This window comes from Dipodomys merriami, unplaced genomic scaffold, assembly GCF_024711535.1.
Source record: "Dipodomys merriami isolate MVZ:Mamm:240054 unplaced genomic scaffold, mDipMer1.0.p SCAF_4, whole genome shotgun sequence".
Classification (NCBI taxonomy): domain Eukaryota; kingdom Metazoa; phylum Chordata; class Mammalia; order Rodentia; family Heteromyidae; genus Dipodomys; species Dipodomys merriami.
Window position 1 is genome coordinate 26666380 of NW_027205603.1, and position 144179 is coordinate 26810558.

Genomic DNA, 144179 nt, shown 5'->3' on the forward strand with positions numbered 1-144179 from the left:
TTAGAGAAACCCTCAATCATTACAATATTTCTGTTGGACACAGTGACGCATACCTGTAATGTGTCACCAGAGACACCAGAGACAGAGACAGAAGGTTAAAGAGCTCAAGGCAGGGGCTGGGAAGGTGGCTCAGTGGCACAGTGCTTGCTTTGCATGCATGAGGCCCTGGGTTTGATTCCTTAGCACCACATAAGCAGAAAAAGCCAGAACTGGTGCTGTGGCTCAAGTGGTAGAGTGCTAACCTTGAGCTGAAAAGCTCAGGGACAGCACCCAGGCCCAGAGTGCAGGCCCCATGACCAACAACAAACAAACAAACAAATAAATAAATAAATATTCAAGGCAGCCTGATTTACAGAGCAAGACTCTGTTTCAAAAAGATAGTAAGATAGACAGATGACAGACAGAAAAATGCAGATGGATAATTCACATTTCAGTCTCCTTAAATATTTATTGTTTCTTTATGTTGGAAACCCATGAATTCTTGTAGGTTTTTATAAGTAGTAATGGTGATTTATAAAGTACAACCTAAAAGCATGGAACACATGGGACAACTATAGGCAACACCACTGCCTCCAACTGTTGAATAGGCCCCTTAAGATATGAGCTTCTTACTACTAATATATAGTTTGCAATCTGAAGAATTCTCTTTGTTAAAATATGCAGCATAAATTGTCTTGATCAATGTCACCCCTTTCAACACTCACTCAACCCTTCCAATCTATCCCTTTTTTCACTTTTATTAATTTTTTAGGATATGTATTGAATTTTTGCTATTAACAAAGCAGTTTATGTATATAATGCAAATTGATCTGTCACCCCCTTAAATATTTTCAACCCCCTTAGACCTACCCGTTCGCTTTTCTTAATTTTGTAGTATATACAATGAAAATGTACTTTCTGTGTTCAAGATAAAATCTGAAAAGCAGGCAGAGATGACAAAAACAAGAAAACTGTAAAATACTCCTGGTGGGCTAAAAAATATAAATAAATAAAGATGGACTAACAGGAATGACTGTCACTACTATTGGAAGGAATGCGGGCCCTGCACAGCTGAGCCTTCAGAGGTTGACTGGCTTTCTCTTCATCAGACCTCTTGTCTTAGTGACATCAATGGTGGTCTTTTCTGAGATGCTGATATAAAAATATAACATTTTATCAAATATTTTTAGCCCTGGGGTTGGAAGCATGGCTCACTTGGTACAGCACTAGCCTATGAGCAAAAGTATCAAATGCCAAGTTCAAGTGTCAATCTCAGACCATATATATATATATAAGCCCCAAAAGTATAGTTCCAATTTTTTAAAACTTTACATCTGTTTCTCAGTTTTTATGCCATTTATTTGTCATTTGTCTAATATAAATGACAATCTCTAAGTTCCAAGGTTAAAACAACCTACAAACATGAATGGTTAGACTTGGATAATAAACCTTTCAGGTTTGTTTATGTTTTATTTGTGCTGCTGGTAGGGCTTGAATTCAGTGCTTGGGCACTATCTCTTAGGTTTGTGACTCAAACTAGTATTCCACACTTGAGCCACAAGATTTCTAGCTTTTTGCTGGTTAACTGGAGATAGTCTCATGTGGCTTTGAATCATAATCCACAGAGCTATTTCCTGAATTGCTAGGACTACATGTGTGAGCCATTGGCACCCAGTACCTTTCAGTTTTGTTTGTTTTATTGTTATTATAAGGGTAATGTACAGAAGGGTTACAGTTACATAAACCTTTCAGTTTTTGAAAACTCGTTTGTGTTAATATTTAAAAGCCAACAATTTTATTTTGGATATTCCTTCTTCCTGGGGGAAAATAGCAACACCATTAACAGTAGTGCCAGATTGCTACAGGTCCTGTATTGGTGAAGCAGCTAGCCCAACTTGCAGGCAGGCCTCTGCCTCTATTACTGTTCTCTATGCTCTTGGCTGACCCACACACTCACTCCAAGTTCACCGTCAATAGCTCCCCTCACTCTGCTAACACAGGGACTTTTACATTCATCCCACCTGCCTCAAATTTCTACGAGGTATTTGAGTTTGTGATTCTTGACCTTCATTATAGACATGAAAATAACAGCTAAAACTTCATACTTAGCAAAACTAGACAATTTTCCATGTATGAACTAATTCATTTAATATTCAAAATAACCAATAGGGTAGACCCTATCAGAATGTTCATTTCACAGAGGAGAAAGCTGAGGGGCCAAGATGTTAACAATTTGACCTCAAAGTGCAATGGCACCTGACTCACAGGCAGGCATATGGCTGGAAAGGGTAAGGCTCCTCCCAAGGAGACTATGTAATTTGAATACATTCTTTATCTTCAGAAGTATGTGGTTAATGGCTAATACTTTTCTTTAATCACATAGGAAGGTAGGTATCAGTGGCTCAGACTTGTATTCCTAGCTACTCAGAAGGCTGAGATATGAAGCGGAAAAGTCGAGACTCTTATCTCCAACTAGCCACCAAAAATCTGGAAGTGGAGCTGTGGATCAAGTGCTAGAGTGCTAGCCTTGAGCAAAAAAAAAGCTCATGGGCAGTGTCTAGGCCCTAAGTTTAAGCCTAGAACTAGCAACAAAAAGTACATAGGAAGCAAAATTTAGATGCAAACTGGACCTTACATAACTGTATTTAACTTATATCATACTTGATGAGACAAGTTGTCCTCTCTAAGGGTTTGCTGATCACTGCCAGAAAATGTTCATTGCACACCACAAACAGTGAGTCTACTGCCTGCATAGTGTAAGGACCAGTTTCAGGACTCAGTCCTTTTGGTCTTTAAAGTAAGATTCACTTGATCTTTTCATGCACATAAAATTAACAAAATGCTTCACAACAACAAAAATCTTTGCATCACCTATTGCATCTTTTCTGAAAAAAAAGAAAGAGAAAAAGCTACAGCCTGATTCCAGCATCAATACTGAAAAATCAACAGTGATGATCTTCTTATGCATTGGTATTTCCATATTCCAGAACAAGGGACTATTGTCTTCTGCCTAAGAACTAAGAAGTACTGAGAGTAGTTCTGTCTTTAATGTCTTCCAACCTGTTTATGACCTTTTCATGGGCCAGGTGACCCAGAGAACTTCATTATCTTTCAGCACTTTTTTTCTTTTTTTGTGCCATAAAGTTTACAAAATATAATAATCCTAGCTACTCAGGAGGCTGAGAGCTGAGGATCGCAGTTCAAACCAGTCTGGGTAGGAAAGTCCTTGAGACTCTTTTCTCCAATTAACCACCAGAAAACTGGAAGTGGTGCTGTGGCTCAAGTGGTAGGGTGCTTGCCTTGAACTGAAGAGCTGCGGGACAGCACCCAGGCCTAGCGTTCAAGCCCCACAACTGACCTCTCCTAATTCTCTAATTAGCCAAAGGCTAATATGTCTAATTTAAGTTAAATATCTGTTAAATTACAAAGGTTATTATGCTAATATTAAAGACAATAAGATCGAATTTCTACTCAGGTCTGGCTCCTAAATTCTACTTTATTCTACTTGCCACAAATTCTACTTTATTCTATATGCCATGATATCCCAGGGGCTGAATAGTGTAATAGTTGCTCAGTGAGGCTTTTAAGCACTGATTTGCTGACTTGCTTTTTTTTAGGGGGACAGAGCAAGCCTAAAGCACAGAAAGTGAGAACATCTCACTCACAGGAGACTCACATCAGCATATAATCAATGGAACTACAATCTGCAGGAAATTTCATTCTTTCCAAATGGACAGACACATGCTGGCTTATTTATGAGTCCCAAGGATTTGGCAAACAAGGATGAAAAGTAAGAAATCAGAGTTGATTACAGAAGAAATACTGATAAAGAATGGAGATGAAGACTCTTCCTGTAAGTCCTAGAAGATGCTGGAGCAGACAACTGCACCCAGAATAGCATAGTTACCCTAGGTCTTTATAGCTCAAAATTTTAAAGTGAATAGAAAAGAATCAAAAAGTTATTTGTGAAGTAACAACTTCTTCCTAGCAGACAAGCAGAGAGAGCATCTAGATTTCTACATTAAAAGTGCACACTCCATTCCAACCAAGAATCAATGGAGCACAGCTTGACAGGATTTGAGGGACTCTGTGTGAATGTCCAGGTCTGTGATCTGCTGTGTTACCTGAGGAATGTGGTCTAGCATCAACTGCATGCAACAGATGGTGCTCTTACAGCAAAGGCATTGGCTGAGGCAGGGTAGCACTGGAAGGCACCAGTTTATCAGGAGAAAGCAAGTGGTCCAGCAGAGCTCCATGTTTCCATCCCTTGCTGGCCTGGCCAAGCCCCAGGCAAGACAACAGCCAGTGTAGTAGCAACAGCCATAATAGCAATGACCAGGGTTGGGCTACTGGGAACTTTGGCTGAAAGCAGCTTCCGGGGTAATGGCCAGTGCCGGAGCAGTAATCACATTACAGGACTGAGGGTTGAGCAGCCTTAGTAGATACCAGAATCTCCCATGGCAGATGCTTGGGAATAGGCAGCATGATGCAAATAAAAACTTTTATAATTTGCTTCCACTGCATTTTTAAGTAAGCCCCAGCCTCTTAGCCCCCAGCTGTCCTTTTGAAGCTTAAGATGGTTAATTATTTATTGAATCCATGCAGAACAGCCTTTCTCCCTTTTATCTAGCATCCCTATCAAATCCTAAAGGGTAGACAGTCATAATTAGTTGATCTGGGTGCCCAAATTCCTTCCTTACTCCTTGTCATGCTTTGATACAGTATTTCATTTTTTTCTATATATTATCCTACTCATGAAACTTGATGCATTTCACTTGTGTCAAACTCAAACCAGGACCTTGTGATTTCTACTTTAAATATTTATAGCTTAAAATTGAATGCTTAAAACCTGAGCTCATAAATTTGCTTGGAGAGACAACTGACAGCAAGCACACATGTAAGCATGTGCTGGCTAAAGTTGGGTGAATCACAAGTTTCTTATGGCCTCATGGGGAAGCAGCCAACTATAAACTAAAAAACTATAAAACAGGCCACACACTCAAACACCTATTAGTCTAAATATAAGGAGATAGTTTCTTAATACTTTTGTCTCATCATTGAAGACTAAAAATTTCAAACACATCTCTTTTGAAAAATATAAAACTACCAGAAAAGCCAAGTAACACTTGGCTAATAAATCCTAGATGACCATATTGAGAGAAGTTGAGGACTAGTTCTTAGGTATTTTACCAACCTTATGAGAAAAAATAAAATTCATCCTCTCAGTACTAATGGTTTGCTCTTTTCACTCTATTATGAGTGAACACTGCCCTCTTTTGGCAAAATGTTCATATTCACGAGCGATTTTTTTTTTAATTTAAGTAGCTGTACAAAGGAGTTGTCACTTAACAAGTTTATGAATACAATGTGCCATCACTTTTAATTTTGCAGGATATGCAGAGAATTCTTGATTGCATTCTCCACCTTTTCATTCCTCTCTCCCTTTCCCCTTGACCCTACCCCACCCCTTTCAAGTATTCATTTCCTAGTATTTTATTGTATTGTAGTTAATTTTTATTGTAAAAGTGATTTACAGAGGGGTTACAGTCACATAAGTCAGATATTGATTACATTTCTTTTTGAAGTGTTATTCTTCCTTCATTTTTCTCCCAATTTCTTCCTTCCCAACTCTCTCCCAAACAAGTTGTATAGCTCATATTCAATAGCATCTAGTGAGACATCCTGTTTTATTCTGTTAATTTTGAATTGAAAGGTAAAATGATTTGAAGAAACAAATGCATCTTTGTGAAAATTAATGATTTTAAGGCGGAGACTGAGATCTGAGAATCCCAGATCAAAGCCAAGCTGGGCTGGAAATTCTGGAAGACTGTTATCTCCAATTAACCACCAGGAAACTGAAAGTGTAGCTGTGACTCAAGTAGTAGAGTGCTACCCTTGAACAAAAAAGTATTCAGGCCCTGAGGCCCTGAGTTCAAACCCCAGGACACTCCCCAACTCCCCTTACTCCCCTCAGATTTAAAAGTAACATTTAAATATGCTTGACATTGTTTAGATGTTTTACTAAGTATCCCAATAAATCTAATCAGCAAGCCTACCCCTCCAACTCCACTCACAATGTAAGATCTTGCTGGGGTGAGGCTGAGGTGGACCAGACCTGGAAGATAGTGCCCTATGTTTTCAGTACAATAAATATCTGTATTCCTAAAGCCCTTTCTAGAAACTAGGAGGAAAATCTTTCCACATGTATGTTGAATAGTTAATTTTAAAAGAGAAAGAAAAAACTCTGCAGGCAACAGAGGATGTGAGAGCTGCAGGACAAACCATCTTGATCTACCTTGGCCACTACTGACAGCCCTCCTTTTGCATAGTGCTTTACATACCTACTACATGTGCTGACAAAATACTAATGCTGTGTGTCTGTCTGTCCAGAGACTTGCATTCAGGGCCTTGTGCTCTTGCTTGGCCTTTTCAGTCAAGGCTGGAGCTCCTCCATCTAAGCCAACACCTCCATTTCTGGCTTTTTGTTGGTTAATTGGAGATGTTTCACAGACTTCTGTCCCATCCAGCTTTGATCATAATTCTACCTCAGCCTCCTCAGTAACTGAGATTACATGAATGAGCCACCAGCACCTTGCTTAAAACCATTTTTGCAAATGTGTCCATGTGTTATGACTGAGGAAAATATCAAGATGTGTACAAGAGTCTGAGGACACAGTAGGAAGGCCATAGGGTTAGGTAAAAGTTGAAAGCTAGTTCAGCTCCAAATAATTTGGATAAGGAAGTGAAATAACTTCAGGAACGAAACATTACAAAGAAAAAAAAATGCTGAAAAATCTCTAGCATAAAGCCAGAGCAACATCTTAGAAACAACTCCCACCCTAGCAAGGTTCAGCCTACTCACACCTAGGAAAATGGTCTACTTTAAAATCTGCTATAGGGCTGGACGTCAGTAGATCATGCTTGTAATCCTACACAGCAGTCTGAGATCTGAGGATCACAGTTCAAAGCTAACCCAGACAGAAATGTCCCAGTGAGATTCTTATCTCCAATTAACTACTCAAAAACCAGAAGTAGACCTGCAGCTCAAAGTAGTAGAGCATTAGCCTTGAGCAAGAGAGCTCAAGGACAGTATGTAGGCTTGAGTTAAAGCCCCACAACTGACGGGGGGGGGGGGGGGGGGGGTGGAGTAAAAATCTGCTATGAGGAGGCAGAGGGTAAAACCTCTCTGGAAACCTAATACCTGCAAAGTGGCCCCCATGAGATTTTTCACCCACTTTACCCAGAGGGTCCAGAAGACGTTAAGTGCAGAATTTTAAAAAGATCACGCTGGAAGACCACAACTCAGGCAACTAAAAATCACCATGCATCTAGCTTTACAATCTAAGCTCTGTCCAACCCTGGGGGCGGGGGGGGGGGGAGTGGAAGGAGAAGCAAACAGCTGTGAAAAATTAGTAGAAGCCCTCCTTAAGTTCACGAGAATACAAGAATCAAATATAAGTATTAAATTGTTTGGTTCACTGTTGTGGAGAATTGAACATATTTAATAGAGTACAAAGACAAAAATATCCAGGCCAATGTTAAAAAGCAGAACTAGCAAGAAAAAAAACAGAAGACAATAAAACTTCACATGAGCGCTTAAAAACATTTGAAAGCAACTTCAAAGAGAATTAGTGGTGAAATTATCTAAAACTCACTTGTAAAACAAAAAGGTGATACACTCATCAGTGATGCCTGTAATTCTAGCTATTCAGGAGCCTGAGATCTCAGGATCACACCAGCTCAGGCTGGAAAGCCCATTAGCCACTTATTTCCAAATAATCACAGATGTGGAGCTGTGGCTCATGTAGTAGAGCTCTAGCCTTGAGGACAAAAGCTCAGGGATAGAACTCAGAGCCTGCCTGAGTTCAAACCCCAGGACTTACAGAAAAAAAGTGGATAATAATTGCAGAATTCACAAAGAAACCAACTCACACAGAAATAAGATAAATGAATACCAGGTAGGCAAAGTAAAAAGAAATGAACACCAGGAACATTACAAGAAACTACAAAGGATTGACAATGCCAGGGCAAAGATATTAACATCAAGATGAAATCTCTGAAGCAGACACAGATAAAAGACAGATGACCTTCAAAGGAATGACTGTCAGTTGAATTGGCAGCATCAATGAAAGCTGAATGTAGAGAAATCACAAATCCTTTAGAGAAAACACTGCAAATCTAAAACTATATAACCTATGGACTATTTTTCAAGAACAAAGACAAAATAAAATGTTTTCAGTAGAGAAAACTGAAAGTTAGGGACCTATAGTCATTCACTAAAGGAAACTCAGAGGAATGTACTTTAGGCAAAAGGAAATGTGGTCAAAGATGAAGGAATAAGGAAAAATAAGAGTAAGTGATAACAAATCTAATTCATCACTGATCATATAAACAATGGTAACAGTACAATGGAAGAACTTGAATTTTTGGACTTAAGAACACACTTTCCTAATAAAGCACAGAGCCAAGTTCAAAAACCTTAGTATTGACCAAAAGAAAAAAACTAAACAAGTGAAAGAACACATGATAAATTAACATATAGTTTTAAGGTGATAACTTCAGCGACAAGGATAATAAATATTAGATGGATAATGAAGAGGTCCACAGTAATTGAAAGCTGGGAGGAAAGCATACAACTTCTAAAATAATAAAATAAAAATAAAATAAAAATATCGATTATAAAATCAGTAAGAGAAGACTGGGGTTCCGGGAAGATGGCGGAGGAGAAGCTAGAGGCTAAACAAGCTCTCACATAGAAAGCAGTTTTAGAGTTCCAGTGAACAGTCCAAAGCCAGAGAATCACACCAAGTGTGCCTTCACAGGACAGAGAGTTAGGCCAGAGAGGGAAAATCCAGGCAAGGAGACAGATCTGAGCTCTTGCCAGCAGCCACCACTGCTGCAGCAGCAGCGGTGGCAGAGGTGGCCGAACCCGCCATACCTGAATCACAGAGAGTCCGGGACAAAGGAGCCAGACACAGCGGGCGAGCGGATTCTACTCAACACCAGCAAGAACCGACAAGGAGCAGACTCTTCATCCTGCAGTTTGCAGACCAGAGACGACCCAGGAACCAAGACTCAGCATGAGTAGAAGCCTGATGTTCTCACTCCTTCTCAGGGAGCAGAGGAGGGAAGGCCACCCCACTCCTCCCCCCAAGTACTGGAGATCTCCATCTTGGATACCGACAAAGCTCAGCAGAGCTGCTAGCACCAACTCAGGACTTGGAAGAAAACTAGAATAATTTAGCAGGTCACAAGATCCTAACCTTACCTGCCAGACTCAGGGAAAAGTCACCCAGCTTGCGTGCCAGTCCTAGCAGTGGCTTTCTTCACTGGGTAATCAGAGCCAGAGGCTGCCCCTCCCTTTAGCAGCCTTGACAATCAATGGAAATTCAGTAAACAGAAACCCTGAGAGTGGCTCCAGGCTGGGCTCTGTGAGTTTCTCACAAACTAGCCCCCAGGAAAAGCTACTGTTTGCTGAAAAGCCTCAACTCTACCCAGAACCTAGCCTCATCACAGCATCTCCAAACTTGAGGAAAAAGCCATCTCCCTCTTTTGTGATACTCAAAGCAGATCTCCCTCCCATTGAACTAACCTGGGAGGAGGATCGCAAAATCCTGGGTAAAGCAGAGCATTTTTCTGCTTGTTCAAACAAACTGACTTAAGAAACCAACCAAGCCACAGGACCACAAGCAGACCAGAGACTCCAAGAGGCTGGATATGGACACAAGGGAGATACAGGATTTTTCCCACCCCTCCCAAAAAAAATCAAAGAATTTTTTTTTCTTTTTTCTTTTTTTGGTACCTTTTATAAAAAATTTTTTTCTTTTCTAAAACATTTTTTAATTTTTTATTTTTATTTTTATTTTAGGGATACGTGTGTGTGCGTTTTTCTTTTTATTTCTTTTTAAAAAAACTTTTTTTTGTTTTTTGTTTAGCTCTACTGAACTTCTGATCTTTTTTCTTCCTTTCTTATCCTTTTCACCTATTCTTCTCTTTTGTTCTTCTTTATGTGACTTGTCCTGCACATCCTCAGATAAACCCATAGTTGACTATTAGACCCTGTCCCCCATTGTGTACTCACTTAATCCACAAATTTATTACTCAATTCAAAACCTCTGAGACTTAAATTCCTTAATAGCAGTATTACCTCTTTATACCTGTATAATATTTTAAGTATTTTTATTTTGAAGTTTTTCACATCCCCTCTATAGCCCTCCCCTTCTCTCATTATATTCCCTTTTTTTCTCTGAATAGTTTGATTTTGGATTGCATACTATTATTATTTTTTACTTTTCTATTTTTTCTGGTCTCTTTTCTTTTCCCTTTCTCTTTATTCTTTTTTTCTCTCTCTCTACTTTCATTATATCCAAACTATTTCCTGCTTTGAGATTAGTACTTAGTTAACTCTCCCTGTGCCTTCCCACATCACTCTATTCCTATTTTTTACCCACATCTCTCCCTAACCAATAATTTCTGGTTTTCCAAATTCTTCTTTGCGGTTCGTAGCCCATTAATACATAGTTGTTTGATGTTGAATAGATGTATCTGTTGAACTAGATTGTATCTGCAGACTATTGACTGCGCAAATTCAGACTTTGGTTGATGCTTGCCTTAAAATAGTGTTCTAGCAAAAAAAATGGTATTATTTTCATCCCAAATGGGCAGAGTAAGCCAGAAAAACACAAGAAAAATGGCAAGTTTGGCTATCTCAACTCCCACTCATGATAATCAGGGGACAGAACAGATAATGAATAATCCAGAGGAGAATTCCCAAATAGCTCTACAAACACTGCTGGTAAACATGATAAATGAAAAGATTGAAAACATACCAAGGACCCTGTATGAGCGTGATAGGGAGAGAGAGGAGGCAAACAAAAGGTCAATGCAGGAAAAGATTGAAAACCTACAAAGGACTCTGTATGAGCATGATAGGGAGAGAGACGAGGCAATCCAAAAGTTTATACAGGAGTATCATGAGCATGAGGAAGCTACTCAAATACTGATACAAGATTTGCACAAGCAGCTTGAGAATACTCAAAGAGAAAGGCAGGAATGGTGTGAACATGCTGAGAACACTCAAAGAGAACTACAGCAATGGCATGAATGGGAGCGGGAAGAAGCTAAGCAAAGAGTAATACAGGAATTGAGAGAGCAGGATGAGAATACACAAAGAACACTAAAGGCATTCATGGAATCCATTAACAAAGAGCTGAAGGAAGTCAGGGAGACCACAAAGGGAATGCTGAATGGAACCCAACAGAAGGAATGGGAGTCCAAGGAAACCATAACCAATCAACTAAGTGATTTGAGAATAAACACTGAACACCAAATTAAGGAAGAAAAGAAGTTCATACAAGATCTAAAACAAAGCTTCAACAAAGAATTTGAAGCCATCAAAGCTGACCAATAGAAGGAAAAGAAATAAAAAAAAAAAAAGTAGAAAGTCTTGACAGCAGGTTAGACCATGAAGAAAATCGAATCTCAGGGATTGAAGACAGCCTAGATATTATAGAGAAAGAACATACAACCATCCAAGACAAGTCCAAAAAATATGATAGACCTATCCAACACTTGGAAGACACCATCAGAAGGCCTAATCTAAGGATAATGGGTGTAGAGGAGCACCCAGAAACAGAAGTTAATGGTCTAGGAAATTTGTTTAACAGAATCATAGCAGAGAACCTCCAAAATATTCAAAAAGATATGCCTATTCAGATACAAGAAGCTTTAAGAACTCCAAGTAGACCAGACCAGAATAGGACATCCCACCGTCACATTATAATCCACACAGGATCAACTCAGAACAAGGAAAAGATCCTTAAAGCTGTCAAGGAGAAAAGGGTAATCACCTATAAAGGGAAACCAATTAGAATCACCTCAGATTTCTCAGCAGAGACAATCAAAGCAAGAGGAGCCTGGAATGATGTATGCCATGCCCTAAAAACAAACAACTATCAACCAAGAATACTGTACCCAGCTAAACTCTCTTTCATAACTGAAGGCCAAATAAAAACCTTCCATAGCAAAGAAAAATTGAAACAATACATCTCCACCAAACCAGCCCTACAAAACATTCTTAAAGATGTCCTACACAGAGAAAACCAACAAAACCACAATAAGGACCAAGAAACTGCACCCAAACTGAGAATCCAAGAACCATAGGAAGAACCCAGTTTTTGCAGTCCCCAAGAAGGTTGATAACATGGCAGGAACTCCCAAATACCTCTCAGTCCTATCTATCAACATTAACGGGCTTAACTCCCCAATTAAGGGACATAGACTCTCTAGTTGGATTAAAAAACAAGACCCTTCTATCTGCTGCCTGCAGGAGTCACATCTTGCCCGTAAAAACAAACACATTTTCAATGTTAAAGGATGGAGCAAAATCTACCAAGCAAACGGCCCCCATAACCAGGCAGGAGTTGCAATCCTAATATCAGATAAAATAGACTTCAAATTAAAATTCATGAGAAGAGATAAAGAAGGTCGCTACATCCTAATTAAGGAATCTCTCCTTCAGGAGGATATTACAATTCTAAATATCTATTCGCCAAACAATGGAGCACCCAAATTTATCCAAGAAACACTACTTTCCCTCAAATCCCACATAGATCCAAAGATATTAATTGTTGGGGATTTTAACACACCACTCTCCCCACTAGATAGATCAACTTGGCAAAAACTCAACAGAGAAACCGCAGATCTAAACAGCTGCATAGATCAACTAGATTTAACAGACATCTACCGAATATTTCACCCAGCAGCACATGGAACATTTTCTAAAACAGACCACATTTTAGGCCACAAAGCAAACTTGTCTAAATTCAGAAACATTGAAGTTATACCTTGCATTCTCTCTGACCACAAGGGAATAAAATTAGAACTCAATACCAGAAGCCACCAAAGAAAGTCCGGTAACACATGGAGGCTGAACAACACACTGCTGAATCATGAGTGGGTCATGGAAGAGATTAGAAAGGAAATTCAAATGTTCATGCTATTCAACAAACTACCAGTTCCTATGGGACACAGCAAAGGCAGTACTCAGAGGCAAGTTTATAGCTCTGAGCTCCTACGTCAACAAATTTCAGAGATCTGAAACCAACAATTTAATGAGACATCTGAACCTCCTTGAAAAAGAGCAGCAAGATAAACCCCAACCCAGTAGACAGAAAGAAATAATTAAAATTAAATCAGAATTAAATGAATTAGAATCCAAAAAAAAAAAGCATAGAAAGAATCAACAAAGAGTTGGTTCTTTGAAAAAATTAACAAAATTGACAGACCCTTAGCAAATCTTATCAGAAAAAGAAAAGAACACACCCAAATTAATAAACTCAGAGATGAGAATGGAAACATCACCATGGAAATAACCAAGATTCAGCACATTATAAGGGAATACGTCTCAAAACTTTATGCTAATAAGTTTGAGAACTTGGCAGAAATGGACCTTTTCCTGACAAATATTGACATGCCAAAACTAAACCAAGATGAGTTAAACCATCTTAACAGGCCCATATCAAGCATTGAAATAGAAACAGCAATAAGAGACCTCCCAGGTAAGAAAAGTCCAGGACCAGATGCCTTTACAGCGGAATTCTACAAGGCCTTCAAAGCAGAGCTCACACCAATACTCCTCCAACTCTTCAATGAAATTGAAAGAGAAAGTTCACTACCAAACACATTCTATGAAGCCATCATAACCCTCATCCCAAAACCAGGCAGGGACTCATCAAAGAAAGAGAACTATAGACCCATTTCTTTGATAAACATTGATGCAAAACTTCTCAACAAAATTTTGGCCAATCGACTTCAACAATTCATCCAAAAAGTCATACATCACAATCAAACAGGATTCATTTCAGGGATGCAAAGCTGGTTAAATATATGCAAATCGGCTAATATTATACATCACATCAACAGGAACAAGGATAAGAACCACATGGTTATCTCAATAGATGCAGAAAAAGCATTCGACAAGATCCAACACCCCTTTATGATGAAGGTTTTGGAAAAATTAGGAATCCATGGAACACTCCTCAATACAATAAAGGCTGTATATGACAAACCTACAGCCAGCATTATACTTAATGGTGAAAAACTAAAGCCATTTCCTCTTAACTCAGGAACAAGACAAGGATGTCCACTATCTCCACTTCTCTTCAACCTAGTATTAGATTGCCTAGCTACAGCAATGAGACAAGATGCAAACATAAAGGGGATCCAAACAGGGAAAGAAGAAGTAAAACTCTCCCTCTTTGCAGATGACATGATCTTGTATTTAAAGACTCCCATAGACTCCACTCCCAAATTACTCAAGCTGATTCAAAACTTTGGCAAAGTAGCAGGGTATAAAATTAACCCCCAAAATCAATAGCTTTTCTGTATGGCAACAATGAGAAAAGTGTGGCTGAAATTAGGAAAGCAACTCCATTTGTAATAGCCCCACAAAAAATAAAATACCTAGGAATTAACTTAACCAAAGAAGTGAGGGACCTCTATGATGAAAACTTTAAAAACTTGAAAAAAGAAATCAAAACAGAACTTAGAAAATGGCAAAAACTCCCATGCTCCTGGATTGGAAAGATTAACATTGCGAAAATGGCAATACTTCCCAAGGCTATCTACAAATTCAATGTGATACCTATAAAAATTCCAATCTCATTCTTCAAGGAAATAGAAGAGGAAATCCAAAAATTCATATGGAACAATAAAAGACCCCGAATAGCAAAAACGCTCAACAGAAAAAACACTGCTGGAGGAATATCAATACCAAATTTCAAACTCTACTATAAAGCCATAGTAATCAAAACAGATTGGTACTGGCACAAGAACAGACCTCAGGACCAATGGAATAGAACTGAAAACCCAGAAATGAACCTACAGACCTATAGCCATCTAATCTTTGATAAGGGAGCTAAAAAAATAGAATGGAAGAAAGACAGCCTCTTCAGTAAATGGTGCTGGCAAAATTGGTTAACTACTTGTAGAAAACTAAAGCTAGATCCTTATATATCACCCTGCCCCAGAATCAACTCCAAATGGATCAAAGACCTCGGAGTCAAAGAAGACACTCTGAAAACATTACAGGATGGAATAGGTCTCCTTGGCGCAGGCCGAAATTTTCTGAATAGAGACCCGGAAACACAACAAATCAAAGAAAGGTTGGACAAATGGGATTGCATGAAGTTGCAGAGCTTCTGCATGGCAAAGGACATAGCTAGTAAGATCAATAGAAAGCCCACGGGTTGGGAGAAGATCTTCACTAGCCATACAATGGACAAGGGTCTCATATCTAAAATATACTTGGAACTCAAAAAATTAAATCCCCCAACAACAGATCCTCAAAGAAGCAACTGCCCAATAAATAAGTGGGCTAAAGACTTAAAGAGAAACTTCTCTGAAGAAGAAAGAAGGATGGCCAAGAGACACATGAAGAAATGCTCAACCTCCCTAGCCATAAAAGAAATGCAAATCAAAACAACACTGAGATACCACCTCACCCCAGTTAGAATGGCAAAAATCAAGAACTCTAATAACAACAGATGCTGGAGGGGATGTGAACAGAAGGGAACCTTACTTAATTGTTGGTGGGAGTGTAAACTTATTCAACCACTTTGGAAAGCAGTATTGAGGTTCCTCAAAAGACTTCACATAGAGCTCCCCTATGACCCAGCAATCCCACTTTTGGGCATTTACCCAAATGTTTACAAACAAGACCACACTAAAGCTACCAGCACAACTATGTTTATTGCAGCATTATTTACCATAGCTAAGATCTGGAACCAACCCAGATGCCCCTCAGTAGATGAATGGATCAAGAAAATGTGGTATATATTCACAATGGAATTCTATGCCTTCATCAGAAAGAATGACATTGCTCCATTTGTTAGGAAATGAAAAGACTTGGAAAAAATTATATTAAATGAAATAAGCCAAGCCCAAAGATACATAGGTCCCATGATTTCCCTTATTTGCAATATCTTGTATATGTATGAGTCAAAGAGAAAAGGTCAGATAATGTGATGTTAGGAGAATGAACCCTTAGATATGTATTTAAATGTTTTTTTTTCTTTCATGCATTTGTTTCTAACACATTTATAAGATTATTTCTTTGTTGCTTTGTATGTCCCTCCCCCACAGTATAAGCCCTGCTTTCACTGTATTTGATGTCGGTATAATTTGTGGAGATGGGGAAAAACAAGTCGTTTAAGGATACAGGTGGACCCGTTGCAACAATGAGAAGTACAAGTTGTCATGTCGAAAACGAACTTTACAACTTTGGTGGGGTGGAGGAGAAGATTGGGTGGGGCACGGGGAGAGGCTGGGAAGGGATGTGAAGGGTAAACAAAGGAGGCTGCAATGCTTGAGAAGAAATATACTCATTATCTTGCCCATGTAATTGTAACCCCTCTGTACAGTATGTTCACAATAAATAAATAAATAAATAAATAAATATGTATATAAATAACAGAAAGCCATGTATATCACTAAGTCATTCAATAATATTGTTTTTTTTTTGTTTTATTGGTCATCTGGGGTTTGTGCTTGCTCAGCTTGCTTGTTTTTACTGGTGCCTACCACTGGAGATATGCTTCCATCCTAGGTTTTTGCTGGAAGTATAGCAAACTTTTTTTGGGGGGGGGCGTGGCTGGGCTGGCCTCAAACTATGATCCTCTGGATCTCAGCCTCCTGAGTAGCCAGGGCTACAGGCATGACCCATGGGTGTCCAGCCAATTAGTAGTAATATTTTTAATGTAAATCAATAGAAATCATTAAATTATGATTGTGAGAATGCTGAATAAATCAGCTATGTGCTATTTATAAGGAATATATCTAAATGTAAGGACACAACAAAGGCTAAACATAAAGGAATATACTAGGTGACTCTAAAACAAAGATAGATTCTGAGCTAGGTGACAGGGATTCATACCTGTAGTCTACTCAATGGGCTGAGACCTGGAGGATCTGGTGATAGAGTACCAGCTGAGAGAAAGAAAGCACACCTAGATCATAAGGCCCTGAGTTCAAAATCTAGTACCAGCAGAAGAAAGGGAGGAGGCAGGGGAAGGAAGAGATGAGGGGACGAAGGAAGGAGAAGAAGGAGAAAGGGAGAGATTGTATATGTTTAATAAAAAGAAAAGTCAAAACCACTGAATGATGTTTAATTATGTCATTGTTTATTTAACATGATTTTTCCAAGTTTTCCAATGATATAACAGGATCTGCTTTTTATCATCTCAAACTGCTAGAAATCAACACACATCTTGTATTTTAAGTATTGTGTATGCTACTTTGATGTTTTCTTTATTAAAATCAGAAGCAAATATGCTGGCCAATAAGCACTACATTTAGCTTCTTGGTAGCTAGGGTGCCATCAACAGATTCTTGAGGTTTATCTGATGACAGATGTTATTTCAGGTCTTTTCTCCAACTAGCTGTATGATGTAGGTAAACATGCCACCTCTTTAGGTCTACTTTGTCTTCTACAAAATAAAGACCTAGACTGCCTGATAGCTAATGTTTTATCTTTCTATAAAATTCCAAGACAATATTCCTCATCACTTTTATTTACTCTTATTTCATGTTCATTTACTACTTCTCCACTTATAAAGCATAGTTTTCCATTCTCAAGTAAACATGAATTCATTAAAAAATAAACACACACCCAAAATATTCTTATTCCAATATATCTGCATTAATAAGAAAGGTTTCACTTGAATTTCCACTTAATTCTACCTCTTTTTTTAAAGTCAGTGATAAAGTCACACCTGTAAAATAATGTATGTAAAAACATAAAAGATACATTTCAGTGACTGAGAAAAAATGCAATCATCAGGAAAATCTACTGTGTATTTTGTCAAGGTCAATAGAATGAAAGACAATACTGGAAACATCAATTTTCAAATACATCCTTAATAAAAACTCTCCTAAATATATCATCATTGAAGAACATGTATTTTTTACAAAGTCTGACACCAGCTCCTGTAACAATAACAATAAAATGGGAGAGGGGGGCAGATACAGGAAAACTTCCCAGGTTTTCAAGATCTATTAAAAGTGTAAAATAATCCAAACAAAATGAACACTTAGATATGAAAGACATTTTCTTTTAGACCAAAATGATATGAGGCATTTCTTAATAAAAGTTTAGTAATTATCTAAGAAAAACTGTACTCTCCCCTAATTCCACAAACACCCCACACATGCACCTCAGCCACAGGTATAAAACAAATGCCTTGTGTGAAATTGTCTTTTACATTATTAAAATATTTGCAATTATTTGGGATGATTTTATGTTTAGATTACTTCAAACAACTATCTTAGATGTGTAGATTTATTGGAGCTGAAATTTTTCAAACAGTGAGGAGATAATGACCCTTTTCATTCTACAATGATTGAGTCTCCTTGAGCAAATGTGAGCAGCTTTCAGAACAGTGGTGCTGGTGGTACTGATACTCAAAGTTTTCCCTTTAAAAATATATATAATCCATGTAACACTACATAGTAAATATGTTATATTATATACTTTCTTAACAAGGAATGACTGTTCCTAGACTTACTAGAAGAAAAAATTTAATTGCATTTACTACCGGTCTTATCACTGAAAAGCTATGAAGCTTAAGTATGTACCGGTAAGCAAAAAAAGACAAAAGAAAGAAAGAAAAAACAATTATTATGATTTTACCAAAGAAATAGAAAAATACAGGATGAAATTAAGTGAACATGGTGTCGGTCCCAGAGATTACACTACAATTCTGAACCAGATTTGCAACACAAAGCAATCTCCACACAATTCTTGTGACTACTTATACTAGAAAGTTCCAAAGCAAATATAGGCAAGCTCACCCCTACCTTGTCAAGGATAAATACTCAGATAAAGTAGGAGTCCTATTTGCTAAAGTGCATTCACTGACCACACCGCTTTGGCCCTGCTACTTGGTTCTACCCAAGAAAGTGGTGGTCATTCATGCTTATCCACTTACACACTGTCTGTACAATCAGAGACAGGCAGGATAAGGATTTCTTTTTTTAAATACTTTAAACAGTGAACTACAAGAAAAAAAATCCTAGACACAGAAAATTTTGAAATTCTAGAGTTAAGATAATGTCATGATTTTAAATACTGGAGATGTGAAGGGCCCATACAAATCAGGAGTAGTACTAAATACACATTTTCTACTTCAATATGGGCTTGCTGTGCTCTTAGAATCGCTATGAGAGAAGCAGGTATTTTCCCCATGTCTTTTGGCAAGAGCAAAAATTGTAGGGCTGCAAAATTTCATGAAATTCGTGGGGTTTTTTTTAAAGCTAAATGATTCAATATCTTGCATTATTATTGCACTCATACATTGCCCGGAATATATCTACAGCAACTCAACAAGAGTGATTGCAACAAGGTAAGGTAACTAAGTCTATCAGAAAATTCTTCTAAAGGAAATGCAAACAACTGCAATTCAAATCAGAATATTAAGTTATATTATACTTAACAATTATTTAAACCTTATATAAAATTAAATCTAACCCTCACCACTACAAATCTGTAAGGAATCAGAAAGGGCTTTATGGTAGACAAAGTGTTAAGTGTTGTTGCATTCCACTTTGAAATCACTCTGAGTTACAACAGCATTTTCCCAAGGTTTAAAGAAAAATAGATTTTAGAAAAGAGACTCTTAAATCACTGAATACATCATTTTTGTTACTGACAGAAACAAGTTATACTTTTTTTTCTACTACAATTCACTCTTATGAAAGAAGTAATTCTCTCTCTTAAAACTCCTACTAATTGCTACATTTTCAAGACTAAAGGAATTATCAGTAGGCATTCTTTTCTCTTGATTTAAGTTATTTGTCTCTAAAATATGTTAAGTAAGCTTTCAAAGATTCAGGGAGGGGAAGCTTCATGATTTTTTCTCTTAGTAAATTTTGAGGAGGCTCCTCTGGCTTCAAGGCTTCACTGTGATCTTTCTCTTCCTCTTCTTTGCTATCTTCTTCCATTTTTTCATCCTCCTCACTGTCTAGAGGCTGAGGAATAAGCTGATTACCCACAAACACGTAAGTGTTGATTCTCTGTTTGACTTTCCTTCTTTTCCTCTTGGGTGGAGCCCTCTGAGGAATCCCCTTGGCCTGCATCTCATCATTTATGAAATTTCTAAGTGTGCGCCGAATGTAAATGCGGGCCAAGTCTTGTAGATTCCTGACAGCACAAGGGGCTAAACACAAACAAAAAGAAATATTATACATTGTTCTTTTCTTCATAAAACAAAAGCAAACTGTGTTCCATAATAAACTGTAGAAACACCAAAAACTCTAAAAACTGACTTTTAGGTACTTATTATATACATTGTAAACAACATTCCATGAATTGAGGAGACTGGATGGAACAGAGGCTAAAAGGAACAAATGCAATTATGCTATCAGTATACTGGTAGAAAATGAACTATGTAACTTGGGCAGGGATGGGAAGGGGAAATTGGGTGAAAATGAAAGAAAAGGGTGACATTGTCCAAAGAAGAAATGTACATTATCTGACGTAGGAAATGGCAACCCCTCTGTACAACACCATAATAATCACAATAAAATTAATAAATATAAATAGATTAATAATTATAGAATTATAAAACAGATTGTTAAATTTATTAATAACTTAATAAAGAAAAATAAAAAGCTCAAAAAACGTGTGTGTGTGTGTGTGTGTGTGTGTGTGTGTGTGTGTGTGTGTGTGCCTATATAGCCATGTTACATGCATAAAGATTCTCTGTTAGGGTACATAGAATTTAAAGCAAGGAACGTGAGGACAAAAATGTTTGGGACAAGAATAGGAAAATGACTTTACTCTGCACATCCTTTTATACTATTTAAGTTATAGGAAAAGGACTATTTAGAAAAAACACACAGGCACAGAATTTGAATAGTTGTCTTTGTCAGACCTCTAAAGCCATTACACCCACAAGTTCTTTTTGTAAATAAACAAGTAGAACTGGTTCATGGTAAAGGAACACTAGATAGCAAGCTGAGAATAAACACAATAACCTACAGAAACAACATATTTTTTAAGCTAATTCTGTTTACTTACATCAAACATATCTTATAGTTGGGGGAGCTCTCCTGTCTGCTTCATTCCTATCTCCCTAAAAGCACAAACTAAGCCCTAAAAGCACAAACTCTTCTTTGTACCCTGCCCCAACAGTTAACACATAAATAGATTGTCAGTACTCTACCTGAAATTGATTTTGCCTGGATTCCATCTCTATGGAAATAAAACTATAACCAATGATCTTTTTCAAATATGTAACGATAAACAAATCAAAATAAACCCTGCTCATTCAAGCAGCATTAAATTTTTTATTTACATACTGATCTCTTTACTTTTGGTACTGTATTTTCTGATGGCCCCTTACAACTGGCTATAACATGTAAAATTCTCCTCTTTGTGTATGGGCCGTCTTCTCCTTTAGACTGTGAGCTCATGGAGGAAAGGAATTGTAGGGACAGGCTATTAACAGGGCATCACCTACACCAATCCCACAATAGGCTTTCTGTGCATTTCTCAGTCCATTTGTAAAGCATACCTTGCAGTAGAAGATAGTTTTTTATGGAACTTTGGGGTAGGAGGCTTTTAAACCTAATTCAAAGATTTAGCAGATACCCAGTGGCCCTGTACAAACAACTACTTTAAACTGGCTTTTACTTTGCTAATCCTGTACTGAAACCTGAAATAGAAATAAAAGATCCACTGAGTATGTTTGGCTAGAACCTGTTTTACTATTTGTCTGAAACTGCACTCAACTAAATGGAGTAGAAATTGAAGTATTATAAAAGAATGTGATTTCAAATCCTGCTTCTGCTATTAATTAGTTTTGTGTCATCTTGTTCCTTATATGTTAAAACATGCAGAATGTTGCCTGCTCTTCCTCCTTCCAAAACTGTTCACTAAATGACAACATTCTCACAGCTGACTTGTTCAATAGCCTAAGCACTTAAGAACCCCCTTAAGATATATGAGTGATTTGGACTAGAAAAGTCCCTGTACTTAGAGAGCTGACAATGTTTGAGCAGAATAAAGGTAAACAAAAAAAAATCATTTTTCTATTAAAGGAGGTCATATGAGAAATAGCAAACACAAATCATGTTAAAAAAAAAAAAGGGGGGGGGGAAACTTGGGCCAGGTGCTGGTGGTGCAGGACCACAGCTCTATTTGGGAGGCAATAGCAGAATTGTGGCTAATAAACTGAAAGAAAAATTCACAAGACCTCATCTTAACTCAAAGGTTGGCACACGATGGGCATTTGATACACAGAAGGCTGAAATCTGGAGGACCAAAGTCCTGGGCCAGTCTAGACAAAAAAGTTTGTGAGACACATCTAACAGAAAATGCTGGATGTAGTAGTACCGGCCTATCACATCAGTTATAGCAGGAAGCATAAATAGAGGGATTATGTTCCAAGCTGGCCAGCATAAAAAGCAAGGCTCTACCTCAAAAATAACTAGAGCAAAAAAGCTGGAGGCATGTTCAAGTGGTACAGTAACTGCCTAGTAAGCATGAAGCCTGAGTTCAAATACCAGCATGAGAGAGAAAGAGAAATGAAGAGGAAGGGAGGGAGGGAGGAAGAAAGGTAAAATGAGCCAACCAAAGATTAAATGAGATGGATTAACAAAAACCCACAGGGGACTCTAGAAGTGTACTTATAAATGATGATACTGACATTTCAGTATCTCCCTGCCAAAGTCAAAGTATGTCAGAGGATTTTTCATTGCATCAGATTATTACTTTCCACATAGTTATGACCATTGAAAGTTATCATAATAAACTCTAATTGTAATGTTTTTTAAAAGTAGGAGGGAGAATTATTCTACTATTAATCTTTCTTTTGGCAAGGAGTATAAGTAGGTAGTCAATGACTACAGCACAATATAATCTATTAAAATAACTCATGTGCCCATGAAATCAACATATATGGCCTCCAAAAGAAGACTTTATGGAAACACTCATACAGTGGCAGTCATTTGATTGTTGTGCTAGGTAAAGTTCTGTGTCGCCGAACAATCAACATATGTCCCTTTATGGACTGGTCTAGAAGAAAGTTAACCTTCTAGTCCAGAAATTTCATAATTCTAATAAAATGAATCTCCCTCCCGATACTCATTTCTTTGTGGGTTTGGGTTTTGTTTTTTTTTTTGGGGGGGGAGGGTTGTTTTCTCTCTCTTTGTGTGTGCAGATTCCATCTCACCCCAGTTAGATTGCCCAACAATTTGAAGTTGAACAACAACAAATGGTGGGGATGTGGAAGAAAAGGAACCCTATTGTACTGTTGGTGGGAATATAAACTAGTACAACAACTCTGGACAACCATCTGGAGGCTCCTCAAAAACCTAAGCATAGATCTTTCATATGATCCAGCCATACTACTCTTGGGCATCTACCCAGAACATAATGAGCCAGGATACTATAAAGACACTTGCACATCCAGTTCACTACTGCACTCTTCACAATAACCAACTTATGTAAACAGCTCAGATGTCCTACAATAGATGTGTGGATCCAAAAAATGTGGTATCTATACAAAAAAGAATTTTACACAGCCATTAGAAAGGATGTCATTTACAGGGAAATGGATAAACTTGGAATGCATCATGTTAAGTGAGGTAAGCCAAGCTCAGAGAGGCAAATAGAGCATGTTTTCTCACATACATGGAAGCTAGATCTAAAATACACTGGGACATAATAACTCTAGGCATTCACACATAGTGAGACCAAAAGAAGATTCCCTTAGAGGAGAAACACAGAACACAAAGGCACAATGCCTATGTGCCTCTGATCTTATCAAATAATAGTTATCAAAATAAAGTTCAGAAAATGGAAATAAGAGATTTAAAAAAAAATAGCTGATAGTATGACCAAAAAGGAATATTGATTAATTCTGAGAGGTAGAGTATATAAAAAGTCAGAAATTATGAACCTTGAGGGTTGTCAACATGTCTCCTTAGTACTCCCACCAAGCCTCTCCTAACCCCCACCTTCCCTGAGTCCTGTATCATCTCTACATTCTTCCTCTAGGAAGGGGGAATAGCTTGTTGTAGGTCTGAATGTATATGAAGTAGCTGGTCACTACAGCTCTGGCACATGCCCCACAATTCATACACGTTGACTGCATTCTGAAGGGAGGATGGCTAGTCCCCGTTATAATGTCTAATTAAATGATGCAGGCCTAAATTTTTCCATCAATTTATTTGCTTGATAATAAAGTTGAACTTTCTTTCAATCCCTAGTCTGATTTCTAAGTCCTGCTCTCAATTAGTAAGAACATGGACAAGGAAATTACTGACCTTCCTCAAACTCCAACCCTACTTTTAATTAAGCAATTATTAAAGACTGCAAACTAAGTTAAGCACTTTACAAACATTACTTCATATAGTTTGTCAAAGACATTTTATTTTTATTTTTCAGTCATGAGACTTGAAATTGCAGCCTGGGCGCCATCCCTGAGCAATTTTGCTCAAGGATAGCATGTTACCATTGAGCCATAGCTCCTCTTCCAGTTTCCTGGTGGTTAATTGGAGATAAAAGTCAGCCCAGGCTGGCTTTGAAACACAATCCTCAGAGCTCAGCCTCCTGAGTTGCTAGGATTACAGGCATGAGTCATCAGTGCTCAGTTTTGTCAAAGTCATTTTAAAGGATCCCAAAGTCATGGGCTGGGAAGGTGGCTCAGTGGTAGAGCGCTTGCCTTGCATGCCTGAGGCCCTGGGTTTGATTCCTCAGCACCACAAAAGCCGGAAGTGGCGCTATGGCTCAAGTGGTAGAGCACTAGCCTTGAACTGAAGAGCTGAGGGACAGTGCCCAGGTCCAGAGTTTAGGCCCCATGACTGGACCCCCACCCCACTCCCCAAAAAAAAGATCCCAAAGTCACATGGCTCACCAGAGGAGAAACAAATGAATATCAAAAACAAAGTTAACTCTCTTTCTAAGGCTACATTCTATGAAATAAAAGCAAATTGAATCAAGAGGTTCTATTTAGTTCATTATTAACAAAACTATGACATATTCCAAACCAATTAATACTGTTCTCTTCTTTCTAAAGGTCTGAATACGCTCAATAAGGTAACTACTTCCTTTTCTTGGTCCTCTACATACTGTCCTCCAACTTCTCTGGAATGTCCTCTCATTGATATGTCTTATGTTTCAGCTACAAATTGGGTGGATCAAATGTGTGACCTTAACACCTCTTCCGTATCTCTCCTCTTATGTAACCTCACTCATTTTCATCCAACTATAACTTAAAGTGATATCCTAATGTTGAGGATTCTCAGTTTATATTTCTATTACGTGGCTGGTTTTTCCCCCCTGACTTAACAGCAGGGCAAAAGGAAATGCCTGCTTTTTTTCCTATTTTCAGAGTCTGTCACATAATCTTCCAAATAGTAATAATGGTACCACCACTCAGTCAGCCACTCTTTTTTTTATTACCCACACTCCTCACAGAGTCTGTTATCTTTCTTCAACCAATTTTATCTCTGTCAGTATCTGCTTGTTACTTGGGTACAAGAAAAGATTTTACACGGTTTGTTACCCCATTTTATTTTTCCAATTAATCCATCTTCCATAGCCTAAACAATTTCTACATGAATATGAGATACACACTGAATCATAATTCTGGTCTAGGAGTAATCAAGCTGTTTTTTTAAGCCTAAAGTTTTGTGGTTTGTTTTTTGTATTTTGTTTTGTTTTTGCTATCTCTGTATGGGAAATGTTTTCATGACATCTTGACGTGGCAAGTTCCCTTATGAGTATTCCAGTTGGAATTCAGAGGTTGCCTCCACAGAAAGGCCTTACCAGTTAAAGCAGATGCTCCTCCCCACAACCACTTATTTTCTTCCACATCACAAACTGTAATTAATAAATGCACTTTTGTTTTATCTGTCCCTTTGGTTTCCATAATGAAAACTTTAAGTGTCTTACATATGATAGGGATTTTATTTTGTTCAATGTGAATAAATCCATATTGAAACCAACTGAATACATGGTTGCAAATTTGATTCATTATATTTCCATAGTCTACTAAATCACCAGCCTGTAAGTTAAGCACTAGGAGTGACAATTCAATCAAGAATTCAGAGCCTACTTACGGAGTCCCACAGAATCTGGTTTGCCATTATCATTCTTACTTGGCTGAACAAGTGGAGCAAATGAAACAGCAAGGATATTTTTACTTTCCCAAGTGTTCTGTCCAGTTCTCATAATCTGTGTTAACTAGAGTGAAAAAAGATTAAGGTATAATTACTTTATAGGCAGAAATTTATGTTGAGGGAAATAGCATTAAGAGGTAAACACCACTTATATTTAAACACCAATTACTTCCATTTAAGATTTATTATAAATTAACAGAAGGAATGAAAAAACTGCCATATAGATGGACACTGGGTATGACCAGGCAAGTGTGCATGTTAGATTTGAAGTTTGATAGCTTCTACAAGTGTCACTATAATTCATACATATAAACAAATGATTCAACTTTCTGTAGAGGTTCAGCCATATGATTATTAACAAAGCCATGTACATGTATTTTTTTTCTTGGCAGTACTGGGCTATGCCCCCAGTCCTTTTTGCTTTAGTTATTCTTCAATTAGTTCTTCAGGCTGGTTTGGACCATGAACCCCCTATTTATGCCTCCCATATAGTTATGGATGAAAGATGTGCAAATTTATTGGTTGAGATGAGATCTCACACATTAATGCCCAAGCTGGCCTTAAACTATGACCTTACTACTTTACTTCCTGAGTAGCTGAGACTGAGCCACCATACCCACCCAACAAAGCCGTATTTTGATAATTATACCAATAATTTACTTTGTACTCTACCACAATGGTAATCAATTAGATGTTAATTATAACCCCAACCTGATATGCATAAAGTCACAAAAAGACTACACCCATAAAAAGTCAAATATCGGAAGTGGTGCTGTGGCTCAAGTGGTAGAGTGCTAGCCTTGAGCTGAAGAGCTGAGGGACAGAGCCCAGGCCCAGAGTTCAAGCCCCATGACCAACAACAATAACAAAAAAGTCAAATACCAATCAAAAATAATTAACTCAGTGTATAGTTTGTCAAGTTCAGTGCCTTTAATTTATATTCTAAAAAACATCTCATTACTGTACTTGATATTTGTATAATTACATAGCAAAATTATTTAGTAAAATGTGAAGGAAATAATACCTTATTTTACTTATTATTAGTGTGTGGGGGAAGGTCCTGGGGCTTCAACTCAGGACCTGGGCACTGCCCCTAAGCTTTTTGCTCGAAGCTAGCACTTTCCCACTTAAGCCACAGCATTGCTTCCGGCTTTTTGGTGGTTAATTGGAGATAAAAATCTCATGAATTTTCTTGCCTGGACTAACTTTGAAATGCAATCCTCAAATCTCAGCTTCTTGAATAGCTAGGAGTACAGGCATGAACCACTCACATCTGGCAAGGAAGTAATATTTTAAATATGTGAAAACAGGAGTTCAAGGACAGCATTAGACAGATTTTAAGGCCTTGTCTCAAAATAAACAATCTAACAAATAAATAAATAACTGAAAATATGTCATTAAAGAAAAAGAAATAGCAACATTTTTCCAAGAACTTTTTTTCTGGTGTTAATAAGGTAGACCAGGTGCCAGTGGCTCATGCCTGTAATCCTAGCTACTCAAGAGGCTGAGAACTGAGGATTGCAGTTCAAAGCCAGCCTGGGCAGGAAGGTCTGTGAGACTTTTATCTCCAATTAACCACCAGAAAACCATAAGTGGCACTGTGGCTCAAGTGGTAGAGCATGAGCCTTGAGCTGAAGAGCTGAGGGACAGCACCTAAGCCAAGTTCAAGTCCCACAACCAACCAAAAACAAACAAAAATAATGTAGGCAAGTCAGTTGCTTACCTTTTACCAAGCATCCTACCAATGAGAAACATCCCAAGCCCTTCCAAGAATGTTTATTATATCATATCTTTATATTCTGCCTTTATGGCAATTGACCAACAATTTGATACAGAGTACAATGCATGGTGATGATGAGATATACTTAGCTACAAATGACATGATGTGACATTAAGAGACTCCTACTAAACATACATAAACTATACAGTTCCCATTCCAGATGTCAGTCATTAAGGATAATCTAACTCTACTATGCAAACTTCAAGATGTTTTAAGTAATTCAAAATGAGGCTATGTGAATATTCTTTAAAATGCATTTTTATAAATGTTAAAGTTAACGTGCTTTTGAAAAGATCTTTCTAAATAATTAATTTCACTTATATATTTATAAACACATTATATGATGGTTTACAATTCCAAAGCAAAGCAAGAAAAGATAAATTTAATAAATCTCATAAAACATTAAAGAATATTTTTGGATGTATTTAGAAAGTACCAAATAAAGTTTGGAAATTTACTTCTTTCATTAATGAAGTTGAACAGCTCAAACTAGGCACAAAGCAGACTTCTTTTCAATATGTTCAGAGAATTGAAGAACACTAGGCCCAAAGCTACTGGTGGAGGTGATCTCATTCAACTTAACACTTTCCAGGTAAGGAAGCTAAGGAACCACTTGCTCAAGGACTCATACAGTGAGGAGCTGATGGCTACTGAGAGCCTGCATCTCAGCTCCATAGGACTGCTTTCATATCTGTTTTGCTTAAGTAATTAATAAGAGTCTGTTTCATGTTTTGGGTTTTATTTCTTTTAGGGCTTCATGCTTTTTCAGCTTGCTTGCTCATACTAGTTTCTACCCTTTAAGCCATACCTCTGGCATGGTTTTTTGCTAGTTATTTTGCAGGTGTAGTCTGATAGACTTTCCTGCCTAGACTATTTCATGGTTTTTCTATACAATTGTCTTCTTTAGAAATTACAAGATGCCTTTTAAATCACTAAATAACAATTTATGTTCTGAAGATAATGGGTTTGTTTCTTATGATACTAAGCAAAAGAACAGTAGAAAGTACCTGATCCTCTATAGGCATAACAAGTATGCCTCCAACTTTTAGTAAGATTTTCATGTAGTTTTCATGGTCTTTCTGGACTCCAGCTCCACAATAAATTCGGTCATACTGATGACTATCAGATGCTATCTGGAGGCAATTACCAACCACAAATGCAGGTTCACAGAACTCAAATCTGCACAAAAAAAACAAATATTTTAGTCACTTAAACAAAAGGCTAAATCAAAAACTTTATACCATAGCCCAGTCCTTAAAATAATGATGCTACTAAAATTATTAAAATCAATTTTAACCATACTTATGATATTCAGCACTAATGAAGTATAGTTTTTGTTCTCAGATACAAGGCACATGTTCTTAAAACTTTAAGCTATTTAAGGCCATACGGAAACCTCAGTAGGGCTTTAAAAAATGAGTACAATAAAATGTCCAACACTAATATAGTGATGCCTCTAAAATGTTAAATGATGAGAATCATGAGCCAACAAATGAGAAAGGGGTTTATTTCCCGTTGTCTTTTCTCCCCTCCCTCCAAAAAAAAAAAAAAAAACCATCATTTGAAGGGGCAGCAGAAATGAGAAAGTCTCATACAAGTACTTATTTCTGGACACTTTTGCAGAGAATTACAGTAGCAGAGCTTTGTCAGAAGAGATACCAGCATGCTGATCATAGTCTTTACAATCACTTAAGATCAGACAGGCTCTTGTATTAACTTTTGGCTGAATAACATTGTAAGACTGGGTCAGAAAACAAAATGAATACTGGTTTTCTTACTGATGCTTGTGCCTCAATTGTCTCCCTATGCAACACAAAGAGATGTGGTTTCAAAGTTCATTCAGACCTCTTGTTCTTGGTTAAAGTATTGGCTCATGGTACAAAAAAATTAGGCTTCTCTAAACTATGTTATTTAAATTTTTGTCTTAAATTCTGACAAACAAAACCAAAAAAGAGGCTAATACATAACATGTAATTAAAACCCCAATGCACACTGCAATCCTTTTAAAGACATGTCATTTTTTAAACTAACTCATAAGCCTTTCAAATTGATTATAGTGGGCATGATCACCTTGCAAAATCACGCTATTTGAGAATGAAAAGCTTTGGCCAAAGCTAGGCATTGATGGCTCATACCTACACAACTCTAGCTACTGAGACGGCTGTGATCTGAGGTTCACAGTTCGAAGCCAGCCTGGGCAGAAAAGTCCAGGAGACTCTTATTTCTAACTGAAAAGAAAAAACAGGAAGGGGAAATATAGCTTTAGTGACAAAAGTGCCAGTCTTGCAAGAAAAAGCTAAAGGACAGCAGCCAAGTCCTGACTTTGAGCCTCAATACCAACAAACAAAAGAAAAAAGAAAAGAAAAGCTTTGTCTACATTGAATTTGAGCCCCTTTGTACCAACTATGTAGAGATAGCCAAAAAATATATTTTAAAGAGAAAAGAAAAGCTTCAGCATGCAGTGAAAAATGACACTGACTTGAATCACAATCAATTTTACCTTTTAAAAATCACATCCTGTAATTAAAAGTGAACACAGGAGGTTTCCACTAAAATTCATTAAAACCCAAGTACATTATGAACACATATTTAAAGAAGAGTCTACCAAAAGTATGCCCCATCCTAATTCTGTATTTCTTTGGTGGAAGGTAGTAGGCAGCTAGGCATGAACAGTATGTACTCTACACTCTCATTTCTATACATTACACTAAGCCAGGCCATGTCATATTATTCCTGCCACTATAGTGGCCACCTCACTGTTTGCATTTTCGGGTCTTTCTTCTATTATTTGCTTCCCACTGAACAGAGAAGTTCAAACTTCAGTCATACCATGTGGGATCTTTGTGATCGGTATGATTTAGATAAAGTGAAAGTGAGTCCCCCAGAGACTAATATACTGGAAGCTTGGTCCCTAGTCTGGCTAGGTTGTGAGATAGTAAAATCTTTACAATGTGGGCCTGAGTGAGAGGTAATTAGATCATGGGGAAACTACTGTCAGAAAGGACTGACCCCATCTTATGGGCTGGTTTAGGAGTCAGGGAGTACATCAGTCATAATTACAAGCAAGGCTGACTCACATTTGGCTTATCCCAAACATGTTGCTTACCACTCTCCAACACACTCCTACCATGCGATGCCAAATCTTTTACCCAGCTCAGATATTCTGTTATAGAAACACAAAACTGACTATGAAAATGACTCCACAATCAAGCTGCTTTCTGACATTTCCTTACTCTGCCTCATCCTGCACATACTATGTTGCAGTCAGTTTGAGTGACTTGCTTCTACTTCCTTACAAGAATGATTACAAAGTACCATTTCCTCTGAGAGAAATGCTCATCCCTCACCTTCTTCCCTTAAGAGACATCTGCTCTCCCTTCTAGATACAATTCAAATAACAGCTTCACAGTCGCCTTTTTTTTTTTTTTTTGGCCAGTCCTGGGGCTTGAACTTAGTGGCCTACTGACCATCCCTGAGGTACTTTTGTTCAAGGCTAGCACTCTGCCACTTGAGCCACAGTGCCACTGCTGGCTTCTTCTGTGTATGTGGTACTGAAGAAGCAATCCCAGGGTTTCATGCATGCTAGGGAAGCACTCTACCATTAAGTCACATACATTCCCAGCTAAGTCTTACTTTTTAAAAACATAAATTTACCTATGCTGGGGTGGGGGGTGACATAATTTCTCTTATACAAGACTATGGCACAATCTCTGCTTATTTTAAATATGCTCAAAACAATTTAAGTAATTAGATACTGTGGGTCACATGGTTTAATAACTATTGAGTTTTAAATAAACTTTTTGAAGAAATATTTGAAGTACTGGAGATGTAGTTCAGTGGTAGAGTGCTTACCTAGTGAGTGTACAACCCTGGGTTGCATACTCAACACAGTTAAAAACAACAGCAAGAAAACAGAACTTCTCAAAAAGTTCTATGTAAAAATATTTATTATCAGTCTTATAATTGCTATGATGAATGTGAGCAGGAAATTTAATAATCAAATAATTTAAACCCAGTGGTACTCAATAGAAACTATGTGGAAAATAAACTATACAACTTGCAGGTGGGGACAAGGGAAAAAACTAGGAGTGAAGGAAGGGGTGACATTGTCCAAAAAGAAATGTACTCATTACCTGATTTATGTAACTGTAATACCTCTGAATATTACCTTTATAATTACAGTATTGTTTTAATTTAAAGTTAACGTTTGATGATCTTTATATAATTGTTTTATTTATTTATTTACTTATTTATTTTTTGGTCATCGTGGGACCTGAACTCTGGGCTTGGGCACTGTCCCTCAGCTCTTCAGCTCAAGGCTAGCGCTCTACCACTTGAGCTACAGGGCCACTTCCAGTCTTTTCTGTTTATGTGGTGCTGAGAAATTGAACGCAGGGCCTCATGCATGCAAAGCAAGCACTTTACCACTGAGCCACCTTCCCAGCCCCTCTGTTTTTTGTAATCAGATTTAAAAGAAAAAGTAACCATGTCATGTTTTACTTAATTTCAATAAATTAAACATATTACAATCTCGGCATATAAATAAACTAAAACCATCATGAATAGTATGTTTTTTATTCTATTCTTATTCCAAGCCTCTAATTAGGTTTTCAAAATCCAGAATATTTCACTTTGAGCTTGTGGTTAGTAACTATTCTATTAAACTATACAGGCTTTGAGGACAGTGCGAAACTTTTGATGATTTTATCATCAAATCTGTTAAGTCAATTCAAAAATGTATTTAGACTTTTTGTTTGCTTGCAGTGCTGAGTATTGTACTTGGAGCTTCCCTACTGTGATCTACCACTTGAGGTTTACCCAAAGCCCTTGTTAACTTTGCCTAGGCTGGTCGATAGGCTTTCTCTGCCTCTGTACCTTCGATTATAGGCATGCTCCATCATCCATCTTATTTAGTTTTAAAAACTTCCTACTGGATAAAAATATACAGCAGCTTACAGAAAAAGGAAAATATCATTACAAGGTGATGTATTTAGTGATATTTAATATATTATCATCACAATAAAATAAATTAGAAAAAACATAGTGCCTGACTAAAAATCGAACACATGCAGGTTACCTAATAATAGGAACTGCCTAGTTTCTACAGTCAGATACTATTTACTGGGCATCAGCGGTGAGTTGAGTGCTAACCAGGAATACAATGGAAAATGCTCATGTCTATAAGCCAGATGGAGGTATAAAGTACAATTTGCAAAAAAAAAAAAAAAGTGCAATTTACAACTGTGATAAATGCTTTGATGTAAAGACATATAATTCCTTAAGATTGAGAACCAAAGGGTACTGAAAGCCTTGGGGATCATTGGAATATTCTCTAAGAAATTACAAGTTGTGACAGCAAGCTAAGACAACACAATCTAGAGCCATACTATCCAAGATGGCACATGCTAGTCCCATAGGGAGATTGAGCTGTTAAAATAGGACTAGACCAAAGTGAGCTAAGCTGTGCTCTAAGTATAAAATTCACGTAAGTTTTCAAAGATTTAGTATAAAATATGTAAAATATCTCAATAATTTTTTAATGTCAAAACTATGTAATAGCAAGAATGACTAAAGCATACCTGGGATTCTAAACCCAATAAAAGTGTTTACCATACTAAGGTGAGTTACCAACCTCCCAAACCACTTCTTCACCATCAATCTCCTGACAGAAGCATATTCTCCTATGCCTGCAGCCTTGTTCTTTAATGCCCTTTGAACTTTCTTAGTCTCTATCTCTATATGTCCTAAATATTTTTGTGATATCACCAACCCAAGGGACAGATATAAGTTTCTTCCCTTTGGAGACCTCCATGATTTTTTTATCAGTTCAAGTAACAGTTTCACTGAAGGGAAATACTGAAAACTACTCTTTCATTTATTATATGTAGCTAGATGCTTCCAGGACTCTCTCCTTAATACATACTACACTCCTTCTTAATCATATTCCTGGTGTTTCTGCTGGATAGTTCTTCTGAATCTAATTTTATCCTTATCACCTGTTTATGGTCCTCAAAAGATTCATTAAGTCAGTGAACCACAAAAGAAGCAAACATTGTCTCAACTTTCCTGTGTATCAATTTTGAATATGAATATGAACCCAAGTTTGGCAAGTAAAATACAATAATCAAGATAAAATCTCAAAGCTGGAAAGCAAATTTTCCTACACTTAAAGTTACAGGAAAAGCATGTCTATGGCACTCTCTATAGTAACATGATGGTTCTTGTTTTACCAAACTGGCTACTACAAGAACTGCAGCTTCAAGATTGGAGGCATGGCTCTATCGTTAGAGTACCACACATCAAGCAACTTGGTACTTACCAAGTTCAAGTCCTAGTCTTGCACATACACACAAAAAAAACCCACAAAAGAAACACACACACAAATGTACTCATTACCTGACTTATGTAACTGTAACCCCTCTGTATATCACCTTTGTAACAATTTTTAAAACTTTAAAAAAAGAACTGTAACTTTGTATTATAAAATACATTATTTGCACTCCAACATACTAAAAAAAAGCAAAATTCAAATTGTAAAAATAAACTCTTGGCTTTAAAAAATAAATCACCACATACACAGAAGAAAAGCCAAAAGTGGTGTTGTGGCTCAGGAGTAAAGTGCTAGCCTTGAGCTTGACAGCGCCCAGGTCCTGAGTTCAAGCCTCAAGACTGGCCAAAAATCAATCAATCAATTGTCACATGATCAAAGATCTCAAATTAAACAAATTTAGTATTATAGAAAATAATCTGAGCCAGGCTCCAGTGGCTCTCACCTGGAATCCTAGCTACTCAGGAGGCTGAGATCTGAGAATCAAGGTTCAAAGCCAGCCCTGGCACGAAAGTCTGTGAGACTCTTATCTCCAATAAACCACTAGAAAACCAGAAGTGGCACTGTGGCTTCCAAGTAGTAGAGCACTGGCCTTGAGCTGAAGAGCTCAGGGATCCAGGTCCTCCAACAACAACAACAACAACAAAAAAGAATTTAAATAATTTGAATGTTTTCCCTTAACATGACAATCTAAGAAAGAATACCTCAAACTGAAGTGTTACAATCACTACAGAGCAAAATAAAATCCTTCAATAAATAATTTCTACTAATACAAATGAATTATATATTTCTCACAAATGCATATAGCCTTTTAAAAACTTATTTTGTGCAGTACTGGGGATTCAGCCGAAAGCCTCAAGTTTGCTGCCAAGAATTTTACCCCTGGAGACAAGCCATAAGTACATAAATACATAGTCTTTTCACTTTCATTTTACAAATTAATTTAAGAAAACACTTGAAAAGATTACTTGAATTTAAGACTATAATCTAAGAGGAACGGAGTACTTATAGCTATGAAAATTATAAAAATTGAAGATTACATGTAAAACTGGGAGAAAATACTGGCACTAAAAAAAATATATTGAAAATAGCCTTATGCCACATATACTACCAAAACAAAATACTACCAATCTGGAAATGTAAGAAAAATGTCTATCAAGAGCCTCGCCTCATTGGAGATTATTTATTACACTTTTAGCTGTAGCTTAATTTTCTACCTACAATATGTGAATCTTCCACAGTTATTTAAGAAAAAAGCCTTCAGATTGCAAAGACACATTTTTTTAATATTTATTTATTTATTGGCCAGAATAGGGGCTTGAACTCAGGGCCTGAGCTTCTTTTGCCCAAGGCTAGCATTTTACCACATAAGCTATAGCACCATTTCTAGCTTTTTCTCAAGTTTATGTGGTTCTAAGGAATCAAACCCAGGGCTTCATGCACGCTAGGCAAGCACTCTACCACTAAGTCACATTTCCTGCCCCCAAAATACATTTTTTAAAAACCAATAAATGGATTATAAACTTTAAAATATATAGACAGACAGACAGTCAGACAGATAAAGACAGATAAATAGATACATAAATATATAGAGTATATAGGTATATTTTTGAAAATACTAAGTGTTTTATATTCTGATACTTGTACTATGCCTTATTTTTATAACAACATTTAATATAAGTTAGTTTATAACAATCAAATGACTAAAACTCTACTCTCAAAATGCTTCTGAGCTGGGTACTGGTGGCTCATACCTATAATCCTAGCTACTCAGGAGGCTAAGACCTAAGGATGCAGTTCAAAGCCAGCTCAGGCAAGAAAAGTCCATGAGACTCTTATTTCTAATTAATAACCAAAAAGCCAGAAGTGGAGCTGTGGCTTAGTGGTAGAGTACTAGCTCTGAGCAAAAAAAATTCAGAGGCAGAGCCCAAGCCCCAAGTTCAAGCCTAGTACCTACACAGAAAGAAATGAAAAGAGAAGAGAAAAACCGAAAACAAAAGAGAAGAGAGAGACAACATTTTTCTTCCTTAGGTATTGAGTATCTTGACTTTCAACACTCCTACAAATAAAAGACATTTTCAACCGCAATTTCAAATACAATTTTTTAATAATTTGTTTAAGATGATAGCATTAAAATAACCAGAAAGTCTGGTTATAAAATGATACTATAATATTTATAAAAGTACACAGGTAAATTAAGTTAAAATAGTGAAAAGGAAGTCTGAATTTTTTTTTCACATAAACCATACATTAAATGAAACCGAGAACAATAAAAGGATTTTAAAAATACCAAAATTGTAACATGTTCAGAATGGTTCATGTGTTCTCTCCCAAGCTTTTATACTAGAAGTAAGAAGTTCACTAAAATTTTATGTTGTAAGTAAAATTAGAAATTTGTTAAGAAAAATTCTCAGAACAAAAAAATCCAATCCTGAAATGTGTATAATAATCACTCATCTATTGATTTAACCTGGCAAAACAATGACTATACACTTTTTAAGATGCATATGCAGACACACTTACTATAAAATGTATACTGAAAAATCACAGAGCACATAGACATCTTGGTTTAGAACATGAACACTTGCCCAAAGACCAGGACTCTAAGCACTTACCTTAGCAGTTTTCTTTACTGGTGTATGTTGGACTATCTTCATCTGGAGATGGACAGGTGATTTCGTTCACAGCAGGAACCTTGCCAACTTGCCCATATAATTCTTTTGATAAGCTGCTAGGAGATCAGGGTGACCTAGCCTTGCCCTGTAGCTTCCCTCTTAGACGGATAGTCTAGGTCTAGGAGCTGACTGAGAGTAGAAAAAACAACATTCCCCTTCAATACACTGTGAAGTGGGGGCTAACAATTTGCACACCTAGTTTATCAGGTGCCACAGGAAACTGTCATTGAAATTTTAGACAATTATTCCAATGGAATAAAGAAATTTCAAGGACATGGGAAAAAAAATCCTACCTTGTTCTCATACCTCATCCGTAACAACCTGCTAAATCACAAAAGCTTATCTTTTAAAAAGCATTTTGTTAAAAATATATATTTGTACTATAACTATTTTGTTTAAACAACACAAAACTTTGTATCTTTCTTTTACGGGGAAAACCAAGGGAAATATGGAACTCTTGATCTCCAAGTACTTATACCATTCATATATCCTATTGAATTAAAATGAAGACTTTACCTTTTCAAGTGTTTTCCCTTCCAACTGCATCAAAATCATCTCAAAATAATTCAAGCATTATTCAAAGCAGTGTTGAGAGTAAATACAGTGATTCTTCATGTAGTAAAGCATTAGAGAAATTGTTGGATCAAAAGCAATGTCTAAATATATTATAGGAAATGTGACAGGTAAGCCATATGACAGTAAACCTTTGTATGCTTGAATAATTACTTCTTCTAAATGTGTTTATAGTGATTAGATTTTCCCAGGCCATTTCTAATGGATGTTAATATACATTAACTGACAGGTCTGATGATTATTTTTCAAGGTTGTCAGTACCAACATTTGAATGTTTGCCATGATTTTTAAATGTGTTTATGAGCTGGGAATATGAGTCTGTGGTTGAATTGCATACCTTACCATGAGGTAATGGGTCCACTCTCCAGGATTGTCAAAACAAACAAACAAAACCAGAACAGAACAAAAACAACCAGTGGCTCAGAGACTTGAGGATCCTGGTTTGAAGCCAGCTAGGGCAAAAAGTCCATAGATTTAAAAGCCACAAGGGTGGAGCTGTAGCTCAAGTGGTAAAGCACCAGCATTGAGTTTTTGAAAAAGCTAAGGGACAGGGTATAGACCCTGAGTTCAAGTCCCAGCACCAGCACACACATACAAAAAAAAATCTGCTCATAACATGTACTATTTTTTGTAAAATTACTCTTAAGTATTAATGTCAAAACATACAAATTTCTGAAAACTAGTATTAAATGTATAATAAGACATATATAGTAAAACTTTCAAATTTTTTGAATTACTCTAATGACAAAAGTCATTAGAAGCATTTAACTTCCAAATGGATATCACATGAGGATATAAATCCATAACCTAAGTGGTGCTGTGGCTCAAAGTGATAGAGCTCGCCAGGCACTGGTGGCTATTACCTGTAATCCTAGCTACTCAGGAGACTGTGATCTGAGGATCATGGTTCAAAGCCAGGCCAAGCAGGAAAGTCTGCTGTGAAACTCGTTATCTCCAATTAACCACCAGAAAACCCAAAGTGGCACAGTGGTTCAAAGTGGCAGAGTGCTAGCCTTGAGCAAAAAGAGCTCAGGGACAGTGCCCAGGCCCTGAGTTCAAGGCCTCCCCCCCCCCCAAAAAAAGTGGAAGAGTCTAGCCTTGAGCAAAAAAAGCTCAGGGACAGCACAAAGATCCTGAGGTCAAATCCTACAACTGACAAAAATAAGTAAATAAAATTAGGATACTAGCTATCAACTATATGTGTGTGGGGGGGGGGGTGTAGATAGATAGGTATAGATATAGGTATAGGTACAGGTATAGGTGTAGGTGTATATAGATATAGATAGATGAGGCATGCATTGCCTCCCTAACTTATCCTCATCCCCAATAAAAACTCAAGCTGCCAAGCTAGTTACAGGTGTAATTCTAGTTACTCAAGAGGCTGAGATCTGAAGATCCCAGTTCAAAGACAACCAGGCAGGAATCTGTATGTGACTGTTACCTCCAATTAATCACTATAAAAGCCGAAAGTGGAGCTGTGTCTCAAGTGGTAGAGTGCTAGCCTTGAGCAAAAAAGCTCGGGGACAGTGTCCAGGCCTCAGGATCAGCACCCCCCTCCCTAAAAAAAGGAAAAAAAAAAAAAAAACACCTCATGCTACCATCATTAACAATAGGTGTGTTCTTTCATATAGCACTGTACTATATTTAACTCTATTAACAGCCTTCCATGATTCTAATCTAAAGGAAATGATAAATATTAAAATATTCCTTCAAATTTTCTAACTAGAGCTAAATTGATAGGCTGTAAGTCATTGTGAACAGTTTATTATTAGGAAGAACTATAATAAATCAAGATTTAAATTTTCAGAGCCAAACCTGAACAAAAAAAGAAAATCTACTGGTCCAGCCTCATTATCTAACCTTCAGTTTTCCCCTTGGGAAAATGTAAATGTAAATAGCATCTTTAGGATTGTGAATAAATGTTCAGAATGAAAGAGTAGATTATGCATAGCAGGAATTGTTTCCTATCATCCAACTACTGTTTTTATTATTCAGTTCATGATTCTTTTATGTGTCAACTATATGGGGAAAATGGTTGTCTATGCATGTGAAATGATATTCAGACTACAGTGCACTTGGTTACTTATAATGCAGCATTTCCAAAATCGTAACCACAATCACCCTGGAAAAGAGGTGATAGGATCTACTGACCTGTCCTTACAAGGACAGGGCACTCTGAATTTTGACTTGTGAGGAGCCAAATCAACGGCATACATGTTTTTGTACTAAGTACAGACACATAGTTACAAATAAATGTTTTTCTATTTACAAACTCCTTTCCCAAATACCCACAGAGTAAAAATTTATCATTCAGGTTCAATTCAAGTAACTAGAGAGATAATTTTGTTTACCTACATGCACACACAATACATATAATTTGGGCTTCCCAACCTCCTCCTAACTCACACACACAAAAAAAAAACCTCAAAACCCTCAGCGAATAAGCTACAGACATGTTTAGACCAGAATGAGCTTTTTAAAAGGATATTTTAGATCTTGTTTGTGAAGAATTTTAGTTTGCTTTTGGTTTTGTGTTTATAAATCAAATTTTCCTGGAATACCCTTCCACGTCCACTCATTTCCTTGGTAACTAGGGCCATCTTTTCCCTACAAAGGATGAATCAGTATGCAATCTCTTAGCCCAAGAAGCTAGCCCAAGTAACTTAAGAGATCTGGCCAAATGCAGAAAATACTGCCAATATATATTTTTTAACCTTGAATTCAGGAGGTTTATAAAAGGAAATTTCAGTTAATTCGGGAATATCACAGCTTTCAGAAATAATTCATACAACAAAACTTCACGTTTTTCCATCTCCAAGTACAATAAATTCAGAGCAGCCACTCCAAATTTGCTGAGATAGAACTAAGAAAACTGACAAGTATCTATATTATAAAGATTCTTTTATCAAGAGAAGAAACACTATGTTTTAGACAAATGACCCAAACTATGTACATAAAAACATACATTTATATTTATTTTTTCAGAGATCATGTTACATTATATATTCAATAATGATTAGTTTATGAATTCCTCACCACCATATTTTTAAGAGGGTTCACTCTGATCTCCAATAGATGTAAGAAAACCTCTTGTGCAGTTTAAATCATGATAATACTTTTGAAATGGACTGGTTAAAAAGGGTGAATAAGATCAGAAGAGTGGTAGGCTTTACCAACTTATTCTTCTATCTTAAACGTAATAAAATATAATCAAATATTAAGAACTATACAATTAGCAATTCATTTTCCTGTTACTTAAATATAATGAAGGGGATTTTTTGTATTTTGCACATCTTTAAACTGAAAATAAGTAGAAACATGATTCCCAAACATCAAGAAAAATTGTAAATGAATCATCAAAATACAAGTGTGGCAAGGTAGAAGTAGCTTCCTAGTACCTATCTTAGGTACTAGGAAGGTGGAAATGGCTAGGATCACAGTTCAAGACCAACATGAACAGAATGTTAAGGAGATCTCTTATTAACTAATAGCTGTGTTTGGTAGTACACCCCTGTCATTCTAGGTACAGTAGTAAGAGTAAGTAGGAGTACTGAGGTTCAAAGCTGGCCCAGGAAAAAAAGATCCTAGAGCAAAAGGTCTGGGGAGGTGGCTCAAGTGCCTGCTGAGCAGGCATGAGGTCCTGATTTCAAACCCTACTAATGCCAAAAATGTAAAACTAAACTAAAATGTAAAAATTAAATGTAAAGTGTAAACAATAAAACATAAGAAAAACAGGAAGAAAAATATTACCTTTATAATTTCTATTACCAAAACTAATTAACTTTGATTACTTAACTTCAAACCATGCATTACTTCATACAAGATTAAACATTTTCCTAGCACCTATTCTTTGCATACAGGACCCAATTATAAATAACAAAAAAAAAGCCAGTATTATTTCAGATCATTCCTTGAAAATCAGGATAATAAAAATTCCTCAATTATCTTTTTCAGACTGGCTTATTAATGTAAGATTCTTTTTGAAAAACAAGTTGTAACCCTTCAGAAGTTGTTATAATGTCTGAATAAATATTATAAAGTAACACGTTTATTGAAAATTACAGAGCTTGGGAGCTGGTGACTCATGCCTGTAATCCTACCTACTCAGGAGGCTGAGATCTGAGGATCATGGTTCAAAGCCAGCCTGAGCAGGAAAGTCCCTGAGATTCTTATCTCCAATTAACCACCAGAAAACCGGAAAGTGGCTCTGTGGCTCAAGTGGTAGAGTGCTCACCTTGAGCTGAGGAGCTCAGGGGCAGCGCCCAGGCCCAGAGTTCAAGCCCCACAACCAACCAAAAAAAAAAGATACAAAGGAACATTTAGATCAGTCACACCATTACACTTTATGAATTATCACTTTAGAATTTAAAAAAAAAAACCTAGATCCGTAGTAAACTTAACCCCAGAAATACAAACCTAGAAATTTAATCATTTTGCAATTACATGAAGCCAATTAAAATGTTTATTAGTGAATATTAAATTGTACAAAGTGAAGGGCTTTAACAGAATATTTATGTACATAATCCATTTTGATCCTATATGCCCTAGTAAATGTTTTAGTAAAATGAATGTAGTGTTTTAAAGTTATGTGTTGTAATATTTAAAATTATATTAAGGTAGAAATGCTTCAAATCATGATATATTTTACTGTTTCTTAGAACTACACTTACTCGTCAGTAATAAACTTGAATAGCTGTTTCAATGATTAAAAGTTGATCCTTGAATGTGTTCTGCCTAACTTTTGACCCAAAACTGAATTGTCTGTATCTTTACATATTAAAACATGAAATGTACTAGTAACTAAAATATAGCACTTTACAATAAACCTTAAAGCATTTACTTTTATTATTCTTCTTTCATATTTTCAAGATGCAAATGTTCTCAAAAACCTTTATGTACATATTAAATGTCAACATCAAAGGATATATTTCACAGAATGCAATGAATTCAACAAAATTCTAAAGATTATATAAAACGTAATTATATACCATGCTAGTAATTTTAAATCAGAGAAATAAGAATACAAAAGGCTACTAAAATGAATTCAAATTTCTTATCAAATAACTTCAGCTAAATTTCTCTTTCCCTGGCAATAAATACGAATCTGTACAATATGCAACTGAAGGCTGATTAAAAATTAAGTTGTTTTTTTTTTTTTTTTGGTCGGTGTGGGGCTTGAACTCTGGGCCTGGGTGCTCTCCCTGCACTCTTCAGCTCAAGGCTAGTGCTCCACCACTTGAACCACAGTGCCACTTCCAGCTTTTTCTATTTATGTGGTGCTGAGGAATCAAACCCAGGGCCTTATGTATGTGAGGCAAGCACTCTTCCACTAGGCCACCTTCCCAGCCCTAAGTTTTTTTTGTTTTTGTTTTTGTTTTTTCATAAAGACAGCTATAAACAAGGAGGCTGATCAGCATATTGATGCAGAAAATTTAAGTGACTTACTTAAACCTAATGAATTAATTACAGCCAAATATAAAAATCATTCTCGCTACTAAGAAGAACCTAGAGGACTGCAAGTAGAAGCCACTTCATACAGATAAGTCTATGCAACTCCATCTCCAATTAACTAACAAAATGCCAGATTAGAGGCATGGCTCTAATGCACGAGAACAAAATCTGGGCAAGAGAGTAAAGCCATAAATTCAAGCCTCAGTACCAACACAAAAAAATAAAAAATAAAAAATAAAATCAAGAGCATTTGCTAACTCCCCAAGTTTGTTAGTAACCCAGTTACAATCACACTTATGTAGGTAAAAGTCCTCATGTTGGCTCTAAATACTATTGTAGAAAGCTGCAGGATATGTTTTCTGTTCTTTACCTGCTTCCAGTGCCACTTACCAGAGAACTGATACAACCTCACAAAAGCAGAAAGAAATAAAAGTGCAAAGTGAAGGAAGAGGGGCACATAAAGAAAAAGGAAAACACACTCCCCTGAAGAGAGTCACAATTCTCTCTTGACATCCTCAGGCCAGTTTTCGCTGGAGGAAAGCCTCCAATTTTAGTCTAGATGTTAATTTCTCACACTGATAATCATGGCCAGGAAGAAGAGAGGGACCTACTCCCAACCAGCAAGCAGGAAACCTGAACACTTCTGCAATTAAACCAATCACATAAAGCGATTGTCTTCTAAGTTCGTGTTTCCTGTCTTTTTAAGGGCTATGAAAATATAACAATCTATGCAAAAAAAAGAGATATCAATGTTCAACTGACTTTATATAATTTCACAGTTTTTTGACTTTTCTGTCTTGTGCTTCCATGATATTATCAAGGTAAAATTTTAGTGGATACAATACCTAATCAACCATCCTTACTAGGCAAGACAAAAGACTTCTAAGGAGAAGTATGAGCTCAAAGCTTTCTCATTTTGTAAACAAGTTTCTCAAATGTAATCCCACCATGAGGTATACTCATGTATTTCTATGATAATTTCTTCTGGATATTGGACAAAGTAACTGAATGTTTTAAAGAAAGTCATTTATATGCTGATATGCAAATTTTGGTACAAATAAAGACGGTAGAACTTACTATTCAAAACTTTTTAAACCAGTTTTAGAGAACACTATGGTCCTGATCATCTTTGTTTTATCTTGAAAAACAAAACACATACTTAATGAATTAAACATCACTAATAAAATGATAGTAGCAAAATACTACCAAATAAAGGTTATTCATTTATAATTTGCTATAGAGTTGCATGGAATAAAAACAGTAGCATATAATGTCTCCTCATTTCTTTCTCATTTTATAGCATATGGATTTTTGGTGCATGCAATTGAGTAAACCAATAATAAACTAATAGTGTTCAGGAACAGACATATTGCTCATTATCTATTTTACATTCAAACTAAAACTACAGGTAAGAGTACTTACTTATCAAAGCTATCACTATTTTTGATGAAGCTCTCCAACTTTTCCTTGGCATATTCCACCACATCTGAATGAAGCTCAATCCCATGATTTATTCCAAAAGGACCTGCAATTGTAGTAGCATTTTTATGAAAATATTAATAATATGCCCATATCGGAACTTTTCTAATTTCTGATCATTTATCTAACAAAGGAGCTATGAAAGAAGGCTAGAAATATGCAAATACCTGAGAGCCAGACTTTAAAGTTGAATAACCTATTTATATTTCTTCAATGTTAAGGAAGAAAAAAAATTGAGAAAGATGAGAGCAATGGAAGAGGTGACATTTTTCAAGATGCAAAGTACTCATAATGTGGCTTGTACAAATGAAATACCTTTCTACAACTATTTAAAAATTTTTAAAGGAAAGCTTCACTGCATTTTCTGTCAAAAATATTATTTTTAATCCTTCTGCAAAGGATGCTTTTTCTGAAAGGATATTATTGCTAAACTTGATATAGAATCACTTCCACATAATCTGCATGGTTTTAAGTTCATTACCATTATTCTTTAAATCATTTACTCAAAATTTATGTTTTTTTTTCCTGTCCTGGTCCTGGGGCTTGAACTCAGGACCTGAGTGTTGTCCCTTATTTTTTTGCACAAGGCTGGTGTTTTACCACTTGAATCATAGTTCCACTTCCAGGTGTTAGCTGTTTAACTGGACGTAAGGGTCTCATAAGTTTCTTGCCTGGGCTGGCTACACTTATATTCAGATCTCTGCCACCAGAGTATCTAGGATTACAGATGTGAACCATTAACCCCTGGCAAAATTTGGTAATTCTAGGGGCCTGAACAATAGACTGACATCTTAAAAGCATTCTGACTCCAGATATGTAATACTAAACTCCTTCAGGGTCAAGACCATATTTGTGCATTTTGGAGCTTCCTGTGTCTAGCAGAATGTAGTTACTAGACACTGACTACAGAGCAAGAGCTTAGAATTCATCTCCTTTCTCCCATGGTGTTTCATTTTATATAAGGTCACTGACAGAATTACCTCTTAAGACAAGGGCAAGGGGACTTGTCTCAGCTCCCTTCCCCAACCACTAGCTGGTTTTGCCCTAGTGCTTTCCCCACCCTGGCACCTGCTCACTGAGAATATAAAGCCTCACCATTTCCTAAGGCAACTTACTGTATATCCTGTCTCTCCATGATACATACACATGAAAGTACCACACCAGCACATCTGGTTTTACTAGAATCCTTTTCAGCTTCTGAAACTGAGCCAAGCAGGTTTCTGACTCAACATTTTTGTTTTATTGTAAGTTGTGTTTTCCATATCTTTAGAAAATAATAATAATAATAATAATAATAATAATCAGAGCTATCCTCTAAATGCCATTAAAGATACAGTGCATACTGGAGTTGTTTCTACTAATCACAAAGTATATTAGCAAATTAAATGATCATAATTACATGTTCAAAGACTACATGAAAAGTACAATTAGTGATCTCAGAAATACAAAACTATATAATTTTTTCCAAACCTTTCCATTTCCTAACAAATGGGGAAATGTCATTCTTTCTGATGGCGGCATAGAATTCCATTGTGTATATATACCACATTTTCTTGATCCATTCATCTACTGAATGCATTATCCTGCCCATGTAATTGTAGCCCCTCTGTACAGTATGTTCTCAAATAAAATAAAATTAAATTTAAAAAAAAAGAAATACAAAACTATAAAAACTATAAATATTTCTAAATGTGCAGAGACAATCTTTAGCCCCAAATCAGATAAGGAAAATGCTTAACCTGTACCCTAACAGTCTATTTGGTTCAAGATTTTTTTAGCTGATTTTTCTTGAAATATGTATTAAAATAGTAGGATTACACAAAAGGTACTTGATTCAGAAAAAAAAAAAAACACAAGAATTAACATCCTTTAAAATGTATTTATATTTTTAAAAGTGAATTGATTGAATCAATTTCAAATGGTTGCTTCTTCACTTCTTTATTAAACTGGTAAGCCTTCACCTAAAAACTAGAATAACAGTACAGAATTACTTAAGACCTCAAATAATGTCTTATTACTGCTATAGGTAAACAATAAATTTGAAGTTTCTTTCTTAAAAAGTATCAAAACAGACTTATAAACCCAAACTTTTCTTTTTCTCTTCCCTCAGAGCTGAAGCCCAAACTCAGGGCCTTGCAACTTGCTAGGCAAGTGCTCTTCCACTGAGCTAAACTCCCAACCTCTAAACCCACACACATTTTAACACACTATTTAATGTCAATATGAGAGTTTGAATTCCATAAAGGTCAAAAGAATGTTAGGAAGACAAAGTTTTCCTCATTAAAAAAAGCTCATATTAAACTTCAATTACTTACACAGTAACACAGTATTACTTAACGATAACTAACAGTATGAAAAAATGTTTCATAAAATGAATATAATTTTCCTTTATAACCTTTTTGAGTTTATCCACTGAATGTAAAATGTAACAAACTTTTTTTTTTTTTTTTTTTGGTCAGTCGTGAGGCTTGAACTCTGGGTCTGGGCACTGTCCTGCGCTCTTCAGCTCAAGGTGAGTGCTCTACTGCTTGAGCCACAGCGCCACTTCTGGTTTTCTAGTAGTTTATTGGAGATAAGAGTCTCACCGAGTTTCCTGAATGGGCTGGCTTTGAACCACAATCCTCAGATCTCAGCCTCCTGAGTAGCTAGGATTACAGGTGTGAGCCACTGGTGCCCAACTAAAATGTAGCAAACTTATACTTTATTTTTATTATTCGTTAAGAAGTGTGTCAACTACTCAGCCACTTTTTATGAAAAAAAAATAGAACTGCACAGATAACAGACCAATAAAAATGGTCAATGTTGCTCACATTGTTTCCAGCAAGCCCAAATGCATAAACTAAGAATCTGAAAATAAAGGCACACACCCATATTAGCAGTAGCAATCTGAATCTTGGAGTTCTAGTTCAAAAGGAATGAGACAGGCTGTTTGTCACTTCAAGATATCACTATTCTTTTTCCTGTTTTTTGCTTATTGTGCAAAACCAAAGCTTAAACTTTAGAAATAAAGTTTAAAAGTTTAAGAATTTTTTTCCCCAAAAGTTGTTTTCACATCACCGTGATACAAAATGGCTAATAGGAAAAATAAAGATTTCATAACTGTAACCAAAGAACTTAGGAGGATAAGGCAGGAAAAGCTTAAATTTGACCAGCCTGGAATACACATCAAAATTATAACGTAAATTTTTTTCTTTTTTTCAGTAATATTCAAAAGCCTTGTTTCAAGAATAGTATAAAAACACATGCAAAACACTATTAATATCTAATGTAACACCACTTGATATTTTTTAAGTAGATGTAACTGTTTTACTCTAAATGTGGTTCTATATATCATTAGTTGATAATATGATCATTAAAATATTGAAAATAACTGAAGAGTAAAAATGCATTAATAAAAGGCAGAACTTAAATAACAATGTCACTAATATCTCATTTATTTAGAATATGACATACAATTAGAACACATGAATTACACCAAAAAATGTGGTGCAATGTTGATTGTTACAACTCATATTTGACATCTCAATAATTAAAATAGAACAGGAAAATAAGGCAGAGAAAAATGAAGAAGCTGATTCGAAGAAGTCCCTTCTAAATGATTATTTTTTTATATGAAACATTTTTAGCACAAATGTGTTTTGCATAAATTTTTAAATGATGTTAACAGGTCAGATGAGGCAGAAATTTTATTTTATGTTCAACACATTCCAATGTCACCTTATATTCATCAATGAAGATTTTTCTATGAAATAATAAGGGATTAATTCTTTTTTTTTTTTAATTTTTTATTTTTTTTTTGGGTCCAGTCGTGGGGCCTGAACTCTGGGCCTTGGCGCTGTCCCTCAGCTCTTCAGCTCAAGGCTAGCGCTCTGCCACTTGAGCCACAGCGCCACTTCTGGCTTTTTTCTTTTTGCTTATGTGGTGCTGAGGAATCGAACCCAGGGCCTCATGCATGCAAGGCAAGCGCTCTACCACTGAGCCACCTTCCCAGCCCCAAGGGATTAATTCTTATACCATGTATTTTTAAAAAGAAAAAGGAATGTGTTAGGAATTAGCCACAACTTTTAACAGGTAAATATTAGTGAGAAAATAGAAACATATACAGAAGCCAGTTTATTGTTATATATTCAAAATATTAAATTATATGTATTCCCTTACATATTTATAATATAGACTATTAAGAATCTCTCTGTGTATGTGCCAGTACTGAGACTTGAATGGGGGCCTAAGCACTTTCCCTTAGTTTTTTCTTTCAAGTCTGATTCTCTGTCACTTGAGCCACAGCTCCATTTTTGGCTTTGGGATGGTTAATTGGAGGTAAGAGTCTCACAGACTTTCTTGCCTGGACTGGCTCAAACCATAATCTTCAGAACTCAAGTCCCTAAGTAGCTAGGATTATTATAGGTGCCAGGCCAGTCACTGGCGACCAACTTAGAAAATATTTTATAGCTGTCAAAAACCTATTTGTTGTTACCAGTAAAAAAAAAAAAAAAAAAAAAAAAATCCGAGGGAGCGCTTGCCTTACATGCCTGAGGCCCTGGGTTCAATTCCTCAGCACCACATAAGCAAAAAGAAAAAAGCCAGAAGTGGCACTGTGGCTCAAGTGGTAGAGCACTAACCTTGAGCTGAAGAGCTGAGGGACAGTGCCCAGGCCCAGAGTTCAGGCCCCACGACCAGACCCCCCCCCAAAAAAAAAATCCAATATAATCAAATCTAAAGACTTTATATTTTGGAGTAACTGGATCTAGTCTTGCTCTTTTACTCAACAGTCAAACCAAAACTTACAGTAAAGGTCAAAAACTATCAGATTCAGTTGTAAATTGTCCATGCATGAACAGCTACACTGTAACTAAATTGTTCATTTACATTGACTTCAACTTTATCCAATATCTAAGTCTGCCAAGTGGTATAGATAGAAAACTGCCTGAGACAGACTAAGGAAACATGCTTCACACTACACTTGAATGAAGCTCACTGTGTCTTTAATATTTTTTAAAGATAATTCAGCGGACACTGCAACAGGCAAAATTATTTCATAATACATACTATAATAATTCAAAAGACAAAAATAATCCAAGATCTACCATTTCAGTTTAGGATTATGATGCTGTGATAAGATTAAAAGATTAAGGTGTGACGTTCTGAGATTCCAAATCCTTTTACCTAGTATTATCTAAGACTGGTCAGTTAAAAATCTGAAAAGTGTTTCTTGCTATAAAAGGGATCCCTAAAATGAGCAAATATATTATATAAAAGTGCTTCATATCCTATAAAGTATAGGAAAGATAACAAACTGTTATTAGAAATCATGATTATAGGGCTGGAAATGTGGCTTAGTGGTATAGAGTGTTTGCCTAGCACGCATGAAGTCCTGGGTTCAATTCCTCAGGACCATACATACAGAAAAAGCCAGAAGTGGCACTGTGGCTCAAATGGTAGAGTGCTAGTCTTGAGCAAAAGAAGCTCAGGGACAGTGCCCAGGACCTGAGTTCAAGCTGCAGGACTGGCAAAAGAAAAAAGAAAAAAAGAAAAGAAAAGGAGGAAGAGAGGAAGAGGGAGAGGGTAAGGAACAAGGACAGGGAAAGATCAAAATCATGATTATAGGCTGGTAGCTGGTGATTCATGCCTGTAATCCTAGCTACTCAAGAAGCTGAGATTTGAGGACTGAAGACAGGAAAGTCTATGATACTTTATAGGATTAATCACTCAAGTAGTTGAGCAGAAACACTAAAGGACAGTGTCAAGGTCCCGAGTTCCAGCCCTAGGACCACATGCATACACTGGTTGTTGAATTGTAGAAACAAGATCCAAGCCTCATTAGGGGCTGGGAAGGTGGCTCAGTGGTAGTGTACTTGCCTTACATGCATGAGGCCCTGGGTTCAATTCCTCAGCACTACATAAGCAGAAAAAACTGGAAGTGGTGCTGTGGCTCAAGTAGTAGAGGGCTCACCTTGAAGAACCCAAGGACAGCACCCAGGCCCAGAGTTCAGGCCCACAGCCAACAAAAAACACAAACAAAAACAAAAACCTACATTAGTTGTTCTCAATAATTACTGAATATCTGAATTTATAGACTCTAAATTTTGTTTGTTTAAAACCACCAATGCCTGGTTCCTACTGAATATAGGCTAAAGGCAATCTATGGGATTAGCCTAAAGTGAGGCAGGAAATCTCAACCTCAAACTGGAATTCCAAAATACTACATCTTCCTAATTATGTATACAAAGTCCCATCTAAGTGATTTATAGAACCTGTTTTGAAATATCCAAATCTCTATTCTTTCAGTAAGACAATTTTCTTAATGGACTCTCTATGTAAGACATGATAGATAATCCTAAATGTTTACCACAAGGGGGAGTAGGTGAGTTATTTATTTGGTTTCTATGAGATTAGTACAAAATCAATGGTATTAAAATATGTGTATAAAAACATCTTTTAGCAGGGCAACAGTGCCTCATGACTGCAATCCTATCTACCCAGGAGGCTGAGATCTGAGGATCACAATTTAAAGCCAGCTTAAACAGGAAAGTCCATGAGACCTATTCAAAAGCCAGATGTGGAGCTGTGACTCACATGGCAGAGTGGTAGCAAAACTGTTCAGGGACACCAACCAGGCCCTGAATTCAAGCCACAAGAGCAACACAAACAGACAAAAAAGCTTCTTTGGGAACATTTGTTAGTAACTACAAGTATTCATGTATAGTAATGGGTAAAAAGCAGACAGAATAAGTTTTACTCGGTCTTTTTTCCCCCCATGAATAATCCACAGTATAAGGCAGAGGCATAAAATAATAATAATAATAACCCAAATGCAGATAAAGGGGAAAAAAAAGAATTAGCAAAAGGCTAAGTATTCATTAACTGGGTTTGAGAAAATGCCCTAATGTATTGCCACTTACTGAAATATATTTAATTTCTTATCATTTCTCACATTCTATGTAACAACAAAGCAATTAAAGATTAAACTATAATGAATGCTCTGTGTGAAGGTATATACTTTAACCCATCTACTTGGAAGGCAGCAACAGGAGAATGGAGGTTCAGAGACAAGTCAGGGTAAAAGCAGAGTATTTTCAAAACCAAAATGAAAGCAAAAAGGGGTATGGATATGGCTCAAGTAATAGAATGCTTGCCTAGCAAATGTGAAGCCCTGGGTTCAAAACTACTTCAGTTTAAGAAAGGCCTTATGAAACTTAAGAAAGGCCTTATGAAACAAGTCTTAAAATTTACCAAACACAAGCTGAAATGTATCAGGCCCTTATACATACATTCCTTTATGGATATGTGTCACTTCCTTTTATTATACATAAATCTCAAAACTATGTTTACATAGGATCTGAAAATAGTAGTTTTAAATAGCAACAGAGAATGGACCCACAGCTTAAAATAACTACCTCTGTAAAAGGCCAAATATCAAGAACAGGTTTCACAATTCACTTTTCTACTCAAGGGCTGCTAATGCCCAGAGAAGCTTCTGACTATACGTACACTAATATGTTACAATATATTAAGTTTCCACCAAACAAAATTCAACCAAGTGAGTAAAACTGTGTTTTATTATAATGTAATTTTAAGCTAATTTTAAGTAGCTTCGTATCTTGATGTAAATTCTTTTTAATGAAATCATTTTCCCAGGAAGTCATTTTAATTGGCTCTTTTATTTCAATGCATATTTATTTTTTGAAGTACCTGAAGATATCCAGAGAAAGCATGGTGATTGATTCATACTGATAATAAAAATTTATTGAACTACATGACAAACAACCAATAAAAACAATATTATCTGTTTCTAGTTTACAAAATATTACACACTATTTAAAGGATAAATGTAATTGTCTGCACTATCACATCCTCAACAATTAGCATAGGGTCTAAGTTCATAGAAGCTTCTTTAAAGAATAATAAGGTACAGAACACTGGGTAGCTCATGCTAGCTACTTCAGAGGCTAAGATTAGAGGATTGTGGTTCAAAGTAAGCCAGGCAGAAAAGTCCATGAGACTTTTATATCTGATTAAGCCAACAGTAGAGCTTTTCAGTGATTCATTACAGATAAGTCTCATGGACTTTCCTGTTCTGTGGTAGAATGCCAGCCTTGAGTGAAAAAGGAAAGGGACAGCAGCACTCAGGCACTGATTTCAAGCCCTGTACCAGAAACAAAAGACAAAAAAGAGAAAGAGTGAGAGCAAGAGAGAGGTAAGAGAGAGCACTAGATTTGAATATTGTCAAAACAATAAATGTCAAAACGATTTAATCTGATATTAGGGAATATGGCATTCCACAGAAGCAAATCATATAAATAATGCATTCCATTACAAATTAACTTACTATCTTTAGTTACTCAAAGAAACCTTTTAGAATGCAACAAATATTTTCCTTTCATTGAAAATTGGCTTCAGAGTAATAAACATCAGCCTTGTTAGTACTGTATAAATCAAGATGTCTTTGTGGCTCTGTAAGGGAGGAAGTTAACCACAGAAGATATAAGAGCAGAAGAAAGGAAAATATTTCTAAGTTGTCTTTTGATACTTTAGGCTTCTTACCCTTGTGTATGTTACCTATTCCATAAGATAAAATTAAATGAAAAAATAACTGGTGTTCCAATTTATTTATTTATTTATTTTTGGTTGTGGAGCTTGAATTCTGGGCCTGTCCCTCAGCTCTTTCAGCTCAAGGCGAGCGCTCTACCACTTGAGCTACAGTGCCACTTCTACAGTGCCAGAGATAGGAGTCTCACGGTCTTTCCTGCCCGGGCTGGCTTTGTACTGTGATCCTCAGATCTCAGCCTCCTGAGAAGCTAGGATTACAGGTGTGAGCCACCAGCGCCCGGGGCTGGTGTTCCAATTTCTATCTTGAGCATTTTAGAAGAAAATTATACCTTTCCTAAAAAATAAAATAAAATAAAACCACATAGGAGGAAGAGAGTTGAAATTTGTAAGTTTTATCTAGCGTAGAAAGAAAAACATTCAGTTGGGGACAAGATAGTTTTTACAATCTTGTATACACTGGAGAAATAAGAAAAATACACCAAATTTGTCTAAGTACCAAATCAGTGAGTATGGTGTAGAAAATCATGTCCAGGGCTTACAAGACACATAGTGGACATAAAAGTTCTGTAAATTCTTTATATATGAAGGCTTGAGGACAAAAGAAAGGTCCACCTTTCACTTCAGGGTTAAAGAAACTTCCAACAAAGGCAAAACAAACAAACAAACAAACAAGCAATTTGGAGAACTGACATCCAAAGAAAGAGTTGCGCAAAGTCAAGTAAGTGACAGGCAAATGGACTGTGAGGGCCAATTCCAGACATGATCAAAAATTTTAGCAGGCCAGCTAGGGCTTGTGGTTCAAGCCTATAATCCTAGCTACTCAGGAGGCTGAGATCTGAGGATCTCCCTTCAAAGCCAGCCCAGACATTATAATCTGAGAATCTTACCTCTAAGCACCAAAATACCTAAAAGTGGAGCAGTAGCTCAAGTGGTACAATGCTAGCCTACAGCGAAACAGTTCAGGGACAGTGCCCCAGGCTCATACTTCAAGCATCAGGGCTGGAAAAAAAATTAGCAAGCCCAAGAAGCACTTTAGACTATATTCAACCTCTAGTTGAATGAAGCACCCAGTTCAAAATCAACCTAGCCTAAAGAAGATACAGTAAAAGACAGACAGTTCCATAGGTATGAGCTCTAATATTGGTAGAGTCACAAACTCTTTCATAAATACAACAAACTCAAAAGGGTTTAATAATTTTCTGAAATAAACAGCTGATTCTCATTTCCGGTAGTCATGTTCTACAAAATACAGAAAGCACTGGCTACGAACACTGAACCATTGTTCTTATAGACATCTCAAACAGACTATAATCTTAAATCCTATATATTCGTTCTGGTAGAATCTGTTTACAAAAGAGAGGGGAAAAAAAGCTCAATAACACAATGAAAAGAAAAAAAGCTCAATAAATTAGTGACTTGCATTAGGCAATCCCACAAACCAGATTTGAGATTCAAGCTCTGTTAACTGAGCCAATATAATATCACCCTGGCTCTTTGCTTTCCATCCTCTGTTCATCTCCACATAAAAGCTAAGCCACAGGCAAGCTTGGCCCTGTCCCTCTCCATTAGGAACTCACAGAACAGACAACTCAACTGTTTTTTTCCGCTGCAAAGGTCTGAAAATGATCTAAAAAATATGGGCGCTGGTGGCTCACGCCTGTAATCCTAGCTACTCAGGAGGCTGAGATCTGAGGATCCCGGTTCAAAGCCAGCCCGGGCAGGAGAGACCGTGAGACTCCTGTCTCCAATAAACCACCAGAAAACCAGAAGTGGCGCTGTAGCTCAAGTGGTAGAGCGCTGGCCTTGAGCTGAAGAGCTGAGGGACAGCGCCCAGGCCCAGAGTTCAAGCCCCACGACCGACAAAAAAAAAAAAAAAAATTGCATTAATTTGGTAACTACAAATAAACAACTCAGTATGGAAATTCTCAGATACAAAATTGAAAAATAGTAATAAAGAGCAGTTGTATTTTCTATAGAGATGATCCAGGGTAGAGAGGTAATCTCAAAGATAAAAACTAAAGATGCAGCCAGGTGTCAGTGGCTCATACTTGTAATCCTACTCAGGACACTGAAATCTGAGAATCGTGGTTCAAAGCCAGCCTGGACACTGGGCAGACCAATTCTTGAGACTCTTATCTCCAATTAACCACCAAAAAGCTAGAAGTGGAGCTGTGGTTCAAACAATAGAGTGCCAGCCTTGAGCTTTTAAAAAGCTAAGCAAGAACATAAGATCCGGGGCGGGAAGGTGGCTCAGTGGTAAAGTGCTTGCCTTGCATGCATGAAGCCCTGGGTTCGATTCCTCAGCACCACATAAGCAAAAAGAAAAAAGCCAGAAGTGGCACTGTGACTCAAGTGGTAGAGCACTAGCCTTGAGCTGAAGAGCTGAGGGACAGTGCCCAGGCCCAGAGTTCAGGCCCCACGACCGGACCCCCACACCCAAAACAAAACAAAACAAAAAAAAGAACATAAGATCCTGACTTCAAGCTCCATACCCGCACAAACAACGACAACAAAAAAACACCTAAAAGATGCTCAACAAAGTATCTAAAATAATTTCACATCAGTGAATCACTGAAGGGATTTCATCATACTTTCTAATAGCAGTATAAGGAACTATAACCAGAAAAAAAACTGCTTTGAAAACTTCGTAAAATTTCTAAACTTCATATTAAGTCTAATATTTGTTATTGTATTGCTAATTTTTTTGCTATTTTTACTAAACAATTATCACTACTATAAATAAACCCTGATTACTGATTTTCAGAATGGCAGCCACGTAGGGCACAGTAGAGAATAATGCCTTTTACTTCACAACCAGTATAAGTCACAGGGAGAAAATCTTAAAAAAAAGAAAGATAGAATAATGAGAACAAAGGGGAAACAAAGGAGGAGGCAACAATGCTTGATAAGAAATGTACTCATTATCTTGCCCATGTAATTGTAACCCCTCTGTATGGTATTTTCACAATAAAAAAAAAAAGAATAAAAAAGAATAAATGATACTGCTTTATTTAAAAAAAAAGAATAATGAGAACAACTCAATACAGGTTAAAAGGATGGATAAAAGATATAAGGTGACGTTGAGAGGAAAGGGAAAGAATTAATCAAGATGAATTGCACTTATAAACTCACATGTTGTACGGTAACACCTTTGTACAACTCATTAAAGATAATATGTAATTTTAAAAAGATGTAAGAAAGCCTAACCAGAACTAAAAAATAAATAAAATGCAGATTAAAAATGGAGGAGCTTAAGAGGAGATCCAGTGATTTCCTTAGGTACATAGCCTAAACATGTTTTCAAAATAAATTTGCTTACAGCCCAATATGAAGTCACATAGGAAGAACAGACTTTAAATTTCCCCAAAAGAAAAAGGCAAAAATTTCTTTAAATAAGCAGAACCAAGAACAGAGGGAAAAGAGGGGTGGAGGCCAGGATGACTAAAGTGGTAGAGCCCTGTCTACAGAGTTGAAGCACTGCATTCAATCTCCAGTACTGCAAAGAAATTAAACTTTAAAAAAGCAGCTTAAAACATTTAAATATTGAAAATCTAATAAGACTTATATGCAAAGTATATAAAGACTATTTACCACTCAATAATGCTAAATAAAAAAGGAAAAGATCTGCATTTTACCATGTTATTAAAAAGGCCAATATGTATACAAATATTCTACTTCACTAATTAGTGAAGTGTCAAACCACTGTAATTATTTAGTAAAGTGTCAAACTACAATAAGGTGACAGTTCACATCCACTTAAGATGGCTATTAAACCAAGTTGGGTATCAAGCTTGGGGGTATAGTGTGTGTATACCATGTGTGAGGCCCTGGGTTGGGCCATCAGCCCAGCAGGGACTAGGCGACCACCATTTATCAGTAAGGATGCAAAAAAGAAGAAAAAAAATTGACACTCTGAACATTTCTTAAAGAAGTAAATACAAATTTACCATACAGCCAAGCAATTTCTAATTGAACCAAAAGAAATATATGCCCACACAGAGTCTGTACATGAATGTGCATAGTAACATTAGTCTTAGGAGCCAAAAACTGTAAACTCTAATATCCATTAACTAAATGGAAAGACAAAATGCAGTATATATATTGAATGGAGCATTGTTTACCCATGAAACGGAATAACATACTGATTCATACTACATGATACATACATCATGGCAGAATTTTGAAAATATAACAAAATGAAAAAAAAGATACAAAAGAACCCATTAACTATATGAATCCACTTACATAAAGGTATGGAAAAGGCAAATCTAGAAAGACTGGTGGCCTATAACTCACAGTCAGGGACTAGAGCTGTATAACAGGGAGTTGATACAATTGGGCATGAGGGAGATTTTTGGCCTAACAGAAGTTTTTTCAAATTGCATTACAGCAAAGTTTGTATGACTCTATAAATTTATCAAAAATCACTAAACACACTTAACAAAAGGGTAAACTTTAAGCAAAAGAGAGAAAGGAGAAATGGGAGCATGCTTTCACATGAATACCAGAGAAAAAGAAAGCATTCATACCTAAGATGAAATACAATATAGGTTAGCTGGATAATGTCTTGTAAGAAAGTAACATCAGGCTAGAAGCACTGGGTTGTCAGTCCTGGCAAGTCATCAGTTGCAAATATCTTAACTTGTCAGTGAGTTTCCTGCTTACCAAATACTTCACTTTAGGAGTAAATGTAGCACCAAGGCAATGACATCCACAGTACTAGAATGAATCATAGTCATTTTATTAAAAAAAGAAGTAGGGCTGGGAAGGTGGCTCAGTGGTAGAGCGCTTGCCTTGCATGCCTGAGGCCCTGGGTTCAATTCCTCAGCACCACATAAGCAAAAAGAAAAAAGCCGAAAGTGGCACTGTGGCTCAAGTGGCAGAGCGCTAGCCTTGAGCTGAAGAGCTGAGGGACAGCACCCAGGCCCAGATTTCAGGCCCCATGACCAAACCACAAAAAAAAAAAAAAAAAAAAAGTATTAAGTAGATGAATCCATATACTTTAATATACTTTATCAAACCTTTTTGTGTTTTGTTTAGTTTTTGTTGGTTTTTGTTTTTGTTTTCTAGTCTTGGGGCTTGGGTGCTGTCTCTGCACTCTTCAGCTCAAGGTGAGTGCGCTACTGCTTGAGCCACAGCTCTACTTCCAGCTTCGTGGTGATCAACTGGAGACAAGAATATCATGGATTTTCCAGCCTGGCTGTCTTCAAAATATAATCTTCAGATGTCACTCTGCTGAGTAGCTAGGATTACAGGCATGAGCTACCAGCATATTATGGGTTATATCAGGAAAATGGAAATCCCTTAGGAAAAAGAAACAGAATGGAGAACCACCCCTATATGGATCAGAGAGAGACTATCAGAGTAACTTATCCTCATGGTTCTAATATTTAATTTAATCTGGGAAGTACAAGTAAAGTGCAAGACTTTTCAAAGACTTTTTATTTTCCTGGTTGTGGAGCTTGAAAGGCTAACATTCTACCAGTTGAGCCACAGTGCCACTTCTGGTTTTCTGGTGGTTAATTGGAGATAAGTTTCACAAACTTTCCTGCCCAGGCTGGCTTTGAATCATAATCCTCAGATCTCAGCCTCCTGATTACAAGCTAGGATTACAACATGAGCCACCAGCACCAGGCTTCAAAGACTTTTTGCACTCAATTTTTCAATAAGATCTCATATAAATGAAAAGACAGTAGTAACCTAAAAAGAACTGAAATACTAGATTCTTTGTGAAAATCTTAGTTCTGGGAAGACAGTTAAAGAGAAATAAGCAGTTAAGAATTTATTTTCAATGTGAAAGAAGAATTCATTTTCAATATGAAAATCAAAATAAGGTCTCATTGAGCCATGTTAAGAATGTGATCCATTCTCCATACTCAGGGTAAAATTAAATTTATGGATGACTGCTTGCTTCAAGTGTGGATTCATCATAAGAAATTTCCTGAAGAAAAACGTTAACTGCCTCTTCTGTGAGCAAGAGTTCTCTAATTATAGCCAATCTTCTGCATTTGTGTTTCTGCAATAACAGAATTCCCCTTGGGGAATCTTCCTTTCCTGTGTTACAAACTGAGATGTTCTTTCTGTTTCAGTCTGGATTTGTCCAGCGTGTACTACCAAATATGTCCTCAGATAGGACCCACTGTCTCTAGTGAGCATACTCATTTTAAGTCTGACCATGGTGCTATCATTTCTTAATAGGAAGAGGACTTGTGTTAACAAAGTCACTATGAAGCAGTGGAGCCATATCTGTCTTACTCTATACTACTAAATACTATATTCACAGTCCTTTGGATCCAAATCACAATCCAACTGTGATTTTCATGGATGTATCCATCCTCACTTTGACTTAAAATACACATAAAACACAAACTAAAATGAGCAAGGAGCAAAGGAAACAGATTAAGCTTCCTCAGAAACTAGACAGACTCAAGATTAACTATAATCATAGTTTTAGAGATCGTTCTTCTATCTTTCCTTCTAGTTCCTGCTAGAACAATGTCTGCCTGAATAGAAAGAGTAAGTATGATGAAAGCTAAATGAAGACAAATATTTTCATCATTTTCCCTAATCTCTTACTTTGTCCCATCAATGTCACAACATCTCTATCCTGCACAACTCTATCAACAAAACTGACAAAATTCTCAATTGTTTAAATAGGGATACAGGTGGACCCATTGCAACAATGAGATGTACAAGACGTTATGTCAAAAAAAAACTTTACAACTTGGGGGGGGGGAGGGATTTGGAAGGGATGGTAAGGGAAAACAAAGGAGGAGACAACAATGCTTGATAAGAAATGTACTCATTACCTTGCCCATGTAATTGTAACCCCTCTGTAAGGTATTTTCACAAAAATAAATAAATAGATGTTAAAAAAAAAGAAAAAAAACTGACACAATTCTCTTAATATTTAAAATATACTCTGAGAACCCAAGCACTAATGGCTCACAATTGTAGTATTAAAAACTCAGGAGACTGGGCTGGGAAGGTAGCTCAGTGGTAGAATGCTTGCCTTGCATGCATGAGGCCCTGGGTTCGATTCCTCAGCACCACATAAGCAGAAAAAGCTGGAAGTGGCGCTGTGGCTCAAGTGGTAGAGCTCTAGCCTTGAGCTGAAGAGCTGAGGGACAGTGCCCAGGCCCAGAGTTCAGGCCCCACGACTGGCAAAAAAAAAAAAAAAAAAACTCAGGAGACTGACCAGAAGGATCTCAGTTCAAAGTTAGCCCAGACAGAGAAGTCTGCAAGAGTCTATCTTCAATTAACCATCAAAATGACAGATTAAAGACACAGCTGTGGCCACCAATATGAAAACTAAGAGCAGCAGGCCCTGAGTTTGAGATGTAGTAATAACACAAAAAACATAAATGAACAAATAAATATAATAAAATAAAATGCCACATGGACAAGGGATGTGGATTAAGTGATAGATTGCTCGTCTAGTATGTGAAAGATCATGGGTTCAACTGCCAGTACTAGATAGATAGATAGATAGATAGATAGATAGATAGATAGATAGATAGATAGATAGATAGATAGATAGATAGATAGATAGAGTACTAGAGAGAGAGAGAGAGAGACAGACAGACAGACAGACAGACGGACAGACGGACAGACGGACAGACAGACAGATTGGACACTGAAATATCTACCAGACTTTATATGTCAGAAAACAGAACATTTTAACCAAAATAGACTAATAATTCTTAAGTTTCTATTCGTTGCTCAATTTAAAGTACAATGACACAGAGTTCCTGCATGTAGTTTTCCTAGAGCTACTAAAAGTCTACAATTGGACAGGAGATTACTATCAGGATCAGGACCAGAAATAAGATTACTTTTACTCCATGTTTCCACATTTAGGTAAGGAATATAACTACTTTGAGTATACACAATCAAACATACTGTACACAAAGTCACAAATCCTATTAATCATGAAGAGTAATACAAACTCAGCTTACTGTTTAAAATAGGATTTTACAAAAATAAAATTACCTAAAATTAATCCCACCATTGTACTTAAATATCCGGTTCCACTTCCCAGGTTAAGAAAAGACAATCCCGGTTGAAGTTTCAGTGCTTCCATAACTTCAGAATAAATGCAAGGTGCTGACAAGTGTATGTTTCCATGCTTCCAGGCTAAGTCTTTGTAAGCATTGTCTCTGTAGCCTTCCAAATAATAATCACCACGATCAATGGCTCTGAAGGCTTGCTCTACTCTCTCAGTTCGGATATACTGAGCTTCTTTAAGGTTATCAATTAAATCATCATTATCTTCCCCAGCACTCACAGCTCCTCCCATGATAGTATTCAAATCAAATCATAAACTTTAATGTAACAAGAAGAAATGGCTTCCAATAATGTAGTGTGGTTTATTTTCTTTTTAGTATTGCACTTGGTTCCAAAAATAAATTAAACCTAGAAGAAAAGAATAAAAATAAACAAGTTTAATGTTCAAGAGGCAATTTTGTCCCATTTCTTAAATATGTCATTATAAATTAACCATCATTTCCCAAGAACACATACTGATCAAGGCACAATGATAAATTACTTATTTATTTAATTTTTACAACAACCACAAAAGTTAATTTACATGATTCCATCTGTACAATGGGTAAATTGAGACACAGACAAGTAGTACCGTAGACCCATTAGTAACCTAGACTTCAATTAAATGCATTTATTAAATGCAATTTATAATTCAATCATTCCATTTAGACACACACAGCTTCACAGCTACATGAAACAGGTGGCTACCAAAATGGACAACACTGATCTGGACAGTGACACTATAGCCCTGGGTCTCTCAGATTCAGAAACATGCTCATAATCACTAGTTCACATGGCTTCCTTATTAAAAATGTTCTTGTTCAATAGATAAAACTTATTATCTTTGGATGGAAACCTCAGAAGATCTTGACAAACCAAATAATTTCAATCTATAATAGTGAATACACAATGTAAGGCTTACTCAGATAACCAGTAAGTAAATTCATATATTGGTTACTGAATTAAGAAATCCAAAGAGAAAGAACAAGGTTTGAAGGGGGAGGGGGAGGAGTATGGATGCCGGGAGGGGGAGGGGTGTGCACATACACCAGTCCTGGGGCTTGAACTCAAGGCCTGCTCCCTGCTAGCGCTCTACCACTTGAGCCACAGATCCACTTACACTTTCTGCTGGTTAACTGAAGTTAAGAGAGTCTCAGAGACTTTCCTACCCAGGCTGACTTCAAACCCTGATCGTCAGATCTCAACCTACAGAGGATTACAGGCATGACTTTTAATCTGGAAAGGCTGACTCCCACTCTTGACTTTTGAGAAGACAAACTCAGGGTCTGAATTGTCTTCAGATCCCTGGACCAAGATGCTTTAGTGCTGCTGAGAAAGCAGCAATCTCTTAGCAGGATTGTCCCATTATTTAGTGTCCCCTTTGTTCTCTTCTATGATTTCCCCTAGAGATGTTCCTAAGAAAAGGAAGCACAATGAACTCACATATCACTGATATGCAACTTATTGAAGCTCATTTAAATAATGCTGGATGGCTCCATTCCCCACTTTTAACGAAAAATTAAACAATAAAACCATTAATTTAAAAAATATACATTACAGGGCCCTTCTCAGCAATGAGTATATTTTGTCCCAATAATGCAATGAAAAGATCTTCACATGCTGTCCCTTCAACAGATCTTAGGTTTAACCAACTGTTATAGCTAAAGAATCTAAATGCTGAGTATACTACAACATTTTCAAAATTACATAGTCTCCAAACACAAATCAACTTGTTCATCTGGTACTCAAATAGCCCCCCAAAAAAATTAAAATAGCTATAGTAGTCTGAGGACAGTCTCTCAGCAGTGTGGCATTTGTCAAACAATGTGACGGATTTTGATCATAGACAATTTATCAAACACTTTATTCTAAGTGCCACAATTTACTAATATGAAAAACAATAATCCCCCCTTTGTTGATTCTAAAACCTATGAAAAACCTGATCCAAGTTCCTCTCAAAATCCAACCTATTCAAAATTACCACAGCAAAAGTAACAAATGTCTTTGTATATATCTTTATAATAACAATAAAAATAAATTTTAAAAAGTCAAAAAATAACAAATGTTATCCTTATTATATAGCTCACATTCTGGTTAAGAGGCAAAGGAACAACCAAAGAAATAAGAACTACCACAATTACTGAGTCTTCTAAATATGATGGTTGCACTGTCAAATACGAATGCCTGCCTAGCTTACTCACGAGTCTAAGATTCAGAGGAGTGAGGTTCCAAGTCACCCAGGGAAAAAAGTCTGAGATGCCAACTCAAAAGAACAACAACAACAAAAACAAAAATAAAAAAAAGGCCAGCAAAATGTCAGACTTGAGCCATGGCTCAGAGATATTGTATATCAACCAAGCAAATAAATCAAGCAAGACCAAGTCCTCAAGTGCAAACCCAGTAAATAAACAAACAATGACAAAGAAAGACATCAACAGGCCCACTCTTTAAATCTATGAAGGCATGGGTTCTACACTGCATAGGCCTAAAACAGATATGGATCCAGGTACAGAAGATAGCATCCTTAAAGGCACATACCATGTAAAACAGCTTAAAGGAGTATAGAAAGAACTTTAGGTTGAAGAAACAGTGCTGTTTCACAAGAGAAATGAAAGTTTTTGGGAAATTACCTATAGTTGAGCATTTTTCCAGCACCATACCAAACTTTACTCTGTAAGCCAGTGACACATATTCACCTCCATTCCCTTCTTCCCACCTTCCCAATCTCCCTCCTCTGTTTTGCCTAGAGAGTCTCAACAAATTTATGTATCCACTGCTTCCTATGAAGCTGAACAAATCAGTAATTTTACATGCAACCTCAGAAGGTTTCTGAGCTCTTAGAAGCTTGGGAGCCCACTCTAAGAATATCTATTATAGGCAACAGACAGCTAGTCAGGATTTTAACAGCAAAGGGAGCAAGCCAATTTGGTGGGGTGTTTTTCTTTTTCTTTGGTATTGGGGCTTGAACTTGGGACTGAAGTAACTAGCTATCCTCAGAGTTTTTCACTCAAAGCTGATGCTCTATCATTTGAATGAGAGCTCCATCTCTGGTCTTTTGGTGGTTAATTGGAGATAGGAGTCTTCCTGGCTTTCCTGCCTAGGCTAGCTTCAAAGCACAATCCTCAGATTTTAGCCCAAATAAATAAGATTACACCAGTGCCCAGCACTACTTCCATTTTAGAAAATGGACAGTCTGTGTTGTAATCAGTACATGGGAAGACCTATTTCAGAATTGTAGCAATTGACTTGATTCTAGGTATACAGAAAGTTGGAAAAAAGCATCACACAGTAAGGAGCATTGCAAGAATGTGAAACTTGATGTGCCAAACATCAAGCAGAGACAAATAAATCCATGTGAACAAAAAGAAAGCTGCCAGGGTATGCAGGAGGAAAGTAGTGTGAAATGCTTTTCTGGAACTGGAGTACAGCCATCTTCCTTTACCATGGATTCATTTCTTATGATTTCAGTTACCACAGTCAGCCATGGTCTGAAAATACTAAATTAAGAATGCCAAAAATAAGCAATTACTAACTTTTATACGCACATCTTTTAAAATAACATGATCAACTTTTCAACAGCTTGCTCCATCTCACCCAGGATATAAATCATCCCTCTGTCCAGCATGTTCACACTTTATATTCTACCTTCTTAAGAGTCCCTTAGTAACCGCTGTGGTTACCAAATTAAGTGGTGGCCTATGGAGGTGCCTGAGTTTTAGCAAACCTAATTTATTAGACTAATGCTATGTCATAATATCTACTTCATTCACCCTCCCCAAATTGATAACTTAGATGTAATAGTACAATATAAAAAACTTTGAGACCACAGACAACTTAATAGTACATTGTAATAATTTTCTAATTTACTATTACTGTTGTTAATCTCTTTCTATGCCTAATTTGCAAGTTGTAAATTTATAATTTACAAGATATCAAAGATACATATGAATAAGAAAAAACAGTATGTAAAGGCTCAGTATTCTTATCTGGAATAGCTGGTACCAGGAATTTCATATTTTTTTCAGATTTTGGAATATCTGCATGTACACAATGCAGTGTAAGCATCAAATTCACCCAAGTTTTATATACATTATCGTATCTTATTCACAGCCTGCATGTAATTTTATATATTATTTTTAGAGTGACCAGCTTTTTTGAGACCGGGTCTTGCTATGCAGCCAAAGCTCTTCTCAAATTCTTGATCCTCCCGCCTCAACCTACTAAATGCAAGGATACAGACTTGGGCCTCCAACTCAGTATGGTGTGCTTGCCTTTTCACTGGTGGAATTTTCCAGTGATGGTATCATATTATTATGCAGAGCACTTCTAATTCAGAGCATTCTAAGTTTCAGTTTTTTGGCTCAAGTGCATAGGGTTCATAACTATCAAAGATTTCAGTCATACCCTGGGAGTTTTAGATAAGGAGGGACTTCTTAACAGAATTCTAAAATGCGCGCGCGCGCTCGCGCACGTGTGCGCGTGTGCGTGCGTGCGTGCGTGCGTGCGTGCGTGCGTGTGTGTGTGTGTGTGTGTGTGTGTTCTTTTTTTGTCAGTTGTGGGGCTTGAACTCTGGGCCTGGGTACTGTCTCTCAGCTCTTCAGCTCAAGGCTAGCACTCTACCACTTGAGCTACATTGCCATTTCCAGTTTTCTGGTGGTTTATTGAAGAGTCTCACAGACTTTTCTGCCTGGGCTGGCTTTGAACTGTAATCCTCAAATCTCAGCCTCCTGAGTAGCTAGGATTACAGGCGTGAGCCACTGTCTACGTTTTAAACTCATATACTTAGTAACAGTGTAATGATATGAATAATGAGGAAGTACAGTTCATACTATTTTTGTATTTTGAAGTGATTGGGGAGAGCAAGCTTCTTCATATGAAAGAGACACTCAGAAGCCAGTGCATCCCTAGCTACACTAGAGGCTGAGTTCTGAGGATCACAATTAGAAGCTAGCCCAGGCAAGAAAGTCCACAAGAATCTTATCTCCAATTAACCACCAAAAAACTCAGAAATGGAACTGTGTAGTGTGCTTGCCTTGAGCAAAAAAAGCTCAGGGAGAACACCCAGGCCCTGAATTTGAGCCTAACCAGTACAAAATTTAACTAATAAATACAAGTATTTACCCTCAGCAACTATTCAGAAAAAAGCTAAACCTATACAGAACACTTTTCTAGAAGACAGTCAGTTCTATCTAGGGAAGTAGCATCATAAGATATGGGAAAGCACCCAAGTACCAGTGGCTCAGGCCTACAATCCTAGCTATTTAGGAGGCTAAGATCTGAGAATTGTGTTCAAAGCTAGCCTGGGCAGAAAAATCCCAGTGAGACTCTTATCTCCAATTTAACCACTCAAGAAAATGAAAGTGGCACTGTGGCTTAAAGTGGTAGCCTTGAGCAAAAGAGTTTAAGGACAGCATAGCACTCAGGCCCTGAGTTCAAGCATGAAAAAAGATACTAGAAAGCTGTTAGAGCAAACACAAAAAGTGCTAAGATATTTCTCCCTGACAATTTAGTGAAGAAGGTTATATCTAGAGGCAGAATGTTCAATTTTAATTAAAAAAAAAGGTATATCCATTCAAGGTAAATTGTCCTCTATATGCCAAATTATGAAGATGAAGGAAGATGAGTTCTGGGACTTAATCTGACAATTCAACTGACGGTGACATTCAGTCAATGAAAACTCCAGTAGAAATTTAGCTAGGCAGGCTGGGAAGGTGGCTTAATGCTAGAGTGCTCGCCCAGCATGCATGAAACCCTGGGTTCGATTCCTAAGTGCCACATAAACAGAAAAAGCCCTAAGTGGCACTGTGGGCCAAATGATAAGAGTGACAGCCTTGGTCTGGGAAGGTGGCTCAGTGGTAGGAGTGCTTGCCTTGCATGCATCAGGCCCTGGGTTCAATTCCTCAGCACCACATGAGCAGAAAAAGCCGGAAGTGGAGCTGTGGCTCAAGTGGTAGAGCTAGCCTTGAGCTGAAGAGCTGAGGGACAGCGCCCAGGCCCAGAGTTCAAGCCCGACAACTGACAAAAAAAAGAAAAAACAGTGCTAGCCTTGAGCAAAAGAAACTCAAGAACAGTGCCCAGACCCTGAATTCAAGCCCCAGGACTGGCAAAAAAAAAAAAAAAAAAAAGTAAAAAAAAATAAAAAAGAAAGAAAGCTAGAAATTTTAAAAGAATTGCTACCATTTTTGTAGCACTGTCTTATAAGTTTATAGTAGTGTGCCTAACTCTAACATCTCCAAGTCATGGTATGTTTTCAAATATTAAAGCAGAAAACCAGAGCTCTCAAAGCCTTCAAAAGATCTCAGGGGACCAAGAACACCCAGACTGCATCTAGAGAAGAATAGGAACAAATTCAGATGAATAGTTAAAAGTTATACAAAGGTGTTACAGGACACATAACCTGGACATGGTGGAGATGAGGATAAAGGGGTTGGAAATTTTCCTAGAGGAAAGCTTGGTAAGCAGAGAAGGCAGAAAGATTCAGAAACAGCATGTGCAAACACAAGGAGGCAAGAGGCAACACACTCCCACAAGGCAGTACAAATAGTATAGTAAAGATAACTACCAAAGATAGAAAGTAGTGCACAGTGAGCCTAAGATTGAAAGAAAATAGGTAGGACAGCAGACCACACACACTTCCTGCAGACAAATCCAGTGAAGGCATTTAAACAATGAGAGAGATACTGTCCTGATCTTAGATCCACTGATCCTGTTCCTGAGTTCAGCTGCAGAAATAAACCTGCTCCTCAAAGGGTATCACTACAGCCTAATTTAACCTTTAAACTTGCTACTAAAACCATCTGCCAAAGGGGCTGGGAAGGTGGCTCAGTGGTAGAGCGCTTGCCTTGCATGCCTGAGGCCCTGGGTTCGGTTCCCCAGTACCACATAAGCAAAAAGAAAAAAAGCCGGAAGTGGCGCTGTGGCTCAAGTGGTAGAGCACTAGCCTTGAGCTGAAGAGCTGAGGGACAGCGCCCCGGCCCAGAGTTCAGGCCCCACGACTGGACCAAAAGAAAAATGAAATAAAATAAAACCATCTGCCAAGAGGTCAAGGAAGAATCATGCACATTAGTCACAGCAATGGTCCTGTAACAGTTCCTGCTCTCTTTCCTATTTCCCAGTCTAGTACTGACTGCTCCTATAAGAACCCAGAGGGAGGCTTGTACTATCAGTGCCAAAAAGAAGATTCAAGAGGCTGGGAGTCAGTGGCTCACGCCTGTAATCCTAGCTACTCAGGAGGCCGAGATCTGAGGATCGTGGTTCAAAGCCAGCCTGGGCAAGAAAGTCCATGAGACTCTTATCTCCAATAAACCACTCAGAAAACCAGAAGTAGTGTTGTGGCTCAAGTGGTAGAGCACTTGCCTTGAGCTGAAGAGCTGAGGGATAGTGCCCAGGCCCAGAGTTCAAGCCCAACAACCGACCGAAAAAAAAGAAGAAGATGATTCAAGATCCTGCCTTAGCTCTAGCCCTGTGCCATATCTTGGGGAATTATTTTGCCTTTGTAGGACATGCTAAAATACATCTAAACATGCTTGTTAATCCACAGCAGTTACAAGTGCCCAGAATGCCAGTTTCAGCCCCTCATAGTCTGTGAACAATCCTGCCCACATAGGAAAATACTGTGAGTCTAGTCCACTGATGCTACTGGGTTGGACCAACTAATATCAAGATCACAGCAGATTCTGTGAAATAGCCTTTGCAGCTCAATTCCACACCTCACATTTCCCCAATTCTCCCCCACCACAAACACACACCAAGCTGTGGGCAACCACAAGGATCCTGCCAGAAGCTGCACAAATCTATTTTTCTGTGGCAGGCTTGTCATCCTATCTTTCAATGTATCTTCAAATGAGCCCAGGCTTGTCCTGGCCACTCTTGACTCTGAACAGAAAATAAGTCTGCCTGCTCCAGGGCTGAGAGGAAGGCTTATTCTATAGTGTCTGCAGGCTGATGATCTGACCTGTTACATTATGGATCTTGAAACAACCCTATAAATTGGCTCCAGCCCTTCAACTGCAATCTGAGACCAGGCCAATGAACAAAGAAATCCAATGGAAGGCACACCTATCCATGATCCTGGAGTAAGGTAACATCTTAGTCTTGGCTACAGACTCAAAACAACTATGTCTCAGTTTTAGCCCATCTCAATCATATACACTATGACAATATGGCAAGCCCACAGAGCTACCCAATAATCCAATGGGAGCCTACCAACAAGAAGTTAGCTCTTAAGTGTCCCTAGTAACAGGCCCCTGGTCCACAAACACTGAAGCAGATCCCTATCCTACTGCCAGCCTCACGCACACGAAGATCCTGAACATAGTCCAGGTCACCCATGGACAAAAGCCCAGCATAAAGGACCTAACTGTGACCTTCACTGCAGACTCATCATAACAACAGGACCAGGATACAACCCCACTCCAAGACTAAACTAAAAAACTCAATATGAGATATGGTCTTGCAAAAGAATTAGTAAACTCAAAACAGGTCACTTAAAATTAGCCAATTAGAAGCCAAGTGCCAGTGGCTTATGCCTGTAATTACAGATACTTTGGAGTCTGAGATCTGAAGGTTATGTTTCAAAGCTAGTCCACGCAGCCCAGGAAGAAAAGACAAGAGACTGTGTCTCCAAAAGAAGCTCAAGTAGTGCTTGGAATGGAGGCTCAAGAAGTACTACCAGCCATGAAAAAGCTGAGCAAGAGCATGAAGCCAACTGAATTCAAGTCCCTGTCCCTGTCCTTGTCCCAAAAAAAAAGAAAGAAAAAGAAATTTGAAATTTAAAGAAAAAAATTAAAAAAGATTTTTCAAATAAATTAGAGGTACCAGAAAGAGAAAACAAAGACAAAGGGTTCAGAAAGCTTAAAAAAATGCTGTTTGAAAATTCTCAAAATCTTTGAACTAGCATAACAATACAGATTTGGGACTCTTAATGGATTTTAATCAAGACCAATTAAAAACTGGATACAAATGACAGTCAAATCATAAAGCCAAGACAGAATCTTGAAATCAAAGAGAAAGAACCCCATATTTAAAACAAAAAGAAAATATTACCCATAAGGGGATCAGTGGACAGAAGTCTAACAAGTCAAGGAGTAGATAACATATAAAAAGTACTGAAAAAGAAAACCTCCTATGCTCATTCAAAACATAAAAATAAATAAAAGCTAAAACCTAAATATACTGTGTTGTACAAAGCTATTCTACAAACATGAACAGGAAATAAGTTTGTCATGTATCAGCTATGTGAAATTTAGAAAGAAAAAAAACGTGTAAGTAAAAGGGAGGTCGCCTAATGAAGGGGACAAGAAAAAGGGGTAAGATGTTCATAGAGAGGGTAAATATGACCAAGTACATTACATACATGTATTAAAATATCACCACAAAACCTATGTTATATTTAACATATGAGAATATAAAATGAAGGGATAAAAGTCTTAAAATAAAAATCTGAGGTAGTTCGTAACACAAGACTGAATTTACAAGGAATTGTAAAGGTAGTTCAATTTGAAATGAGAGCCCTAAGTAACAATATAATAACATAAAAGTATTATGATCACTGGTAAAGATAAATACATAGTCAAATTCAGAATAGTCTTGCTACTGAAAAAATGGTGTGTACTTAAAAAAAAATCCTACGGATTAAAAGTATCTTTTTAAATCTACAGATAGGAACAAAGAGTTAACAGATTAATAATATAAACATATATAATGTCAACAATAAAATGTAATTTGGGGATTAAAACTGTAATAGTCTTTGTTATGCAATTGAAGTTAAGGAACTAATTAGCACATTATAACTGAACTCTACTGCTTTTGCTGTTTTGCAGTTCCAGAATTTGAACTCAGGGCCTTTTACTTGCTTAGATAGACCCTTATGCCCTGACCCAAGGAGTTATTTTTTGGGTAGGATCTCATGGGTTTCTTGTTTTATTTTGTTTTTCTGGACTGGACCAAAACCATATTCACCCTGATTTCTGCTTCCTAGTTAATTGGGATTACAAGCATGAGCCACCAAGCCCAATATAGTATATAAGATGTCTAGTCTAAATCTTTTGGTATCCACAAAGAAGAAATCTTAATAGGTACATAAAATTAAATGAGCAAAACAAAAAAAAATAAAACAAATCACCAAGAAAGGAAAAAAGATCACATGAGAAATGCAAAGCAACCAGTAAAAAAACAAAAGAACACAATGAACTTCTCACCTATCAAATAATTATTTTAAACTAAGTAGATTAATTAATTGGAGCTAGGGCTCAAGTTATACAGCACTTACCTAGAAAGTAAAAGACCCTGAGTTCAAACATCAGTACTGCCAAAAACTAAAAATGAAAATAAAAAATAAAGCTTGTTAGAAATTAGGTTTGGAAGTGGCGCTGTAGCTCAAGTGGTAGAGCGCTCGCCTTGAGCTGAAGAGCTGAGGGACAGCGCCCAGGCCCAGAGTTCAAGCCCCCACAGCCGACCAAAAAAAAAAAAAAAATTGTTTGCCGGGCGCTGGTGGCTCACGCCTGTAATCCTAGCTACTCAGGAGGCTGAGATCTGAGGATTTCGGTTCAAAGCCAGCCCGGGCAGGAGAGACTGTGAGACTCCTATCTCCAATAAACCACCAGAAAACCGGAAGTGGCGCTGTGGCTCAAGTGGTAAAGCGCTCGCCTTGAGCTGAAGAGCTGAGGGACAGCGCCCAGGCAGGCCCAGAGTTCAAGCCCCACGACCGACAAAAAAAAAAAGAGTAAAAGAAATTAGGTTTAAAAATATATATAAATGGGAAGTGGCACTGTAGCTCAAGTGGTAGAACACTTGCCTTGAGCTGAAAAGCGCAGGGACAGAACCGGAGAATAATATAGAGTGGCTGAACAAATGCCAAGCCTGGCCCAGGGATGGAACCCAGGTAAGCTTTCTACCACTGAGCAGTTACACCTCCAGCCTGACCAAACCAATTTTAAAAACAAGATCTAAAACTAGACAGTCACTTTAGGCTTAAGGGTAGTAAGAGGAAGGAAACAACATTCAAAGCAAATAGTAACCAAAATGAGCAAAGATGGCTATTTACAGAAAACAAATTTAAAGTCAAAACCATAAAAAGAGGTTATAAAATTATGATGAAAGGATCAATTTATCATAGATTAGAGCATCTAAAATTATAAACCAAATATTAATACATCTGAAGGATAAGAGAGACAATAATACCAGTAGTCAGATTATCTGAACAGGAAATCAATATAGAAATAGTTAATCTAACCAATACTTAAGAGCAAATGGACCTAACAGACATATATGGAACATTCCAAATATCCAATAGTTCATTCTAGAATACACCTTCACCTTAAACACACTGATCCACAGAGTTTTCTCCAGGATAAATCATGTTATCCCACAAGTAAGTCTTAAGAAATTTAAGGAGAGTGAAATATAAAGTATCTTTTCTGACCATAATAAAAAAAAAAAAAAAACAGAAACTAAGGGAAATTTGAAGTTTCAAAAATATATGGAAATAATATATTCCTGAACAATCAAGGTTTCAAAGATAATAATCTATCACAAGGAACTAAAAAAAAAAAAAAAAAAAAAACTAGGTTCAAAAGTAGCAGCATAAGGAAGGAAATAAAATCAGAATAGCTGGGCACCAGAGGCTCACGCCTACAATCCTAGCTACTTAGGAAGGTGAGATCTGAGGATCACAGTTCAAAGCCAGCCCAGGCAGGAAAGTCCCTAAGACTCTTATCTCCAATTAACCATCAGAAAACTGGAAGTAGTGCTGTGGCTCAAGTGGTAGAGCACTTGCTGTGAGCTGAAGAGCTCAGGTACAGCACTCAGGCCCTGAGTTCAAGGCCCATAACCGACCAAAAAAAAAAAAAAATCAGAGCAAAATAAGTAAAATGAAGACTAGTAACGCAAATGGAATGATCCATGGTGTTACAACTTATAATCTCAGCACTCAGGAAGCTGAAACATGAAGATTGTTCAAGTTTGAGGCCATTCTGGGCTATATAGCAAAACTGTCTCCAAACTAAATAGATATTACCTTATCTATTAAAATGATTATTATCCAAAAAAAGGATGAAAGGCTAAGTAGTATTAATAAAGTTATAGAAAAAAGAAACCTCTGTGTATTATTGATAGAAATCTAAATCTACATAACCACTAATAGAGAAAAAATATAGAGGTTCTTCCAAAACAAAAAAATAAAATTACCATACGATCAAGTAATGAGTATATATCCATCAAAGGAATTGGGATCAGTACACTGAAAATTGTTCTGCACTGTATTGTACACTGCAGTATTGTTGTTCACAAGATATTGAACCTAAGGGTGCATCATTAGAAAAACAAATAAAGAAGACATGGTGTATACATACGATGAAATACTATTCAGGCTTTACAAAGGTATCATTTGCAATAACATAGATGAGCCCAGAAGACATTTTGCCAAATGAAGTAATCTAGGCACAAGAAAACAAATACTACATGATATCACATATACATTATATCTAAAAATGTTGAATTTAAGAGAAACAAAGAGCAGAATAATGATTATCTGATGTTGGGGTGGGAGGCAGGGAGAAGAGTTCATAGAAACGTGGAGATGTTGATCAAAGGGTCAGATCAGAAGAATAGTTGTTATCTATTGGAACAATGGTAAGAATAATGTTTTTAATTACTATATACTTCAAATATTAAAAAAAAGTAGATGAGATGATGGATTTCAGTAACCTGACTTTATCTTTCACAGATTGCCACAGAAATGGAGGGACAACGTGTGAACAAATGCAGCAGTGGTACTCCTAGACAATATGTTGAAAATGAACTATACAATTGCCCCCCCCCCACAGGAAATGGGAAGGATAAACTGGGAGGGAAGGAATGAGTGACATTGTCCAAAAAGAAATGTTCTTATTACCTGACTTAAGCAACTGTATATCACCTTTATAATAATTTAAAAGAAAAATAAATAAAAATAAAATTCTTAAAAATAAGCTGATTGTGGCTCATACCTGTAATCCCAGCTTAGATCTGAGATCTGAGGATTATACTTCAAAGCCAGCTCAGGAAATTCCATGAAACTTTTTTTTTTTTTTAATCCATCCTGGGGCTTCAACTCTGGGCTTGGGGGCTGTTCCCTGAGCTCTGAAACTCAAGGTCAGTGCTCACCACTTCCCATTTTCTGGTGGTTAATTGAGGTAAGAGTCTCACAGACTTTCCCGCCCAGGCTGGCTTTGAACTGCAATCCTCAGATCTCAGCTTCCTGAGTAGCCTAGGATTACAAGCATGAGCCACCAGTGCCCAGCTCCAGGAGACTTTATCTCCAATTAATCACCAAAAAGCCAGAAGTGAAGCAGTGGCTCAAGTGGCAGAACATTCCTTGAACAAAGGAGGAAGAGGAGGGGGAGGAGCAGGAGGAGGAGGAGGGAGGGAGAAGAAAGTAGGAAGAAAGAAGAAGAAAAGGGAGGAGGAGGGGGGGAGGGGGGAGGGGGGAGGGGGAGGGGGAGGGGGGAGGGGAGGAGGGGGAGGAGGGGGAGGAGGGGGAGGAGGGGGAGGAGGAGGAGGAGGAGGAGGAGGAGGAGGAGGAGGAGGAGGAGGAAATCAATTAAAGAAAAGCCAAAGGCTAGGAATGTGGTTTAGTGGTAGAGTGCTTGCCTAGCATGCATGAAGCCCTGGGTTCAATTCCTCAGTCCCACAGAAACAGAAAAAGGCAGAAGTGGCACTGTGGCTCAAATGACAGCATATGCTAGCCTTAAGCAAAAGATGCTCAGGGATAGCACCCAGACCCTGAGTTCAAGCTCCAGGACTGGCAAAAAGAAAAAGGAAAAACCAAAATTGCTGATGACTGGAAATACATTTACAATATGTTTCTTGGTGGAAGAAGGGCACACAAGACATGCTATTTACATAGTCAAAATAGTGAAAACCCATAGTTGACTTAATCAGAATAATCATTTAGCCACTGTAGGAGTATGAGAGAAGAGGAAAGGGAACTGATAAGCCATCTATGATAGCAGAAGGTAAACACTATCAAAAAGTATGAATAGAGAAGGCATACTAGCAGTATCTTAACTAGCAATATGGAGGCTCATAGCTGATAAACAGCTGATAATTTAATTTAAGCCTGGAGATAGAAAAAAGAGGTATGACTTGACTCCCAAGCTTGTGTAATATCCTTCATTTCTAAATGTGTACATGAATTATTGTAACACTGGCAAATAAAGGTTAGAATAAAGATTATGTATATATACCACATGAAATATTAAACATATACAGAGAATAATTTCCTAAATAACAAAATACATTTAGCAAGTAAGAGAGTCTAGGTTAGCTAGGATTACAGGCGTGAGCCACTGTTTCCTAGCTCACGCCTGTAATCCTAGCTACTCAGGAGGCTGAGATTTGAGGATCCTGCTTCAAAGAAAGCCCAGGCAGGAAACTCGGTGAGACTCTTATCTCCAATAAACCACTGGAAAACTGAAAGTGGCGCTGTGGTTCAAGTGGTAGAGAGCTTGCCTTGAGCTGAAGAGCTGAGGAACAGCACCCAGGCCCTGAGTTCAAGCCCCATGACCAACGAGAGGGGGGGGGAGGAAGAGTGGAGAGGGGGGAGTAAAGAGTGGGGGAGAGGGAGGAGAGGGGGGAGAGGCGGGAGAGGGGAGAGAGGGGAGAGAGGGGGGAGAGGGAGAGGGAGAAGGAGAGAGCAAGGGGGGGAGAGAGAGAGAGAGAGAGAGAGAGAGAGAGAGAGAGAGAGAGAGAGAGAGTGAGTCTAGGTTAAAAAAGAAGAAAAAGAAAATGCCAGGCACTAGTGGTTCATACCTGTAATCATAGCTACTCAGGAGGTCTGAGATCTAAGGACCATAGTTCAAAGCAGGCCCAGGACAGAAAAGCAATAGAGGGGCTGGGAAGGTGGCTCAGTGGTAGAGCGCTTGCCTTGCATGCATGAGGCCCTGGGTTCGATTCCTCAGCACCACATAAGCAAAAAAGAATAAAAGCCGGAAGTGGTGCTGTGGCTCAAGTGGTAGAGCGCTAGCCTTGAGCTGAAGAGCTGGGGGACAGCGCCCAGGCCCAGAGTTCAGGCCCCACAACCAGACCCAAAAAAATAAACAGGAAAAAAAAAAAAAAGAAAGAAAAGTCAATGAGACTCCATGTTCAACAACCTAAAACTTGAAAACAGAGGTATGGCTCAAGTGGCAGAACACCAGCCTTGAGTGAAAAAAACTAAGCAAGAATATGAAGCCTTAAGTCTCAGTCCCAACACACACACACACAAAAGGGAAGAACAAAAAAAGAACATTACTGTATAAATAATAATTTAGACCACAGAAGTTCAAATTTATACTAGATACTGTTCCTGAACTGTCTTGGTTAAAATATGTATGTGTGTATGTGCCTTTGTAAAAATTTTGGAAGCAAAATAAAGTAAAAATGTTCACCAAATACCAGAGGCTCACACTTGCAATCCTAACCACTCAGTAGAATGAAACTTTAGGATTGTGATTCAAAGCCTGCCCAGGCAAGAAACTCAAGTGAAACTCATCTCTCTAATTAATAAAAAACTAGGAGTGGAGCTATGGCTCAAGTGGTAGAGTGGCTTGAGTTCAGGGTTATCACCAAGGCCCGAGTTCAAGCCCAGAACTGGCAAAAAATTTTATTAATTAAAAAAATCATAATGCTAATATTCAAAGATTCATTTTTATTATCTAAGTATTTACATGCCTTTTAAAACAATTATAATTATTATGTGCATATTACCTAGGGTATTCTCTTAATAAATCTTAAGTATTTTTCCATCTCACCAAATATTTTTCTACAATCCAAAGGCATGCTGTTATTCCATGTGTGTACACATCAGGATGAAACAGTTCCCCAACTGCTAATGAACTGATTATAATCACTGCATACTTGAGGAGCTTATAAATCAAAGTCTATATTAATAGTTTATAGATACTTTGGTAATTCAATAATAACCCTCTAACTTAAAAATATACATATGAGTATGAACTATCAGTATTAAAAAGTTGGAACCATGAAACTGTCATTTGTAAATTCTGAGAGAAATTTTATCTCAATCAAAAGAAATCTACAACTACACCTCAAGACACCTTGGTTCTACAGGTAATTCTGCTACATGGATCTTCACAAAACTCCACATTGCCATTCCTCAAATTACATGAAGAAGCTAATTTCTACACTTGCTAAGGGTCCTCTCAGAGCTCTAGGTTTCCTGTTTCAGCTTTGACGTCAGCCAAAGTTTAGTTACCTACAGACAACTGCCCCAGCCTCAGAATTTCAGTTGCTTTGGTAACAACTCTTACTGGCCGGACTACTCCTTCCATTTTCTCTTCCACTGAGAAGTGGGGGGAAATGCTATTCACATTCTTCAAAAACAATAAAAGCAAAATGGAATCTGAAAGAACAAATAGAGGTTTTCTTTTTCTTTAGAAAGATGGCAGAATAATGGAGTGAACAGTTTAAGTACTTATTTATGTCTGAGATGTCATATTTATTCTCACTCCTTGGGCAATCTTACTACTTGGGAGGGGTAGAAAACAAAGAGTACATTCATATATGCACACCTGAAATGATTTGTCAACTGTTCCAAGTTTCCTATTCTTCAAAATGTTTCATTTATGGGTTAAATTTAGGTTCTCCTCAATATCACAGGATCTTTTAAGCTGATGAGGAATGCCTTGTGGAAGGTTATGGGCTGACAAGTCACAAACAGTAGGGAGCAGACAGATGGCTGACAGATGTCAAAAAGTGGGAGGAAAGTAGAATGCTGACTCACTTTCCTTCTTTCCTAGCACCCACAAGCAGCCAATTGCTCCTTGCTGCTCCCTTTTCTGTAAAAAGGAGGACAAAGCTCACCCTGCAATGGGGCAAAGGTGACAATGATCCCACTGGGGCATAAAACATAACACACTATTCAGGGAATAGGCAAGGCATGTTCCTGTGTCAGGAAAGCTGCACAGAAGAGCAACACTTGAATATGCAGGTGATTGCCAGGAAAAAAAAATTTTTTTTCTCGCTGACAGAGCTTATATATACAACAAAATAAAATATTATGAAAGAATAGGCTATATCTGTATTCACTTGCCAAAAGCTCCTAAAACATCTATTTAGCTTTATATTTTATGATAAATATATGTTTTTGTAGTGATAACATGTAAAGGCTATTTACTATGTCCCTCCTTCATTTCCTAACACTAGGCTCTAAAGGTTCCCCATACCTCTAGGAAGATACCTCATTTGAGTTTTTACTGATGAAGACACCAAAGTTCAGAGGTCCCTCATGAACAGTTTGCAGATCTTGCTTAACTAAACCACAATAGCAGTCTGTGAAACTAGGTCACCCTCTGAAAGCAGAGCAATTTGCTCAGAGGTTCATGACCCAAAATTCAAATATAAACTTTTCCTTAGTTTTCAAGATAAGATGATTGATTCTGATCTTTTATTTCCTTCCAACACCCATTTTCCCCTCTAAATGGAAAGGAAGAATGAAGCAGATAAGGAGGGGTGGGGGTAGGGGGAGCAAATAATGCTCTCCATTTGCCATGCAGCCTCAAAATATTTAACCTGTGATTTTTCGAGTTCTTTTTACTTGAAAAGTGGAATAACCACCTAATACATCTGTGAAGATTAAATATCCTGCATATAAAGCTAACATACAAATGTCCAATAAATGCCAATTTCACCTCTGTAACAAAAAAGGCACATTGTTACCTTTCATGTGTAGCACAAAAGACAAAATGGAGAAATAAAAGAGCACCAGCTTTATATCCATGTAAGTTATCATTACCTGCCAGAGGAAGTTACCACTGAAGTAGGAAGTAACAAGAAAAGCCAAGGAGCAATCCACACAGAAGCCAGTTGTATACACATACATAACTATACATATACATACACACATGCACGCGCACACGCATGCTTCCCAGAGTCTTTGGAAGAAAGTTAGACACTAAGTATCTCTGACAATTGAAGTTTTATCTAACCAGCTAACTTTTGCCCTTGCTAATTTTTTTACCTCTAACAGCATTTGTTATGTAACTTAGAAATTTTTAATTGGGAGCTGGGAAGGTGGCTCAGTGGTAGACTGCTTGCCTTGCATGCATGAGGCCCTGGGTTCGATTCCTTAGCACCACATAAGCAAAAAGAAAAAAAGCCAGAAGTGGTGCTGTGGCTCAAGTGGTAGAGTGCTAGCCTTGAGCTGAAGAGCTGAGGGACAGCACCCAGGCCCAGAGTTCAAGCCCCACGACTGGACCCAAAAAAAAAAAAAAAAAACCAGAAATTTTTAATTGTCTTATATTCTCAAGCTTCATGTGCCTTTTTGTCCCAAACTGATCAAAGACTAAAACAAGTTCTTCTATTCAATGTAATTACAGCCAGAGTTAGGGCTGCAGCTCAGTGACACAGCACTTTGCCTAGCATGGGCAAGGCTCTGGGTTCCATTCCTTATAGCATAAAAATAGTAACAAATAGTTACAAGGTCTTGCTAAACACTTTGTAACTGATAAGTCCTATAAGAGTAAGGTCTAGCTTTCTACTGTGTGGAAGTCATTTCAAATATAAACAGACTCAATAGCTACAACAAAATGAAAGTACACTTTTTCTACTCCATTCCTTTGAGCTCCGGAGCCTTTTTCTCATCAGGCAACTGATAAACTACTGTCTCAAAATAACTTAATGTCTGCCTCCTTTCCTGGAAGCACCCATACTACACATTGTAATATTTGGTAGATTTTAGGACATCTCTATTCATAGATGCAACCTCCATCTTCCCCCTCAGCCTCTCAATTTTCCTGTTCTCATGGCTTGAAAACAGCATCAATACAAAGAAGGGAGAAAAGAGGCAAAATCGCTATCATAGTTTGGGATAATGCACAAAGTAATGAAGGAATACAAATGATGCAAAACAAAATAAAGTAGTTCAAGATAGAGCTTTGTTTTGAAAGTTACAGGACTTTGCATACCCCCTCCAAGAGTCTCTCATCCTTTTTTCTTTTACTCAAATATTTCAGTATTCCTTCAAACTATATTGTTCAAATCTTACTTCCTCAAGCAGGAAGTTCTACAACCATACATCACTAAGCAAAACCCTACAGCATACTTCAAAGCACTGCAAATAAGCCAATCACCAGTGGCTCACATCTATAATCCTACTCAGGAGGCTGAGATCTGAGGATCACACAGTTCAAAGCCAGCCCCAGAGGGAAGGTCCATGAGATTCTTATGTTTAATCAACTACCAAAAAGCCAAAGTGGAATTGTGGCAAGTGGTAGAGCTAAAAAGGTCAGGGGCTGCACCTAAGCCCTCAATTTGAGTCTTAGGACCCCCCCACACACACACACTCTGTACACTGTTCCATATACCTTTTTAATTAAAACGTGTAATTTTATTTTCATCTGTTATACTAGTTTATATATAGATTCTTGTATGCAAATTGTGACAAAGGTCGTTAAGTAGAAAAGTAAACAAAGTTCAGTGAATTTTATATATAATAAACATATCCACAAACCCAGAACCCATGTTTTAACAGAAGGCTAAACAGTTTATCCTATATATAAAAGATATACTTTTTTTTCATTTATTTCAAATAAAATTCGGAAATAACATTAAAATGAAACACTCATAACAAAAATCCTCATCACTTCCTAAGGAAAATGGCAGAAAGATTTCCATTCTCCTGACTAGAAACATCTGAAGGAGTACCAAGGGCAGAAACTAGTGGCTGGTTCCTGTAATCCTAGCTACTCAAGAGGCTGAGATCTGAAGATCATGGCTTGAAGCTAGCTAAAGCAGAAAAGTCTGTACCAAAAAGTGAGAAGTGGAGCTGTGACTCAAATGGTAAAGCACCAGTCTTGAGGGAAAAAAAAACAAAAAACTAAGGGACAGCACCCAGACCCTGAGAATTCAAGCCCCAGTACAGGCACCAAAGGAAAATATTTAAATGACTGTCTTACATGTTTTATTTGATCAGTCAAAAAACTTATTTAGAAGACACTATCCAACTGAACAACCAAAATGTTTGTCAAAGCTCTTTAAACTCTATCTTGGTAACTCTCCCCAAACTATATTTAACAACTTCTTTACCACTGGTCCAGTTAGTGGAGTAAGACATTGGCTCACAGAGGAAAGAATGTCATTTTGCAGATTCAATCTTCATCCTAAAAAACTGGCATTTTAAAAAGTTGGCGTATTTTCATGCATATTTATTCTCAAATTGGTTTAAAGGCATTCATAGAACTAAAGAGCTTTAGTAACATAAGGAGCCATTTCATAATTGGATTGGTCTTCAAATTAATAGTACCCAATCCTAGCTACTCAGGAGGCTGAGATCTGAGGATCATGGTTCAAAGCCACGCAGGAAAGGCCATGAGACTCTTATCTCCAATAAACCACTAGAAAATCGGAAATGGCTCTGTGGCTCAAGTGGTAGAGCTCTCACCTTGAGCTGAAGAGTGTAGGGATAGTGCCCAAGCCCAGAGTTCAAGCCCTACAACCAACCAAAAAAAAAAAATTAATAGTACCCAAATTGTATGACTAAAACTATGACAGTATAACTTAAAATACTAAACATGCCGGTACAGGGCCTGCTTGCAAGCATAAGATCATGAATTCAAACCTAGTACAACCACCAAAACAACAAAATGAAAAAAGTTGCCAGGCACCTATCAAAATTAGCTATACAGCCCAGACAAAAAGTCCTTCCTGCTGTAACTGTGGTCCCATGGACAATCACTTCTAGAGGCCTTATGTGGCCTATCAACAGTGGGGGGAAGGGGGAGGGGGAGGGGATCTCAGTGGTACAGACAGTGGTGCAGTACAGAGAAAATACATGTGCCTGTTGGAAAATTTCATGACCTTCAAGTAACCCTTCTTGCTTAGATAAGACAGCTTGTAGATATCTCCTGGCCAGATAGATGTCAACAACTGCATCTCAGTGTCAGCCCACATTGAGTGACTAGTATCTTGTGAAATTCAAACATGAAACTTGGAAAAGGCATAACCAAAGTGAAGCCTTTAAGCAAAACTGGCTCTCGGCAGCTATACAAAGGGAAGAACCATTACCTTAGCTGGGTGGTGGTTTGGAGGCACATGCCACCCAGGGCACTTATTTTAAAAAGAAAGAAGGAGAGAAGAAGAAAGAGGGAAGGGGAGAAGAGAAGGGAGGGGCAGTCATCAAATTTATTTTTCAATATGCATTGAACCACATCAAGATCCCAAACCTGTATCAAGCTTATTACTACTTGCTGAACCCTCTTTGAACCCTTATTCAACAAAGGGTTCTGGCTTTTACACACACACACACACACACACACACACACACACACACACACACACACACACACACACACACACACACACACACACACACACACACACACACACACACACACACACACACACACACACACACACACACGATCAAGAAACAAGTAGTGTAATGAGTTCAACCGATGCTTGGCATTCATCACATTTTTGTTCGCCTTTTAAACTATCCATTTATTCAATGTCTAGCTCTCAAAATGTGTTTTAAAATTATCTTTTAATTATTCCTCACAAAAAAAGCCTACAAAGATCACAGGAGAACAGGGTGCATTATAGATAGCTCAGTGGTAAAGTGCTTGTCTAGTATTTTATGTTAAGCCCTGGGTTCAATCACTCATACATTCTCTCCCTCTCCCCACTCTCCCCGCTCTCCCTCCTTGTCTAAAAAAGGGTCCCTTTTATTATTGATCTAATTCTAAAGCCACACTCTGCTGACAGCTGAGTTTCATTTTTTTCCCATTTTCAAACCTTGGTCAAGGAGGAAGCTCCTCCAATGCTTCTTCCCTTAGCCTTCACTGAGCATCCCTTATCCCTTGTGCACATACTTCTTCCTTCCTCCATGCCTTTGCATCTGCGAACTCATTACTCATTAATATGAGTGTGAGGGGCCAGCTGGATCACACATAGCACATATCTGGGGCAGCTTGATTATGTGGAAGTGAGAGCTATCGCTGTAGTGGGCTGGTGGCCTGGAGCAGTAGTAGTAGCCCAGAGCATTAGCATTTCCCCATTGCTTCTGCATTCCCAAAGGTGAATTCCCAGTCAGTGCATTAGTCCTCCCAGTACCTTACCTTCTCTCCTTAGTCTTTTGTGACTGCAGGTTTCATCTTTCTTTGAAGCCAGTGGAGTCCCAGATATAGAGGATGACTAAAATACAACTCCTAACAATAGCAGCCCAAGCAAAATTGTGAGATGCTAAGTTATAAAAGTACAAGACAAACAAAATTAGATTTAAGAATGGACCCAGGAACCGTGCACTGTTGGCTCAGGCCTATTATCCTAGCTACTCAGAGGCTGATATCTGAGGATCATGGTTCAAAGCCAGGCCAGGCAGGAAAATCCTTGGAACTCTTATCTCCAATAAACCACCAGAAAACTAGAAGTGGTAGTGTGGCTCAAATGGTAGAGAGCTCACCTTGACCAAGCATCTGCATTTTATTCCAGAGCCCAACTGGACCTAGAAGGTCCTCATAGACTACTCCATAAATCCTCTGCCTAAACAAATAAATAGGCAGGGACCTCTCTATACCCTGCCCAGCTTGAAGCAGTTCCAAGAAGATGAGACCAAGAAGATGAAACCAGGATTTGTTTTGTCGTTCTGTCAGGGAGGAATGTAGAGGAAGTCTCCCTTAATGGGGAATGGCAGAAATAAAATTCTAAGGACAAGGTAAAATGAGGAGGCAGGTGAAAACATTCTTGCCCAAGATAAAGCAAAACCATGATCCAAAGAAGAAACAGTCATCAACAAGGCCCATGAAAAAGAAACAAACCAACTGATCAGCAGAAAGTCCAGTAACCCCATGTGAATGTGTCTCCAACCCCCTATTGTCACACAGCAGGGATGCAAATTTCTCCAGTTGCTAGGATGTTCACAGCTTCCCTTAGAAGAGCTCTGAATAAACCTTCTTTCCTAAAATATGGGGGGAAAGATTTCATTATGAGTCCCCTCCTCCTAAAAATATTTGTAAGTATTCCACAGAATACTTAACTGTTTTTTCCCCCTCAGGCTATCATAACCTAATACCACTGACTAGGAGGCTCTAACAATATACACCTACTTTCTCATGGTTCTGGTGGCTAAAAATCCAAGATCAAGCTGGCATCCTGCTCAGTTTTTAGTGGGACCTTTCTTACTGACTTGTAGTCAGCTACCTTGCCATAGTAGACAATCTAGCTATGTCCTCAGTTGAGCTCATTTGAACTCCCAGATGTTTCTCCAAATAAAAACAGTAACACCAGCCGGTGTGAGCCGGTGGCTTACACCTGTAATCCTAGCTACTCAGGAGGATGAAATCTGAGGATCACGGTTCAAAGCCAGCCCAGGAAAGGAAAGGCCATGAGACTCTTATCTCCAATAAGCCACTAGAAAACCAGAAGTGGTGCTGTGGCTCAAGCAGTAGAGTGCTCATCTTGAGCTGAAAAGCAAAGGGACAGGGCCCAAGCCCAGAGTTCAAGCCCCACAACTTACAAAAAAAAAAAAAAAAAAAAACTGTAACACCATGAGGTCAGGGACCCAACTTAATTTCCTTTAACCTTACTTTCTTGTAAAACCTCTCTTCATAGACTGCCATACTAGAAGCTAGGGTTTCAATATATGAATCTGGAGAGAGAACATTCAATACCTAACTACGACTTAAATATTACCATCTTGAATATATCTATCACCTCTCTACAATGTAGTTTGGTTATTCCATTGCTACCACTTGGCACAGGCTTCTTAAAGATAAAGCTCTACATGATTTTAATCTTTGTATTTCTAGCAGAATTTGTCTTTTTTTTTTTACAATAAATCATTCAGGCCTCTGTTAACAAGCAATTTAATTTCTTAGTCATTTAAAAAAAGGAGAACAGAGAATGCTTCATTGGAGAAGAGAACAATAGTTGTAAAGAATTTGATTAGTAGTAAAACAAAATAGAGAAACTAAGAAAAATAGAGGGAGAGGAGCAAGTAAATGCTTCAGTGATTCAAATACAGAGGAAATTAACGAGGATTCTTTTTTTTTAATGTAGAAAAGCAATTTATTCCATTATAAGCACTTACACAGTTAGTCATGGAGATTAACAGGCCTGCTGGTGAAATGGGTCACCCAAAATGGAGATGGTATCAAACTAGTGATCAAGGACTAACTCCTAAAAAAAAAAGCAACTTTTATCAAGGATTAATTTAATTTTAAGAACAAATATAAGCTATCAATTCACTCTTCTTGACAGTCCACCTGTGGTACAACTGCCAGGTAAAAACATACAACTTTACAACTTGGACCTTGGGTGATTTGTTCTATACCAGAAGATAATATCATGCAGCTGTGGCAAATGGCAGAGAACATTTACAATGATGAAGACCCTGAAGGAAGCGTGGATCCAGAAGGACAGAGATCCTAGATATGTCTGCACTTGTGGTTTTAGACTCCCCTTTTTATTCTTTTCTACCCTGAGATTGATTTAACACTGGTTTTAAGACACAGATTTTGTTCAGCTATCCCTCTATAATAGTACCACCAACAATGCCATTAATCCAAACAGTGGCTATTTTCTAAATATTACCTGGGGGACTTAATTCAACAAAGCCACAGATATGTATTTGAATATTCTTCAGGAATTTTCTAGTAAAAACCCAGGTCTAAAGTAGCTCCAGAAAGGGATTATGTTATATGTGATTATTTTTCTTCTTATGCTATATCCCCAGTTTTTCAGATAAAGGCTAGAGTGAGTAAGGAATAGAGCCAAATGAGGTAGGTGTCTGAGCCATGAAGTATCAATACTGAAAGATGTCATTTTTATTCAGGAGTAAGGGGAGATTCAAGTCATATAGATCCTAAAGACTTCACACCTGACTTTCCAGGATGCACAATTTCCTACACAGACCAGTTTTCTCTTGGTTTCTTCAGTTAATTTGAAATTAATGAGGATTCTAAGAACCAGTTAAGATAAACTGTGACACCAACATTATCATCAATTAAACATCTAGTTAATTTTCAATCTTTTGAAAATTATGTAAGTTGGAGAACAAAGAGAACGGCAGTGAAAATTCTAGAGACTCAGAGAGGTGGAATACTTAACATGAGTGTCCTCAGGTATCAAGTGGGAAATTTTTACTGCACACAGTTACACAAAAACACAAAGTAGAAGGAGAAAAATTCCAAAGACTTTTTTCTGAATTATACACAATATTAAAATAGAGTAAATTTCACAGAACAGTAAATATCTTAAAATTTACAAATATTATAGATACAAAGAATATACAAAAGCTAGCATAATACTCAAGAGATTTTTAAAAACTACCCAGAAAGTCAACCTGAAAACCTAGGTTGCATATACTAACAACTTTAATATGTAGACTGTATTTTCTAAGCCATTCCCTTGACCTAGAAAGTTCACTAGCATGAAGTTACAAGGGTTTGGGGGTTTTTTTTGCATCTAAATTCCTTGTTTAATTACAGTGACAACAGCAATAAAAGGGGACCACATCAGAAACAGTCACACAATACCATGAAAGCAAATATATAATACATGTAGTTTTCTGTGCATAAAGACCCTAACAAAATATAGCATCTTAATATTTGTGAGAAGCAGGTTGAGATGAATAATTATAAAATTTTCTCTAGAGAAAGGCTTATTCAAAGTCATAGTGAAGAATTCATGGAAGAACCATCTTGATTTTGTGTTGCTGATACTGGGGTTTGAGCTCCAGGCTTCATACTCTTGCTTGGCTTTTTCACTTAAGACTGGTACTTTCACTTGAGCCATGCCTCCAGTTCTTGCTTTTTGAGTTAGTTAAAGATAAGGATCTGGACGATCTGTCTGCCTAGGATGGCTTCAATCAGTGATTCTCAGATCTCAGCCCCTGAAGTAGCTAGGATTATATATAGGTGTGAGCTACCAAAGCAGCTGATTTTCAAGATAAAAGCTTCACAAAGTGCTATTTTCTGACACAAAATGCCCTTTTTTTCTGTTCTTTATAAAACAAGTCTTTTGTTAAAATATGCTAGAGTGGGTGTATGTAGTCCTAACACTTGAGAGTTTCAAGCAGATGGAGGCCTCAATCAAATTAAGGCCAGGCACTGGTGGCTCAAATCTGTAATCCTAGTTAAGAGACTGAGCTTGAGCTTGACCAGATCACAGGTTGATGCCAACACAGGCCAGAAAGAAATAAAGGGGGGGGGGGGGGGGAGGAGAGAGAGGGAGAGGGGGAGGGGGAAGTGGGGAAGGGGGAGGGGGGAAAGAAGGAAGGAAAGGAAGGAAGGGAGGGAGGGAGGGAATGAGGGAGGGAAAGAAAAGTTCAAGAGATCCCTTCTCAACCAATAGCTGGAGTCGGAGGCACATTATCAACTATCCTAGCTACATGGGACACTGAAACTGGGAGGATCTCAGTTCTAAGTCAGTCCAAGAAGAAAAGTCCAGGAGACTCCATCTCAACAGAAGCTAAGTAAGATATGGTATATGTCTGTCATCTAGGTTAGGTTGGGAAGCAAAAAGTAACAGGAAAACAGGCCAGGGCAGAAGTAAGACCCTATCTCAAAAATAGTACAAAAAATGAAAATGACAGGAGGCATGGATCAGCAACAGAATGCCTGCCTAGCAGGTATGAGGCTCAGTGTTAAAGCCCCAATACCATACATACAAAAAACCAAGTTAGCCAAGTACCAGTGGCTTATACCTGTAATCCTAGCTACTCAGAAGGCTAAGATCTGAGGATCAGGATTTTAAACCAGCCCAAGCAGGAAACTGTAAGATGCTTATCTCCAATAAACTACTCAACAAAAGCTGGAAGTGGCACAGTGGCTCAAGTGGTAGAGCACTCACCTAGGAAGGGAAAGTACCCAGGCCCAAAATACAATCCCCAGAACCAGAAAAAAATAAAAAATTAAGTAAGATAGCTAACTGGCTTCTAAAGCAATCTTAAAGAAATGCCCAATTAGACCAGAACTATGATTCAATCCTTATATTTAAAAGTGAGAGGCCAACAAATACCTGTGATCAGCTTGAGAGGCACTGCCAAATATAATGGGAAAAACTGAACTCTCAACCAAAGGAATTTATCTTCACTTTTACTTAGAAAAGTTTCTGTAAAGTGAACACTTGCAAAAGTACAGAGATATACTTCAAGAAAAGCCTTGTTAGGAAGATTCCAAGTTTGAGGACAGCCTGGCTACACGCTGAGTTCTAGCACAGACTAGACTATAAAACAAACTGTTTTTGCTTTTGACTGAAATAAAAAAAAAAAAAAAAGCAAGCCTAAAACAGCAGTATTTTAGCCTGATTCCATCAGGAATTCACTACAAAGAGGAAAAAATACTCTTATTTCAACTGTTCAGTTTCAACTAATGGTTTAACAAATGGTATTGGAGAAACACCACAGGAGAAGGTTTTGCTTCCTGATCAGGCTACTGCTTGTCAGACTTCTCTGATACCAGGTACCCACAGCACACCACAATCCACAGCTTCCCCTACTACTCTTCCTGACTATAAAAGACAGCTTCTGGTGAACTACCTCACCATGATACAACATTGTGACTATCTGGCAATTTCCAACTTTCATCCAATGAACCATGGACAGACTCTAAACAAAGTCTGTTCATGGGTTGGCCTCTTGCTTGGAGGCTCATCAGCCCCAGAATTCATAGTTGTTCTTTACATCAATGCCTATTTTTTAAAAGTTCCCTTTAGCACATATTGGCCAATCTCCAGTTATTGCAAATAATTCTTTTTTTTTTTTTTTGGTCATAAGGCCTGAACTCAACCTGGGTTCTGTCCCTCAGCTCTTCAGCTCAAGGCTAGCGCTTTACCATTTGAGCTATAGCGCCACTTACGGCTTTTTCTGCTTATGTGGTGCTGAGGAATCAAACCCAGGGCCTCATACATGCAAGGCAAGCACTCTATCACTGAGCCACCTTCCCAGCCCATACAGCAAATAATTCTTTAAACATTCTCTGTTCAAATTAGTATGTGACTTCTCTTTCCTGTGTGGACTTAAAAGAATTCTGGAAATCAGAAAGACAATTAGGTCACTAAGAATTAAAGACAGTGGTTGGACAAATATATGAACAGAGAAATATAATAAGTACTCACAATCCCTTGAATCTGACTTGAATTTGTGTCACACAAATATTCCCTAAAAATTCTTCTTTTCTGTTTTCTCTTATTTTTTTGCAGGGGGGAGGGAGGAGTACCCAAAATTTTAAACACTTCTCCCCAGCATTTCCATGTTAAGACAGCAATCCTATTTTCCCTACTACTCTCAGAGGCAGTATCCACAATGAATAAGAGTTAATAAAGGTAGCACCTACTGTCTGCTCTCTCTAAGTTCCTGCCAGGAAACACTATCCTGTACTCCAACTTTTCAACATGAAGAAGATACATTAAAGGGATTTCATCTATTCAAGTCATCTTGAACAGAGTTAACTGAAGCACATGTTCTAATATCTGTTTCTCTCCTTTGGACCTCTGTAATTATTATTGCACCAGGAAGAATTGCAAAATGAAGCCAGTAAAACTATAAACTCATGTAGCTTCTAAAAACAGGAATTCAGAAGAGTAAACTGGCAGGGAAAAGGCAAAGAAAATTATTTTAAACAAATGCTTGGGATTATAGTAAAGGTTGCTTTTTTTTCTTATCTGTGATGTTATAAGTTCAAAGAGATGATCAAAAAAGCATTGACTAGCTCACACCTCAGGAGGCTGAGATCGTGAAGAGCAGGGTAGGAAAGTCCATGATATTATCTCCAATTAACTACAAAAAAAAAAAAAAAAAAAAACCACAGAAGTGGTAGGGTGCTAGCCTTGAGCAAAAATGTCAGAGATGATTCCCAGGCCCTGAGTTCAAGCCCCAGGATTGAAGCAACAACAAAAAAAGCAAGCATTCATTAGAGGGAGAAATGAGAAAGGAAGAAGAGAGAGAAGAAGAGGGAGGGAAGGGGGAAGAAAATATGCCAGATTTTTAACACAGAAAAAATGAAGCCAGGTGCTGATGGCTCACGCCTGTAATCCTAGCTACTCAGGAGGCTGAAATCTGAGGATCACGGTTCAAAGCCAGCTTGGGCAGGAAAGGCCATAAGACTCTTGTCTCCAATAAACCACTAGAAAACCAGAAGTGGGGCTGTGGCTCAAGTGGTAGAGCACTCACCTTTGAGCTGAAGAGCACAGGGACAGCGCCCAAACCCAGAAATCAAGCCCAGTGACTGACAAGAAGAAAAAAGGAAAAATGAAATATATACAGGCAGTAAGGAAATCAACAAACTTGCTCTATCATCTATATAAACACACACACACACACACACACACACACACACACACACACACACACACACACATCACCACCACCACCACCACCACCACCACCACCACCACCAGCCAGGTAATGGTGGCTCAATGCCTATCTGGCTACTCAGGAGGCTGAGATCTGAGGACTGGTTTCAAGGCTAGCCCAGGCAGAAAAGTCCCCTTGAGACTCTTATCTCCAATTAACTACTAAAAACAGGAAGAAGAGCTGTGGCTTAAAGTGGTAGATCGCTAGCCTTGGGCAAAGAGCTCAGGGTCAGTGCTCCAGGACCCTGAGTTCAAGCCCCACAACAACAACAACAACAACAACAAGTTTTGATAAAGCAGTAATAAATGAACCACATACTTCTTTACCATGCTAAAAACCTATACAATGAAAATCATGGAAAATCACCAGCAGTCAACTTCATGTCAGAGCTAGGGATTTATTTTTGTGTATGCTGGGTGGGAATAGATATAGATATAGATATAGATATAGATATATAGATATAGATATTATAACAAAGTATGTTTAAAGGGAGCAATTTGGAATTGAGGGTCATAACTCAAGTGATAGAATGCCTGGCTATCAATCACAAGACTGCAGTTAAGCCCCACTGATTAAAAAAAAAAAATTAAGAATTTACAGTAGTTTGTGCTACCCAGTGACATTACTGTGATTTCTTTGTTCCTCTTCTTTACAGCTAAGCATTTTATGTACTTACAGTGAATTCATGGAAATTCTTTTCTGCTGAGAATAACTCTACAATTTGTACAAGGTTCTTCCCCCAAAAAATGAAATACCCTTTGTAGCAACATGACAAGAACCTCAGCTTCCATCTGCCAGAAAAGCTATTTAAAAATAGTAGAGGGGCTGGGAAGGTGGCTCACTGGGAGAGCGCTTGCCTTGCATGCCTGAGGCCCTGGGTTCAATTCCTCAGCACCACATAAGCAAAAAGAAAAAAGCCGGAAGTGGTGCTGTGGCTCAAGTGGTAGAGTGCTAGCCTTGAGCTGAAGAGCTGAGGGACAGTGCCCAGGCCCAGAGTACAGGCCCCACAACCGGACCCAAAAAAAAAAAAAAAAAAAAAAAGTAGAGACTGTTGGCTGGCTCAAGCCTAGAATCCCATCTACTCAGGAGGCTGAGATATAAGGATGATGTTGGTTCAAATTCAGCCCAAACAGTCTGTGGGACTCTTATCTCCAATTAAATCACAGAAAGCGCTGAAAGCGGCACTGTGGCTCAATTGGTAGATTGCTAGCCTTGAGCAAAAGTTGCCTAGGGACAGTGCCCAGGCCCAGAGTTCAAGCCTCAGGACCAGCACAAAAAAAAAAAAAAAAAAAAAAAACAGTGGCCAAGCATGACGATCCACACCTATAATCCTAACTATTCAAAAGGCAGAAGATGCTACCTAAAAAACTAAAAGGACAGATATATGGCACAATAGGTAGTTTGACTAAAGCACAAAGCCCTAAGTTCAAACCTCAGAATCAGCAAAAAATAAAACAAATATGTAAAATAGCTGTCAGTTTTGTTTTTGCTCCTCAGACAAACAGCCTCAGAGATTTTAGGGCAGGTGTTTATTTCTTTCTCCTAATTGGAAATTATCTTCTTTAGCACAACTTTTCCAGTATATTCAACAACTTTCTAGATTAATGTCATGAGGAGAAGGTTCCCAATATTGCCTCAAATTCAGTATATCTGAAATGAAAGCCTTCTACATGGCCCTTCCATTTTCACACTAGCTACTTTCTTTTACTGATCTTAATAAAAACCTTGTCACTATCTTTAACAATTTTTGCAACATTACTGCAACAGAGATAATTTTACTTGTAGTTCTCCAAATTAAAAACATATTGTACACCATGAGTTTCCCTAATATACTCACCAGCATTAGTTTCCTGTCACTGCCTTTACAAATCACCACAAACTTGACGCTTAAAACCACAAGTTTGTTATATCTTCTAGAAGTCATGAGTCTGGTACAAGTCTCACTGGACTAATACCAATGTGTCCACAGGACTCTCTTTTGGAGGCTCTGGGGAAGAAAGTGTTCCCTTGTACTCAAGTGTCTGGTTTTCTGGCTTCTGGCCATTTTCTTCTCTCTTCAAACCAGCAACACGGATATGAGTCCTTCTCACTTTTCTATCTCTCTGATTCTCCTAACTCTGCCTCCCTTTTCAGTTTTTAAGGATACTTGTGCTCATTAGGATAATCCAGAATAATCTTCTTATTTTAAAGTAAGCTGATTAGCAACTGTATTTCATCACAACCTTAATTCCATTTTCCATATAAAGTGATACATTCAAAGGTTCCAGGGATTCACCTTTGGGAAGAGTTGGGGGAAGACATTACTTATCTACCCCACTATTCAAACTTTATTTACCCTCTACTCTTCATGGGAGTACCACATATAGGGAATCAAACACAATTTATCTTAAATATGTATACTTTCAGCCCGAATTCATCCCTCTCATCTAATTCAAGAAATTAGCTCCCCCCAAAACTAATAAACCGTAATCAATAAATGCGCAAAGGAGCAAAGAGAGACTGATCAGAAGAAATAAGAATGGCAAAGACACGTGAGGAAATGCTTAACATCCCTGGCCAAAAAGGAAATACAAATCAAAATAAACACTGAGATTCCATCTCACCCCACTTAGATTGGCCAACATCAACAATTCAAACTATAACAAGTGTTGGTGGGGATGTAAGGAAAAAGGTACTCTACTGCACCATTGGGAATGTAATGGTTTGGAGATTTCTCAAAAAACTAAACATAGAACTTCTATTACACCATATTACAAGTCAGTATACATAAAGACACTTACATATCCATGTTCACTGAGTGATATTCACAACAGCTATGTTATTGAAACAGCCCAGATGCTCTCGGTGGATCAATAAAATGTGAGATAGATAGACAGATAGATAGATAGATAGATAGATAGATAGATAGATAGATAGATAGATAGATAGATCAATACACATAATGGAACTTTACTTATCATTAGGAAGCACTTATGCATCCATTATGAAGAATAAGATTATGTCATTGTAAGGGGGGACACAGAAATGGAGAGATAAAGCATGAACAAATGCAGCAGTGGCACTAACTAGATATGTTGAAAATAAACTATACAACTTGTGGTTGGGGAGAGGAGGAGGCAACTGGGAGAGAGCAAAAGGGATGACATTGTCCAAATAGAAATGTACTCATTACCTGACTGATGAAAAGGTAATCTCAGTGCATGACTTTAATAATAATTTTTAAATTTTGAGAAAAAGATTATGTCATTTGTAGGGAAATGGAGGTAACTAGAAGAAATTATGCTCGCCAGTGGCTCATGCCTATAATCCTAGCTACTCAGGAGGCTGAGATATGAGGATCGAGGTTCAAAGCCAGCCCAGGCAGGAAAGTCCGTGAAACTCCTATCTCCAATAAACCACTCAGAAAACTGGAAGTCGTGCTGTGGCTCAAGCAGTACAACGCTCACCTTGAGCTGAAGAGCTGAGGGACAGCACCCAAGCCCAGAGTTCAAGCCTCACAACTGACCAAAAACAAAAAGAAATCATGCTAAGGGAGGTAAGCCAAGCCAAGCTCAAAGAGACAAAATGGTACATGTTTTCTCTCATATGTGGAAGCTAGATCTAACATATAACTGGACATGATAACCTATACAAGACTCTATAAAAGGACAATAATCTTAGGAGAGGAACCCAAAGGTATACTTTCTCTAAATACTTAAAATGGTATTTATCTAAACAAATTCCAGAAAATGGAAACATAGGTTTTTTGTTCTTGTTTTTGGTAGTGGTGGTGTTTGTTTTTGCTTTGGATATTATTTGGGGGAGGGGGAGATTTAAGGACAGAAAAGAAGGCAGAAGGGTGACAAATGCAAATTTGCTACTCAATATGCACTATGTAGAAAATGAACTACATAACTTGTGGGCAAAGTCAGCAGGGGGAAACGAGGAGAAAAGGAAGGAAGAGGTAGCATTGTCCAGAGAAAGAAATGTATTCATAACCTGACTTATGACACCTTAATAATAAAAAAAAAATTTTTTAAATTAAAGCCAGGAACCAGTGTCTCACAACTATAATCCTAGCTACTCAGGACACTGAGATTTAAGGATTTTGGTTCAAAGCCAGCCTAGGAATTATCTCCAGTAAACTACAAAAAAAAAAGCTGGAAGTGGAGCTGTGGCTCCACTTAGGGATAGCACCCAAGCCCAGAGTTTAAGCCCCAGGATGGGAAAAAAAAAAAATTCTTCTGCAGATACATGATTTTTCTTTCAATTATTAAAAGTGGGAGGAGGCTGGAATGTGGCTTAGTAGTAGAGTACTTGCCTTGCATGCATGAAGCCCTGGGTTCAATTCCTCAACACCACATAAACAGAAAAAGCCGGAAGTGGCGCTGTGGCTCAAGTGGTAAACCCTTGAGCTTTAGAAGCTCAGGGACAGTGCGCAGGCCCTGAGTTTAAGCCTCAGGACTAGCAAAAGAAAAAGAAAACAGAAAAGAAAAGAAAATGAAAAGATGAGTGGGAGAAAAAAAAAGTGAGTGAGAAGATACAGTACCAAAAGAAATATTAACATAATTAGAAGATAACTGAGTAATTTCCCTATTAATAAGAGGTTCTAAAAGGCATGAAAGGAAATATACGGACACTGCTCCTGATAAATTTCTTCTGAGTAACCATGAGAAAAAGCCTCAGAATCCAGCATAACCATTAAGGTCTGAACTCACAGCCTTTACCTTAACATTGGCCAATAATACTGTTTGTTGATTTAAGTCTGTGTTAAACTATGAAGTAAAATATGCTAAACTTTTGTCACATTAGGTGATTTATAATCTAGCCCCATTGAGAGCTAAAGGATTTAATGTTAAATCTCAAAGATTAAAAAACCAAAGAAAAGTATAACTGTACAGTCTTAAGATAATATTCAGCATAGTTCAGCTATCTCTTGATGGCTCAGCCATCCTAAGGGGCATTAGTGATAATAGTGTATCAAGATTACCTGAGGGGGACTGGGAATGTGGCTTAGTGGTAGAGTGCTTGCCTAGCATGTATGAAGCACTGGTTTGATTCCTCAGCACCACCTAAACAGAAAAAGCTGGAAGTAGTGCTATGGCTCAAGAGGCAGAGCGCTAGCCTTGAACCAAGAGAAGCTCAAGGACAGTGCCCAGGCCCTGAGTTCAAGGCCCAGGACTGGCAAGAAAAAAAAATACCTCAGATCCATTATCAAGATTAATCATTATAATTAATCGTAATACATTAATTAAGATGCTCTATACTCATAACCTGACTTACAGAATTACAACATCTTTAAAATAAATTTTAAAGAATACTTCAGAGACCAAAGTACAAATACTCTAAACTTCACAACTTTGCCTTGCAATCTCACTGCTGTAATTCTCATTGCTTTTTCGTACAACCAGAAAATTCAAAACATCCTTTATTCTACATACAGCTATGTTAGGCTTAATATAACCTGTCCTTGTCTATACCAATTACTTTCTTTTCATTGCTTGGAGGGGAATGGTTTGGTTTGTTTAACCAGATCTCCTTGTATCTCAGGCTATCCTTTCTGCATCTGCCTCACAAGTGCTGGGATTACAGGTATGCATAACTATGCCAGCTTATTTTTTTCCCCCGGGTCATGAGGCTTGAACTCTGGGCTTGGGCATTGTCCCTGCACTCTTCAGCTCAAGGCCAGAGTTCTACCACTTGAGCCACAGAGCCACTTCCAGATTTCTACTGGTTTATTGGAGATAGAGTCTCACAGAGTTTCTTGCCTGGGCTGGCTTTGAACCTAGATCCTCAGATCTCAGCCTCCTGATTAGCTAAGATTATAGGGGTAAGGCACCAGTGCCCGGCTCACCATGCCAGCTTTGATGGACACTGGCTATTGAATTAGGTCTCTCACTTTCTAGCAAGTAACTGGGCTCATCCCTAAAAAGTAGTATACAATTCACAATACTTTTATTATTAGTGCAACTAATTAACAGAGCACATATTGTATATAAGGTTTTTAGGCTCATTTTAACTATTCAAATCCCCACAAAATTCTATGTAGATAGTATGATTTTCAAAGATAACAAAATAAGAACAGCAATAGTAAACTTCTGCAGCTACAAGAAGACAAAAATGGGGTATCTCACACCAAATCCTATGTCCTTTGCCACAGGCTACTGAAGCCATTGCCAGATTTTTTTTTTTTTTAATTTGCTTTCAGTTCATGTGTCTGTAAAATAAAAGTGCCTGCCTGCTTGACAGGATAAAATTTTAGAGAACTACAAAGTCTCAGTGTACTGTGCACACAACTGCAGGAAGTATCATTTACACAGAAGCAGGAAGAATTCTCCTGAGGTTATGAGGGTACTCTATGTATATACAATGTGTCCTAAGTTGTGTGCCACAATGCTCATATACATATGTGAATATACATGTACAGATATACACAAACATATTTTGTGTAAATATATTAATTTTATTAAGTGCTATAAGATATAAAACCACTGGCAACAGGAGTCCTCAACAGGAGAAAGCAAACCTATTATCAAAAACAGTGAAACAGTTCAACTAATAAACCCATGGTGATTTCCCCTTTCTTCTAGCACCAAACCAATTTCATGAACAGTTATAATACACCAATATTTATATAAATCTAATTTCTCTGGTTCATAAAAAAATGAAGCATTCAAATCACTATTTGGAGGAATAAAAAACAATGTCATTAAAATGGTTTAAAACTACTGAAAGTAATTCTTTCAGGTTGACAATTGCAGTACATTTTAATTCATCACAAATGCAAACTTTTCTTAAAACTACAGTTGTAGTGATTCTGTGTGTTTCAAAAATTTGCTCTCATAGTTAAGTATTAAGACTGATCAGAATTGGAAATTCACTCTGACCAATAAACAATGCTGGGAGCCAATGGCTCACAACTGTAATCCTAACTACTCAGGAAGCTGAGATCTAAAGATCATGGTTCAAAGCCAGCCAGGGCAGGAAAATCCTTGAGACTCTCATCTCCAATTAACTCAAGAAAACTGGAAGTGGCACTGTGGCTCAAGTGGTAGAGCGCTTGCCTTGAGCTGAAGAGCTCAAGGACAATGCCCAAGCCCAGATTTCAAGCCCCATGACCAACAAAAAAAACAAAAACAAAAACAAAAAACAATGCCAGGTGTCAGTGGCTCATGTCTATAATCCTAGCTACAGGGGTGTTGAGATCTGAGGATCAGCTGGAAACCAGCCTGGGCAGGAAAATCCTTCAGACTCTTATTTCCATTTAACCACCAAAAACAAAGAAATGGAGTTGTGTCATAACTGGCAGAACACTAGCCTTGAGCAAAAAGTCCTCAGGGACAGCACCCAGGACCAACACCAAAATACATGCTAACATGTTTCAATAATTAGTGAGGCAGGAGGATGGTGAGCTTAAGACTGTTGGTGTGGGCTACATAGCAAGACTGTCTGAACACAGAGAAACAGGAGAGAGAGAGAGAAAGACAGACAGAGAAAAATAGAGACAGAGAGAGAACAAGGGGGAGATGAATTATGAAAACCGCAGAGCACCAAGATGTATAGGAGTTACAGGGATAATATAATTCATCCTTTTAAATACTGTACTTTTGTATTTTCTTTTTTTAGTTTATTGGAGATAATAGTCTCGTGGACTTTCCTGCCCAGGATTGGCTTCAAACTTTGATCATCAGACCTCGGCCTCCTGAGTACCTAAGATTACAGGCATGAGCCACTGGTACCCTGTGTGCACTTGTTTTCTGTGTCAAGGTATTTATAAATATTTCCTTCTACTAAAGTTAAGGCCTAGTATTTTTATGGATAGGCTACCAAAATAAATGACAACATCACAAGGAAATTATACTATTTACCAACTGGCATTAACTGACCCACCTCTATCTACAATGAATTTTTACTGTTTCTATGGAGAGAAAACAAAAGTAAATAAATGTTTGTATTGTATTTATCATGGCTAGGAAAGTATAAGTGATCAAAAGGGAATCACAGATGTTCCAAAGGGAGTAAGCACAAATGAACCTGTGTTTAAAACAAATCTTTATATGAACCAAATCTAGGCAACACACACATACTACTTGAAAAACACACACATACCACTTGAAAAATAACTGGCAAAACTTCAGCAAACATTTAAATATTAATTTTCATAGCTATTAGGGAAACAGATCTTCTACGTATGATAAAATGACTAGAAAATGATAAAAGATAATGTCAGTAAATCATATGAGTCACTTGCTAGATGTAATCCAACAGACCACACAGTGAAGGTTAGTATATGTTATACATTATACAACTGAATTCTACACTTACATAGCTTTGATCTGAAGAACACAATTTCTTTATCTTTTATGACGGTTTAATCACTTGTTAGACTTTCACCATTCTTATAACTTACTTGCTATTCTAGAGGATTCTGACACTCTTATCATAAACATATATATTGTAGAGTATACTCCATAAAAGAATGCACAGGAGCCAAGAATCATCTGAACAAATAAGCTGTCCCAAGTTTATTGCATACATCAGACCTTTTTTGTTGAATCACATTTCATACATGGTTGTCCATTCTTCCTCAAACCTAAACATTGTTTGCCTTAGAATCAAGAAGTTTATTTATCTCTTTTCCTTTTGTCTTGTTCATTCATGTATCTGTCTTTTGAGGAATAAAGGGGCAAAGAAATGGAAGGAAAAAAGGTGAACAAATGCAGCAGTGGTATCAGTAGACACAATGTTGTGAATGAACTATACAATTTGTGGGTGGAGACGAGGGAAAAAAACCAAGAGAAAACAAAAGGGTGACATTGTCCAAAAAGAAATGAGCTTGTTACCTAACTTAGGAAACAGTAAACCATGTGTATAACTACCTTTATAACAGTAAGAACTGTTCTTTTTTTTTTTAAGTTTTCCTATGTCTCTAGGTCTTCATTTCTTCTTTTTTTTGGGGGGAGAGGGCAGTCCTGAGGCTTGAACTCAAGTTTCGGGGGCACTTTCCCTGAGCTTCTTTTACTCAAGGCTAGCACTCTACCACTTGAGCCGCAGTGCCACTTCTGGCTTTTTCTGTTTATGTTAATACTGAGGAATCAAACCCAGCACTCCATGCATGCTAGGTAAGTATTCTACCACTAAGTCATGTTCCCAGCCTTAGGTCTTCATTTCTAAAGCTTTCTCTATCATATAAAATTTTGATTAAGTGAATTTGCTGTTTTTCCCAACTGATCTGTCTTTTGTTTTATGTGTATCATATCTTTTCTCTCCTACACATTCATTTCAACTTTCAATTTTGAAGTTTTCCCATGAGAAAAATCAACCCCCTCATTCCCCAGGAGTTGAGGACTGAACCCAGGGCCTCACTCATGGATCATCTACTTTTAATTTCTTTCTTGAATGTGATTCTTCATAGTTTTAACAGTAGAACCCAGAATATCTGTGTTCATGAAGCAAACATGATTAAATAAATTATAATAGATACATAATCTATACCTGTTATTATATATAACATACTTTGAGGCCTGTAAATAAGTGTAAAGGAATGAAATTATTTGTCTACTGATACAGAATATCAGAGATACACTGCCAGGAAAATGCAAGTAACTGCAGTATATAAATGGAAAGAAAAAGAAATTTAACCACATTTACTTTGTGTAGAGGGGATGGGGGGTTGCTCAGACTAGGGCTCCACTCTCAGCTTACTGATGTATTAATGGAAGATAAGAGTCTCACAGATGCTCCTACCTGGGGTTGAAAATGAACCGTAATTTTTAGATCTCAGCCTCCTGAATAGCTAGGATTACAGGTGTGAGCCACCAGCATCAGGCCACGCCATATTTATGTACATAAGTTTCTTTCATATGATTCCAAAGATGAGTGGTTAATTCCCAGCATGAAAACAAGGCTGAGCAAGAAACATTTTATATACATATACACATATTATATATATATATATATATATATATATATATACACACACACACACACACACACACACATATATACTTTTTTATATCTTAAAGTTCAGACCATGTGACATTACCTATTCTTAAAAATCAATGAATTAACTTAAACTTGCTTAAAGTTTAAAAAAAGTTTTTGTAAATAAACTTTATAAAAGTTGAAGACAGGTAGAAAGAATGCCCAAATGATTAGTTTGAGAACCTGTCTCCATCTATAATTACACATTTTAGCATTGCAAAAAAACAAATGTCTCTCCACTCACTATGGACAATCTGCGCTAATCTTATAATTCTGAACATCTTGTATTTTAGTTAATAAATCAAGATTACTTACTAAGTAGTTAAAACTGTAACACAAAATAAGGTGTAAAGGCAAACAGGAAAATATAAAATTGTTGCTTCTATATGACAACCATTAACACAGATCATCTAAGTATGTCAGAAATTCCATATAAACTCTTCAGGTGTATAAGAATTACCATATAATATGTAGGAGAGTATTACCATATAATATGTAGGAGAGTATTTCCTCTGATGTACAGTTGGAGTTTCCTGTTATGACTAAAAATAAAACAATTCATCCATACATGATCTGGGGTTTGTTTTGTTTTTTTTTTGGTTCTGGGGCTTGAACTCTGGGCCTAGGCTCTGTCCCTCAGCTCTTCAACTCAATGCTAGCACACTATCACTTGAGCCACAGCACCACTTCTGGTTTGCTGGTGGTTTACTGGAGATGAATTTCACAGACTTTCCTGCCCAGGCTGGCTTTGAACCACGATCCTCAGAGCTACTCAGAGCTCAGTAGCTAGGATTATAGGCAAGAGCCACCAAAACCCGGCCATACATGATTTTTAACTCCATCTCTCCACATGTACATTAAAACTGAAGAAACTATGAAGTCAGCTTATGAACACTGCAGTTTGTTGGGAAGCTTGTCCAATTGAACAGTGTGGAAATGAATTCGATTGCCAAAACATTAATTTAAAGAATTTTTTAAGATGAGACACAGCAGCTGAAGTCTATAATCCTAGCAACTTGGAAGGAGATCAAGGGATTGTGTTTAAAGTTCAGCCCCAGCAAAAAGCTAATAAGACTCCATCTCAATCAGTGACTAGATGCAGAAGTGATATAAGAAACATAAATAGAAGGGATCAAGACCAAGCTGGCTCAAGCATCAAGTGAAGAGCTATAATGAAAATAACCAACACATACACACACACACACACACAAAAGCTGACAGAATGGTTCACACTGTAGAGTGCCTTTTTAACAAGCATAAGGCCTTGAGTTCAAACCCTAGTACTACCAATAAAAAATTTCAAAGGAAAAGGAAAAAAATTTTATATACAAAACAAGAAATCAGATGCATATATAAATGTTTTGTATAAACAACTTATAATTACTTAGTAATCCCAGTTATTCAATACTTAGGAGGTAGAGATAGGAGAATCAGTTTTTGTTTTGGGGGGTTTTGTTTGTTTGTTTTTTGTTTTTTTGGTCCAGTTGTGGGGCCTGAACTCTGGGCCTGGCCGCTGTCCCTCAGCTCTTCAGCTCAAGGCTAGCGCTCTACCACTTGAGCCACAGCACCACTTCTGGCTTTTTTCTTTTTGCTTATGTGGTGCTGAGGAATCAAACCCAGGGCCTCATGCATGCAAGGCAAGCGCTCTACCACTGAGCCACCTTCCCAGCCCAGGAGAATCAGTTTTTAAGACCATTCAGGAGACAAAGTTACCCCCATTTTAACCAATAAAGCTGGGTGGGAACCAAGCACCACTGGCTCACACATGTAATCCTAGCTACTCAGGAGGCTGAGATCAGAAGCCAGCCCAGAAGAAAAGTCCATGAGACTTTTATCTCCAATTAACTACCAGAAAACCAGAAGTGGAACTGTGGTTCAAAGTAGTAGAGCACCAGCCTTGAGCAAAAAAGCTCAGGAACAGCACCCATGCCCTGAGTTCAAGCCCCACAACTGGCAAAAATAAAAAAGGAAATGGGAGGGAGGGAGGGAAGAAGGAGGGAGTAAGAGAAAGAAAGAGGGGGGAAAGAGAGAGAAAAGAGAAGGAAAGAGAGAGAAAGGAAGAAAGAAAGAGAGAGGAGAGAAGAGAGGAGAGGAGAGGAGAAGAGAGGAGAGGAGAGGAGAGGAGAGGAGAGGAGAGGAGAGGAGAGGAGAGGAGAGGAGAGGAGAGGAGAGGAGAGGAGAGGAGAGGAGAGGAGAGGAGAGGAGAGGAGAGGAAAGGAGAAGAGAGGAGAGGAGAGGAGAAGAGAGGAGAGGAGAGGAGAGGGAGGGAAATAGGAAGGAAGGAAGGAAGGAAGGAAGGAAGGAAGGAAGGAAGGAAGGAAGGAAGGAAGGAAGGAAGGAAGGAAAGAAGGAGCGAGCAAAAAGCTGGGTGGGGCAATTCACACCTGTCATCCAAACTATGTCTGAGAGTAAATAGGTAGACCATTTGTCCAGGTCAACCCAGGCAAAAAATGCAAAGTCCTATCAGAAAAGTAACTAAAGCAAAAAGGGCTAGGGGTAGGGCTCAAGTGGTAGACTCCTACCTGAGGCCCTAAACTCAAATGCCAATACCAATTTAAAAAATACAAATAAAAACCTAATAATCTGAAAACAAAGAACTCACAGGACAGCCTACAAGAAAATCTGATCAATACAAACATAATTAAAACTCCAGTGTGTGTATATAATACGTGTGTTGGGGAGAGAAAGAGATAGACATAGATAGAGATTTCACAACTAAAATTACTTACAAGCCAATGAAAGAGGTTATTTACCAGTGATTATTTCCATTCTCACCCCTATTTCCTGAATATACAATGAGAATCAAAAGAGCAGTATGACATCACTTTGATTCTAAGCATCTTAAAACAAATTACAACTGTTAAGAGTACTCAAAATAGAAATACCATTCCAAGGTTAAACAGCTGTGTCTATAGGGACAGACATCAATAGTGCTCTGATTGGGAAAAGGGGTAGTCAGGAGAAAGGCTGTGTATGAACTAGCCTTTTACATGAAGAACTTAACTTTCAAAGGGAGAGATGAGAAAAGGAAAAAAATTCCAAGAAATGGAAATGCATGAGAAATTAAAATGACAAATGGGAGGAGGATAAAACAAGTTTATATTCTTTGGGAGATAGATGTTGAAACATAATATGATTGCATGAAGTTTTTAATAGAGCACTGAGGGCAACTAATGAAGAAAAACAGTGCTGAATAAATGGGATGATACTCCATCATCAATGAGGAGACAATGGACAAAGAGGCACATGGGTTAAGAACACAGACTTGCAAGGAAAACAGAATTAAAATCCCAACACTGCTACTTGCTAGCAATTCCTCTGAACTCACCACTATAAGGTGGGAAAAATAGTATATGTCAACATAAATTATAAGGACTAAATAAGAATAAAACATTAAGATTGTTTGCTGCCATTAAAAAACAGCTAAGTGAGCCAGGCACTAGTGGCTCATGCCTGTAATCCGGAGGCTGAGATCTGAGCCCCGGCTACAGGAAAGTTAGGAAAGTCCAACAGACTCATCTCCAATTAACCACCAGAAAACCAAAAGTGGTGTTGTGGCTCAAAGTGGTAGCAAAGAGCTCAGAGCCAGTGCCTAACACTGAGTTCAAGCCCCATAACAAAAAAAAAGTGTTTTTGCGTATTTTGTTTGGCAGAGAAGATAATCAAGGCTACAATGGAGGACAGTTAGAATCACTATGCAAGATACATGGCGAAACCTAGAGATCAATGTCACTACTGTGTATATGGTCACTACAAGAATGAAAAGGGGCTGGGCACCAGTGGCTCAGGCCTGTAATCCTAGCTACTCAGGAGGATCAGGTTCAAAAGAAAGTCTGTGAAACTCTCATGTCTAACCACCAAAAAACCAGAAGTGGCACTGTGGTGCAAGTGGCAGAGCACTTGCCTTGGGCTGAAGAGCTCAGGGACAGCACCCAGGCACAGAGTTCAAGCCCCATGACCAACAAAGTAAAAAAAGAAAAAAAGGGGGGGGGGGAGGAAGGAACCAAACTGCAATATGATTAAAAAAAAAAATACTCCTGAATAAATGTAGAGTGAAAACCCAAGGGTAACTTTTTTGATTTTGGACCCTAGATGACTGAGAAAATGCTAAGGTCATTGATATAAACAAGGAAAAGGGGGGAAAAATAATTAAATTTACAAAGCTACTAACTCAAAGTAACAAAATGACAACCTGTAAGTATCAAAGAGAAAAAAAAAAAAAAGGCCTTAATATTAGGGAAAGAGAAGGAGGACTGTGAAGCAGAAGCCTGGAATGGAAGGAGGAGCTCTGAAATCCCCAAGAGAAAACACAGCTTTCAAAAGACAGATAATGAGGCTGGGAAGGTGGCTCAGTGGTAGAGTACTTGCCTTGCATGCAAGAGGCCCTGGGTTCAATTCCTCAGCACCACATAAGCAAAAACAAAAAAGCCGGAAGTGGCGCTGTGGCCCAAGTGGTAGAGCGCTAGCCTTGAGCTGAAGAGCTGAGGGACAGTGCCCAGGCCCAGAGTTCAGGCCCCACAACTGGACCCCCCCCCAAAAAAAAGACATATGAGAACCAAAAGGATCACTTCTCGGCCTTTTGGCTAAGATCAAGTGAGAACCAAAAGGAAAGGAGTGAAAGCATGAACAAAAGCTACAAGAAAGACCACTGCCATCTGTCCTACAGAAGGCAGGGAAAAAAGACAGCCTCCACAGCACTTCAATTCTATAGCTCTTCTAATGACCACTGTAACTTCACAGTGTGAACTAAACTGATAAGAGTGTGATAAACTTATAATAGTGTGATTATGACAGAAGATTTTTTTCCTGTAAAAGTCTGCAAGAAAATCGTTATTGCTTCATGGCAACCTCCAACAGAACACAGGTAATACAAGAGTAAGTATAAGCAGATACTTTTCAGTAGCTCAAAGAACTGTAACTATTTTACATTCCCATTTTCCTTACCATCCATCTACTCATTTGATTCTGATGACCCACTCTTTAAATAAATCCCTTGAGCCACCTACTGGTGGCTCATGCCTGTGAATCCTAGCTACTCAGGAGGCTGAGATCTGACGATCAGCCAGCCTGGTCAGGAAAAGTTCTGAGACTTTTATCTCCAATTAACTACTAGAAAACCAAAAGTGACCTTGTAGCTCAAGTGGTAGAGCACCAGCCTTGAGCAAAAAGAGCTCAGGGTGAGTGCCCAGGGCCTTGAGTTGAAGCCTCCCCCCACCAAAAAAAAAAAAACACATTGGCCAGGCACTAATGGCCCATGCCTATAATCTTCGCTACACCAGTGCCAGTCAGAAAGAACAAATCCAAGGTACTCCATTTACCTCACAAAGAGAAGTGGCAGCATGGCTACAGAGTCTGCCATTAGTGAAAAAATCCAAGCAAGCTCTTAATGCCAAAGTTAGAGCTCCAATACTGGGCACATACAAAAAAGTAAAAATAAAAACAAATAAAAAGCCCCTCAGGCAAGGACTGTGGCTTAGTGGTAGAATGCCTGCCTAGCATGCATGAAGCCCTGGGTTCAATTCCTCAGTACCACATAAACAGAAAAAGAATGAAGTGGCACTGTGGCTCAAGTGGTAGAGAGCTAGCCAAGGCCCTAGTTCAAACCCCAGGAATGGGGAAGAAAAAAAAAATCCTGTCCCTTCCTTTACTTTGGTAACCAATTCCCATACTGACTTCTGTTTTTTGTTGTTGTGGTTGTTGTTAATAGGTCCTTCACCTTGGAAGGAAGGACCTGATATAGGTGTTATATACAAAATTTGTTTTTAGAGACTCCCCCTACCCAAAGGGGGTGAGGGAGACATGCATTAGGCATTTTAATAAATTTTCTGTGTTTTTAAACGCAAGAGATCATTGCTGGTTTTCTTTTTTAATCATTCATGAGATCAAAATAGTTGACTTACTTTTAGCTACTCATGAATTCAAAGAGGATTTTCAGAATAAATTGGAAAATACAGCTTCTATTTTTTTTCCCATCAGCAATAAAACTTCCATAATAATTCTTTACAGCATCCAGACACAGCCTATATCCCAGACCCTCTCACATGGATAACTTAAAAGTCAAAGACTCTTAACAAATTCCGTTAAAAAGATCTTTCTGGGATTAAATTTTTTTGCAGGGGTAGGAATGTAGCTTAGTGGGAGAGTGCTTGCCTAGCATGAAAGAAGTGCTGTGTTCAATTTCTCAGTACTATATAAACAGAAAAATCCAGAAGTGGCACTGTGGCTCAAGTGGTAGAGTGCTAGCCTTGAGCAAAAGAAGCAAAAAAGTGCCCAGGCTGACTGGGAATGTGGCTCAGTGGTAGAGTGCTTGCCTAACATGCATGAAGCCCTGCGTTCCATTCCTGAGTACCACATAAACAGAAAAAACCAGAGGTGGCGCTGTGGCTCAAGTGGTAGAGTACTAGACTTGAGGAAAAGAAGCTCAAGGACAGTGCCCAGGCCCTGAGTTCAACCCGTAGGACTACCCCCAATTCCCACCCCCCACACACAAAAAAAGTGTCCAGGTTCTGGATTCATGCCCCTGTTGTGCCAACAACAAGCATCCAATGCAAGCTGTCTAGAAGGTAATCAATGGCAGATACATAACTTACATATAATTCCAATAATCATCTTTAACTGCCAATAAACGCTCAACTCTTTTGTTATGTCAGTTTCTCTTCAAATACATATAACTGATCATAATTAACTTCAGTATCTGCGGTACTTAGTAAAACTGCAGTTGTCACAAAACTAGAACAGATTAATATACTATGTAACACATACTTTACTGATGCTTTGTTAAAAGACAAAATGCCAAAAATGAAATAAGCAAATTGAAACATAATGTTTAATGACTAAAACAAAAGAATCTGCATATTTTGGATTAAGGGCATAAGACTGAGTTTGATATTTTAATAATACACTACCAGAAACCTCATCTAAAAGATTACACCTTCTATTTATCCTTTAGATTATTTTCTATATGATCACATTCACATCTCCTTTTAAAAAGAAGATTACAAAGAGAAAATTACCTATAATCAACCATTTGGGAAAGCAGTGTGGTGGGTACAGGGAACCCACAGTTACTGGACTAAGTACACCTTAAGCAGGCACTAGTATTTTTAAAAAGGGGCAAGGGGAATTTTCTGGAGTTTAGTCGCTCACGGCATCTAATTAATAAATCTATAAAATGGGGAAATGCTACCTATGTTGTTATATAAAATCTGTAAGAATATATAATTACCAGAAATAATAACTAAAATGCCAGAGATGTTTTTGATTCAATCCCAGTTCCCAAATAAAATGCTACACACTTGGCCTAAGATGTCTAACTTGTTTAGAATGACTGTTGCTTATGATTAATTTACTCCATTGTTTTCCCTGGAAGCTAGAACTCAGATGAACATAAAAGTACATTTTTAATAAATACAAGTTAGTGATTAAATCAACAAAGCCTCCAGCTCTTACCGCAAACAAGCACAGAAAATTTAATGGGGACTCTATCTCCGTCATTTTGGGGGGGAGGGGGTGTCTGGTCGTGGAGCCTGAACTCTGGGCCTCAGCTCTTCAGCTAAAGAATAGCGCTCTACAGTTGAGCCACAGCGCCACTTCTGGCTTTTTTTTCTTTTTGCTTATGTGGTGCTGAGGAATCGAACCCAGGGCCTCTTGCATGCAAGGCAAGCGCTCTACCACTGAGCCAGCCCCAATCTCCGTCATTCTTAATAATCACAAGCATTGCAATATTATCCTTCTACTTCCCAATTAACTTCCTATAGTTTACTCATGAAAATATTTAATCTCTGATGCTTTAAGTATAGAGTTCTGGACCACTGTTTTTTTACCTTGCATCTTCACAAGTTATCCACTTCAGGTTTAAGGGACTGTTTTCCTATAACCATATGGGATTTAAATCTACTTTGAAACTGTACTTCAACTATTTTAGTACCCTACTTTATGAAATCATCCAGCCCCATGTAAATTATCACTAGGCTCTGTGTAAACACATTACTCAACCTGTTTCTTATGAAAGTATCACATCTGGCCTTGGATGGTCTGAAAGTTTAACCCACATTAAGTTACACAAATAATATCTTGTAGATCCTTTTAAAAGCAATGACTTATCTTTTTAAACTGAAAACCAGGTTCAGCTGTAAAGAAACCCACAGCTACGTAGTTTTTCAAAAGATGGAAGTGGGTATTAAAATAGATCGTCCGGAACTGTTGGCCAATCAATCGATATACTGATATGATTCCAATTTTGTTTCTAAAGGCACGGAAAAAGAAGACGAAAGCACTTCAATGGCTGACGACACACAGGATAAATCAGATTATCCAGTAAGAGGAGGAAATACAGAGGGACCGGGGCACCGAGGCAAGTGGGAGGTCAGGCGTCTTCATTGTTTGGCAGCTTAATTTTCTCTTAAAGAGCACGCAGCCCTTTGGCAATGATAACAACACACGACAACTACAGTTAAAGAGTACTTCCTCCTCGGAACCCAAATTCTTCTGCATTTTCTGAAAAACAGCTCTCGATTCCTCGTAAAAGAATCCTTCACCGAGGACACAGGAGACGATCCAGAGAGAATCTGGAATCTGCAGCAGCACTCCTCTCCGCTTGCACTCACGGGTCCCCGTCTCGGCCAGCGTTGGCAAAGTCCCCCCCAAAAGCCACACTTGGGGCACAGCACTCACCCGAGGCTGTGGTGGACGCTCGCACCGCCCGGACGGTGCGCGCGGCCGGCGCCCGCGGGGCTCGGTCCCCTCCCCGCCCCCAAGGCTCCCCAGCCTACGCAGGTCCGTTCCGGCTCCACCACCAAAACAACGCCGAGCCGCGGCGGCGCGGGGCGGCCTGCCCGGCCCCGCGCGCGCGCGCGCTCCGACGACGCCGGCCAGGGGGCCTCCGCTTCCCCCAGCCCCGGGAAGGGCCGCAGGTCCGACCCCAGGACGCGGCAACCCCTGCCTCGCGACCCACAGGCCCCGTTCGGCCCCCGTTCCACGACCCCTTCCGTTCCGCGACCTCCGCGATCCGCGATCTCCCCGGCTCCCGGCCCTAAGTACCACAACCCCGCGACCCCGAGCCCGCGGACGGCGGCGTTACCTGTGGCGCGGCGGTCGGTCCGGCCCGACACAGCAACGCGAGAGCCAGGCGCTAGGACTCCGGAGCACCGCGGCCGCCGCCACCACAATCACAACACCGCCGCCGCCTCCCGGGGAGGGGCGGGGCCGGACTTAATGCTGGGGCCGCGGGACCGTCCCGGCCTCTTCCAGGGAATGGGGACTGGGCATGCGCTGAGCGCCTCAGGCGCGCGACCGAACCACCCGCACGCTTGCCGAAGTCAACAAGGCCTGGGGACGCCGCCGTTTGGCTCCACCCACTTCGGGGTGGCTCCGCCCCCAAGCCCAAACCACGCGAGGCCTAGAACCGGGGACGACGAGGGTGGGAGGAGCTCCAGGCCTCGGCCTCCCCGCCCCCTTCCCCGTGGCGGGCCAACCCCGCGGCGCGTCACGCCACGCCGCGTGCGGCGGGCTGTTCCGGGGATGCCGGGCACCGAGCCCTCCCCTCGGCGCTACACCGCGTTCGTTGCGGGTCTCCCGCCCCCGGCGGCTCGTTCCCGAGGCGCTTTCTGGGAATCGGAGGCGATCCGCCGCCGACTCGCTCTCCGCAGGGTTCGGGGGCGGGCCGAGGGGCGCTGGGTGCCCGTTCGGGTTCGCTGTGGTGAGTTTTCCTGGACCAGTGTTGCTAGAGCCACTTGAAGCCAGGGGTGGTGTAACTTCTCGGAGGGTGAGGCAGAAGGGTGGGCGAGTTGGAGTTCTGCCTGGACTACATCACGACTGCCTTTCTCAGAAAACAACAAACCTTACCACCTTGCACGCCAGAAGTGCCCCCAAGGCCGCGGAGCACGCCAGCTGCGCCAGTGCGCCCCCCCACACCCCTCCCTCACCCTTAACCTCCGCCCCCTGCCCTCCCCCCCCATGCACTTCTGCATGCCCTGGGCTTCCCCCGTGCGGAATTTGACTGCAGAACTCTGCACGCTGCGCACGCCGGCTTGTAACTTTCCACAGGTGTGGTGGACTCTGGAGTTCAACAAACTGCAGATGCTGATCTGCGGAAAGCCTGTTGAGAAGGGACGACGTGGGGTCAGGAAGCCCTGGAAGGCATTGTTACTGCCGCTAAGCCAAAGCAGTAAACGTGGTGTTTATACTGTAAAAACTTAATAAAAGGCATCGTCTTCTTCAGTGGGAGTCTAGTGTACAGAAAAGGCATCCAGTCTCTGCAAAATACTGGAGTTTTTCTAGACTCTTGTCCCATTCTTTCCTACTCACTAGTCTCTATAGTCCCCCTCGAAGCCACTAACAGATTCGAGCTGGATTTGCTTGCATTGCCTGAATTGTATTCTCGGCTTTGTTAACAGTGATTGAAAGCTGCCAATATAGGTTCCCTAATGTAAATTAGAATTAATCAGAACTGCCGGGCCCTGGTGGCTCATGCCTGTAATCCTAGCTACTCAGGAGGCTGAGATCTGAAGATCGCGGTTCAAAGCCAGCCCGGGCAGGAGAGACTGTGAGACTCCTATCTCCAATAAACCACCAGAAAACCGGAAGTGGCGCTGTAGCTTAAGTGGTAGAGCGCTCGCCTTGAGCTGAAGAGCTGAGGGACTGCGCTCAGGCCAGCCCCACGACCGACCGACAAAAAAAAAAAAAGAATCAGAACACCTTTGAAGCTTAGGAGAAATATACTAGCAAGGTGCTTGGAGTCATGAAATGACCTGAAACCCGAACAAAAATTGCTTCTCAGATGGCCTGTCATTCAGTTCCACACCTTCACTTAAACTGAGTTTAATGTGAGTCGATATCCAGTGGACTGTTAGCCCTGTGCAAAATCTCTTCATCTGCCTTCAGAGTGAAGCTGATTCACCCCATCCTTGGCTCTCTTGTCTGGGTTTAGGACTTTTTCTAAGTGATGGCATCCTATAACAATCTCAAAATTAGTTTCTGCTACCCTATGCTGAAGTTTTGCACATGAAAATAATGTGCCATAAAGTAAGTACAAATGGCAATCTACCTTAGGAAAATTTTGCTTTGTTTTCTTTCCTTCTTGCTTTTTTTTTTTTAATGCCAGTCCTGGAGCTTGAATTCAGAGCCTGGGCATTGTCCTTGAGCTTCTTTTGCTCAAGGCTAACATTCTACCACTTGAGCCATAGTGCCACTTCTGATTTTTTTCTGTGTATGTGGTATGAGGAATGGAACCCAGCGATTCATGTATGCTAGGCAAGCACTCTATCACTGAGCCACCTTCCCAACCTTGTGTTCTTTCTTTTCTTTTTTTAAACAGGAGAAGGTGGTTTATAAAGAGGTTTATCATCAGGGCTCTGTTTTCTTTTTTAAAGGAAAAAAATGAAGTCTATCCAAGAGCTAGTGGCTAGCTATTCAGCAGGCTAAGATCTGAGAATAGACATTCAAAGTCAATCCAAAGCAAACAAATCTGACTTTTCTATCCAGTTACTCAGCAAAAAGATGGAACTGGCCCTACCAGTGGCTTATGCATGTCTCAAAAGGCTGAGATATGAAAATCATTGTTCAAAGCTAGCCAAGGCAGGAAAGTCCATGAGATTCTTATCTCCAATAAACTATTGGGGGGGGGGGGGGGCGCTGAAAGTGGAGCTGTGGCTCAAGTGATTGAGTGCTAGCCTTGAGCAAAAGCCCAAGGACAACATTCAGGCCCTGAGTTCAAGCCCCAGGACTGGCAATAATAATAATAATAATAATGCCCTGAGTTCAAGCCCCTGTATTAACACAAGAAAAAAGAGTAGAATAAAGTCTAACAAGTAGCTCAAGCAGGACCCCAGCCTCCTGGAAGCCAGGAGTGTCCCCATGCCTGGCCTAAAAGGGAAGATAGTTAAAAATCACTCCATTCATTTTGTCCCTTCTCTTGCAGGAAGTATTCAAAACTAATCCCTCTTTTTCTTCTGAATTAAAGGTAAACACTGGTCATTTTAAAAGAAAACTAAGTACTCTGTTAATAAGCAGGACCAAATGCTAATTTGTTACTTTGTTAATAGATAGGATCTATTGCTATTCTCTGTAAGTTTCACTTCTTGGTGCTGGCACTTCTGTTTATGTCTCCAAGTAGCGTTTATCCACAAGTAAATACTTATGGTTTTATCATTCAAGAAAGCTATTGCATTCCCCTTGTATCCACTGTTTCTCTGCACAGCCTAATACAGTATCTAGCAGAACATAGGCACCCTGTATTTGTTGAATGAGCAATTTAAATTTTAAAACATTTCATCACCTAGAATTCTTAAGCAATTATTTTTTACTTTTACTTTCAGTAGCCCACAGATATGTTATTCTTAGAGTTCTTGATCTATTGTTGTAACAAGTCTGGTCCCAGCAACCGTGGTAACATTTACTCTAATAATTCCTAATTCTAGATTGCTTCAATTGTATTGTTATGCAGAGAATACCTAAAGTGAGGTTAACCATTTGACACTGTGTTCAGAATACTGTGTAGGCAGAAACCTTGTATTAGAAGAATGCATAAGACATTCAACATGTTTATTAAACGGAGTTGTATTCAACATGCACTCTACTCCCACCCTGCTAGGAGTGCACATTTCCCATGGGCATGACATTTAGCAGAATTACATGTTTCCTTCTGCCTCAAAATTAGAGATCTCCATGTGCTGTCCAGATTACCTTAAAACAGCTAGCTCTTTCTTAACATATATATTGCATAATAGACCTTGGCTGTATTTTATGGAAACCACTATGTGATGCCTGGAAGAAATTTCTCCTCATATCATTTGATATGCAATGTCCAGATAAACCCCACAATTAAAGTGTGACTGATTTATTCTGGAAGTTACTTCTTTCTTTATAGTATTTCAGTTAAGTCTATCACTTCTTCTCACTAAAACTAATAATAAGACAAGTATTTTTCTTTGAAGGATAATTATCTTCATTATACTTAATTTTTTCTCTATTTGAGGAAGTGTGAAAAGCACCAGTCCCAAGCAAAAAATCAGAGAGTGCAGAGCCCTGAGTTCAAGCCCTAGTACCAGTACATGTGCACATGGACAAATACCAGACTTTTTTTATTTGAAAAAAAAAAAGCATTTTTTTCTTTCATTTATGAAGCACAAATTTTATTTGCTGGAAAGATGGCAATTATCTTGGTCCATTAGGGCTCCTGCAATGAAGAAACTCTACTGTAAATGGAGTAGTTTAATTTTAGCCAGGCACCTGTGGCTCATTCCTCTACTTCTAATCCTAGCTACTCAAGAGGCAGAGATTTGAAGATTGTGTTTCAAAGTGAGCCTGGCAGGAAATTCCATGAGATTCCTTCCTCAAATTAGGCAACTAAGTAGGTGGTTATGCCATGATACAAAAAGAAAAAGAAAGGAAGAAATGAAGAAAGAAAGAAGGAAGGAAGGAAGGAAAAAGAAAGAAAAGAAATGGCAAAGGCAGAATATGTACCCCAGTTGTACCCCAGTTCCACCCCAGAAAAAAAAAGTTTTGTTTTGTTTTCTTTGTTCTTTGTTTGTTTGTTTTTTTACAGTTCTGGAGACAGGGAAGTCCAAGATCAATTTACCAGTGGATTCACTGATGTGGACTCATTTTCACAGATGGCATTTTCTTGTTAAGTCCCCACAGGGTAGAAAACATCAAGGCAACTCTTCCCTAATAACAGCAAAATAGACCCACCTTCTAATATCACATTGCTGACTAGGTTTTTCATGCCATCTTAAGGAACATACCATTCAAATCATAGCAGTGATGTTTGCTGCACTCCAACTAGAGTTTGAAAATGGCGGAGGCAAGTGATAGGTGTTATCTATATTTATGAAATGAGGAAATTGGGGCTGGGAAAGTGGCTCAGTGGTAGAGCGCTTGCCTTGCATGCCTGAGGCCCTGGGTTCGATTCCTCAGCACCACATAAGCAAAAAGAAAAAAGCTGGCCGGGCGCTGGTGGCTCACGCCTGTAATCCTAGCTACTCAGGAGGCTGAGATCTGAGGATCGCGGTTCAAAGCCAGCCCGGGCAGGAGAGACCGTGAGACTCCTATCTCCAATAAACCACCAGAAAACCGAAAGTGGCGCTGTAGCTCAAGTGGTAGAGCGCTCGCCTTGAGCTGAAGAGCTGATGGACAGCGCCCAGGCCCAGAGTTCAGGCCCCACGACTGGACCAAAAAATAAATAAAAATAAAATGAGGAAATCAAAAGCAGCCTTGTTACTGACAAAGACAAAAGGGGATCTCCTAACACAATGGAGAGCTATTGTCCACCAGAATTATTTTATTACAAATATATTCTTCCCCACCTCCCCCCCCCCCCAATCCTGGGGCTTGAACTTAGGGCCTGGGCACTGTAGCACTGTACCTGAACTTCTTTTGCTCAAGGCCAACACTCTACCACTTGAGCCAAAGCTCCCCTTCCAGCTTTTTTTTTTCTTTTTGAGTAATTATCTTTTGAGTAATTTATTGGAGAAAATAGTCTTATGGCCTGGTGGTGGTGGCTCACACCTGTAATACTAGTTAATCCGGAGGCTGAGATCTGAGGATCATGGTTCAAAGCCAGCACAGACAAGAAAGTGCAAGACTCTTATCTCCAATAAACCAACAGAAAACCGGAAGTGGCACTATGGCTCAAGTGGTAGAGTGCTAGCCTTGAGCTGAAGAGCTGAGGGACAACTTTTGGGCATTTACCCAAATGATCACAAACAAGACCACACTAAAGCTACCAATGCAACTATGTTTATTGCAGCATTATTTACCATAGCTAAAATATGGAACCAACCCAGAAGACCCTCAGTAGATTAATGGATCAAGAAAATGTGGTATGTGTGTATGTGTATATATATATATATATATATATATATATATATATATATATATATATATATATGTGTGTGTGTGTGTGTGTGTATATATGTATGTATGTATATATTATATATATAATGGAATTCTATGCCTTCATCAGAAAGAACAACATTGCCCCATTTGTTAGAAATGGAAAGCCTTGGAAAAAATTATATTAAGTGAGGTAAGCTAGGCCCAAAGAAACATAGGTCCCATGGTTTCCCTTATTTGCAATAACTAGTATATGTCTGGGACAAGCAGAAAAGGTCAAAAGCTATGTACATATGACCATATAAGATGATGTTAAACGAAATGAACCCCAAGATAGGGACACAAATATTTTTTTCTTGCTATTGTTTTTTTAATGTATTTATAATGTACTATGTGATTTTTTTTTTTGTTTCTTTTGTTGTTGTTGGTGGTGGTGGTGGTGGTGGTTGTGGGGCCTGAGCACTCTCCCTCAGCTCTTCAGCTCAAGGCTCGCACTCTACCACTTGAACCACAGCATCACTTAGGCTTTTTCTGCTTATGGATGCTAAGGAATCAAACCCAGGTTCTCATGCATGCAAGGCAAGCACTCTACCACTGAGCCACCTTCCCAGTCCAGATTTTTTTTCTTTTTTTTTAAATGAGTTTTTTATATGAAAATATTGAACAGAGAGGTTACAATCACATGAGCAAGATAATGAGTACATTTCTTTTTTTTTTAAGTTAATTTAATTTTATTTGTGAACATACTGTACAGAGGGGTTACAATTACATGGGCAGGATAATGCATACATTTCTTACCAAGCATTGCACCCTCCTCCTTTGGTTTACCCTTCACATCCCTTCCTAGCCTCCCCCCTCCCCCCCAATCCCAATCCTTCTCCTTCCCCCCCTCCCTCCCCCCCCCCCCACCGACGTTGTAAAGCTCGTTTTGGACATGACAACTTGTACTTCAATGAGTACATTTCTTATCAAGCATTGTTGCCTCCTTTGTCTTTCCCCTACCATCCCTTCCCTCCCATCTCCACAACTACATTCCCCCCATCCCCGCCTAAATTGTAAAGTTCATTTTTTGACATAGCAAAAACGGGTTATCTGTGAGAGAGGGACATACAAAGCAACAAAAAAAAAGCATGTAGTACCTTATAAATATGTTAGAAACAATAGCAAGCAAGAAAAAACTACTGGGTCCTTATCTTGGGGTTCATTTCGCTTAACATCACCTTATCTGACCTTTTCTGCTTGTCTCATATATATACTAGTTATTGCAAATAAGGGAAACCATGGGACCTATGTTTCTTTGGGCCTGGATTACTTCACTTAATAGAATTTTTTCCAAGTCTTTCTATTTCCTAACAAATGGGGCAATGTCATTCTTTCTGATGGAGGTATAGAAATCCATTGTGTATATATACCACATTTTCTTGATACATTCATCTACTGAGGGGCATCTGGGTTAGTTCCATATCTTAGCTATGGTAAATAATGCTGCAATGAACATAGTTGTGCTAATAGCTTTAGTATGGTATTGTTTGTGATCATTCGGGTAAATGTCCAAAAGTGGGATTGCTGGGTCATAGGGGAGCTCTATGTGGAGTCTTTTGAGGAACTTCCATACTACTTTCCAAAGTGGTTGAACAAGTTTACACTCCCACTAACAATGCGGTAGGGTTCCCTTCTGTCCACATCCCCTCCAGCATCTGTTGTTATTAGAGTTCTTGATTATAGCCATTCTAACTGGGGGGAGGTGGTTGTTTTGATTTGTTTGTTCAGTGTTGTTTTGATTTGCATTTATTTGATTTGCATTTCTTTTATGTCTAGAGAGGTTGAGCATTTCTTCATTGGCCATTCTTATTTCCTCTTCACAGATGTTTCTTTTTAAGTCTTTAGCCCACTTATTTATTGCCAGCCCAAATTTTTTTGTTTCTTTGGTATCTCCCCTCCACCCTCCGCTACAATATAACCCGTGTTTTCACTGTATTTTATTCTGATGCCTGCATCTTGTATATACATTTTTCTAATTTGGGGAGGGGAAGGGAAAAAAACAAAATACTTAAATAGGGATTATATGTTGCCCCATTGTAACAATGAGATGTACAAGACACTATGTTGAAAACGAACTGTACAACTTTGGGGGGGGGCGCTGGGTGGGGGGAGTAGTTGTGGAGGTGGGGAAGGAAAGGAATGGTAGGGGAAAAACAAAGGAGGAGGCAACAATGCTTGATAAAAAATATACTCATTACCATATTCAGGTAACTGTAACCCTCCTGTACAGTGTTTTTACAATAAAAAACATATTTTAAAAAAAGAGCTGAGGGACAGTGCCCAGGCCCAGACCTCAAGCCCCACAACCAATAAAAAAAGAGTCTTAGGACTTTCCTGCCTGGGCTGGCTTTGAACCAGGATCCTCAGATGTCAGCCTCCTGAGTAGCTAGGATTACAGGCATGAACCATGCTTGCCTGTCCTTGGTCTATGTTCTGCTGTTGTCACCCACTTCACATGTTGAAGTCAATCAGAGGCAGGCTTGGTAGTGTATGCCTATGATCCTAGCATTAAGGTGACTGAGGCAAGAGAATCCCAAGTTCAAGATTACCCTGAGCTATATAGATCTTATTTCAGAAAGAAAAAAAAAAAAAAACACTTCCAAATGAGGAGATCTGACAACTAAAGAAACTTGCAAAAGAAATAGACCTAAATCTTTAAATCAGTGGATCTCAGAGTATAGTCTAGTATCAGTGCAAATTCTTGGGGCTGCACCTTATGTAACAAGATCTCTGGGTGATTCTGATACATGCTTAAAGTCAAGAACCATTGGTTCAAACACCAACCATACTTATGAGATATATTCCTTATCTTCATAATTTCCAATTCACAGCAATGAAAATAGGCAGAAAATAAGCTTCCTTTTGCAAAAAGTACTTATTTGTTTATATGTTTATAATATTTCGGTCTAAGCAAAGTATACACACTGTCCATGGACTGACTCCAGTATTTCTTACTCTATGAGCCTTTGGGCACAATATGGTATTACAATGCAACTGTTGATATTTGCCATAGAAAATACTATTTGTGCTTGAGGATATGACAGAAAAGACTGCACAAGCAGTACTTCTCAATTGGAACATGGCCCTAAATTTGGGGCTACTGTTGCTATACTGAACCTTAACCTTTAGTAGCTCTTCTTTATTTGTTCTTTTGGGAATTTCCACCCACATACAATGTTAATAAAAGACCCATGTAGTTTTCTAACATTTCCTAGCTATTTTATATTATCTGTAACTTCCTAGTACTTTCAGAAACTGTAAAAACTTTACATGATCCTTAAATAATTTCATTTCTGAGACAGAACAAATGTGAGTACACCTTATTTTGTTGTGTTTACCACTTCTCAGAATTACTATTTCTAAGTATTCTCAGCAAAATAGCAAAAAGCATTAAAGTTTAATTTTTAAAGTTGTTTTTGCTTCTTAAATTCAGTAAGCAGTTCACTAAACAGTAACTTGAAAATAAACTATACAACTTGTGAGTGAGGACAGGAGGGAAAAACTGGAAGAGAGCAAGGGAAGGAGTGACATTATCCAAAATAAAAAATTCATTATATGACTTATGTAAGTTAATCCCTCCTGTGTATCATCTTTATAATAACAATAAAAAATATAAATGTTAAAAAAACCTGGCTGGGAAGGTGGCTCAGTGGTAGAGCGCTTGCCTTGCATGCATGAGGCCCTGGGTTCGCCTCCTCAGCACCACATAAGCAAAAAGAAAAAAGCCGGAAGTGCGCTGTTGCTCAAGTGGTAGAGCACTAGCCTTGAGCTGAAGAGTTGAGGGACAGCGCCCAGGCCCAGAGTTCAGGCCCCATGACCGGACCCAAAAAAAAAAAAAAAATGTTAAAAACCATCAGTAAATAGTAAAATCTAAAACCTATCTATGCAATTGAGAATAAAATTGTCTTCCCAAAGTCATTTGATTCTATTAAATGATTAGTTCAGAAACTAATACTAATTTTAATATTTAATTTTATTATTTAATGGTAATTTTAATATAAAATAAAACTTGTTTGTGTAAACTACACCCAATTAGAAATTAATTAAAATACAATCTATATGTGAAGGATTGACTCCCACCCTGTTTTCCCAGGTACATACAGATACCAGGCAACCCACCAAAGGTTAAGTGCAGGCTGCCGAACTCCAGCAGGGCAACCTCTCTAGGCCTGGCTGTACACATTCCATCATGGGCCCAAATGAAAAACCCCCTCACCTCCCTAGACCTAGTGACTTCATTATTAACCTCTGCCTCCTTGCTCAGACCTCATAAAACCCAGCTCCTGTCCCAGCTCTACACACAGTCTTCAAACCCACGGGAAGACTGTGTCCCTCACTGCTCTATCCCAATAAACAGTCCTTGCCTGTGGAAGATCGAGTCCAGCCTGTTTCTTTCCTTCCCCAGCCCCATTTTCCTAACAATATGGATATATACCTTAATATATGCCATAATACATATACATGTGTGGTAGATATGTATAATCCTTTGTTCATCTGGCAATGTAGCAAACACATTAAAATGATTGGCTGTGTTCTTTGGCATTTTATAAGAGTTCATCTTAGAAGACCCTGTTTAATGAAGGACCATACTACTACTACTGTCTAGAACCATTCTTTTCCTCTTCAGATGGCTAAGTAAACATGCTAAAGAAAATACACAAATAACCCCTCTGCTCACCTAACATGAGAAATTAAAGTCATTTATCTACTATTAGTTGTACACTGATGATATTAATTAGTGATATTTAATATGATAAATAACATCTGTTCTCTTCAGAAGTATATTGAGATAGATCTGTGAAAAATAAGAAAGTACAAGCCGGGGCTGGGAAGGTGGCTCAGTGGTAGAGCGCTTGCCTTACATGCATGAGGCCCTGGGTTCAATTCCTCAGCACCACATAAGCAAAAAGGAAAAAAGCCGGAAGTGGCCCTGTGGCTCAAGTAGTAGAGCACTAGCCTTGAGCTGAAGAGCTGAGGGACAGCGCCCAGGCCCAGAGTTCAGGCCCCACGACCAGACCCAAAAAAAAAAAAAAAAAAAGAAAGAAAGTACAAGCCTTATAAAGGAGAAAGCTTGGTGGTGCATGTCTCTAATCCCAGAGATGATTTGAATGTTCTGGTTATGCAATATGCTATACTTATGTTTACATAATTATATGTTGTGAATTTAAGAAGATATGAATTAGTAGTTTATTGCTATAGACATTTAATATGTGGATTTAATTACTATAACTTTCACAATTGAAATAAATGAATAATGAGTATATTATGAGTATATAATGAGTATATTCCTGTTTCTTTTTCTTTTTCTCTTGCCAGTCCTGGGGCTTTACCTCAGGTCCTGACAACTGTCCCTGAGCTTCTTTTTACTTAAGGCTAACACTCTATTATCTTTACTAATTTTCTCCTAGAACTTATTTGCCCTGTACATTTCAGACTTTATTTCAATCTCTTAATAGGTTGAAATTATAATTAAGTTAAAATCATTGTCCTATAATGACTATTTATATGTCTTAATTTTAAGTTTTGTAAACAGCAGTTTTCTGGGACTCAAATATAAATTTTTGTCATTTTCATTAAACAACTTTAGAGGAGTTGATCCAACTTGCTAAATATAAATTAAGGATGGTGAAACAAAAAATATAATCTGGTTAATTTATTGATAAAAATAGCATTTGACATGTCTGGTTTCTATGGAAATTTTCAACTTCTCCTTTTTCTAATTTCTCATGAACTCTTCCATATCATGAGTAGAAGTACTAGTAAATATGAAAAACAAGCCATTTTGTTTTCAAAATCATTAATATTTAAAAGAAAATAGATCAGATCCTCATTTTGCATCTGGATTCAGATTTATTTTTAGATTTTTCTCTTTTCCATGGTATTGGGGTTTTGAATTCAATGCCTTAAGCTTGCTAGGAAAACATTCTCCTATTTGAGCCATGCTTACAACCGTGTGTGTGTGTGTGTGTGTGTGTGTGTGTGTGTGTGTGTGTGTGTGTGTGTGTGTGTGTGTGTGTGTGTGTGTGTGTGTTGTGTGCAGGCGCGCATGCACACATGCGCAGGGCAATCTGGGACCTGAACTCAGGGCCTAGGTGCTATCCCTGAGCTTTTATGCTTTAACCTAGTTCTCTACCACTTAAGCCACAGTTCTAATTTAGGGTTTTTGGTAATTAATTGGAGATAAGAGTCTCAAGGATTTGTCTGTCCAGGCTGGCTTCAAACTTCTTTCCTCAGATCTCAGCTTCCGCAGTAGCTAAGATATCAGGAGTGAGCCACAACAACTCAGCTTGTATTTTATTCTTTGAATCATGTGCTTTTGTCTTATTTTGCCCAAGACCAGCCTATAACATAGATCCTCTGATCTATACTCTCCCTCTTAGCTGCATTTGCAGTTATGCACCACCACACCCAACTTGTTTGTTGAGACAAGTCTCACTGTTTTCTTGTTGAGGCTGACCTCCTACCAGGATCCTACTGATCTCTACATCCTAGAGTAGCTGAGATTATAAGCTTGAGCCTCTGTACTTGGTCATTTGTTTTGTTTTGTTTTGTTTTGTTTCTTTTTTTATTGTTGTTGTTCAGTCACGGGGCCTGAACTCTGGGCCAGGGTGCTGTCCCTCAGCTCTTAAGCTCAAGACTTGCCCTCTACCACTTGAGCCACAGTGCCACATACTGCTTTTTTCTGCTTATGTGGTGCTGAGGAATTGAACCCAGGGCCTCGTGCATGCAAGGCAAGCATTCTACCACTGAACCACCTTCCCAGCCCCATACTTGGTCATTTTTTTTTTGTACAAACTCTTCTTCCCAAGACCAGCACATATGCAAGCTTCGTCATAAACTTGAAAAGTACTATAATAATATGCAACTTTCAAATTTCATATCACTAGTGGGGTTTTTTTAGTAAATAAGAGAGAAAATGCTGAAATTTACCTCTTTTTATGCTTCCCATTCCCTTATACTATAGAAATTCTATAAATACGTGTATTATAGTTGGGTGCTAAAGGCTCACACCAGAAATCCTAGCTACTAAAGAGACTGAGATCTGAGGATCATGGTTAGAAGCCAGCCCATGCAGGAAAGTCCATGATACTCTTACTTCCAATAAACTGCAGGAAAAATAAATAACTAAAGCTACAAGTGAATCTGTGACTCAAGAAGCTCAGAGATAATGCCTAGGTCTTGAGTTCAAACCCCAGGACCAAGGCAAAAAAAATCAGAATATCAGAATAGTATATATTTCCACTAAAGAGGGGAAAGAGGGGTGGGGAGAGAGAGAGAGAGAGAGAGTAGAAATGATAAAGGGAGGGAGGAAGAACAGGAGATATATAAAGGGTAGGAGGAAAATAAAGGAAAAGAAGAAGAAAAGGAAACAAGGAAAGAAAAGTTGTTTTTTTTTTTTTTTGGGGGGGGGTCCGGTCGTGGGGCCTGAACTCTGGGCCTGGGCGCTGTCCCTCAGCTCTTCAGCTCAAGGCTAGTGCTCTACCACTTGAGCCACAGCGCCACTTCCGGCTTTTTTCTTATGTGGTGCTGAGGAATCAAACCCAGGGCCTCAAGCATGCAAGGCAAGTGCTCTACCACTGAGCCACCTTCCCAGCCCCAAGGAAAGAAAAGTTGTAACTATACTAATTCTTTTTGTTGTTGTTCATTGTGAAGTTTGAACTTGGGCTCTGGGTGCTGCCCCTTAATCTCTTTTGCTCAAGGTTCACTCTACCACTTTGAGCTACAGTTCCACTTCTGGTTTTCTGGAGGTTAATTGGAGATAAAAGTCTCACGGACTTTCTTGTCCACACTGGCTTTGAACCATGATCCTGAGCAGCTAGGATTACAGGCATGAGCTACCAGCTCCCAGTTTCTCATTGTTTATTTATAACAAAGTTCTTATTGGCCAAACGAGTTTGTCCTCATCTTTTAAATTTTTTATTATATAATTTTATTATTATTAAGATGTTGAACAGAGATATTACCATTTGATAAGTCAGGTAATGAGTACATTTCTTTTTGTGTACAATGTCACCCCTTCCTTTGCTTTCCCCCAGTGTCACCCTCCCATTCCTGCACATAAATTACACTGGTCATTTTCTACGTAGTGTATACTGAATATCATGATTGCATTTGTTCACCTTGCCTTCCTCCTTTTCTGTGTCCCTCCAAAACAAAAACAAATATCATCATCAACAACACTATGAAGTATTTTTAAGTGCTATAATTCCAAATGTGGAGTTTTTTTTCTATCCTTCTGTTATTGATTTCTATTATTCCATTGCCCTAGGGCAATATATTTTGTATGGCTTTTTTGGTTAAATTTGTATAACTTACTCAAGGAAGTTTCTTGACAGTCTGAGGACCTGTGAAAACTATGAAACAACTGATGTGTTCCTAAAATACAGAACAGGTACAAGGTGACAATTGTTAACATGCCCACTCCAAATACGGGAAAAAATCAAATTTTTTTTACTTTTACTTATTTTTATTATGTATTTTTTTATATTTTTTATTGTCAAGGTGATGTACAAAGGGGTTATAGTTACATAAGTAAGGCAATAAATACATTTCTTGTCAAACTTGTTACCCCTTCCCTCATTTTTCTCCTACTTTCCTTCCCCCCATCCCCTCCCCCTGTAAGTTGTACATATCATATCCAACATATTGTCTTGTGTATGTTGCTGTTGCATTGGTTCCCCCTTGTCCTATGTCTCACCACACTGTTGTTCCGGTTCCCGAATTCAAATAAATGTATATACAATACCAGGGTATCAAAATCAAATACAGGCCTAGGAAGGTGGCTCAGCAGTAAAATGCTTGCCTCCCATATATGAGGCCCTGGGTTCAATTCCTCAGCACTACATAAGCAGAAAAGGCCGGAAGTGGCACTGTTGCTAAAGTGGTAGAGTGCTAGCCTTGAGCTGAAGAGCTCAGAGACAGCACCCAAGCCTAAAGTTCAAGCCCCACAGCCAACCAAAAAACAAAAACAAAATCAAATACAGTGAAAACAGGGGATATACTAGGGGGAAGAACTTACAAAAGAAACAAAAAAAAATCACATAGTACATTAAAAACAACAACAAAGAAAAACCTCTTGTGTCCATATATTGGAGTTCATTTCACTTATTATCATCTTATATGGTCATATTTACATAGCTATTGAGCTATTCTGTTCATCTGCTAAGATTATCCTAGACATATACTAATTATTACAAATAAGGGAAACCATGGGATCTATGTTTCTTTGGGTCTGGCTTGATTCACTTAATATGGTTTTTCCAAGTCTTTCTATTTCCTTACAAATGGGCCAGTGTCATTCTTTCTGATGGAAGCATACAATTCCATTATATATATATATATATATATATATATATATATATATGCATATATATATGCATATATATGTACATATATATGCATATATATATATATATATATATCACATCTTCTTAATCCATTCATCTACTGAGGGGCATCTGGATTGGTTCCATATCTTAGCTATGGTGAATGATCCTGCAATAAACTTGGTTGTGCTGGTAGCTTTAGTATGGCCTTGTTTTTGATCATTTGGGTATATGCCCAGAAGAGGGATTTCTGGGTCATAGGGGAGGCTCTATGTGTTGTCTTTTGAGAAACCTCCATACTAAAAGAAAAAAATTTAAAGGAGTTATAGAAACAGTTATAGAAATAGTTTAGAAAACCCAATAAGCAAATTCCATTAGGTTATAGAATAATCATTGGTGTTCATTAATTCACCCTCTGGATTCCTAGCCCTTCCCTCGAACTCCTCTGAACATTATATTTGTAGCCAGAGATAAGGAAGTGACATATAGAAATGACCTGAGGAACTATTATAGTAAGCACTTGCCTAAAATGTACATAGCCAAATAGTTGGAATAGTGTGTGTGTGTGTGTGTGTGTGTGTGTGTGTGTGTGTGTGTGTGTGTCACTGTTGATTAGCTTTTTTACCCAACGCTAGTACTCTTGAACCATATCACAACTTCTGGCTTTTTACTGGTTAATATTAAGGCCATTGGTTGCAACATTTGAAAACAGCTTTGAGCCAAATTTTATCAGTCAAGTATAGAACAAGCACCAGTTTAGCAGAATGTTTGAGTTTATGAGTACAGTGCATCTTGATCAATATCTCTCCTCTCATAATTCTCCCCCATCTCTTCCGACCCCACCTATCCTCTCCTTGGTTTTAAACTAAACCTCCCCCAATTTATCTTTATTCTGCTCCCTAAAGCATATCTTGTTATGTTGTTCTAGCTCAGAGTTTTACATTGTTTCCTCATAAACTGATGAAAGGAATTATTGTCCCTAATGTGGATGATGTTCATCTAAGCAGCTGAAAGACTGAAACGGATAAGAAGACTGACCTCCAAGAAAGACAGAATTCTAGTCTAAACATTGTCCCAACTAGCACATCAGTTTTGCAGCCTTCACATCTGAACTAAAACATCAGCTCTTTCTGGGTGTTAAGCATGCTGGTCTTTGAAGTAGAATTATACCATCAGCTTTCCCTAGTCACCATTTTGCCTACCAATTTGCCAATCTTGTGAAATAAACAGATTCCACAATCATGAGTCAAATTCCTAAAATCAGTCTCTTTATTTTGTTTCTGTCTCTCTAGAGAATGCTAATAGAAGTAGTAATACCATATTAATATGGGCTGGACTAGAGTTCAGTGGTATAGCCCTCTAATAATGTGTGCAAACCCCTGAGTTCCATCCCAGCACTGCCAAAAGAAAACAACAACAATAGCAACAACAATCATAATGATACAATTTTCCAGTCTATGAACATAGGATAATTTCGCATCTGTTTGCTTCTTTCTTTCTTTGACAGTCCTAGGGCTTTAACTCTTTTGCTCAAGGCTAGCACTCTACCACATGAGCCACAGCACCACTTCCAGCTCTTTCTGTTTATGTGGTACTGAGGAATCAAACCCAAGACTTCATGCATGCTAGGCAAGCATTCTACCACTAACTTACATTCCCAACTCCTCTGTTTACTTCTTGAATTTCTTTATGTTGTGTTTTATTGTTGTCAGTATTGTGTTTTACTTCCTTGGCTAAATTAATTCTTATGCATTTTAATCTCCTCTGGTACCATTGTAAATGGAATTGTTTTCTCTCTTTGTTGTAAGAGTTTTTCAGGTTGAGAGCTGGTGATTTATGCCTATAATCCTAGCTACTCAGGAGGCTGAGATCTAAAGATCTAGGTTCACAGACAGCCCAGAGAAGACAAATCCCAAAGACTCATATTAACCAACAAAAAGCCAGAAGAGGAGCTATGTCTCAAGTGGTAGAGTACCAGCCTTGAGCTAAAATACTCAGCTACAGCACCTAGGCCCTTAGTTCATGACCCAGTACTGGCACCAAAAAAGCAAAACAAGTCAACTGGCTTAATAGGTACTTTTGAAAAATATAAACATGAATTAAAAATGGCTTCTGTACCTAAAAACACTGACTGTCAGCTTTTGCTTGGAAATACTACTTTCTAAGCAATATCTGTCCCAGGAAGGATAAAAAACCATGAGCAAAAATAATTTTAGAAATAGTTTGCATCCTCAATGCTCTGCTACTTTGGTAAGTAAAGGTCCCATGTCATTTCCAATATACTTTTTCCCTTGATTATGTTCCAGGATGCATGCCACCTAATCTACTTTCTGCAGCCTGAGCCACACTCTGTTCTGCTCTCTTTGCCTTAATCATGACAAATGGATTCGAGATGTGTCACTTCTTCTTATCACTGTGTATTCATCCTTACATCTGTGCTACCCATCCCATGGCTAGCTATGGACTCAGGTACCCATTAATTCTGGTACCAAAGTCCATTTAGGTCTATGGTAACAGAATACTAGAGACAGACCCAACAACTTATGAATGAAAATTCATTTCTGGAGACTGATGGGAGATTAAAGCAGTAGCAGATGCAGTCTTAATACAGGGCCCACTTCCTAATTCATGCATAGCACATTTTGTGTGTGTGTGTGTGTGTGTGTGTGTGTGTGTGTGTGTGTGTGTGTGTATGCACATGCACACACAGGCATGCTTGTGTGCATAGGGGACCAATGATCTCCCTGCTCTGATAAGGACACTAATCTCATTCATAGGAGCTCTGTACCCATAAGTAGTTACTTCCCAAAGGCACCACTTCTTCACACAATCCCATAAGATTAGAAAATTCTAACATACAAAGTTAGGGGACACCAACACTCAAGTCTATAGCACATGACTCTGGTGGTGACCTGAACTATACATTTCAGAAAGAAAAAAAGAAGTATTATTTGATTTCAAACAGGTGATCTCCTTGATTTCTCAGATTTCTGTTTGAAATACTTTCTTTCCTGACTCTTGAATATGCAAAGACTTGTGTCTTGTGTTAAAGATGCTCATTCTCACTGCCTCCCACTCTTAGAATGAGAGTCCAGAGTCCTGAGAAATTCCAATCTTCCCTACATGACTTTGGTAGTTCTGGCATAGGCTGTTCACTGTGCACATTGACCATTATTATCAGTACTGATAATCTGTTGTAAGCATTCTAAACAGATGACAATTTTCTCAAGGCTCCACTTGAATCAAATATTTATATTGATATATAGAAAAGTTTTTGATGTACACTTTATTTTTAACTTTAATTTGTGTGTGTGTGTGTGTGTGTGTGTGTGTGTGTGTGTGTGTGTGTGTGTTGGTATTGGAGCTCAAACTCAGAGCCTAGATGCTGTCCTTCAGCTTTCTCACTCAAGGCTGGTGTTCTACGACTAGTGCCATAGCTCCACTTCCAGCTTTTTAGTGGTTAATGGACTTTTCTGCCTGGAATGGCTTTAAACCATGGTCCTCAGATCTCAGACTTCTTTTTATTTGGGGGGGGAGGTCCGGTCGTGGGGCCTGAACTCTGGGCCTTAGCGCTGTCCCTCAGCTCTTCAGCTCAAGGCTAGCGCTCTACCACTTGAGCCACAGCACCACTTCCGGCTTTTCTTCTTTTTGCTTATGTGGTGCTGGGGAATTGAACCCAGGGCCTCATGCATGCAAGGCAAGCACTCTACCACTGAGCCACCTTCCCAGCCCCAGATGACAGACTTCTGAGTAACTAGGATTGCAAGAATGAATCTCCAACACCTGGCTACATTTTTATTTTTTCTTTTCTTCATTGGTTTCCTGGTGACACATTTAATTCAGGTACATTTCCTAGGCAATCACTCAGCCACTTAAGCCATGTCTTCAGCTCTTTTTGATTTAGATTTTTTTTTTTTCTGATGAGCACTCATATTTTTGCCTAAATCAGCCTCAATCCGTAGTCCTCCCACCTTGCCTCCCACGAATCCTTCTGATATTATATAATTGAGTCAAAATTTCCAAGTTTATTTGGTGAGATGAGCTGCGGTAGGGCTTTCTTACTAACTTTTTGCCCCCGGTGGCCTTGAACTACAGTCCTCCTAAATCAGTTACCATGCCCTGTTCTAATCTTGTATTTTACTTTTATTTTTGGTGGCGGTCCTAGGATTTGAAATTAAGACTTCCTGCTTGCTTCTTTCTGTTTGAGCTGTATCTCCAGCCCTTTTTGGTTCACTTATTTTCCACTAGAGTTTTGTCCAGAGTAGTCTGAACCTGATCCTCCTATTTACACTTCCCATCATAGCTGAGATGGCAGATTCACACCACCACACTGAATTTTTTCTGCTGAAATGGGGTCTTACTACTTTTCTGACCAGGCTGCCCAGGAATCTCAATCATCTCAAAATCTGTCAAGCAAGCATGCAGAGCAAGCAGGCTGCTCCCTTTAATTCCTAATCCAGTGGGCCCTGTTCCTTTGCTCACTATGGCTGAGCTCAGGTTTACAAACTGCAAAAGGATGTGGCTTAATTAACAGGATGTTAGTAAAATCCAAGCAGCTTCTAACAGGATGTCTTAATTAAAGTGCTCACCTGATTGTGGGATGATGATACACCCTTAGCAGAAGTAAACTTTGCCTTGCTGAGTTCCTTCCAAGTTGGTGTCCTTATTCCTATGTGACACTCCAACATCCGGAGCTATTTCTAACACTGGTCAGGCAAATGAAACAGATCTGACAGCATTGCAATCAGAAGCCAGCTTGGACAGAACACTTGGTAAGGCTTTTATCTCAAATTTTTATGCAGGAAAAAGCCAGAAACTGAGGTGTGGCTCAAGTGATAGAGCACCAATCTTGAATGAGAGCAAGAGGCCCAGTTTTTGAGAAAAAAAAAAAACACCAAAAAACAAACAAGCAAACAAATCCTGTAGAAACTCAGGTTAGCACAGATAAAGAGCAGTTACCTAGCATGTTCAAGGCCCTGGGTTCAATTTATAGTACTACAAAGTAAGTGCCAACAAACTAAGGTGTGAGTTCTGACAAATAAAGGCCAAATCTTGCCCCAAGACTTAAAACAAAGTCAACAGTTCCTTCCCCCATCCTTTCTTACCTCCAAAGTACTCTCTCTATGGCCGGCCATTTTTAATTGTTCCTCTTCTGACTTAGTGCTCCCTATTTTTCTTACTGTCATTTTGTGTTACTGCTTGCTGTGGTGTGGATGGGGCTTATCCTCACCACAACCATATGCTAAAATGGAATTGCTAGTGTCATGCTGTTGAAAGTGGGGTGCCAGGGTCATATGGGCTTTGCCCATTTACCCTTCTAATTTTTCCATCCTGTTTAGCATGAGGCCTTTCCCAGTGGTCACCCAATTTTGAACTTCTCCACCTCTAGAACCATGAACTAAATATACCTCATTCATTTGTGAATTACTCACACTCAGGTTATAGTAAATGAAAATGGACAAGGTTGCTACTATTTATTGATTACCATCTGTACATCTTGCCATTTTCTTCCAATAATGGATACAGAGACTATTTACTTAGCACTATTGCTTCTCTCAGAGTCTTTTATTCATTCTTCTACTGATATTTAAGACAAGTACTGGGTATGTAGTTAAGGCTTGCTTCCTGAGTGCTCAACTACAAGTATGTATGTGCCAAGGTGTTTGGTTATCTTTGTATCTTTAATCTGCATATGCCTATGCTTCCTATTCATCAAGAATATCCTTGATCTCCACTGTGTGAGATGATGGTATTTATTTCTCTCACCTTCTATCCACTTCTTCCTTCACACCTTTCAATCTCTGTAAGCTTGCAAGGTCAATGATGTTTTATTATCCATAATAAAAATTATAATTAAATTAAAAGGATTTGCGAATCTGAGACTTTATAAATACCTATAATAAAAGGGATTTAATGACAAGATTGCTATTGAATGGAGTTTTCAGGCAAGTATGAATAATGATGCAACAAATTATACCTACACATATTAATGTACCTGAATGGTCTTTCCCAAGTTAGCTCTCAGTCTTTTTTTCATTTAGACTTTAGCCAGTTGAAATGAAAACCTATTACAGATTTTCTTTCTGTAGAGTGTCTGTTTTTCTTCATGTGTATCTGTGCTGAATGCTTACTGCTTTCTTAAAGGTGAACTTCAAGTGCTTAGTAAAAGCAATTCCCAGTTTCTTTCCTCTAATGGTTCCAAGTTTCAGATCCTATTAATAGATTCCATTTGATCTGTGAGAATGGCTTGCTTCCCAGTGTGGTGGATAGTACCTATTTTGATTTATATAATTCAGAAAAGATTCTTTTCCTTTCCTCCTTCCCTCCCTTTCTTCCTGTCCATTGTGTGTGTGTGTGTGTGTGTGTGTGTGTGTGTGTGTGTGTGTGTGTGTTGTGTGCCAATGTGCTGGGGCTTGAACTCAGACTTGTGAATGTTCTTGCTCTTTTTCACTTATAGCTAGCACTCTACCACTTGAGCCATACCTACCGACCAGTTTTTTTTTTCCCTGATTAATTGGAGATGGAGTTTCAGAGGATTTTCTGCTTCGCTTAGTTCTGAAACTTGACCCTCCACATCTCAGCACTCTGAGTCGATAGGATTACAGGTATGAAAGGCCAACACTTGGATTCTTTTTCTAGTTCTGTATATGTACTCTTGTGAATCTTAGGACTTATACCAGTTTTTGTTGTTGTTGTAGTTTCTTTTTTGTCAGTTGTGGGGCTTGAACTCTGAGCCTGGGCGCTGTCCCTCAGCCCTTCAGCTCAAGGCTAGCACTCTACCACTTGAACCACAGCACCAGTTCCAGCTTTTTCTGCTTATGTGGTGCTGAGGAGTCAAACCCAGGGCCTCATGCATGCAAGGCAAGTGCTCTACCACTGAGCCACCTTCCCAGCCCAAGGCTAGCACTCTTATCACTATACCCACAGCGTCACTTAGGGATTTTTCTGTTTATGTGGTGCTGAGGAATCAAACCTAGGACCTCCTGCATGCTAGGCAAGCACTCTGCCACTGAGCCACCTTCCTAGCCCAGGACTTATACTTTTGACATCATCCAATTCCTTATTCCCTCTTCTCATGAAAACATCAATTTCTTAGAAGTTTTCTTTCATGTCTCAACCATGGTATCCAGGCCTCTGAATTTTTTTTGCTTTGTAGTTGTATTTTGTTTTTTCTTATTTTTATTATCTTCAAATAATTGTACAAGCAGGTTTTGGTGTGACTCATACAATGCTTGTTGATCAGTCACCCCTTTCATCATTCTTCCCTCTTCCACCTATCCAACTCCACTTGTTTCATGAAGCTTCCTATTTCCAGCTTCACATATGTTCATTGAGTGGTATGCTTTTATTCACCCACCATTCCTCTGTCCATTCACCTATTCCTCTCCCTTTAACCCCCTCAATCAAGACATATTTTGCTTTCATAATATGCTTTTGGTTAAACTGTCTGTTACACCATGGAATTGCGCACCTGTGTATACAATACTTTAGTTGTATTGATCACATATATATTCATATGACTCTGTATGTGTTTAGATATATATGTCTAGACTATATGTATAAATATATATATATAGCATATAAGTATATTTATATTTTAAGAATAGTATCCACATATGAGAGAAACATATGCTCAGAAAGCTGAGCCTGGCTTACTTCACTCAACCTAATATTTTTCAGGTCCTGGGGCTGGGAATGTGGCTCAGTGGTAGAGTGATTATCTAGCATGCCCTGGGTTCCATTCCTCAGTACCACATAAACAGAAAAAGCTGGAAGTGGCTCAAGTGGTAGATCACTGGCCTTGAGCAAAAGAAGCTCAGGAACAGTGCCCAGGCTCTAAGTTCAAGACCCAGTATTGACACAAAAAATATTTTTCAGGTCCATCCACTTCCCTGAAAATGACACAATAATTTCATTCTTCTTGGTAGATTAATCAAATTTACACACATACACACACATATCAGATTTTTTGATCCATTCATTAGTTGTAGGGGACCTAGACTGTTTCAATAGCTTGGCAGTGAACATGATATGACTGGGTCAGATGGTAATTCTGTTTTAAATTATTTTTTAATCTCCATACTGACATCCATAGTGGTTATACTAATTCACATTCCCACCAATAGTGTATTATGGGTTCTTTTTTGCGGCATCCTTGCTAACATTTATTGTTGTTCCTATTCTTGATGGTTCAGTAGTAAGGTGAAATCTCAATACTGTTTTGATTTCTATTTTTCTTTACCTTCACTTTTTTTTTTTTTGGGGGGGGGGGGTCTGGTCGTGGGGCCTGAACTCTGGGCCTGGGCGCTGTCCCTCAGTTCTTCAGCTCAAGGCTAACGCTCTACCACTCGAGCCACAGCGCCACTTCCGGCCTTGATTTCCATTTTTCTTATGGCTAGAGATGTTCAGAATTTCTTCATGTGTTTCTTGCCCTTATGTACTTTTCTGTAAAATGTCTATTTAAGCTCCTTTATCCATTTATTAATTGGGTTATTGATTCTTACAATGAGGGTGAATTTTTTTAAAACTTCCTGTATGTTCTGATTTTTACTCTCTAGTGAGGTATATAGCTGGCAAAGATTTTTCTCTTATTCTGTACATTTCTTCATAGATCTCATCACTATATGAAATGGCGCCTCATATGTGTTTGTCATACTAGATTGCAAGCTCCATGTGAGCTGATTCCCTTTTGTGTTCTGATGTGGTGTGGTATGGGTGTGTGTGTGTGTGTGTGTGTGTGTGTGTGTGTGTGTGTGTGCTTATTGTGTGTGTGTGTTTGTGTGTGTGTGTGCTTATTTCACCCTGAGAGCAGAGGCCAGAAGAGTGACTGTTGTGGAGTGGCTCTGTGAAGATTGTTAGATGTGAAGCCAACTTTTTCTATTTTCTGGAGAACAAGCAAGATGTGTTTCCCAGCAACTTACACAGTGAATTTAACTAAATGTTCATCATGAAATTTGAACCATGATAAATTGTGTCCCTGTGGGCAAGAGCTACACAGAGAAATCTGCAGTTTCTCCAGATTCTCCTCTTTCCTTTAACCATCCAGCGTCAACTAGCAAATGCTAACAATGTTACAGGGAAGAAACTCTAGTTGGAACCTAGTTCTTTTGGAACCAAGTGGAATAAATCTGCCCCCAAAAAGAATGGTTCATGGCTTGCTACTATTTATGTGAAGTAAATAGGTTGTTATGAGCCTTTTTGTTATTGGGGCTTATTTTACTTTTAATTCTAGCAAAGTAATGTTTAGTAAATATTTTTGAAAAACATTAATGGATAAGTGATTTTTTTTTCATTCATGGAGCTTGAACTCAGACGGATCACAGTTGCCGAGCTCTCCAGCTCAAGGCTAATGCTCTACCACTTAAGCCACAGTGCTACTTCTGGTTTTCTGGAAGTTAATTGGAGGTAAGAGTCTCACAGACTTTTCTTCCCAGGCTGGTGTTGAACCATGATCCTCAGATCTCAGCTTCCTAAGTAGCTAGGATTACAGGTGTGAGCTACCAGCACCCACCTTATGGATAAGTGAATTTATAAGCAACACTTTCATATATAATTCGAGACATGAAACAGAAAGTTTGAGGAAGCCGGGAGAGTACCTAGTTTTGGATTTAATCACACATCTCATCCCAGAATCCATGACATTCTTTGCACAGTGATTCTGACTAGCTATGTCCAGAATACTCGGAGAGCTTCTCAACTCATACCAGTGAATGCTGTCCAATGCCACTGGGACTCACTTTGAAAACTGCTGCTCTACTCCTGAGAATGCCTGAACACTGCTTAAACCTACTCTTTAGATTCCTGTACTCTGCTTAGATGAACTTATACCACTTACAGATGAAGTATGAAACCAAAATATATTCACAAAGGGAGTTATTCTAAAACTGGAAGGTGGACAAAAATAACATGGAGGACATACAGCCACCTTGATTGTTGGATCCACCACTAGATACACCCCAATAGCCCAGCCAAGTGAGAAGACCTTAGTCCCACTGAATGAGAAGGGCCGGTTGCATTTCTTCTTTGTTAATGATCATTTAAAATTATTATCTTTAAGTAGTTCTACAAAGAAGTTTCAATTCAACGTATCAATTTTATGAGTACAATGCATCTTGATCAGTGTCACCCTTTCCATCTTTGTCTTAATTTGCATTTCTAAAGTATAGGAACATCGTGTGAACCATGTGTCCTTCTTATATAGTATTAACATATCTGTGGCTTCAAACACTGAGGAGATTTTTTTTTAATTAAACAATAGTTTCACATTATACTTTAGGAGCATGGTATATTACATTCTTGTGTTAAGATGAAACAATAGAAACAATTGCACCAGGACCAGCACAAATGATGTTTGAGTAATGAAGTCCACATTGCCTGTTTCAAATCTGCCTCCTCCTTCTGTGCAGAACAGCCATCAGACATTTTATCTTCTACTGTTTGGAGGATAAGTACTTGCCTCCCAGAGGCACATGGCAAAACTGTGAGTCAATCTTCACACTGTCTTATTGTTATTGTCCTAATCTCAGCTCTAAATCATGTGTTACTCTGACATCAAGGCCAAGTTCTCTCTGCACCCTCTGATATCCTACTGTAAGGTTCCTAGTTGTCCAACATGGCCTGTGAAAATGTCTTCAGAAATAAAGATTAGGGATGCTAACAACACTGAGAAGTATTACTGTTCAACATTTTTCAATCAGAATTAAATGAACAAGGAGTTTTTTTGTTTTTTGTTTTGGTCAGTTATGGTGTTTGAACTCTGGGCCTGGGTGCTGTCCTGCAGCTCTTCCACTCAAGGCAAACACTCTACCACTTGAGCCTCAGCACCACTTCTGGTTTTCTGGTGGTTCATTGGAGATAAGAGTCTCATAGACTTTGCTGCCTGGACTGGCTTTGAACTGTGATCCTCAGATCTCAGCCTCCTGAGTAGCTAGTATTACAGGCATGAACCACCAGTGACCAGCAGTTTTTTAATACATACATAGTCTTAAATTTAAATTTGAGCCATAGATCTTACAAGTCTTTCTAAAATTAACAGTAGATACAATATTTGCTATTATTTAGGTTTTGTAGAAAGATTAAAAAAAAAGAATGAAACTTGCATCAGCTATTTTAAGATCTTCAATGTGGATAGACTTAGGGGGGCATTTTACTAAATGAAATGAGCCAAGCACAGAAAGGCAAATATTGGATAATCTCACTCTTGGAATCAAAGTAGTCAAATTCAGAAATAGAGAAAGGGTAGAAGCATCTGGGCTGTTTCTATATCTTGGCTCTGGGGAACAGTGCTGCAATAAACATGGTTATCCTAGATGCCCCTTAATGGACAAATGGATCAAGAAAATGTGGTATGTATACAGAATGAAATTTTACTCATCTGTCAGAGGAATAATATTGCACCATTCATAAGGAAATGGAAAGACTTGGGAAAAATTATATTAAATGAAATAAATCAGACCCAGAGAAACATAGGTTACATGATCTGCCTTATTTGTGGTAGCTATAAACCTATAAACCTATAAACCTATAAACCTATAAACCTATAAGTAAACACATTGAGTGGTATGCAAGTGGTTACAAATTAACTGAACTACAGTAGTTTATAGAGCTCAAATAGTGAAATCAAAGTCTAAGAAAATAAGCACCAGGAAAATGGGTACTTATAAGAGGGAGTTGGGGTGAAGGAAAATGGGTAGATGAATGAAGTGGGGAAGAGGAGGAGAATGCAGCCAAGAACTCATGGTATATTTAAGAAAAGTAAGGGACACTGAGCACTGGTGGCTCATGCCTCTAATCCTACCTGCTTAGGAGGCTGAGATCTGAGGATCACAGTTCAAAGCCAGCCCAGGAAGGAAAGTCCATGAGACTCTTATCTCCAGTTAACCACCCGAAACCCAGAAGTGGTGCTATGGCTCAAGTGGTAAAGCTCTAGCCTTGAGCTGAAGAGCTGAGGGACAGCATCCAGGCCCAGAGTTCAACCCCATGACCAACTAAAACAAAAAACAAAAAAAGAAAAAGAAAGAAAGGAAGGAAGCCAGGTGCTGGTGGCTCACGCCTATATTCCTAGCTACTCAGGAGGCTGAGATCTGAGGGTCATGGTTCAAAGCCAGCAGGGGAAAGAAAGTCCATGAGACTCTCCAATAAACCACCAGGAAACCAGGAGTGGCGCTGTGGCTCACATGGTAGGGAGCTTGCCTTGAGCTGAAGAGCTGAGGGACAGTGCCCAGGCCCAGAGTTCAAGCCCCACAACAACAACAAGAGCATAACAGAAAGAAAGAAAGAGAGAAAGAAAGAAAGAGAGAAAGAAAGAAAGAAATCAGGAAGGAAGGAAGGAAGGAAGGAAGGAAGGAAGGAAGAGAGAAAGAAAGAAAAGTAAGGGAAGAGGTGGGTTGAAGAGGGGTGAGAATGTTGAAAGGGGTAACACTGATCAAAATACATCATACTGATAAACTGCTTTATTAAACCCAATACCTTTTATTCAACTACTTAAGATCATTTTTAAAAAGAGAATGGCAGTTGTAGAGAGTTCAGGGAAGGAAGAAATAGAGACTTGATGTTCAAAGAGTGAAAGTTTCAGTTGTGGCAGATGAGTAAATTTCTAGAGGTCTAATAATGTCTATTCAGAGTCACTATAATTGCTAACAATGTGCTGTACACTTGGATCTGACAAAGAGGGTAGATCTTCTGTATTCTTATGCTAAACAAAATAATAATAATAAGAGAGTGGGTAAACTTTAGGAGGTAATGGATATATCTGTGACCTTGGAAATACTGATGGTTTCATGAGTATAGCCTTAATTTCAAATTCATCAACTTTTGAATACTTCTATTTTTTCTTTAAGGTCTGACACTGGAACTCAAACTCAGCACCTGCCACTATAGCTCACTGGTTAGCAGTCTACCTACTGAGCCACACATTCAACCCCAAGTAATGCACTCTTTATGAGATATATATATATATATATATATATATATATATATATATATATATATATATATATACACACACACACACAACTGTAGGTATATACAACATTTATTTACTTAGTTATTTAGTTAGTTAGTACAAGTCCTAGGGCACTCAGGGCCTGGGTGCTATCCCTAAGCTTTTTTGCTCAAACCTACAAGTCTACTACTGAAGCCACAGCTCCACTTTTGGCTTTTTTAGTGGTTAATTGGAGAGTCATGGACTTTTCTGCCTGGGCTGGCTTCAGACTGGGATCCTCAGATCTCAGCCTCCTGAGTAGCTAGGATTATAGGCATGAGCCATTGGTGCCTAGTGTTTAAATGGATTTTAAAATCATTTATTGCATGACATGTAAGAAGTTGTATCACCAGGTGCTGGAGGCTCATGCCTTTAATTCTAGCTACTCAGGAGGCTGAGATCTGAGGGTCATATTTTGAAGCCAGGTTGGGTGAAAACAGTGTGTGAGATTCTCATCTCAATAAACTACTAAGAAGTGGAGCTGTGGCTCAAGTGACAGATCACTAACATTAAGTAAAACAAGCTATGGGACAGTGCCCAGGCCCTGAGTTCAAGCTCCAGGACTAGCACACGTGCGTGCGCGCGTGCACGCACACATACACACACAAATAAATAAAACGGGGGCTAGGAATGTGGCATAGTGGTAGAGTGCTTATCTAGCATGCATGAAAACCTGGATTTAATTTCTCAGTACCACATAAAACAGAAAAGCTGACCGTGATGGCATGGTAGAGTGCTAGTCTTGAGCAAAAGTAGCTCAGGGACAGTGACCATGCCAAGTTCAAGCCCCAGGGTTGGCACACACACACACACACACACACACACACACACACACACACACACACACACACAATACTTGGCACTAGGGGCTCACACATGTATCCTAGCTACTCAAGAGGCTGAGAACTGAGAATGACAGTTCAAAGCCAGCGGGATTCTTATTTCCAATTAACTACCAAAGAAGCCGGAAGTGGAGCTGTGGGTCAAATGGTGGAGCACTTGAGCAGAAAAGCCCAGGGACAGTGCCTAAGGCCTAAGTTCAAGACCCAGGACTGGCACATACCAACACCCATGGCAGACCCTGTGAAGGAAGAGCTCTGAATGAGCTTGATAAGCCAAAAGAAGAGTCTTTTAGGTTTTCCTAGCTTAGTTGAAAATGGTATTTTGGTTACACAGTTCAAATAGCATGGTCTAAAAGATGTGAGGATTATACCTTGAGAAACATAAAAATTTCAATCAGTCTCATAAGAGTTGACATTTGCTGCTTTCCTCCTCCTTCCTGTGAAAGGGCAAGTGAGGAGACTTCAGAAGAACAGCTTGAACTTGAATGCATGAGGAACAACTACTACTAGACTCATCCATTAACCAAAGGATGCAAGAGACATGGTGACTGTATTTGATGTCAGCTAGTTTCTTATAATCATGTGAACTTGAATGAGTCACTTGACATCTCCTGGCCTGTTTTTCTTTACAGATAAGAAAAACAGTAAAGTTGAAATAGTATAGTGCCCACATGCTAGGATTATCATGGGACTTGACAATAAGATATGTGAAACATTTACAAGTGCCTAATACATAATCATTTTTAATATGTTAGCAATTATTATTATTAATCAGAATCAGAAAGCTTGGCTGTCTCCACTCTCACTTCTGACTTCAGATATCTCATCTTTAAGAATCATTCTGAGCTGGGCAAAGGTGGCTCACACCTGTAATCTTAGCTATGCAGAAGGCTGAGATTGAAGCCTCCTGGGTAGGAAGTCTATGAGACTCTTATCTCCAATTAACCTGCAGAAAGCCAGAAAAAAAAAGCTGTGGTCAAGTGGTAGAGTGCCAGCCTTGAGTGAAAAAGCCAAGCCAGAGTTACTTACATACTCTCTCTCTCTCTTTCTCTCTCTCTCACTCTCTTTCTCTCTCTCTCTCTCTCTCTCTCTCTCTCTCTCTCTCTCTCTCTCTCTCTCTCTCTCTCTTCTCTCTCTCTCTCTCTCTCTCTCTCTCTCTCTCTCTCTCACACACACACACACACACACACCATCCTAGTAAACCCATGATCAAGCTTTGCAGAGAGAGGAAGAGGACCAGCTGCCATCTTTTTTTGTCCCCCATTAGTATCATTAAATTGCAATTCTGACTTTCTTATTTGAGGGAACGAAGGGGAGACCTTTTTTGGAGCAAAATATTGAAGCACAAGAGTGAAATGTGGAGACCAAAAACCATCTTATACTTTTTTTCTGTCTGGCTTGTGGAATTCATAATATTGGAACCGCATGTCGTTATGATAGTTTATCAAGACTAGCTTTGCAGAGGTGGGGGATATATCACATGGCTATCCGGAAGCCCAAGCCGCCAGGTTCAAGGGTGTCCAAGGTTTTCCTGACATAGTAGAAAATAGTATTTTGGCTACACAATCCAGATAAGTATGCTGTAAATAGTGTGAGGATTATACCTTGAAAAACATAAGTCTACTTTCTTAATAATCTCATAACTTTTAAATGTATGTTGCAATTTAATTGTATAAACTGTTGAAATATTCCATGCTTTGTAATTTCAGATGAATTAAAAATAATTATTCTGAATTCTTGTGTGCAAATATATCTTTGTATAGGAGTAGTTGAACATTCCTGATCAAATCTTTGACATCACAAGAGTCCTTAATTCTCTTAATATTTTAGAAATTACTGAAAAGAAATTGAATGGTGCGAACAACCTTGGTACATGCATTCCTAACAAAATACCATCTGTCTGTGAGCATGGCATTTTTGTAATGAATACAAGTATGTACTTTGGGGATATTGGAAGTATGGCTCAAGTAGTAGAGCCCTAGCCTTGACTGGAAAATTACAGCAAGAATACCAGGTCCTGATTTCAAACCCCAGTGCCAGCACACACACAAAATAGTTGAAGAATAGAATTATGTACTTCAGGATAGTGTTCAATGCTTTTGCAATGAACCATGTGTCCAACCGTGTTTAATTAGTTACATCAAAAATAAGGCAAAGGCCAGGTGCCAGTGGCTCATGCCTGTAATCCTAGCTGAGTAGCTAGGATTAGCCTCCTGAGTAGGAGGCTAAAATCTGAGGATCACTGTTCAAATCCAGCCTGGGCAAGAAAGTGTGTGAGACTATTATCTCCAATTAACTACCAGAAAACCAGAAGTGTTGCTGTGGCTCAAGTGGCAGAGTGCTAGCCTTGAGCTAAAGAGCTCAGGGACTGTGCCTAGGCCCAGAGTTCAAGCCCCACAACTAACCAAAAATAAAAATAAAAAAGGGCAAAGGTTCACACCTATAATCCTAGCTACTCAAGAGGTTGAGATCTGAGAATCACAGTTTGAAAATAACCCAGGCAGGAAAATCATGAGACTCTTATCTCCAATAAACTACTCAGAAAAAGCCAGAAGTAATGCTCTAGCTCAAGTGGTAGAGTGCTAGCCTTCAGCCTAAAGAGGCTCAGGGATAGCACCCAAGCCCTGAGTTCAAGCCCCAGGACCAGAAAAAAATAGGGAAAAATTCATAACTTACCATGTTGTTAAAGTATTATTATTATTATTATTATTATTGTTTGTATACGTATTAAGGTTTTAAACTCCTGGCCTGTACACTGTCTCTCAGTTTTTTTGTTCAAGGCTGGCACGTTACCACTTTAGCGATAGTTTCACTTTTGGCATTCTCCTGATTAACTGAACATAAGAATCTCACAGACTATCCTACTTGGATTAGCTTTAGACCATGATCCTTAGATCTCAGCCCCCTGACTAGTTAGAATTATAGGCATAGCCACCAGTACCCAACAAAATAAGTATTATTTTAGTTACACAGTATATGTTAGTATGTGAAATCCTGACTATTTGTCTGTCTGTCTATCTATCTATCTATCTATTTATTTTCTGTCTATCGATTTATTTTTGTGTTGCTGAGGATTGACTTCAGGGCTTCACACATGCTAGGCAAATGCTTTAGCACTGAGTAATTCCCAACCTTGTTTCACTTTTTTAGTTGATAAATGTGAGAATATTTGCAAATAAATTTTACCCATGCTTAATTTATATAGGATATGTGTGTTATATATTGTATGTACTGTATATAAGTATTAGAAAATGACTGTATCTAACAACTTTTAAAAAGCAGTACAATAATCAAGTGTCAAGTCTCAAGGAAATCACAATTTTCTCAACACTGAATATTACAGGAAACTAGATTGTTGAATTCCAGGAAGTTACTCTTTCTACCATGGTGAGTGGGTTTTTAAATCTTGACATTCCTTTAAAGTTCTGGTCTTTCAGATAAGCCTGTGGCTCAGTTAGTGCTTACATAGAAAAAATTCTAGGTTTGTTGATTTTATTCTGAATAGTGAGGCCATTTTCACAATGTTTTTCAAATTTATCCTACTACAGCTCAGCACCCCTAGCTAAAAATAAGAAGGAAAATACTCAGTAAAAATCAGCTCATTGCTAGGCCTTGAGCAAAAGAGCTCAGGGACAGTGCCCAGGCACTGAGTTCAAACCTCACAACTGACAAAAAAAAAAAAATCAGCTCACATCTGTAATCCTAGCTACGCAGGGGGCTGAGATCTGGAGGATCACAGTTTGAGGCCAGTTGAGGCAGAAAATTCTGTTAGACTCTATTTCCAAAATACTCAGAAAAAAAGTGGGGCTATAAAGGCACAACTTCAAATAGTAAAGCAGCAGCTGAGCAAGAGCCCAGAGTATAGCTACTTTACTGCTATAAATAGCTTTTTAAAAATACTTTTCCTCTTTTCTGTTTTTATTTCTTGGTAGTAGGTGAGGGACTGAACTAGTTGCTTCATGCTAAGTTCTCAACCACTTGAGCCATAACCAAGTCCTTTATTGGCAGTCCTGGTGTTTGATCTAAGAATCCTTTACTTACAATTACTACTATATATTTTTCCTAAAGAAAAGAATGACATGTAGTGTTCATTTTTTTTCTATTTCTCTTCTGTCTTCCAATATAACATAAGAAAACCTTGAAGGAGCCAGGAACCAGTGACTCATGCCTGTAATCCTAGGAAAATATCTGAGACTCATCTCCAATTAACCACCAAAAAGTCAAAACTGGAGCTGTGGCTCAAAGTGGTAGAATGCTAGCTTTAAACAGAAAAGCTCAGAAACAATGTTCAGACCCTGAATTCAAGCCCAGGACTGGCACAAAAGAAAAAAGAAAAGGAAAACCTTGAAGGAATTCTTAAGTAGGAAGATGGATTCAGCATTCTCTGTTTCAAATGATTAATTCACAAAAACAACAGATGATAGAGAATGGATATAAAGACAGAGGTTCTAGAAGTATTTTAGTGTCATACTGTATAGGAGAGAAAGTAATTTAAAATAGAAGGAGAGGCATAAAGAAAAATCTCAGGGGGCTGGGAAGGTGGCTCAGTGGTAGAGCGCTTGCCTTGCATGCATGAGGCCCTGGGTTCGATTCCTCAGCACACATAAGCAAAAAGAAAAAAAGCCAGAAGTGGTGCTGTGGCTCAAGTGGTAGAGCACTAGCCTTGAGGTGAAGAGCTGAGGGATGGTCTCCAGGCCCAGAGTTCAGGCCCCACGACCAGACCCCGCCTTCCCCCCCACAAAAAAAGAAAAATCTCAGTACTGGGAATGTAGTGATAGAGTGCTTGGCCTAGCATGTAGCCCTAGGTTTGATTCCTCAGTACCACATAAACAGAAAAGGCTGGAAGTGATGGAAGTGGTAGAGTGCTAGCCTTGAGCAAAAGAAGCTCGAGAACAGTGGCTAGGCCCTGCGTTCAAGCCAAAGAACTGGCAAAAAAAAAAAAAAAAAAAAAAAAAATATATATATATATATATATATATATATATATACATATATATACATAAACATAAGAAAATGAATAGAGGAAGTGTTTACTGGCAGCTGGAGAAATGGCAGGTTAAAGGAAATAGCATAAGGTGTAAGAATCCATGGAATTTCTAGGATGTCATTGACTTCATTAATGACCATATTCATGTCCTAAGTTTGACTCATTATATATTCAAGAAGATCCCACTTAAATGGGCTTGGCCATAAGTGAGAGCACTAGCTCTCTTTCCTCCTTTGTTTCCTTTCTTTGTCCTCCTTCCTTCCCTCTCTCCCTTCCTCTTTTCCTTCCTTCCTTTCTTCCTTCCTTCCTTCCTTCCTTCATTTATTCTCTCTCTTCCTTTTTCTTTCATCCTACTTTCCTTTCTTTCTGTGTATCAATCCTAGGGTTTGAACTCAGGGCTTTGGAACTGCCTCTGAGCTTTTGTGCTCAAGGCTAGTAGTGCTCTATCACTTGAGCTACAGCTCCATTTCTATCTTTTTGATGTTTGAAGACAAGAATCTCATGGAAGGTTGGGAAGGTGGCTTAGTGGTAGAGTGCTTGCCTAGTATGCATGAAGCCCTGGGTTCCATTCCTCAGTATCACATATACAGAAAAAGCTGGAAGTGGCACTGTGGTTCAAATAGTAGAGTGCTAGCCTTGAGCAAAATAAGCTCAAGGACTGTGTCTAGGCCCTGAATTCAAGCCCCAAGACTGGCAAAAAAAATGTCTGTGAACTTTCTTATCTGTTCTAGCTTTGAACCCCAATCCTCAGATCTCAGCCTCCTGAGTAGCTAAGATTACAAGCATGAGCTATCAGCACCCAGCTGTCTTTCTTCTCTGTATTGTTCCATTTTA

At 38.5% G+C, this 144179-nt stretch overlaps 1 protein-coding gene across 3 annotated transcripts; it reads right to left on the bottom strand.

Moving 5' to 3' along the window:
* Positions 1-17137: 17137 nt before the first annotated feature.
* On the bottom strand, positions 17138-109594 carry Pcmtd1 (protein-L-isoaspartate (D-aspartate) O-methyltransferase domain containing 1). 3 transcript variants are annotated; one of them, XM_069990702.1, is made up of 7 exons: positions 109414-109594; positions 85107-85195; positions 60989-61411; positions 44393-44495; positions 28951-29122; positions 26104-26227; positions 17138-20192 (listed from the first exon to the last, which is right to left on the bottom strand). In XM_069990702.1, exons 3-7 carry the CDS (start codon positions 61293-61295, stop codon positions 19825-19827), a joined length of 1074 nt encoding a protein of 357 aa, XP_069846803.1. In that variant the 5' UTR covers positions 61296-61411; positions 85107-85195; positions 109414-109594; the 3' UTR covers positions 17138-19824. The 3 variants fall into 3 exon arrangements, with proteins under 3 accessions (XP_069846803.1, XP_069846802.1, XP_069846804.1); XM_069990701.1 differs by lacking the exon at positions 85107-85195; XM_069990703.1 differs by lacking the exons at positions 85107-85195; positions 109414-109594 and adding an exon at positions 83137-83155.
* Positions 109595-144179: the final 34585 nt, after the last annotated feature.

Coding starts and splice junctions, on each gene's coding strand:
- Pcmtd1 (XM_069990701.1), bottom strand. CDS start 61,295: ATGGGAGGAGCTGTGAGTGCTGGGGAAGATAATGATGATTTAATTGAT. Junction 29,123..44,392: donor AATAGTGATAGCTTTGATAA/GTAAGTACTCTT, acceptor TTTTTTGTGCAG/ATTTGAGTTCTGTGAACCTG. Junction 20,193..26,103: donor ACCAGATTCTGTGGGACTCC/GTAAGTAGGCTC, acceptor GTTTGTGTTTAG/CCCCTTGTGCTGTCAGGAAT.